Below are 141,942 nucleotides of genomic sequence, written 5' to 3' on the forward strand. Positions count from 1 at the left end.
GGGAGTTCACCTACCACCTCCGCATCCACACCGGGGAGAAGCCCTACCAGTGCAAGGTGTGTCTGCGCTTCTTCCGGGGCCGATCCACCATGATCTGCCACCTGAAGACGCACGCCGGCGCCCTCATGTACCGCTGCACGGTCTGCGGCCTCTACTTCTCCACACTGAAGCTGGTGTCGTCACACATGGAGCTCCACAAGGACCACCTGCCCCCGGACTTCAACATCGAGCAGACCTTCATGTACAACGACCACTCTAAAGAACCGCTGCCCGCCATGGACACCTGACCGCCTCTGGTGTCTGCCTGATCACTGTTACTCTGCTGTGTCTGTCTCTCTCTGTCTCTTCTCTGTCTCTGACACCTCCTCAATGTCTGGTTGTTGTGGACCATATATGTAATAGGCCTAGACTTTTAGAATGTAATGAACTTGTATGTTTTTACAAGGAGGGTACTGTTTATTGAGGCAAAGTGTTTTTGAAGGTACACAGAAGCCACTTGGTGGCAGTGTATCTAAAAAGGGGAACTTGTTGGACTGTTGACTGTCATGCAGTGCTCTGCCTGCATTATCTATTCAGAACAAGTCTGTAACTTGATAACTTACATTTCAGGTTAGGTTTTTATGTAAGTGATTAATCATTACTCTGTAATGAAAGTAGCACCTCATTGTAGCATAGAAAATAATTATTTTATTATATTTGCAGTCACTATGGAGTGTCATATTGCATATTTTCACAAGCTTTACATTTTCTATGTGTCTTCTAGTGGTACGCTACATTTTCCACACCACACCAGGCTTTAAGTATACAACATAACTAGCCACGTAATGAGGCCTTATCAGTAAAATAGAAATTTCAGAATTATTTAGTCTTCCTTCAAGCATTTTGGTTAAGTTTTTTACTTCTCATGGTAACATAAAAAAACATGTTTTTCGGCGATACAATGGGATTTGTTGTATCGGCAATGGAGAGGCATTTTTATGAATGCTTTCACAATATGGTATTTAGTTACACATTATGTTCACTTGATATATTCCACATGCAGTCTTTTTATAAGATGTGAAGTATGAATATTGTGCTGTAGAAACTTGGTACTGAAGTGCCCATCTACAAATTCACATCTGTGATATATGTGTTACCTCATATCTATATCTGATGACAATGTAACTATTTATTCTATTTATGCCTTTTTAAATTTCATTTTCAGTGTTTCTAATGTAAGACCTATGAACGTTGGCTTTTTTAAAAATCTTGTTTCTAGTTCTTGAAAAGAATAAAATAAATGCCTATAGAAAAATAATTTTCTCACCCCTAAATGGTTTTTCGCCTTTTTTGATTCAGTGATTTTTTAGTGTCCTGTACAACAAAACCCATTCATCATCAAAATTTCAATGATGAATTTGCAGAATTCTGCGTAGTATTATGCACCTCTTGCTTCCAGAGGCTCGTGACCTTTGCCCTTTCAAAACCCTGCTCTCTTCCTGCTATTGTGCCATCTGTGGACTGAAACCTAACCCCCTTTTCCTTTTTTCTGCATTCTTATCACAAAGTCAACAGTGTTAAATGTGGAACATTCCCTTTGGAGGCTGGAAGGAAAGTGAATGTAAGAGATCAACCATAGTCTAACTGCAAGAAGTGAGATAGTTGCCAAATGCAACTACAGCAAATTGTAGTGAGGTAAAAAGTTTACATATGCTTCCAAATCAGAGTGCCAGTGTCCGTGTTTTGTGATCGTTCTACTCTCCTAATATCATTACAAAATGGCAACATTTAACTTAGGTTTCCCAGTTTAAATGGATACAAACAGTGTTTGAGGGAGTTTTATTGCATGTTACAGGTAACCATGTTACAGCAGTAGACTACAGCAGCATTCAGAAACAGATAAATAAGCATTTAACAATATGAGCTAAGCTTTATCTGTTTAATGGTTATGTAATAAAAGACAATGTTCAGAATCAGTTCATTTACATTTCCACATTTGCAAATTGTTTATACTAAGTGGGTATAAGGATTGGTCTTATCTGGCATTGGACAGACAGCAGATTTGTTTACATGCATTCCTGCTCTGTCACTAATATTCCTTCCGCCATGAGATCCTAGACGTTGCCATGAGTTCCTGTGGGAGTGCAACAGCTTTGAGGAAAATATCTTCAAACATTTCCTGTCTTCCTCTGTTTACAACTGCGATGTGCTAAATGAAAAAAACAGGAACTGGATTATGAGAGGAAGGTGTTGGTGAGCCCATCTCTCTTGCATAACAAATGGCACAATGAGTCACGGTCAGAAGCTACGACCAGAGTGAGATGATACATTGTGCAATCTTTGCCTCTGGTAACTATTATTCTGAAGCATCAAGCCTGGCATCAGGTGACCTCTGTTTACCAGTTCTATCAAATCCTCCTTCATTTCTGTTGTCCCTCATCACTTACAAAATGTCTCGCTCCTGTTTGTGTAGATATGACAGGAGCTTATTCTATTCTTACGCTGGCTTCTTTCTTATGATACATCTGATTGGCTGGTGCTGGTGTTACTTGGCCTGCGCTGCTTCCCTGGCTCTGCCTCCCCTCCGTTGGCAGTGTTGGGCTGGGCCCCGGTCCCCGCAGCGGCCTCTCTGGGTATGTAGTTCACCACGGTGTTGATCAGGTTGTTGCGGAAGCTCTTGCTGAGGAAGTTGTACAGCACGGGGTTGGCGACGCAGTGGAAAAGGGACAGGCACTGCACCACGCTGAACGAGAAGTAGAGGACTTCCACTGTGTTGCAGCTGAGGACAAAGGGGTCGATGTCATCTATGGTGATCATGAATATCACCAGGTGGTAGGGCAGCCAGCACATCACGAACACTAGCGAGTACACGTGCACCAGCCACACGTCCCGCCGGCCCTGCACGTCCGCCGCTGTGCGGACCGCCCGGGCGATCAGCACATTGCAGGTGATGATGACGGCAGCGGGCCCCAGGAACTGGAAGATCAAGCAAAGGAAAGCCACGGTGACGAACCACTCTGTGTAGTTGTACTCAGGCATCATGTAGCAGCCTGGCTCGTCCCACTCCAGGAGATCCACGTGAACGTTCTCCAGCAGAGACAGGAACAAGGAGAGGAGCCACAGGCCGCCGCAGAGCAGCCAGCGGCGCCGGCCCGCCACAGGGAAGCAGGCCGGAGCGGAGGGCCTGGTGAGGGACAGGTAGCGCTCCAGGGTCATGAAGGCCAGGAAGAAGGAGCTGCTGTAGAAGTTGACCAGGTAGAAGAGGTGGGTGAACTTGCAGAGGAAGCGGCCCCACAGCCAAACCCTGTTCATGGTCACCTCCATCATGAAGAAAGGCATGGTCAGGATCACCATCAGGTCCGACAGGCTCACGTTGATGATGCAGAAGAGGACCCCGTTGGCCGAGTGGCGTCGGCGCCAGTTGACCCAGACGACCAGCGCATTCTCGAACAGGCCCACCATGAAGAGGAAAAGGTAGAGGAGGAAGAGGGCGATGCGGCGGTAGTCGTTGTCGAGCTGGATGGTGCACTCGTAGACGAACCATGGCGTGCCGTTGAAGTAGCCTGAGTGGTTGTGGTGCTCGTCAGTAGTCATGGTCTGGAGTGAAAAGCAGAGGGAAATTGTTTCGATGAGGATTGGGAGTTTAGATTTACTTGGAAGTTAATCTGATTACATTTTCAGACATTGCATAACAAAGGCACAGAAGGAGGAGGGTGGCAGACACGCTGGGTTGAAATGAAATGCTTCTCGAACCTTTTGAGTGGTGTATACTAAAACCACAACAGGTGATTAGAATACCATTTCACAACCTAGAACATGCAAAGAACATAGATGTCCCACTTGGAGCTGCTGTGAGTGCATGCTTGAAATTATTCTTGAATAAACTTTTTCCATCTCCACCCATCATCAACACAGATAAACTGCTGTTAAACATGTGAAACACTTATTAGTTCTCTACTTTACAAAATGAAAACTGCACACAGATTATCATTTCCAAACATAAATCAGTATTTACAATGAAAACGTTATCGTACCTTGGTGTGGTGGTGAGTGTGCTGGAGATGCTGGCTGATGAAGAGGGAGGTTCCCTCTTGAGGCCTTATTGTCTCCTGGAGCAAGAAGAGAGCTTTCTGTCTGTAGCCTGCAGACACAAGATGACTACCAATTCTGCTGTTTAGGGCTATCTGAGCAATCAGGCAGCCTGGAGTTTCTCCCCTCCCATCTCTTATTATTGAGTAACCCGCCCCCCAAATCACACACACACACACACACACACACACACTCCTACTAGATCTAACAGGACATCCTCAATGAGTAGCGGGGCGTGGTGCAGACGAGCAGGAAAGCCCACACAGCTAAAGGGTCTAGGTTTAGAGGACAGACACCCGGGTCTATGAGTGAATAACAGCCCAGGCAAAATGTTTTCAAACAGTAAGGTGTTTCCTTCATTTTCCATTCCAGCACTCATGGGAGGGACTTTGTTCAAACATAATAAATACTCAAAAAGCACCCAATCTTTCCAAAACTGTTCACAGTGATTTTATATCCCATGACTCCAAAGTGAAAATCTGTGTCCCCCCTCTGCTTCTCCTTGCCACTGGAATCCCCACAAGATCAGATTTAGTTTGGTACTTTATTCTACCTGTTCAGACAGGTTAACTTCATTGATTTACTTGTATATGTCAGCAAGCATATATGACCTGATCATTTGTATCAATTCAGTGATGGCGAGTTTCCTCAGTGAATTACCTTTCAGCATCCTGTAAAAGCATATAGATACTAGGCTGGTTGGCATGGTGCAGAGACACTGTGCAAACAGCCACCACATAGCAGAGGACAATGCCAGGAAGCCCCTCGGCTGTAGGGCAAAGTGAGTGACAGGCAGAGTATAGGAAGCCTGTGGCACTCAGCCTCACTGAGGAAGGGGGCTCTTTAACCTACACACACATCCTCATTATTGCATTATTTCAACACCCTCTTTAAAAGTGAGCTGCAGTTTAGCACACACTTTAGCCTATGCAGGTGATAATACTAACAGCTGGGTTTCCCAAAAGCATCTGAACGAGGAAGTTGTATTATAAGCCAGAAGACAATAATGAACAATTTGTTCTGATTTAACACGGGAGATGGTGGGAATGTTTTCGCTCACTTCATTTACTTTTTTGATTAAAAATGCAAATCCAATACAATTTGTTAACAAGGGCAGTGTCAGTCCCTCTGATACCACGATGCCTTTGAGAAACCAGGAACCAGGTCCTGGTGAGCTAGTCCTGACACATCCTTTCTGGAGTGACTGGAAGGTTATGACTTAGGTCAGCATGATAGGGAGAGAATGCAGGAAAGATCTGCCCTGTGCTCTGGACGCCGTGTTCCTACTGCCTCTCCGGATTGTCAGCATTTTGTAGCTTATGGACCCCCCTACCCCACACACACACACCTCCTCGCCTCCCTCTTTTTCTCTCCTTGTCCATCCTGCTTGATTCCCATTGTCTAAGTGCAGTCAATTCTCTCTTTTCTGATAGCAACAGGAAGGATGACAGTCAGCAAAATTACAACTTCTGGGAAGAGTGAGACAAAAAGCAGTCCCTGACCCTCACCACGCTGTTATGTGGAACTGGAGTAAAACTCAAATGACTAGAATGGCATCAGCCATTTAGCTACTAGCAAACAGTAACAGGACCTACAAAACATGAGTCAGCTACCAGCAAACTGCCCCTGCCCATTACAAGCAATAACATCTGCAGTACCAGGAGAAAGTATCTGCTATCGGCCCAGTAATGTCTGTATCTCTGCATGATTTCCTGCAGTCTATCTGTGGATGAAACATTTCCATGTATGTCATCAAATGCATTTCCAAGAATGTTGATTATCTCATTCTCAGATTTTTGTAATCCTACAACTTTAAGTTCCTCCTTTTTCTCCCACTTCTTTCCCCCCCACCCCCACCCCCACCCCCACCCCCACCCCCCCACACACACACACACAACCACCACCACCACACACGTTCCAAAAAGTAACAAGACAAGCACTTTTCAGAAAATCTTTGTAAAATATATTTTGGTCCAAAAGCTGATTTGCAAAAATACAAGATGTGCAATCATCAAGTTCATGAGGCATCATACAGAGTACATCTATTCTGCCTTTCCAGTGTATTGGAATGCTATTTCATAACTCATCACTTTTTTTTAAGGCTAATCGCATAAAGCTGCTGAAATGTAGTGTTATTTCCTAAAATTTATAACAAATACCCAGGTCATAACTATGGAATTTTCTCAAATGTCATTACAACACACAGACAATGGATCTACCTGCTAGGTCTATTGCTATTTTTTTTTTTCCTATAACTTATCCCATCACAATGATTCAAATAGCACACGTTAGTCATTTTGATGCACAAAACACTCCAGCATTCCAAATGTTCAAAGGAACTCTGTCCAGAATGATGGCTGGGCCCATGTTTAGGAAGTGCTTTGATGTCAGTTTACACACCCAATTCCCCATAGACACATTACGTCGTTCATCAAAAAGGCAAGCGGATCTTAAAATGAGGATCGTCGTCCAGAGTCACTTCATCAATGTGGGCCCAGCTCTCTGGTCCCGCTGGAACGCCCTCAGGTTGGCCACTACACATTCCCTCCGCTCACATATGCAGGGTTGGCGAAAATGTTCACAGGCCCAGATTTGATACTCTTTTGACACTCGTTTCAATCCCACACCAATACCATTTCAACTGATAGGGCTTTACTGTACCTTTACTGACAAATCTAGCGGAGACCTTGGGGGAAACACCATTTGATCCACTGAAATACTTATTTGTGTTTGATTGAACTAGTCTGTCACAATAGAGCCAATTTGATTGTATTCAAAAGTGCAAACCCCACTAGAAAAAGCTTTGATCCCACACATTTGGCACTCTAAACACTCAAATGGCCTGTTTCACATATATAAATGAGCTTATCTCTTAAGTCTAGTGCCTAGACTAACATGATTTTGCAATGCCCATCTCCATTAAATATTATTCTGGGATTAGGTTTAGTTCATGCCTGTGGAACCAGAGCAAACTGACCGAAATAAATCCCAAAATAATGATATTTGACCTAGCGATGATCTGGTCTAACACTTTGAACACAGATCAGCAGCGGTCTGTTTCCAAGTACCCTTTTGTTCCAAAGTTAGTCAGTTAGAGTGCTTAATATCTATAAGAAATACATCTTAAATCTTAAAAATAAATATATGCATCAGTAGTAGTACATAATATTGCAACTATGGAAGTAGTCTTGTCTCAGATCACCAAAGTTGAATAATGATCTGTGTGTGCATACTTTTTTTTTTTTTTTTTTTTTGGTCAATGGTAACATAGAATTTCAGAGAACAAGAGCAAAAATAAGGAAACCTTTTCAAATAGCAGTTGGATGTTGGGATGTTTTTACCAACTGATGAAAGTGGTGTTACGCGAAAATATTTGAGATGAATTCGCGGAATCGTTTGGCGTACTGCTCAGGATGGACTGTGGAGATTTCAGCACCAGCCTGGGAGAGACACAGGGGGAGGGAAACAGGGAAAGAGCAGAAAGAGAGAGAGAGAAGAGATGGAGACAAAGAGAGATAGATTAAAAAGGGGATCGGCATCAGCTGTGTGCACCACACATTTCATGACACGACGCGACATGGGAGCAAACATCAAAAGCTTGCCCGCCACGCAGGTACAGCTGAACGTTCTGAGCATCTGACGGCGGCCCTTCACCTCTTTCCTTCCTTTCTTGTGTTACTCACCCCGTGTTTGACAGTTTTTGCTGCATGAGCGGCTTTCTTCTTGGTGTCGTACTGAGTAAGTACGTCAATCAGGCCCATGAAGTAGACCTCCCTCTGAGGGGCTCCTGAGATGAAAGGCAGAGAACAATCAGGGTAATTTTACTGGGTTTATATGACAGCGGCACTGATGAACCTCATACAATAATCATCAAACCAAAAGTTCCCCCTCATTAAATGGATATGGAAAGTTGTTAACATCCTCTTCTGAACAACCTGGATGATGATACTCGGGCTCAAGTGAGGACACGAGGACATGTATAATGGATTTGGGCCAAATATAATATCATGTGACATTGAAGAGAAACAGTTCCTGTCTTCACTCACATGATAATGTCTGCTAAGCTGTAAAGAAATGGTTAGATTTACAATTTGTCTTGTGTGCTGTAAGTATACTGTGCTTTCTTGTACAGCATTTTCACAGTGCCCCATTTTGTATGGGAGCTGCATTACTTCTGTAACAAATTACAATCTGAAATTGGAATTTCTTTCCAAAGCCTTTGCCTTTCCATCAAGGCAAAGGGCAGCTACTTTAAAGAATCTAAAATATAAGATAGTTTTGATTTGTTTAACACTTTTTTGGTCACTGCATAATTCCATTTGTGTTATTTCATAGTTTTGATCTCTTTACTATTATTCTAAAATGTGGAAAATAGTAAAAATAAAGAAAAATGTGGTGTGTCGCAACTTCTGACTGGTAGTGTATGTTTTCTTAGCTTCACACTTGAGTCTAGGATGAGTGTAGATTTCTTGGCCTGAACCAAGTGTGTACCTGGGACACTCCCGACTGCGTACACGTCCACGTAGGGGTCGAACTCCCCGGGCCCCAGGGGTTTGCAGGAGGACATGTATCCGGCGATGCCCTCAGGAGAGGTGCCGTAGGAGCCCACCGTCGCGGCCGGGGCCAGGCCGTTCTCCGTCTCCAGATCTTCCTCGTTGGAAGGCTCCTCGCCCTCCTCCTCCTCCCGCTCGGCCCGGCCCACGTCGTGGATACCGAGCAGCAGGCTGTAGTCCATGATCTTCAGCTTCACTAGGAACTGGGGAAACCGGTGAGAGACAATGGCTATGAGGCTCATCAAGAGTTATGGTATACTGTAAGAGGGAGACAGATAATAAAATGCTGCTATTAAAAAGAAGTTGAAGATTGCCAAAAGCTGAAAATTGCTGGCCAGGCAATGGGCATTTGTTATCTGGATATGCTGTGATTAATGTGTCCTATGGGTGTGTGCTAATAACCTAGTTTACTTGCCTTGGTGAAATTGATTGGGGAATAATGCAATGCTGAACACAAGACAATAATTTATAAAAATAAATTTCACCTCCACCCTCCTAATGGCAAAATGGAAACATAGGCGCTGCATTACAGATGTTGACAACGTGAATACAGTCCCTGACTCTGACCATGTTGTTATGTGGAACTGGAGTAAAACTCAAATAACTAGAATGCATCAGCCATTTAGCTACTAGCAAACAGTAACAGGACCTACAAAACATGAGTCAGCTACCAGCAAACTGCCCCTGCCCATTACAAGCAATAACATCTGCAGTACCAGGAGAAAGTATCTGCTATCGGCCCAGTAATGTCTGTATCTCTGCATGATTTCCTGCAGTCTATCTGTGGATGAAACATTTCCATGTATGTCATCAAATAAATGGTTACTGCAATAAACGGTTAATTCAACGGTTAATTTGAGCAAGAATAGTGATTACGAATTTTTTTTTCCACATTTGTAATCCTATAGCTGCAATCCTATACTCTATATATTATACTCATCTTAAAGTTCCTCTTTATTCTCCCACTCCATCCTTCTCTATTTCTCTCTCTCTGAGTAGTAACAACGCAAGCACTTTTCAGAAAGGCTAATTGCATAAAGCTGCTGAAATGTAGTGTTATCTTCTAACATTTTTTTTTAACAAATTTATAACAAATACCCAGGTTATCACTGTGGAATTTTCTCAAATGTCATTACAACACACAGACAATGAATCTACATGCTAGTTCTATTGCTATTTCTTTCAATATCTTATCCCATCACAATCTTCAGCTCTCTGGGTGTGTGCTAATATCCTAATTTACTTGCCTCTGTGAAATTGGTTGGGGAATAATGCGACGCTGAACACAAAACAATAATCTAGGGGAAATTTCACCTCCACCCTCCTAATGGCAACATGGCAACACAGGAGTGCTGCATCAAAGATGTGGAGAACGTTAATGCTGCCGCTATGTGGTGGAGGTTTGTAACAACAGCGGGATGTTACGGTCAAAGACGTCACCCACCTCCACATCTCTGTTGAGTTTCTCCATGAACTTCTCCTTCTGCTCCTCGGTCACATACACCTTCTGCATGTTGTTCCTGAAGTCCATGTCCTTGAAGGTGGGAAGCTCTTTCCCCTTAGGAATAAAATAAATCTTTAGCTGGAGGTGTGGGATTAGGAGGAGGCAGCTAGCCAAATACTGATGTGGTCAAATGACAAATTGAATAAAATGGATATTAGTTAAGACGTTTCTTTTACCCTTTCTTTGTCACTTGCTTCACGAGACACCAGAGAGCCCTGCAAGAACAACGTGTTAGAAATATTTTGACCAATACTTTTTTGCCAACAATTAAAAACAGCTGCCCACATAGAGAATCAAGTATTGGTGGTCTGTGAAAGCAACAGCTATAAACTGACAGGTGCCTCATTGATGCCTCTCTCTTGCACTGCAGGGCCAATTTAGAGAGGAGTAACGACTTAATCTCTGACTTCCTCCAGCGTGCTCTGAACCAGTGATGAGAACTGGGATGTGAGAATAAAGGTCAGACTGTTTCGACACGCAGTTCCTCCTCACCTTCAGGTCGTACTTCCTGTGCACCACCAGTCTGTGGCTGAACATGTTCCTCATGACGATCAGGTAGGTCTCCTCGCTCTCCACGCTGACCCGGTACATACCCAGGAACTGTGGCAGCAGGGTGCTGCCGTGACACTTCACTATGTGCTGCGGGGAGAATCAACATCGAATTCAGTTCACGACTATTATGATAAAGCCTTGATGTGCTGCTGAAAATGCAAATAAAATAAGAAATATTGTAAAAGAGAAAAAGTCACATTTGCCTATGAAAATGAATACACAGCCTCAAGACTATACATATTTCAGGCTTATAATGGACTGTATTCAAATGCCTCTTTGTCCCCCGTTTGAAGAAGAACACTGAAGAACTCTGTTGTACCCTAGAACCAATTACTGTGTCTATCCAGGTTAGGCATTTAGCCCTGCTCACCACTCACTGTAGCAGTCTATTAAAATAGACACTCACTTCAGGCTGACCTCATTCAGTGTCCCCTGAAACACGCTGGACAGGATGTTAAAACGCTTTGCGTGAAGGAACATTGTTTTGTACATCTATTTTTAATTCCTACTCCTTATTCTCCATCGGTGTTCAGCGTGCAGCAAACAAAATGACAATGGCACTCTGGACAAACCAAGGTAGTAGATGATGCCCTCAAGCTATTACGGGCTGTCACACAATTATGAGGTTAAAAAAAAAATGTGTCAAATTTGGATCCAAAGTTTGAAAAGTTGCTCTCAGGACCTCAAGGCCGACTACTGCTAAATCTCATACATACACACAAACAAAAACCCTGTTTCAATCAGTGTGTAACTGGTTACCGAGGGCACACATGATAACATTTTTTATCTTGACAATCTAGAATCACCCCCTGCCAAACAACCAGCAAACTGTAAAGATCTCTGAAGGAACTCTGCAGTGCCAACCCAAGAGCTCTCATAACAATGTAGTCATTCAGTGCCAAGTGAGTCGACAAACCCTCTCAAACAGAGCTGCCATTTTTCTCATCTCCCTCACAGTTTTATGTAGGCTACAGAACCACAGGCTACACATTCCAGGCAGAGCTCAAGGAAACCAAACGTTTGCTTCGGTGGTTTGCCGGCCTGAAGTGAGACCTGAATCTCGGGGTCTCCATGCGACTCTGCTATACAAGTGCAGGCGAGGCTTCCAGGCCTGGCGACATAAGAGTGCCAGCACCTAACATACTGGCTTAACTGAATTAAAATTTTCAATTTCTTTTGTAAGAATAAATAAAATTCATGAATTTAGGTTAAACTGTTTCAGCTCACTCTCATCACACATGCAAACTTTAGGCCACCAAGAAAGAATGAAAACTCGAATCTACTATTTACATGAACCAAGATGTGTTGATATGAAAATTTGAATATCTATGTCAAACTACCAATGATATAATAGAATATTTCTTTTGTCCTCTGCACATACCCAAGTCCTATGGCTCTGCTATGGAAGGAGCGAGGGAACCTAGGATAACTTTAAGTTATTGTGTAATGTCAGTGTAATTTCCCATTATCATCCAATGCCGAACAGTCTGCGCTTAGCTAATGTGATACTGTTTTGATCCCCGTAGGGAAATTCTCTTTTTGCTTAGCCTCCTCTGCAGGGAGGTCAGAGGTCAGGGTCAGATAGAGAACAGCAGCCCTGGAGCTGGTAGGGATTCAGTGTCTTGCTCAAGGACACTTTAGCAGGGCGGATGCTTGCCGTCCTCTGGTTGAGCAGCCGTCTCCCTACTCACTATGCGACCCTGCTGTCCCCGGCTAGAAGCAGAATCTAAAAATACTCTTATTTGGGTCGGATCCCCTCACCTGCCTCAGAAAAGGGTTTTTCCCCCCAGGAAGTGGTTGTGTTAAGATCTCTACAACAAAAGCTCTCCTGGGCTACAAACAAAGGTTACAGAGAAAAAAAGAACTGCTGATGGTTCAAACACACCACTACTACCAAGATATGCCACAGAAAAGGGAGACAGAGAGAAAGACATTGATTCGAGGTGCCCATGGGTGGGTTTAATAATAGCCTGGGTTCCACTACAGGATCAGATAGAGATAGTTGGTACTTACTCATTATTCCTGTCACTTAATATCGCTCAATGAAATTTCTGTTACTCTTTCTGCAGCTTGTTGTCAAATGATTTTCAGGTTTAGATTAAACTTCAAATAACCGATTACTGATATAAACATATACAACCACGTTTTAAACATTTTCATGCAAGCCTGATCCTAGTAAGCCCCACTTGGCTCTGCTGTGGGAAAACGTCAGTCGGTGCTATGCTGGTGCGTGGCTGGGGCATAATTAAAACCCAGGCCGTGTACGAACTTTGAATGTTAACCGTACCTGGTGGTACTCAGACAGGATGCTGTGCATGTCCGCCACGTCCTCGCTGGAGATCTGCTTGACGACCAGCGTGCGGTCATAGGAGTTGAGGAGCAGACCCTCTCCCTGGGCGTCTGCGCTCCTCATTGGGGGGCTGCGGGTCAACGACACCTGGGGAGTGGGAGACCCAGAGCACACAGGTTAGGGTTGGGATCACTTACCTTGGGCTGTTTTTGATCTAGAAAGAAGTAACTGAAGATGAATTTTTGAGCATTAATACATCAGTACTTCAGGTTACATTTGAATTTAATAAATTGTATATAAATTAACCCAAACCCTGTAGCGTATATAGGAAAAGGTAAAATCAGGTGCAGGGTCTCACACATTTCCTTCTAATCTAGTTCATGGAGAAAGTCACACGCAAACTGATTAGACCAGCCAGAATAGACCTGTATTTGAGTATTTCTCCATCAAAGCATGATGATATTCGCATCAGTACGTCACATACACACCTGGTAGTCCAGATCCTCAATACCAAACCGCTCCCTCAGATTTCGGAACACCTGAGGACAGTATTCTTTGAACTTGAAATGTCCTGGAAGATTTTCTCTGCAATGGGAGAGGAGGTGGGGAAGTGAGATGGGATGTGAGGGTGCTGGCTGGTGGTTACATTTACTGTGCACACACACATCTCTCTCATGTACTCTTAAAGACCCTAAACATCTGTCAGGCTCTACGCTCTAATGCAAACCTTAAGAATTCGTAATCCATTTTTGATCTTCAGGAAGTTAGGAATCTATCAAGAATGGGTTTCCCAAAAGCATCTAAATCCACTAAGATAATCTCTGTTTCATATTTATACTGCTTTTAGGATACTCAGTTCAGCTCAACACCAGTTCAACCAAAACTGCTGCAATCAAGACTTATTTTTGAGCCATACTTGTTGAAAAGGTGGTTGTTGACTTTGATCTTGGTGTTGGCTTTGAAGTCATCAGGCAACAGCATGACAGGAACAGGCACCTGGTTAAGGTCATTGATCTGCAGTAAGAAAATCATTTGTGGATCCAAGTTAGCTGTGTTTCAAGATACAGTATTCACAAACCCACATTAAGCTGTAACATTACCACCGTTTGCATTTGTATTTGTGAATGCATTTCCTAAAACAGCACAATACTGAATCCACGCTGAACTCACACCCAGTTGAGGCTCTTGTTTACACATAACGTTAGCCAAATCAAACATGACTGATACACCTGAGAGTACAGATGATGTTAGCCTCATCTCTCTGGGGATGACACCTAGTAGCAGGCTGTGTGTCTTACTTGCTAGCGCTACCGCTAACAGCTAAGTTAGCAGGATTTACTTGGTTACAGTGGCTACACACAGCATTAACGTTAGCATTTAGTGTAACGTTAGCTCGCTGCAATGTTAACTAGCTTTCAACGACTCACCGAGTGATTCACGCCCCACATAAACACACTCTGGACAGGGTCGCTGGCACGAAACACTTTCACCTTCTGCTGCACAAAATGTTTCTTTTTCGTTTTAGTCTTGGGGGCCAGTATCACCATTGGACTGGAGATGGCCCCCGAGTTGCCGACGGAAGCCATGACAAGTCGGGCTTTCGTTCGCGGTGCTGGCGGTGACACTTCCTGATGGCTACCGTTACTAAGCTAAACTAGCTAGTGATCTCTCGCTGCACTTCCCCGAGTCTCTCCGTCACAGCGACACGCAAACCAAAGGTCACCTGTCTTGCTCCGATGTGTCTCCTCCAACTGTGTTATATTTGCCCAACTTTTCTAAGACACATTTTAACGTTAGTAAGCGTGATCAATCATTAGTTAAACTCATCCTGACCATGCATGACTACAGAGCTACAAATAAACCGTCAACGGTGACAGTCCACCACCGCCCCCTCGAGCCCACCTGTGTTATTATCAACAACGTGGTGAGTTTACGATTGACAGGTGACAGGGGCCAAAGAGATTCGATACTTTTGCGTCAGGTGACCTTAGATGGGCGGATACTTCGAGGTGTTATGTTGGGTTCCTGTTCACGTCGGAAGTCGGTAAATGTCAGCTCTTTAGGTCGCAATTACAACCTACGTACATTCTAGTGGCCCTCTCCTGCTCGGAAAACCGAGAGCAGAAAGTAAAGTACTGTTCCCCGCAACAGCTAACATTATGTCAACGATGTTTGGCAACGCTGGCTAGCAGCTGCAAATGAAACTTTTAATTTCAAATTTGTTGTATATGTTAACCATTTACCACTCAGTTGTTTCATGCAATGCTTAAACCCGAACTTTGTATACTTCAGGGTTGAGAAATATTTCCCGAGTTTCCTCCGTGGAATTCCGACTTGAATGGGAATTTCATTGCATTATTCTTAAAGGGAAAACAGAATTTCCAACTTTCCGATAAGTCAGGAACGTAGCATTAGTTCCCATGGTTTGACCGATGGGTTTGATAAACCTCCTTGGGTTTGACACATCCCATTTCCTGTTACAGAGTATCCCTATAATATTGAAGTAGATTGGGATAAATGTCAGCAAAAAAAAAAAGTATATGTATATTTGAAAACCAAGATAACGTCTGTCTTGACTGAGTTTTAAACTCATTGTTATGTTGGGCAAATTCTACATAGCCTACACAAAAAGAAATTTAAGAAGTCATGCCCAATATTCCAATACTCCAAATACATCTCTTATACTAATAAGGGTGACTGGAAGCAAGAGAAGTCATACAATGTTCAAACACTATGATTACTAGAGCTTGATTTCTACTTACTGTAAACATTTGTTCTCTATAAGAAAATATTTACTATTGATTAATTCATTCATTCAATCTTGCTATCTTTTCTGTCAAATGTTCATGTAATTTTTATATAATTTTAATTAATGCAATGATACATTCTTTACTGTTATATCGAAAATGCCTGTAATTTTGTACATTTGTCTTGTTCGGTACAGTAAAAAAAATAAAATCCTGTTGCAATGAATTGTAACAATAAAGTCTGCTTCCACAATGAGCATCCCTTATGAAGACAAAATGAGTGAAAGATCTTCTTCTTCTACAGAGCCTACAGACCTAGTACTGTCTGTGCAAGAAAAGTATGCATGGAAATGATTTCCCTACACAAAAGCACCATTCTATTGTCTTGTCGGCCAATTTAGAACAGCTTCAACCTTGACCCAGGGAATCTGAGTCATCCCAAACTATCTGCATCCAATACTCTCGATTTATACATCTAATTTTGCAGTGAAGATGCTTTGTCTTTCAGTACATCATAATTGTGCAGTCTTAATTGGATAATTGAATGTAGGCGGATGCATTGTGCTGGAGAGGCCATATTCTTGCTTTCAACTCATGCTCCATGCACAGAACAGAATCTCCAAGAATAGCAAATGCAACCACCCTAGATAGAGAAGTAGGACATGTGTGGTGGTGTGATTCTACAAAGGATCATGCTTCCTCCTTCATTTTCTGCAAGACCTTCATTTCAAATTTCTTATGCATGGACAAATTGGATATTCTACGCTGTTACCTTGGAAACAGGCATGTATTGGGTCCCTGTGTGGAAAGGCTGGAGAAAATTATCCTTTATGCCCCTAGTAATGGCAGCAAAAGCAGCATGACACTAATGTGCCTATTAATTTCTGTTTCACTGCTGGTTGATGTGACTGTGGCTGCAAAAGGGATTCTCACAGGCACAGCAAATGGATGTGAGCATGAAGCTTCGAACCAAGAACCAACAACCATTCAAACCACTGCTACACAGGAACCTGCTCATCTGGTAGTAGGCCAATAGGTGATGATGCAGTACTTCATTTGGATGAATACTTAATTTTGCTGAACAGCAATACAGCGCCCAAGGCTTCAGAATGACTGTGCAGGAATGTTAACACACAGAAAAAAAAAGACTACTTTGTTTTGGCAAATGGGCTTGAAACTCATTCCTACATCAGTGCCTGTCTTCCAAAGTAGATTGTCTCTCCACAGCTGATTTAGTATCACACTACAGCATCTTCTTCACCATTGTCACCATCATCCTCATCCTGCTTCTCCTCATCATCATCACCATCAACAGCAGCAGCAGCAGCAGCAGCAGCAGCATCATTATACTCTAATGTTCGTGCATCATCACAATTCATCATCATTACCCTAATCCTTATGTTACTAACATTTGGTGTATGCACACACTGGCAGAGGGAAACACCATGAAAAGAAAACACTCAACACGTGTTGTTATATTAATATATGTGTTTTTATTATTCTCCATTTTTATTATCATTATGTTTTATTTTAATATTTGCAAATCTTACAGGTCCTTTGTGCATGGACCTATCATCACGGCACACACATTGGCACAACAAGATTGGTCAGAAATAGATAAATTCTAATCACATTTTTTTAGCACACAATTTTATGACTTTTGCAAGGACTTGGGAAAGACGGACTATAACAATAACAAATTTAATCATTTTTTCCCCCGTTGAAATCAGAATTTGAGTATGATGTGCCAAAATAAAACATAATAGTAACATGGACATTCCGAATTTCAAATAAACAAAGCATAAATAAGAAGGAAAATAAAAACATGAGATATAACCATAAGATGTACAGCAGTTGAATAGCTCTGATGAATGTGATGAGTTTTGCCATAAAGGTGCCTCTAAAGCACAATACTTCCCCTAACATGAAATAAAATAATCTCTGTCTTTAAATAAGAAACTGCTGACAATATAAAAATACATGGCATTGTACTGTAGTTCATTAAATAAACCAACAATTCATATATAAAATATTATATTGACGTGTATAAAAATATGCCTTACAACTTCTTGAAAAGGGTAACAGCCATAAGCTTTTTGTCTGCCACTTCAGAACACACACAGTCAACCACAAAATTCCAACATATGTACAAACAATCAACTAATAAGCAGTCAGAATGCCATTTTGACAAATAAAATCAACAGATGCATCCAAGATTGTATTCATATGACTATTTTTTCTGACTTGATATATGTATAGGATACTGTAAGATGTAGAATTCAAGCAGTACTTTATGGAAATACATACTCCAAAATAAATTAATAGAAAAGAAATATTCTATCAATTAAGTATAGTGATATCAGTGTATCTTTGGAGAGAGGGAGAGAGGACGGTGAGGGAGACACATTTTTCAAACATTTGTGTCACATCACCAGCGTAACAGTATTTCAGCCCACTGAGATCAGAACAAACACAGGCAGTGTCAGCTATCCTAAAAAAAAAAAGTAAATTAAAATCTACCACAAAGCCGGGACAAGAGCCAGGGAATATAGAGATCATTCGGAGCAATACCGCTTGGATCACTGAGGCAGTTCACAGAGCGTTAATGTGAGCACACAGCATGTCACTGGACGATGCAGAGGACGTTGCTGCAACTGTTGAACATTCAGGCAGATGTTATTGTTGCTACTGTACTGTGTGTGTGTGTGTGTTTGTGTGTGTCTTGGTTCTAGAGAGGACATTAATTGTGGTGTAATTTCCATAGGAAGTGGTTAATCCCTGCTACCTCCTGTCCAGGCAGTGTCTAGCACAAGCTAAAGCCACCCCCTCTCCCTGTGCTCCTGCTCCTCCACCTCCTCCTCCTCCTCCTCCTCCTCCTCTTCCTCCAGGCTCAGAGCAACGGGACAGAGTCATCCCTCACTCCCCGTCGCATGGTAAAGTACCATCTTCGCTGGCACGTGAGGGCACGGCCGTGCCAAGCTCATCCACACACCAACAATGGCCACGCTGCATACCCTTGGAGGAGCGGCACTGTGCGAGATTAAGAGACAGTGATACAAAGAGAGAGATTTAGAGAGGGAGCGAGAGAGAGAGAGAGAGAGAGAGGGGAACGATTCAGAGAGTAAGAGATTGAGAGAAAGACAGAGAGAGCAGGGAGAGAATAAGAGAGTGGGGGAGTGAGAAAGGTGGAGAGAGAGATCGAGAGAGAGAGATTTAGAGGGAGAGAGAGAAAATGATATGTCATCATAGCGCAGTACTGATTCTCTGAGCCCACAGCTGAGAGGCTCAGAGAGAGAGAGAAGTGTCAGTTATTCTCAGCCCTCCGGTCATGGACAAATCTCTGGATGCACTGAATGGAAAGCTGCAGTGGAATGCAGCTCTCACACTCTCTGGCAGAGACACATACTGTAACACAGAGTCGGTGCAACAAAGACACATTTTCATCTCACGTCAGGTCTAACGGACAACAAAGTTCCTTTATTGTATTCATCATGAGGTCCACACTGCATGCATTCACTGATGAGAGGCCTCCCATTTGCTTCATGTGACCGTACCTGCTTTTTCCTGTAGAATCCACGAGTGTCACAGTTCGGTATATAGATGTCACGGTCAGACTGGAAGATCGTCAGCTCGAGACCCCTCAGGACGCTATTGAGCAGCTTACGGCACGGCGCCTGCAAACAACAACTCAGAGTGTGACTTCAAAGATCACCAGAGGCAGAGATAGAGGACTTATCTTAATCTACATGGTACAGTTGCAGTAGCGAGCTGCTCTCCCCCCCTCAGGTGATCGTGTTGGCAGAAATCCTCTTCGATCACAACACGTGTCGATGTAAATCACAAAGGATTAGCTATGGTGATGCAGCATCACAGCCAGAAGCAGAGAATATATATATACATATATATATATATATATATCAGATGTAAACATATTATAATGACATTATATAACCATATTGTTACACAAGGCTTTGGCTTTTCAGGTCACTGAGTGGTTTGAAGCGACTGACTGTGCTTTTTTTTGTGTCACACTGTGAAATTAAACAATATGATCATTATGAATATCACAGTGATTATTGTTGTTCTTATAATGACACACATGCGGAGCTGGAGCAGTTCAAATGCTGCAGATCTCCAGGCTCACAAAGTGAAAAATCCGAGGCGGCTGCGGCCGACTCGAAACTTTCCTGATTCACATCATGCTCAATTAGTTCTGCCGCATAGCAGCACACACATCATGCACCATAATGCATGGCTTCAGAGCTGTATATGTACATGCCGCTGCAACACCCCAGACACCATAGGAGCTACAGTAATAACTCTCTATAATGCAGCTACATATATATATATATAACCGTTTCCACCACAGAGGATCTGCATGAATATGATCTTATTATATAAGATGCTCTCTACATCTTCATACAATTTGCATCTTCTGGGTAAGTATCCATCAGCTCCATTCATTAAGGAGTGTAACATAAAGGGGATCAACTTACTTTTTCTATTTCACCACTGTGCGAGGGATGGGGACCTGAGAGGAAACGACATGGCACGAGAATGTTACATTAGAGCATCATAGCCAGTAACATCAAACCATATGTAATGTCACATGTAAATGCTACATATACCATTTTTAGAATGAGTTGTATCCCTTTGCACAAGACATTACTAAGCATTCATCCAGACTAGATCTAATTGGGAATGGTCGTTCAATGAGAGACCTAATTTCCATCAGTATATTTCCTGTTCAGATAGGGAATCGCAGTATCTCACTTTGAACAGTAGATGGAGACCATTGCAATAAAAAGCAGCTTGATCAGGATGTAGGTGACACCGTGACAGTTTCACATTCATTCTGAATTCTCACAAGAAATGCTCACTTATAGGATATATCACAGTCATGCACCCTGTCGCTGAAATGGATAAATACACGACATTTACTTGTCCTATAGATGCATGTGCATACACCTCTATTTACACACTTTCGTAACACCTAAAGACCCATAATGGGTCCTTGAATACATTTCAGAAAACAATCCACTTGTGTTAGGTTATTTGCCATTATTTCTGCCTAACAAATCACAGCCCTTTACAACAGACCCTCAAATGACATTTTTACCACAATGACACCAGAGGCACTGCAGAGCAGTACTGGATGCTAGAGGTTTGCAAATTCATCTCTGGTGCACAAAATGCATCCAGTCTTAAATGTCACATACTTAATGTACAGTAACTGGTCTTTTCTTTTGTCGCTGACTGAAACAGCATCACATGCAATTCTCACAGCAGTAAAAGAGGGATAATAGACATACGACCGGCTATTTCTCAGTGGATAATGGTACAGCAGTGTTCAGTGCCTGATACAACATCCTGAATAAACCACTGGACATGTCAAGCCTACCTGTAGTGTCTATGCGTGTGTCTGTGCGCGTCCGTACGTGCATGCATGTGTGTGCGCGTACGTGCGTACATGCACGTGTGTGTGTGTGTATCTCCTTACCTGTGGGGTGGGGCCTCTCAGTGGGACTAGTCCTGCTGTGCTTGGCGCAAAAGCCCCTTCCCTGCAACAGAGCCTGGAGGGGGCTGTGTTCCCTTGGTGGGGGAACACAGCGGAGCCCCTTGGCACAGCTCAGTGTATACACACCACAGGGCTCTCCCTGGGCCAACACTGACGTGCTGCCGGCAACATTATGGTCCCTGGGGGGCCGACCTGCCCCCAGCGGATCCCTGCAGGAGGGACAGACCTTGAAGGGGCCCAAGCGGTACGCCCCAGTCCACGATCCGCAGTGGGCAATCAGCAACAAAACAACGGTTGTTAAGTTAGAAAGGAGAGGCATTTTCTGTCCAGGTCTCAGGTTCTCCACACTCTGTCAGTTAAATGTGGCTGATGCTATTTCTGGATGTATATTTCTCTCTCACTCTCTCTCTCTCCCTTTTCTCTCCCCTCTCTCCTCAGTCTTCTTCCCGTTTCTATAGCTTTCCTTGGTGCTTTGCCGGTTGAGTCCCCTGCAGTGCCAGAGGAGACAAATGGAGATCGAGAGAGACACAGCAAAGCACCAGCTTTTAAAGATCTGAAAGGCGGTGATAGAGAGTGAGTGAGTGAGTGAGTGAGTGAGTGAGTGAGAGAGAGAGAGAGAGAGAGAGAGAGAGAGAGAGAGAGAGAGAGAGAGAGAGAGGGAGAGAAAGAGAGAGAGCACAGTTATGACACCTTCAGGGGCTGGGACTCAGAGAGAGAGAGAGAGGGAGAGAGAGAGGGAGAGAGGGAGGTGGCAGGGAGGGAGAGAGCAAGTGGGGGGTGGATTATGTTCCTTTTAGAAATTATCAAAATCTCCCCACCCCTTCCTGTCATATACCAACACATACATCTAGTCCTTCTTACAGTTATGTTCAACATTACACATGCGTAAAGAGTAAGCATGCACAGCTATTTACACTTTCTCTCCGTTGTGCACATATGTCAGACCTTTCTGGAATATTTGCCATGGTAACAATTGCGATTGTATATGTGCCTCCATCAGCACTGCGTGCAATGTCATTTGCTACAACAAGTGCATATAGCCTTGTGATTTCTCTCGCTTGAATTCTTCTGTATGAGATTAAGAAAGAATAAAGCTGAATTAACTTTTAGATGCATTGATTTTCTAGGACAAAGATGTGATCCTAGAGCTGGACTACAATGAGTTCCACACCTGAGATACTTAAACATATGTCTTTCTGTCAAACTACAGGACCGCCTCATGCGTTTGCAATTATAAACTGTAACTCAATGAACTTGACAACATCTATCAAAGCACAGACAATGTTGAAGTAATTAACTGGGTGCATAACAAATCAAACATAAGCCAAGATGTCACTAGCTTATATATCATGCACTCTTTTAATTTTTTTGGGGGGGGGAACTCTAACCCATGGATGTTTTACTGGGCCTTTTCCAGATCAAATAATTACTGCATCAGTCATTTATTGTATTGCCTCCGCAAGAGTTAATCTATAGTCTTTAACTAAACTAGCCAACGTATGCACAGAGTCCAGGATGGCACTGTGACAAGCTGTGTTGCAGCGTTAAAATACAAAAAAACAAACATCCAACACATTGGCAGTTTCACAAAAAGTTGCCACCGTCTTGATTTCATTTCAGCAGCTATCAACTGTAACCCGAACAGAGAATATATGGGCCACATCACATTTTGAAATATGAGGGTAGTGGAGGTTATTGCTGGCCAGTTGTTTGAATTGGAAGAGGCATCAACTGGATAATTAGGAGGAGGACTCGCTTTTGCTGGAATGTACATCAGAGAGTCTGAGCCAAACTGCTAATAATGCAATCCATCTCTCCACTCAACCGGTTCAGATTTTCTACACGGGCGCCATCTTCAAAAGATCACTCTGAGGCTGAGCCCTTCACCCTTCCACACAAACTCACTGCCCACAACCCTCCACAGTTCTGTGTAATGTAGCAATCAGCAAGTACTGATTAAGACGAATAATGTAAGGTATTGTAATTAATATACAGTAGGTTACTCAACGTATATATTAATGATGGTGTTATACTCAAACCTCAACATGCCAGGCATAATTCTTTAGAGTAGACACCAATGCATTGTTTTTTGGGATTTCTATCAATGCTGTATTATTATCACTCTGCAGTACTATTGTGTTACAACACAGAGGTGAAAAGCATCTTTACAACTACTCTAGTTACTATACTTGTGTAGATTGTGTAAACCTAAATTTTAGATTTTTCAAAGTCTACATTTACTTCTCCTTTGCTTTGCTGAACATAAGTGTTTACTCCTACCTTTGCTTGAGTAAGTTATACCTTTAGACATGCAATAGTAAAATGAGAGTGCTTTTAGTGAGCTACTCCTTTACTTTTACTTGAATCATTTTCAAGACAAGTATTTTTAGTCATAGTAAAGCTTGACTGAGGTAGCAGCAGTTCTACTTGAGTGAAACACTTCTCTATCCGCTTCTGCAATTAACTAACAATATCCTACTATGCATGCAGCACATTATGGTTTTACAGTATCATACCGCACTGCAAGAGTAAATGTTTAGGTTGATGCACACAGCGTACATATTTGTAAAAAGAGAACTTAAAAGCGAGGTAAATGGTCTACCCATGAAGAGCATCAGCAGAGGTCGACGACAGGTAGACTCTTGAGGAATTCCACTCTTATCTGCAGTCCCTCTGTCTCCATGTTATCTGACATGCCTTGCTGCCGCGGGTGCTGTGAGGACAGAGAAAAATATACATTTACAACATGAACATTATGACACCAACGACAAATGGGAATTTCACGTTGAATTAAACAGGATTTAGATGTTGAGCTAACGATGCTGACTTGGGTTGGCACCTTGCCACCTCCAAAATAAGGGTGTTTTCTGACTCTTTGAGACACCCACATACACACACTGGCATAAAAAATGTGCACATGTGCGTGCACATGTGTGCTGTGTGTATGTGTGGATTTGTATTTGTTTGTGTGGCACTGGGTCACCTGCTACTACTGTACAGGTTTGACACTAGAGCACACAGACATGCTTGCTGGAATCCAGGGCCCCACGAGACCAAAATCCGCCTCGCCGTCAGCAGCCTGGTGTTCTGATTAGGGGTGATTAATCTTGGCAAGGAGAGGAGAAGTCACCTGCCGTCTTGTGTTCCCATCAGCTTGCGAGCTACAGCAGCCCGGCTAGTCTGTTTCCACACATGTCCTGTCAGGAGAATGTTCCAAGAGACACGCCAGACCAACGGGGGCTCTCTTTTTCCACACTCCCCTGGATTATTCATTTTTCCTCCTCCAGTCCACACCATTTCTTCCTCGCTCTCCCTTCTCTCCCCAGCTCAGGTCTATCCCAACTGGCTCAGACACTGCTGTATCTGTGCTGTCCTCGCCCCTTTTCACAAAGCCAGCAGAGAGTCCAGAGAAACTCTGTGGTGAGAGTGCTGCTGGGCCTGTGGGGTAGTATCCCCTTCCACTCCTGAGCTGACCACCTGCCTTCTCTGCTGCACAATTTTGGGAGCAGCTCAAGAGCGTGATAGTAATATTATGGTCTAATATTGTACAACACATTGTTAGCTGATGGGGAAACAATACAAGACATAATGTTTCTTGAAGTATGAGTTGGTCCCCAGAGTGGGTTGTGGGCGTACTTTTTCGAGGGTTCCCAGTTATAGGACCTAGTTATATTTTCATTTGCATGAGTCCTCAGATGAAAGAGAACATTAAAAATGTAGGTAAATTTGGACTGAAGGATGGAACACAGAAACAAACACACACACACACACACGCACGCACGCACGCACGCACACACACACAGGTCGAGCGATGGGATTGGCCAAATGCTTGTCACCATTTCTCAAGACTACCTTTGATTGGCTATTGAAGTCATCGCGGTGTGATGTCACTAGGAAGCGCCGAACTCCAGTTTCCAAAGTTTTGTGTGTAGCTATGGATAGCTGATGAACAAAAGTGAATTACTGTCTTAGTAGCCGCCCAGATAACAGGTAAGCGTTTAAGTTATCTATAATGTTACCTACAGTGAATTCGCCTTCTGCTCTCCATTTTTAGTAACAACCAACAGTCTTGCTCAAGCTAACCACTGAGCCACAGCTGTAAGCAAACAAGCTATTAGCCGCTAACGTTAATGATGCTAGACTGTGTAGCTTTGCGACTAAATTAGACTGTTCACACCATCCATATGACTTGCGAATAAATCATTTCAGTGTTGAAACGTTATCCAACTTCAAGTGGTTTAGCATTATCTGATAGACGGTTGGTCGTTAGCTGTCTAGCAAGTCATGCTAGCTAAATTTAGCAAATTAGCTTTGTCGTTAGCAAGGAGGCTGGCTGCCAGTTGCTAGCTAACGCTTCCTTGAGTTTGATAGATGTAAACACTGGCACGCCCACCTCCCCCCGTGGTTGCACAACAAATTCTCTCACCGGGCTTCCTTTATCCCGTTAAGATTCAGGTGAATTTGGTAACAAAAAAGCCCAACTGAATTTTGTAATAGAGGAAATAGGGCACATTCTTGTAACGTTAGCCAGGCTTTGACGTGTTTGCCATTCCCTCAAGTGAACGTCAAATCTAGATAAATACAACTAAATAGGTATTAATTATAGCATCCTTCGTGATGAGATGAAACTGAAATCATCCCCGTGGCGACAGTGGGTCGATGCAGCAGCCAATAGTAACAGGATATAGCAAAGAATAATAGAAGATGAATACACCACATGGAGGTTATATAAACATATGCAACTGATAATTTCAGCATCAGACTATGTTAAGTAGAATGTATGAATGAAAAGTATGAGAAAAGGCATAGATTAGGGAATAATGGGGGTATATAAAATAATAGCAGTAGAACTTAAACAGAGATAAAGAACAAATTAATGAAGAATATGTACAATATGAAAATATGAAATGGATGCAGTATGAAATATGAGCAGATGAGAAGAAGTAGAAAATTTACAGAATATAAACATGATGTGGAAATGTTTGTCATATTTATATAAACAGAAAATCTTGGAGTGTAAACGTGCATTGTAAAATACTTTATTTAAAGGGCAATTTATGGAATTTACAGTTGTAGGCTAAACAACTTATGTACAGAATGTGTCCATTTGGATTTGTGCATGGATGGAGGTACCATGTGTAGAGAAAGTGATGATGTGTGGTGATGTGTGGTCTCACCATACAACTCATGATCACAACATGGATGGAGGTAGCATACGTACAGAACGTGTCCCAGCAAACCCTTATGCAGAGAATGTATGGAAATGTGTAAAGATCAGAAACTGTGCAAGCATATGTTGTATAGAATAGTCCAGAGCACAGGAATGCGGAAAGCAATCTAGAGTAGTTTGTACATACAGTGCAGGCGCCATGCTTCGGCTCCCTCCTAAGTTGGCTGAGGCTCGGGATTGGGGGGGGTTTGGGCAGGAAGCATAGCACAGTCTGCTGAACTTTACAAACATTGTACCCATTTTTTCCACTTTCCATTTTCTTTATTTAGATGGATGACATCAACCTACACCACAGGTACCTGAATTGGAGGCGTCGAATCCGGGAGATGGGGGAAGTGCGCCCAGCACAGGAGCGATACATGAGGTTGCTGAAGGATGGAGACACTCTCAGGTGAGCCTCTTCTTAAACATGTCTGGGTAGGGACAACTGTAGTGAAGAGATAGCTATGTATTTCTTATTACTTTTTTCCCATTACAGGTTTATTGTATGTGTCTTTGTCAGATTGATTGTAAGAGAGTAGTGCATATCAAATAACACTTCTAGCGTATATCGTATTGGTCTCTATGCCTGGGCTTCAAAGGGACCTTCAAAATGATTGGCATAACCAGTGTGTACAGTAGTGGGCTTATTACATATTCATAATTATGCTTTCTGCAGTGTAGGTTTTGCCTACTTAGATATCTGGAGGAAATTGTGTTATTTTCTTTCTTACCTAGCATTATGGGCCATGTGTTTCTTTGCCTTCATGAAAAGGAAAGGGCACAGAGGCTAATGCTGTAGAAAATATCCTGAAGCATTAGAATGGTATTAGCACGCCGACTCAGCACAAAACAGGTGGTCTTTGCCCTATGAGGAGAATGTACTGGTTTGTACCCCTCGACTGCATTCTGTTTCCTCTGTTTTTCCAAAACTCTGGTTTCTGGGGGCAGTGTGCATGTCATTGAGGGGAGCAGACTCACGACAGAGGTAGAAGAGGGCTGACAGGCGGCTAGAGGGGCACGATGTGTGCGTGCATTTGTTCTGCCATCCCCCACTAATAAACCCAAACAGTTCTGTGACTTTCCTCAGACCCACTGATTGAAACAATTAAAATCTCAAGGATTGTCAATGGAGGCTTATTTCCCGGTCAGCAAAAGATGAAAGGCATTCACCCAAAAATCTAGGCTACCCTTACTGGAAAATAAGCCTCTCTGTAATTAAGTTTTGTTTGACTCTTGAAAACCTCAGAGGCCTATCCTATACATTTTTGTTATATAGTGATTACACTCTTGCTGGAGATGTTGGTATTTGATTCAGCTTTTTGATACTGTTCTAAGCTTTCAGCAGATCTACAGTGGCTCCAGTGAACCACTGAAGTCACATGAATATCCACAATTTACCTGCTTTTTCCTTAACTTTAAGTTTTTTAAAATATATGCTTCCAGTAGCACCATCGAGCTGTGGGACACCATAAGTTTAGAAACAATAATGACTAATAATCTTTTTCGTGTTATTTGACATCCCTGATTCTCACTGTGTGGCTGAATAGCTGTTCTAAATCTGTTTTAATTTTCTTATAATTATCAACAATGGCTACACCTTTTTGTCTCGTTTCTAACATGTCAGTGCTTTGCATGTGTTTATACTGATACTGTCTTTCGATTAAAAGATGTCTTTTTCTTTCTTTTCACTCAGAGCTTTAAGATGTGTTTCTGATTGTGAATATAGCAGTTAGACCTATTAGAAGTCACCTATTCTTAACCTGTGATTTCTTCTTTTTAGTTACCAAGGGAACTCTGACGAAGTGGGTTGCTATGTGGCTCCCCATCCTTTATCAAAGGGAAATTGCTACTTTGAGGTAAGACGCATTTGATAGTGACGCCTGTTTTGACATTGCTACAAGTCTGACATGGTTACTGTAACTGAGTTTCTGATTGAGTTCTTTCCGGGCTGCAAGACTTGACAATAAGCTCTCCAAGATTTTTTGTGCCTCATTAGTTTACATGATTGCTGAAAACTACTATCTCTACCTAACAGTGTTCACTTTTTCCCCTTTTCTGTTTACCATGCATCCAAAAAGAATAGACAGTCTTTTGAAAATAAAAGGACTATTGGTCCTTGGACAATCACTCATTTTGAAATGTTGGGGGGGATTATGCACAATATGATAGGCTTCCCACATACCATCGTCCCTGGTTGTGCCCAAGATTGCTTTTCCATCCATCCAGCAATTTTATCCCCTGGAATCCTATTGCTGACAATTTTCTAAACTTCATATTAAATTCCGAGAGCCCCCCGCAGTCCCAGTTCACCAGTGCAAAACCACTACCTCAAAAATGTCCTTGCTGGGTTGGAATGAGGGATAGGGTGTGGGTTAGGTGGTATCTCCGAGCGCAAAGATTAATCTAACACACAGTGTTTTTCGGCAGGCGGGCAGGCAGACAGACTGGCAGCAGGAGAGAGAATATTGGACATGTATTTAGCAGGGTTGATGCGCCCCTCTGTATCAGGCCAGTCCAATAGTTCTCTGCATACAGCAGACTTTGAGGAAAAAGTGTCTTGGTGATTTAGCACAGGAAAGCCTGCAAGAGTCCGGTCATAAATTAGGGGCTGAGCAGAGGGTTGTGGTGTATTATTTATGAGGCAGGGGTAGAGCGGCTTGTTTGTGGGTAGTGCAAGTCAAGGCAGGCGCGGTGGCATGTGGTCAGGCGGTGGCAGGTGAGGCAGGCGTGATGGACTTCCTTTCCTGGGTTTTTAGGCTTTGGGAAGAAACATTAGACCTATACATTATCCAGTGCATCTTACCTCATCCTGCTGGGCTGCGTACAGGGCCAGATAGGACCATGCAGCATCAACCTCCTGTAGCTGTACTAAGCTCTGCTCTAAATAAATGATATACTTCTTCTACTATTTGTTTATTTAAATGATATATCCTACTTTGTCTACTATTTGTTTATTTGAAAAGAGGAGCACTTTTGCTGTGCATTTTTAGTAACATACTATGGTCACGTTTCAAATTTGCCTCACTAAGATGGTATGTAGGCCATCAATGCTGTTTGACATTATACATCACGGCTGTGAGGCGTCCCTGATTTGTGCCAGATGCGACATTTCTTTTAAATGTGATGTCAAACTCTGTTCTGACCCCTGGAGATTTGTATCTCTCTCTCTCTCTCCCTATCTTCATCTCTGTCCCTCTCTCTCTCTCTCTCCCTCCCTCCTCCATAGCAAGAAAATCTTCAGTGACAAAAAAATATATTCAAATGAGAAACGCGTTTGGAGCCTGGTAGATACTTTTGACATTTACAAGAGAGGAGTTTAGGGTGATCGTTACCCATAGTTTTACGCAACATTTTTCTCCACAGTGTGACGCACATGCTGTCAGTTTCCCAGATATCTCGAAAATTTTGGAGCTTTTTTTCCGATAAAGGTCAGGCTCCTGTCAGAGTATGCGTCACCGCTATCCTCGTGTTTCCTCATTACGCTTTCACAAGGAATCCATTTCACCTTCGTCAGTACTGCTGCACTTTCTCCACATACACTTTTCGTCATCTGTCTTCTTCGAGCCCAGCTGAACATCTGTAGCATTCCACTTGTTTCAACTGATTTATTTGAAAAATCCATTCATTAGTCAACATTCCTTGACGGCTCATCAATGAGCACATTCCTGCTCTTTCCTAATCTAAGTCATCTCACAATTTTTCGCAACCTTTATTTGGACATTCATACAGGCATTTATACTGAATGGTATTTTGATGTCGTTTAACGTGTCAAGTGCGGAAGGCGTAACCTGCCAAAACCGAAGAATCCAAGACGTTAGTTCTTTAACACAGCAGGGTAGTGTCCTCAAAAGGGTGACAAGCTGGAGCCGAGGAGGAGTAGGCCTGGATTTTTACTCAGGGAAACCCAAAAGTTTGGTTTCTGATGTGATAGTCGTCATGTGGGAGCTGCATTTTGGGTGTCTGCGCTCAAGGGAGAGATGGCGAATGAGGAAGGCAGGTAAGGGGAGAAGGGAAAGAGACATAGGGAGAAATAGAAGCAGAGGACGAACATTGCAAAAGGAGCTAGAGATGAGTTGGAGAGGTTACCGACAATGGAAGGCAACAAACACAGACGCAGACACACACATACACACACCGGATGGGGCTATTCTCCTGTATTTGCCTGTATCACCTTTCACCTAATTCTGCTTGGCGGTGTGCGTCATTTTGTCCTGATTGGGCCCGGCCGGCTGGCTTGGTGTCCGACTGGCTGGCTTGCTGTCTGAGGGAGGGGGCGGTTGTGGAGGTTTTCCCATGCTGCCAGTGGGGCTCTGGACAGCAGTATAGCCGTGGAGGGAGTCAGACTCTGGGCAGTTGGGAGAGAGACCCACACTAGTCAGACAGACTTGGGGCTAGGAAAGCCAGAGATTTACAAGCGACCTTCCCTTCCTGACTAGAGTTTTCCATTGAAAGTGTGACTCAGTGAAGTTTCTCACAGTAAAATGTATGACTCGTGTTTTGATTTGGGTTCCTGTTACCTTTGCTTTTTTTGTTCTTACTGATAAATGCTATATTTTCAGTATTTCTCCATTTTGCCCAAGTAAGTGAGTAAAACGTTAAGAGCCTGCTTGAAGTATGGCAGTGGGCTAAATTAGCTGTAATTTGTGCCACAGTAATTACAGTATTATCTGTGTGTGTGTGTTTGTGTTTATAGGTGACAATAGTGGACACAGGGGTGAGGGGGACAATTGCTGTGGGCCTGGTGCCTAAATTCTACAGGCTGGACCACCAGCCTGGCTGGCTGCCATACTCTGTAGCTTACCATGCTGACAATGGCAAGTAAGTCAAACCACAGCCATCTATGCACTACAATACAACGCCATACAGCCTGGTTTCTTCCATGAGTTGGGAAAATGGAGTGTGGCCTATTGCTGCTGAGTTCACACATAACAAGAACAGTAATCCCTCCTATCGCTCTCCTTAGCTCAATTGTCAGGACGCTACTGATCTGAACTTTGCACTCCTAACTATTGTCACTAATAATAAGTCACTCTGCATAACAGCATGAGCTAAATGCTTAAAATGTAAAAAACAAAGAAATAAAATAATGTTTTAATGAATCTATATTGGGTACTAAGCAGCTCTACTGGAGGTACTGGGGGTTCAGTGTCTTGTTCAAGGGTCTCTCAAGTGTAGTTTTTGAGTTACTGAGAGATGTGGGAATCACTTATTCACTTTACCAGCACATCAATGGAGTTATAAATAGAATCATGATTGAATATAATTCCAGCAGGAAGTAGCTTACAAGAGCCGGTGTTTTTGTTTTGAAGATCCACTCCCCTTCTCTCCTTCTAGGCTATACAATGGCAACCCTGTGGGACAGCAGTTTGGACCAAAATGTGCTCGTGGTGACCGCATCGGCTGTGGAATACACTCCGAAAATATTGAAGCAGGGTTCACAACAGTCTTTTTCACCAAAAATGGCAAAGAGGTAGGTTTTCTGTCATTAAGCCATTCAGGAATGATATATGAATGATATTTCAAACAAACACGCATGGCTGTGAAAAATAACTAGCAGAGCTGGGAAAAGTCTGTGTATATGGTGTTGTTTCTGTTCGCGTTTTGTGCATGCATGTGTGTTTGCGTATTTCTACCCATTGTCTGTCTCCATGCATCCATCTCCTATCCTGTCTCCTAGGTGGGTTCAGTGGAGGTGCCCGTGTCGGCAGAGGGCCTGTTCCCCGCTGTAGGGATGCACTCCCTGGGGGAGGAAGTGAGGATCGACCTGCAGGCCGAGTGGCTCCTGGAGGAGGATGACAGTATGATGATGGTGGACAGCCACGAAGATGACTGGGGACGGCTCTACGACGTCAGGGTTAGCGGCACGGTAAGAAGAAGAAGAAACCATGCAGTAGCCTAGTCTCTCTTTCCCTCATGGCTAGTTCAGGGTTTTCCCTGACTATGAAATTCTTACAAAGTCTTACTCTGCTCTTATGCCACTAAGCAGCCACATCACTGTGCTACTTTTTGATTGTGAGCTGTAGCAACTGTGTCGAACAACTAGGTGGGACACACTAGTAGGGATGGGAATTGATAAGATTTTATTGATACCAATGCCATTATCGATTCTGCTTATCGGTCCGGTTCTTTATCGATTCCCTTATCGATTCCCGATCAATTTTCTGTGTGGAAAAAAAAAAGTAGGCCTACACAGGTTTTCAGCGTCAACGCAGCTGTTTTATTATCTCGAGTCTGAACACAGTGTAGAATGTCTGCCTAATAACATTTGAACATGTTAAAATAAATTACAATGCTCCTTTTCTTAAAATTATATAACTTGGAAAACAAATAAGATCTTTAGATGGTTACCCTAAGATGTTTCAACATATTGCTGGTGTTTACACCCTTAAGGCTGCGTTCACACATAGCGTTTTTTCCCCAACCACTAGCGCCCTTTTCTCATTAAAAGTAAAGGGAAGCGGCCGCAAGGCGCACAAAAGGCAGCCGCTCCCAAAAAGCGCTGCAGCGGCGTTTTTTCCGTCAGAGCGGAGCGCTTTCAAAAGTTGAGAAATGTTCAACTTTTCAGAATAGCGCCGGGTGACGTGAACCGCTTTTTCCCAGCCGACCAATCGCGATGACAGAGACGCTTTCCACGTTTCCCATAGCAACAACAAATATGGAGAAAGTGAAAGTGCCGGTGGAGAAATTGGACGTTGTAATAAGTGAATTTCCGTTACCGCAACAGCGATCATAAAGGCAGTATGGATTATACTGGACATGTATTGGAAATATCTGGTAAGCCTTTGCTTGTTGCACAACACTGTTCTGTCTGTCAGAAGTGCTAACCAGCTGGTTAGTGAGCTAGCAGCTGCTCAGCTAACGTCAGGTGACGTTGCCGTGATCCGCTTCTTATTTCTCCTCACAAAAAGCGCTCCAGGCAGCGCTTTTTCCACATCAAAAAACGCTATGTGTGAACACAGAAATGGTAATTTTACAGACGTTACAAGTAGCACTGTTGCCATCTTTCTTCGTGAAATGAAGCCACGCTTTGGACCGTTTCTTCCTCTCGGCCATGACTCCTTGTTGCAAGTTTCCAGCAGTGTAGATGCAGAGTTTGACGTCATGACGCATGAGTTTTTGCAATGTGCATGCGCAACTGTCAGAAAAACGTGCCGGCATCGATAAAAGGAATTGATAACCTCGGAGGCATACGATTCCGATGGATCAGACAATTGGGAACCGGTTCTCAACTGGAACCGGTTCTCGATTCCCATCCCTACACACTAGTGCGTGATTGGTTGCTGATTGGCGATGTTGCTTAAAATGAATGGACTTCCGGTAGCTGGAGTTCAGAGAGTGCCTTTTCTATAGTTAGTGCTTCTGCATGGTTGCCTTGTGTTTGTTTTGTACTCTTAGGAGATTCTTCGGCTGCCTATTCTTTGGCAAATCCCACTTTGTTGACAACATTACTACCTAAATCTCTCTAAAAGGGAAAGCCCTAGACACAATTACTTAGTTGAATTATTTAGCATCAGTCGTTGTATGATCTTGCCGTGACTGGCTTTGGGTTCCCTTTGGGGTGTTTTTGGAGATTGCTTCATGACATCAGCATAGGGATTTTCCTCTAAGTTCAGTCACAAGATAAACAGTGAACAGGTTGGGTGTGTTGTCTCTCCTACCCTTTTTGCTAGATCAGAGTCATGGATTGTACAAGAGTTTGGCAAATCCAACTGTAAAGCTCAGGCACACTAGCAGAGAAAGAAACCAACTTTTTTGTCTACAGGACTCAATAGCTGGTAAATCCCAAATTTCAGCAGCTATTATTTTATTAGACTACATTGTAAGAATTAGGGCTGCCACAAACGATAATTTTGATAATTAATCAGATGATTATTACAACAATTAAAACAATTACCGACTTGCAGTTGAGAAGGGCTATGACAAATGATTCTTTTCACAGTTCAGTACTCAAAATAATGAGAGAAAGACACTTTGAAAAAGTATCAACTTGTTTGTCTTAGTTTGTCTTTCTTCCCTCTTCAAAACAGAAATCCTGATACAATGTTTGAGGGTTTACTGAACTGACATGTCCACTTTTTATTTTTCTCAATTTCTCAATTACATTTTTTCTTTGAGAGAAGCTACTATACACTTCTGTTTTACTACACCACACTACGCTACAACACACTATATAAACACTACTTCACACTATTGTTTTGCCACAGTACAAATTTCAATACTATGTGTCTTGGAACTATACTCATACCAGCTGCACTAGCCTCCAATCAGCTTCAAAGTCATTTGATTTTGAAAAACATAATCCTTCATGTTTGTTTTACATCTATGCAACATTTGCTTGAACCTTGAACATAGCTTCAACATAGCCAGCCTTACATACAAAGCCTGAATAGCTCCTGGTTAGAACAATGAATAACAGTACTGAGATGTTCATTCAGGCTGTTACAGGCGAGCGTACTGAACCAAACTAGAGCTACAACCTGCTGTTGCGGCCCCTGCTCCTGCTTGGACTAAAAATAATGGATTTACGTAATAGGAACTATCATGGATCATGGAACTAATGGGGAAAATCACAATTGACGTACATGTAAATAGAGTAACAGGTCATCATTACAAAGCTGTTTATAGCAGCTGTTTGTGCCATCGCATCGTCTTCATCACCCTATGTGTTAGAAATTGACTTTATCGCTACTACGCTTCCAAGATTAGTTTCAGATGACACTGTACTAGCACTTGATGAGCGCTCTGCAGTGCTTACATAAGGACCTTTCTTTACATGTTTAATTGTTTCAGCCCTAGTTAGAATCTCCAAATGATGGTTGGTCACCTGTCAAAGTGGCTGGTAGAATAGATCAACTTGCCAACAGTAGCCAAACACTCACCAGAATTTGGCTGGCGGCTGGTGTTAATATCCCACCCTGCACACAAGCCTGTTATGTTCCTGTATCTGTGTGTATCAACATTCAGAAAGCGCATCATGCAGGGGGCATGCAGGCCGTGTTAAGAAGCTGGACCGAGAGTACACAGCAGTAATACTGGAATTCCCATTTCAACGATGGTCTGCTGGAATTGCTTTTTCCTTATCTGTTGTGCAATGCATACTAATTGTTCCAATGCATTAGAATTCATTAGTTATAGCCACCTCCTCCTGATTTCTATTGAATGCACCAGATTGCAGCTCACATCTGGAACAGTCCACTATCCTCAAACCTAAATAACTGTATGATAGTAGACTGATAGGATACATTCCATGCTGTTAAATCCCCACTAGAAAACCATATTGATATGTAGATTTTAGAATCATACAAAATATATTAAATGCATACAATATTTGATTTGAGGATGTGAGTCCTTAAGAGACAAGATTTAACTCTTACATACTATATTGGTTTAGGTTAAATATAAATTATATTAGACTAAAATAGACATTTCGTAAAACAATATTAATCTCTTTTTTTGTTGTGTTATGCAATGGTTAATATTGACTGACCTTTCGCCTTGTTGGTGCTAGCGAAATTTGTTCAGGGCCATTTTCTCAGACAGACTAAGCTATGATTCAAGTAGTTGGTATTACCCATTTCAAAGGAATTCAATGAATGTCTTTTTCAACAAAGCCAAGTGAGTACAACGATCAGAGGTTTGATATTCCCATCGCTTTGTAGGACAGTGAACTGTAACTCCTTTGTTCTGTGGTAAGGTGTGAGCACTCATCAACCCCCCCCCCCCCCCCCCCCTTTCCCAACTTCAAAAATACAGTGAGAAGTTAAAAGGCTGCAGGCGGGTTTCTCACTGACACAGGAGAGATAGAGGCGAGCCTGTGTGTGGGTCCCGTACGCGGTTGCGTGATAGACGTGTCTGTCCGCAGCGGCACACGAACATCCGCCACACACACACACACACACACACACACACAAACAGGCCATCATCCTTTCTGAAGGCAGACAGAGGTCATAAAAGCTGGGTGCTGTGGGTGAGGATTCAACCGATGATTCAACCAGCGCTCTCCCTCTCACCCTCTCTCTCTCTCTCTCTCTCTCTCTCTCTCTCTCTCTCTCTCTCTCTCTGTCTCTGTCTCTGTCTCTCTCTCTCTCTCTCTCTCTCTCTCTCTCTCTCTCGCTCTGTTTTTCTGGACCGAGGGCTGGCAATGGCACGGAACGTGTTGGTGGAGCCAAGTGCCTGGCAGTCCACCAGGTTGTAAAAATTCAATAAGGGGAGTAACGGGACTCTAAGGAATCTTTTACTCCTTCTCATGTGGTTGGAGGTTTTCACAGCTGGGGTGCCCGGCTGCATGGTCCGCTCAGCAGTCCAGCAGCGATTTCTTTCTGTGTTTTTTTTTTTTTTGTTTTTTGTTTTTTTTTAGTTTCTTTTCTCTCTTTCTTTCTTCCTTTCTCTGTCATGAGTAAACTACCATCAGCCCTCAGCTGCATGGTGCAGTTGCCGGTGTAAGGGCTTAAGCGGGTGATGATGCTCAGACCGATAAGGCTGTCGAGTTTTGACAAGCACAAGGGTTTAGTACGGGCAGTGAAGACGGGGCTTTATGGAACGAAGTGGTAACAGTAGCTGCTCCCAACAATGGCTAGAATGAGTAGAGTGAGAGTGGAAATGAACAGCAACAAAGAGAAGGAGTAGGAAAGTAAGGCAAAGGAAATGAAAGGAAGGGAAGGGAAAAAGAAGGATGGGATAGGAAAGGAAAAATAAGGAAAGAGGAAAGGAAATTAAAGGAAGGGAAGGAAACACAGGGAAAGAGGAGGAAAGGAAAGGAGATGGTTTGTTTTGAAGGTTATAAAACTTTGAGTTCAGGTCAGGATTAGTATGATCTAGGGTTGCACTTTAATGGCAGAAGATTATGTGAGACACAAGGTGGGCTCACTTAATCTCTTTATTGGTTTTGACTTCTAATTCACTTCATTGTGTGGTTTAAACCAATACTAAAACTGTTCCACTTTGCCCAAGTGTGGATCTCTCTTCTCTCTCTCTCTCTCTCTCTCTCTCTCTCTCACTTTCTCTCTCTCTCTCTCTCATGTTATATGTTATTTAAATCCAAACAAAACACGTATGCTTTTCAATACCTTTTTAGTTCTCATGTCCATAGATTTGATATATAGTTTAAAGGCTATGAAAATATTTTTCCTTCTTTCACATATGTGTAGCTATGCAACAGAGATTTCCAGTGTTGTTTTCCGATGACTTACGGATCTATCGTTGTGTTGCCATAGCTGTCTTACACCTCTCCGGCTGCATGCAGTTTTTCACCAGGCAGTACCTCGCTAACGTTTGGTCAAAACATTGGAATAGTTTTTATGTGTTGCTATTTGATAAGTGCGGATAATGACTGTTCCGGAAGATAGCTGTCCTTACTGATGGTTAAGAGGAGGAAAAAATAAGGAGAGGGAAAAGATTGCCGCAAGATAAATGACTTTTCTGACTGGTATGCTTTTTATGAGGCGGAATTGAGAAGTGCAAAGCCGCAGAATGCACAGAGTACAATGGCGATGGTAGTGACTTGTCTGCAGCTGAGTCTTTGCCTTTGTGAACTGTTTACATTGCAGTCGGCGGGATGGCCGCTCCTGTTTAGATAAGTGGGTATCAGATCCCAGCTTTCTGCCAACTGTCATCATGCCTACCTAGCCAAATATTCCCCGTCTCGCGCTAATCTATCCAAGCCTAAATTTTTCTGTTTTATAACTCTCTCACTCTCTCTGTCTCTCTCTCGCTCTCTCTGTCTCCCTCCTTCTCCCTCTCTTCCCACTCCATCATCATCAAATATTGCCTTTGCATCATTCGTCGGTTATCCTTGAAACAACTCTGATAAAGTTGGTATAAAAGAAAAGTTTGAGCATCCCATTCAAGAAGTTTAGTTTCTTTTTTCACTCTGGCCTCCTTCACCTTTTCATTAAAACATCTCTATTTTTCTATGCTGTTTTTTTCCATTCAACTTTTTATCACTCATCTGAAGGCCATTTGTTCAGGGTAATGAATACTGTTCCCCCCATGCACATATTTGAGTGGAAAACTGAAGTAAATGGAGTGAATTTTAATTCAATGGCTGTGCCCTTGGTGGCTCTGTTTAGCCCATAAAGAGTTTCACTGGCAGTTCGATTTGTGGTGAAAGCAAGTGCGTCATTATGCAAAATGTAAACAAAACCTGGTGACGCTTGCCAATGCAGCAGACATCCTCAACTTTTTTTTTTTTTTAAATCTCCCACATGGTAACATCACTTGAAAAGAAACAAAAGCTTCTCTCCATTGTGATCACAAGAGCACAAATGATGTTCCTCTGTCCCCTCTATCCTTCACACACGTTAACACAGTAAAACTCAACACATCATGTCCTCAGTGACCGCAGGTGTCTTCAGAATGTCTTAGAAAATATGCACTGAACTCGTTGACTTTCTTAGTGTAGCACCGAACAGCTGCTTGGAGTCTGAGCTCTTCTGATAAATCAAGCCACTCTCACACGGTTTATAAAGATTTGATTAATCTGTTAACTTTATTCTCCAAGGCTTTCTTTTAACACCAATAAATTTAATGTGCTTTTACAGGTGATCTGACTTGTTTAATCGCATAAGATTTCACAGTGATTACTTCATGGTACATATTACATTCGTTTTTATTAGATTCATTAGATTTATTCTCTCCGCCTTTGTCATGATTGTCTTAGGCAAACACAATATGTTTGATAATCCACTTGAATGACATCAGATTAATAAAAAGTCAAACTGAAACTCGTTGAGTGATCTCTCAGTTTGATTTTTTTTATATTGTTTTATCTGTTTTTCTTGCGAGGCATTTGGCTGGCCCTGCATTGCGTACGTGCGGCTCAGTGCGAACACGAGCCGCCAATCCTCTGCCTCCTGTTGCCACAGCAGTCGCTGTGCCCACCAACTTAATCCCCTCAGCTGCGGATGAGTGGGCGGGCAAGTAAGTGGACAGCACCTGAGTCTGCAGTTATCAGTTTTCCCAAGCCTACTCTCGCTCCCTCGTCGCCCATATCTCACGTTCACGCCCTCCTCCCTCTCTCCATGTGGAGATACAAGCTCCTCAGGATGTGGGCACCCTCCTTGTCCACTTCACTTTTTGCCAAAAATGTTATGCTACAAAATTATTTTGAAATGCATTAGCTTTGGATTTTTTTGACTGAGGTGTACTCTAAGGGTTGATCATTTGTACCATTTTGCACACTTTCAGTTCCAAATGGACTTTGCCACACAGTTCAGTGTCCACTCCAGACCTCCTCTCCTCTTTTCCCCCACTTTGAGCTCATGTGAAGTTAAGTTAGTATGAAGAACAACACCAGTCATTGTCAAGATTGTAATAATCATCATGGCTCCATTCCACATTGCACCTTTTCCAATTGCCAGAGCCAGCTGCAGTACCAACGCCCCACTAAGGTTGCCTGCTTCCTTCCTTCCTTCCTCTGGGAACAATAGTCATGAATCCCACCATGACACTGCTGTTTCATCTGATGGATGAAAGTTCACAACTTTCCCATCAAGCTGTTATGGTTGCCATCAGCCAGGCCCAGCAATGGCACCATCACTGTCGCCTGCAGCTCTAGGAACTGAGCAGCGTGAGAAAAGAGGAAGCTAGGACTGACTTAATCTAAGGGAGGTCGACGGACTGACTGGAGGCTGGCTGGCTGGCTGGCTGGCTGGCTGGCTGGCTGGGCCGGACCGGACCTGCTTTTAGACAAGATGACTGGAGTAAAATCTCTGCTTTGTCTGCATCATTTATGACAGCCACTCCTAGATGGTAGTGAGTGATATCTCATTTTTGTATGTTTATTTATGCTCATGTTTTATTGTGTTATTGTGCTAGCTTGTTAAATATCAGCCTGGCTTAGGGAAGGAAATTAAACAGTAGCAGCAGCTCTCAGTGGGAAACTGCTGCAGATTGTATTTTGCTTGACATACGGTAGCCTAGTTGTCGGATGTCCTCACCAGAAGATATGACTCTGCTCTCCTACTTCATCTACATGTTTTCCTCTTCATTTCGCCTTCACTTGCTCAGTTTCACATTTCGTCTTTTCTTGAGACTCCCCTTGGATGTCCTCACCCAAAAAATATGGCTCTGCCCTCCTGCTGTATCTATACACTTTCAGTTTCTCCTTCTCTTACTCGGGTTTCACATTTGTCTTCTCTTGAGGTTCCCCATAACTCCTGATTCTTTTTGCAGAGGCAATAACGCACTGTCAGATGACAGATTTGTGTGCAAGAGCCCCCCCAGGCCTACAGTACCATGCAGCTCATTTGTTTTCAGCTATCATCACATAAAACTGATTGTGAGCTGCGCCTCCCTGGAGGTAAGTAGAGATTAGCAGTGTGGGGGGGAGGGCAGGACGGAGCTTCTGCTGCAGACAATTATGCTCTTAATATCGCATTGTGGGGAGGAGAGCAGAGGAATTATATCTAGGTCACTCATGGCCCCAGCTGGGGGATTTTAGAGAGAAGAGAAAAGTTTATTTTATTTTCTGTCTTTCATTGGTTCATCATAGTGCTGATTATTCTCTATCTTGAAAATAGTTTCTGTTATGTCACAGTGTGTAATAATGTGCGATACTCACACCTTTATGTAACAGCTGTTTTTTCATCTGAAGAAAAGTCTTCAGCAGAATTTACTTTTCATGTGAGTGTCTCTGTGGAATAGATGAATATAAAGAGGAGGCAGGAGAGAGGGTTTCACTGGATTTCTTGAAAGGAACATCTGAGGCTTTAGCAATGTCCTTGTTCAGAAGGGGAAAAAATCGATACTCTTATCGACTTGTGTATTATTTCTGATAGCTTTCCTCAAACCTATCCCACTGAAAGGCTATGGGATATTTCCCCCAATTTGGATAGCATCTATCCAATGTTTTTATGTCACACAGTTGTTGATGTTGGACGCACACTGCAAGATGTTGGCCAGATTTCTATTTTTATACAGATTTGGAATATCATGCTGAAAATGTCACGTCTTCTCAAGTCTCACGTCACATTTTTTGGAGAACCCAGATCTTGCAAATTTGGCTAGGATGGAAGCTGTTCGCAATTATTTCAAGGCCTAGTCTCTGGACAATGGTATTGGACCTTCCTGGAGACTTGGATTTTTGTAAAACCTAACACCTTCCTCATCCCCCTGAATAGTGCACTTGTTTCAACCAGCACTAACATACAACACTTTGGCACTATGAAGAATACTAAACTGTGATTTCTTTATTGATATACCTGCGCACCTTGCCATCTTTTCATGGCATCCCCTCTCCGGTACCATTTAGGTCTTACCCAAGAATAACTTTAGGGCTTTTTCCAGCAGTGACAACCTCTCCGTAAAACTTTAACTTTTTACGACTTTGTAACCCATCCAAAGAAATCAGTGGTAGCGGCAGTACATGCTGGCATTGGAGCCACGAGTTAAGTTGGGCAACATCCTCCCAGCAGTGGTAATGGTGATAATAAAATGGAGTGTATTAAAAGGTGATGAAAAGCTCCACATGGCCAGTGAGTGATGAGGTGTCAGTGGAGGGCAACTATGTGGGCCCTTGGCTCTCCCAGGTTTCAAAGGAAAGCTTGGAGGGAGGATTGGTTGATTAAAGCTGCAAAGTGACTGTTCAAGTCTATTGTTGTTTGTTGGGCATTGTTTCATGAAATAACTCTTGGCCGTAGCAGAGTATTCAAAAGTTATTGCCAGTGTGTCATGGCGCATATGATCACAGTCAGAACAAAAAGGTAGTCATTCATGCTCCCGCAGCATTTTAAATACAGTGTTGCTGCGGGTGGGGTAGTTGCCTCAAGGCATGCTGAACGTATTCAGGATAATATCAGCTTGTCTCCTAACTGTAAATATTCGTTCACCTAACTTCACCCCGCTTACTAGCTGTGTCAGTGCTGCGGTAATGACAGGTTGTGTTTTGGTTTTGCATATTGTTTGGGTGCTTAGTGCTTCTTTGAAGTTCCTAACCCAGTTCAAACAAGGTCAATCCCCCAACAAGAGCCTGCTATAGCATATGCAATGTTACATGCCTACACGAGACAGATGTTAAAGTATTGTCGTGAATGATTGATTTGTTTGGATGTAGTTCTTCACAATCATGTAAACATGTGTTCACACACACAAAGAGTGACAGTCACTGCAAATATGGTGTTTGAGTTGTTACCTAAGAACCTGGCATTTGAGTTGAGTTTGAAGACATCAGCTCTCATTCCGATGTTTTGAATATCTGTGAACTTTTAATGAATAGGTGGCTGTGAGTTGTAGCGGTTTTGTTCAAGGTAATTTATGGCTTAGAGGAAAGAGCCAATGTAGTGTTTTTCATTGTAATGTAAACAAAGCCATGACACGGTTTAGGTAGAGTAATTTTAACACCGTTCAGCACTAGTGGATGCATTCAGCACAAACATCACCTGTTCGCTGTTGGCCCATACAAAAGCAGCAATGACAGAGTGGCTGTAACCAACTGTGGCATTATGACAGTAATTTTGTTTCAGTCCATCAAGATATTCATCTTGGTTGCCTGCTGCGCAAAAAAGTGACTGATGGACAAGTCAGATTTAGCTACTGGAGGGCATCCAACTCAACTGAGAGATGAATTAGAGCAGGGAATCAGAGCCTCTGTTTCAAGGCCAAGGCCAGCTAATGCCTTTTCCAAATTATGGTGCCACCTTTGGCCCAGATCATTCCGATTCTTTTTATTTCCATATTTAAGTTTAACAGCACACACATATACAGGTTTATAGTAAGAGAAGAATTAGAGTTGTTAGGAAATGTGCAGGAGAGCAAAACAAAACAAAAAAAACCCCTTATGAATCCCTTTTAGTACCTCCACTGGACAGATGACAGATATACAGAGAAACAGAACCAGGAAAAGGACAGAAGCAAGGTAATGAAAATAACAATCACAAAAAATAGTGAAATAAATGCAATAAAGACAAAAATAAGTCACTGAGTTGGAGGACCTCCACTGTTCTCTCGACAGTAGCACTGTTCCAGTAACTATTATGGGATGTCTAACCAGGTCAGGGCTTGGTCGCGAAGTGTGAACCACATAAAAGAAGAGGTTCCTTCATTTCAGTTTCACCTTTCTTTAAGTTCCCCCATTAGGTGTGACAGGAAACTGGAAGGACCACTCTCTGGGCGTTACATCTGTTTCCCAGGCAGCAGCTCAACAAAACATGGCCTTGCACACCACCACCACCACCACTCTCACCACGCAGAATGACAGGAGGGAGCGAGAGAGAGACAGAGAGAGAGAGAGGTGTGGGCAGTGCTGTCAGCAGTCTCAGTGAAGCATGCTTTGCTCAAGGCTACGTCTCTCTTTCTCTGCCTTCCTGTCTCTCTCCCCCCTCCATTACTCAGCAGCACGGAGGCAAAAAGGTGTGACTGAATGCTCATCACACTGAAACTCCCTCCTCTTCCAAAAGAACGGCAACTGTCCAGGCATGAAAGTTGAAGAGGTTGAGGAGACAAGAGAGAACAAAACACAGGACAGCATGTAACAAACAAAGTGGAGGCTAGTGAGTTGAAAGCTCTCAATGCTGCACCGTAACTGTTATCCACTTTAGCAATTGTTAGGTGTGAGCTTTATAAAGAAATTCAAAGGTTTTGGCTCCAGTTGGTGTACCACTGCACAGATTGAGAAGTGAAGAGGTTTGCGTTGTCGAGAAGTAATGTGCAGTAATGAAACATCTATTTACAATGGGACATTGGGATAAATTGAGTAGCACAAATACTCTTCCATTATGGCGAATAATCTGATAGATACACAATATTACACCTTTAATTACAACCTGTTAGTGTACTAGGAGTGGAACAGTACATGATGAATAAAGTGCGTCCCACACCAAAGTCGGTACCACAACTTTGGTTTGGGACGTACATGTGAACAGGATGACATTCAGTTTAATGGCTGCATGTCGCTTCAAAATCAACAGCCTAAAAGCTAAACTATTGCTGGCTGTGTTTACTGTTATTTTCATTACTCTTGAATTTGTCACTTATGGACCTTGACCATTGAATACACTGAGAATAATATTTCTGCAAGCTGTAACCTTACTTGGCTGCAATAGATCAGCTTTATGCAACAAGCTTGACAGCTAGTATCTAAGTCAATTAGCAGTAGCCTCTGGCTCTAAATGATTAATTCTGTGATGTCATCTCAATATTTGTTAAGATATGTGAATACATGGAAAGGGATAAGCACTTAAACAGGTGGGTTGTGTTTATTCTTGGGTAAAACAAATGGGAAAACTAGCATTAGCTGAATTCTACTCACAAGGGCTACAAACAAGAAATAACATTACTGACTGTGAAACCCTGGCTTAACACCCTCCTTTGAATTTCTAACTTGAGCTTGATGTCACTTGATGTCCCCCAAATTTCAGTTTGTTAAAGCCCACTGCAAGTGTTGTTGTCATTTCGGGGTTCCAGGCTCATGTCTGGTTCCTTTTAGTTTAGTCTAACCCTAACCCTCCCAATTACCAATCGTTTTGTCCTTTAAAATGTGAAACCATGGCATTAGAAATATCACAGGGCTAATTTATTGTGTTATCAACTTAATCTATCTAAAACAAATATTTGCTATCAAACCATCTGTGGATGTTGTGTCAGGGAAGCCATCTCTCTGTGCTAGACTGCACAGAGCTAATTATGGAACCCGAAATCCTTTATTTACTTTATTATTTTATAAGTCATCTATCTAGGCTATTTGAAAAAGTTAAAGTGCTAAACTTAGTAACTAGTTAATGTTCATTCCACCCAATATACAAAATAGCAAATTCAGCATTAGAATTTAAATTTCCCTCACTGTACTGAAAATGTACTTAATTGTATCCCCAAATTTGAGGTATGTACTAAATTGTGGGTTTTGTGAACCATTCCACCACTACTATCTTTTTCTACTGTCCTTAAATAAACAATCAGGTCAAATGTTATCGTTATATTTTGTTATCGTTATATTTAGCTTCCATGTGCAGATTCCGTTTGAGACTACTTCACCCAGGACAGAATATATATATTCCTCTACTTGTGTAAGTTTTTATGGCCCACATCGCTCTTCTCCTCTCCTCTTTTCGTGTCTTCTCTTGTGTCACCAGCCTGACCCACAGCAAATCAGAGACAAACAACCACCTATAGCTGTGCTTTCTCACAGTTACGTGCCTTATGAGAAATATTTCCACTGCACAAAGCAGATAGTGGTTTTGTTAAGAGTGTATGGAAAATGCAGGGGTCAGGGTCACTTCTGTGGTCTGCTTGAGATATATATATATATTCTTTTTTTCAGAACACACAACTCAGACATTACTGTAAATCTTTGCTACATACAAATAGATATGTTGTAATACTTTACTGTTAAAATCATTTAACAATCATTTATTTTTTAACAATTATTTTGCAGTAATTGTCCATGAAGACTTCCCAAGCTACTTAGAACTTATAACTTAAAATTAAGCCTATCATAACTCATAACGTTACGTCACATAACGTTACATAATGTTAATTTGTTTACAAATTATCAGGGGTTTTTTCTGTCACTAAATAGGCGTAAAACTTACCTTTAGCTCTCATGTGAAACCTTGTATCAAAAACAATGTCTTCAACCCAATAAATCATTATGGAAACAAAGCCAGTAGTGGTGTGACAAAGCATCAGTGGTTGGTGTCATATTTGTCCTTTAATAATGTAAGTTCTTAATTTAAAAGTTACAAAAATACTTAGAAATGTACACAGCAATGGTTGAACAGAATTTAAGAGCATAGAAAATGGCCTGAACCACAGCCAAAGGTTGTGAGATGAAGAAAACCATTGCAAACCGTGGCATTTGCCAACCACAAGATCTAAACCTATTTATAACACAAGTCTTGCATTTTCCTTAGTGTGGGCAGGGTTTGACAGCATTTATCTACCAGCTCTTGTATGTTTGATCTCCTCAAATTAACCTAAGCTGGTATTTAACATAATCGAGTTTAATATATTGCTACACAGGTACTGCACAAATACTGTTTTCAACAACTGGTATGATCTTTCAGTCAAGCTCAGAGCCTGAAATGAAACTTTTTGACTGCCTCAGCTGCATTTCAGAGTTATTTCCACTTTGATGGATCACCAAGCAACAGGCAATAACAAAAAGGGAAAATGGTAATAACCTAATTGACTGACTTTTGACGTAGCTCTTGAATAGCTGTTCCCATCAGGTGTGCCCTTCATGTGCCTAGCTTGTGGAACATAGCACACCCAGGTGGCGTCACACACACACACACACACACACACACACACACGCAAACATTCACGTGCACACACAGGCTTAATGCACAAGTAATTTTGTCCACCCCCACCTTGTCTGTCATCCTAGCCTTTCAAACTGGGGGCGTATTCTTCTCCGTTACACACATGTGCTCACATGGCACAGAAACACTGCTGAGCCTAAAGGCTTTGTGGTTGCCTAGCTGCCCACCTACTCACCCGAACCCGCCCGTCTTCATCTGTTTGGATGCCTAAGACCAAAGTAGACCTAAAAGTGATGGCATTATCCTCGTGTACGTGCAATTTCAAGTGGCTGTTCATACTTGTAGGATAGTCACAATGGGCGGTTCAGAGTAGTTTCGACTGGGTTTGGAAGTGCCAATCTATCATTGCGCCCACTTGCTTAGGACACACAAGAGTTAGTTAGGTGGTTAAGTCCCTTACCTCCACCACATCTTGCCTAGGATCGAATCCTTTATCTGCTGTGTCTCTATCTATGCTTTTCCACTGTATAATTAAAGAATAAAACACGAAAGGCGACTGGACTAGCCACTCTCCAAAAAACAACAACTGTTTGTTGGGTCCCGGATAATAAGAAACAAATACTTGGGCAGCAGCTTAGGGTATAATGTGATTCTGTAGCTTACCATGTTTACATTTAATTAGCCCCCTTTTTATGGGCTTTCTTTTTAAACATACAGCATGAGTCAATAACATCAGCTTGTTAACGGTTTTGACCCTCTTAACCCCCCATCCTTCTCTTTCTTCCTCCCTCCCTCTGCCCCCCCTCCTCTGCCCCCCCTCCTCTGTCCTCCCTCCTCTGTCCTCAGCTCCTGGAGTATGTTGGCAAGGGAAAGAGCATCATGGACGTGGGTTTGGCCCAGGCCCGCCAGCCACTCACCACCCGCTGCCACTACTATGAAGTGGAGATAGTCGACGCTGGGGAGAAGTGCTACATTGCTTTGGGCCTGGCGAGGAGGGTGAGCTTTCTAGGAACAGCACTCACAAGTTTGGACGCCATTACACACCAATCCTCAGCAGAGAAACAAATTATTACCTTTTTTTCCCCTACTTTCCCTCACTTTTATATCATACACACTTTTTTACATAACATACACCTAGACACAAAGAGACACAATGTTCACAGTTCATAGCATAAGTTATTAGCTCAGGGTTTGATATTACTTTTTGAGATGGAGAAAGGCCAGTAATAGCAGTAGCAGAAGTACTAGTAGTAAAAGTAGCAGCACAGTCATAAGCTTTACTTTCTTTCCCATTATCCAGCAGCTTAGCCATGCTCTTTGGATCTAATGGCCTGCTTTGGGAAGATGAAACACCACCAAGAGGAAAAAACAATTAGAGAAATTTTAACACCTCTCATTTGAGCCCTCATCTCTTTTTCCAAAGAATGCACATGCGGTTCCCATTTCAACATTAGCACTGCAGCTCTGCAAGCTACTATTACCGTAATAACCTGCTTTGAAGAATGAAACGGAGACAAACTATAGATGTTTGGGGACTGAATCAGACTGATACACATGAAGAGAAGCATAAAGTGACAGTGGACTTTGGGTGAACCTTTGAAGCTAATTCTGAAAAAAACAAAACAAAGTATAGTAAGTAAAAGTAAAGTATAAAGAAAGCAATAGTCAAGGCTCTTGCCACTGATTACACCAAATACACAGGAATGTTTCCAATCCTAGTTACTGAGCATATTTCACTGAAGGACAGATCTAAACACTTTGACAGGGAGGAATACTTGGTGATAGATGGATTCTCTCAAAAAGCCTATTTGCAATACATTTTTACCCAATTTTATTCTAGGCTCTAACTCAGGAACTATTTTTCAGACTGTATGGGGTCATGATTTGTGAATTTTTACACCCCGTGGGTTTAGCCTTGAAAGCATTATGAATGTGAAATATTAGCGACTGCCAAAGCCAAGGCCTGTGGAGAGCAGCCAGCACCATCTCTCCCAGGGTCAAAACTCTGCCCCTTTTTAATAACAAAAATAAAAGATGAAACTTGTACAGCGCCTTTCAAGGACTCAGAGGCGCTTTACAGAACAGGGACAGAGGGATGCACAGCTCGATTAATGACATATTAAGACAAAGAGAGCTATAGACTCGTATGGAGAGGAGGGGCTGAGCAGGAAAAACACACTTGCACAGTACAGATTTGTGCCTGTCTCGTAGATTTCAGTGAACCAAATATAAACATCTAATATGTATAATTGTTAGCCTCTCATATTAGGCATGTTGACTTTTACATATTTGTCTGTGTCCACCGTCAGATTGTAAAGAATCAATAACTCAATATGCTAATAGGCATAAAGAGGGATCCATATCAACTCCAGCAGAACTCTGTAAATACCTGAATTGTGTCTAGTATATTTTAGTAGAGGAGAGATACTGGGGGATTCAAGAAGGCCAACCAGGGAAACACTTTAGGCCATATACACTGTTAATATTTTGGTGCAATGTAAATGAGCAACTTTGCCAACAGTTATAACCAACAGTATTGTTACAGCAGTCCAGTTACTATCTTCATATCTCCATCCCTCTGTGCTGAAGGGAATATTGTCCATCAACATGCATATTTTGCCCTTAAAGCCCTTAAATCACGTTATGTTCCACATCCACCAGTGTGATCTGGACTTATTTTCTGTAAATACAGACAAAACCACTAGAATATCCTGTGATGGAGCTGAGCAAGGCTACACACTCGCACACACACATAGAAACATACACACTCACACAGACAGCTCCCAGACAGTGAGGAAGAAGTTGAGTGGTGATAACTCGAGTCCTGTTACCTCCCCCTCAGCCAGAATTCTCCTCTCCTCTCGTTCGCTCCCCTCCTCCTCTCCCTGCATCTGGGTTTCATTATAAAGACATTAAGCTAAAGGCCAGGAGAGGTGATAAAGCAGCAAATTGAAGGCCTTGGGTAATGACTGTTTACTCCACAGCAGTCGCTGCTTTGCATGTTGGTCCTTTTCACATAGTATGCTGTGGTCAGAAAGCGAGCCTGAAGACAAACACAAATTAATTCGTTAATGCCCTGCAGTCCCCTGCATACTGCACAAGTCTGTCTGTCTGTCTGTCTGTCTGTCTGTCTGTCTGTTGTCTATTTCTGCGTTTGTCCTTGGTTGCTGACTGAAGGCTCAACTGTGTACTCAATTTTTATCCACTATAACACACACACACACACTCTCTCTCTCACACACACACACACACACAGGGACTCTCTCTCTCTCTCTCTCTCTCTCTCTCTCTCCCCTCTGCCTGTCTTTCGCTCTGCATGATATAACACCCAGGTGTATGCTGCATCAGAGCCGAGTCATACTCTGCTGCATCATATTACACACCGTTGGTGGTAACATCTGCAGTAGCCAATCACATCTTAAGCAAAGTGACACATTTAATGTTGGGTGTTCTTACTCCACCAAGAATGTTTTGGCGAAAGTCATGTTTGATGATTTTTTCCCATGTTCTTTGAGTTGTGTGGTGTTTCAGATAATCACAGCACGTTTATGACATTACTATTACTACCTGTAAGAGGCCGTTTGACTTACTGGGTTCCGTTGCAGGAAAAAATGGCAAAAGTATTTTTACAGATTTGTTTTATTAAAGGAATAGTTCATCAAACACATGAACTATTCCTTTAAGTAAACTATTTGATTCATCAACAATGTTATAGCTGTAACCTAACATGGCTCTGAATGTGTTCAGGTGGGTACAGCCCTAATGTGATGCAGGCAAGACACCCATGTACTGCAGCATATAATAGCGTGCAGCAACAGATTGAGAGTAACACCTGCTACCAGATAATCAATGGTATATGTTGGCTATGGCTGGTAAATTTGTCTACTTGACCAGCCACTTTGGATGGAAACTACCAATATCCTTAAAATAAATTTGGCTGCTAAATAGGTGAAAGCAACTGGTGAATTTTGAATCCCCCGAAGCCGCTGTGGCCAATTTCCTTTCCTGCAGGGAAGTCAGAGGAATTTGTGCTATGAAGTTTGTATGCTTGTTTGTGTAAGGTAAATTTTTTTTGCGTAATCTAAGATCTGTTATGACCCCACTGCAATACCTAGACCTGACGTGACCCCTCGCTTTCTCTCTCCTTCCGCTGAAGATAAGAGTCTAGATGAATGTACAGCATGCATACACTTGGTAGCGCGGCTGTTTTGCATCCGGTATACACAGCGGTTGCTAGGGTGTGGGACAAAGAGAGATCCAGACCTAGTTATGGGGTGGAAGAGTGGAGGGGGTAGAGAGGGTAGCGTGGAGGTGCGGAGGGCTGCAGTGGTGGGGTAGCACAGGAGATGTGGAGGCCTAGAAATAGAAAGGTAGAGAAATTACAGGAAGTGATTAGGAACATGAAAACACAGGAAAAAGTGCAGGAAAACTCTCATCTCCCAATAGAAATTAATGTTAAAGTTAACCAAAACAAACCCTGAAATCCTGAAAAAACCTGAAAGATCACATCCCCGAGAAACAGTGGGAGGATGGGGAGGATGGGGAGGTGGTGAGGCAGATAGGGGCCTGTGGTTGAATTTGGAAAGATGGAGTGATAGAAGAGTGACAATGGAGGAGTGAAGGGGCAGATATGTGAGTTGGCAGCCACCACAGTGTCTGTGAATGAAATGGTGACCGTTTTCTAAGTTTGTCTTCTTAATTAACCTTCTCTTTCTCTGATGACTGTCTTGTCTCTCTCTCTCTCTCTCTCTCTCTCTCTCTCTCTCTCTCTCTCTCTCTCTCTCTCTCTCTCTCTCTCTCTCTCTCTCTCTCTCTCTCTCATGCTCATATAGATAGACGCCGACATACAGCCACACACACAGACATTGCAATTTGCACTCTCACAGACAAAAAAAACAAAAACACTCCGGAGACTGGAATGGCAGTATTTCCTCTGTCCTGGTATGCCCCGGGACCGGGTCCTGGGAACGGCTCTCTTCCTCTTCCTCCCATGATGCAGCAGTCCTCCTAACCGTTCTGACTGCTGCTCCTGCGAACGTGTTTATTCTACCTAAGTCCGTTTAGGACAGAACAAAGGAGCCGTCCCTGTGCCAAGGCCTCTGATTTGGCAGAACAAACACCAACACAAACAACAATTTAGGAGGCACTCCATAGTATAACATAAGATGAAACATTAATGATCCCAATAGGAAAATTGGGCCATTGCAGCAGCTAATAGTAATAGGATACAGCAAAGAAAACTAGAAATAAGAACATAGCAAAATTTGGGTTATACAGACATAAACAAGTGGCAATTTCAACACTAGAGCATGGCAAGTAGAAACGTATGAATGAAAGTATGAAAAGGTATGGATTGTAGCATTAAGAGGGTGTGCAGAATAGCTGCAGTAGTAGCAGTAGAGCTTATTGAGGCAAAGAAAATTGCATGAACAATATGTACTATAAAGAATGAAATGTGTGCAGTATGAAAAAATGAGAGTATTCACCTTAGCCTATACTAAGGCTAAGGTGAATACACTCCACTCTCCCTCTCTCTCCCTACTATCTTTTCTGCCACCCTCACCTGTATTCTATCCAAAAACTGAAGAAATTTCATAATTTAATGTATCTATTTGTGTCCAGAAAGCTCTTGTATTGTCCACATATGAGGTAATAAACACTACAACTATACACATAGACATACAGGCAGATAGGCTATTGTTCTGTTCACTCCCACCAGATCAGTGGCTAATCTGTGACGGTTGCTGTTTCATGTTGGTAGCTAGTGGTTTTAGCCTGATGACAAGAGGTTAGACAAACAGACCTGCATTAGTTCCCAACATAGTCCCTACCCAACCCCTATAGGGGAGGTTGTGTGGGCACGTACGCACACACACGCACACACAATCAAACTTTCCCTCCTTCGTTCGCCTCACACATACCTGCGCACACACCCATACACTCAAATCTGTGGTAATCCACGGCTTTAGTGTTATTTTTAGACGGCTCTGTTAAATGCCCGGGAGATAGGTGCAGTAGATGATGGGTATCTGCTTCCACAGGGTTCTCCTCTCTGCCCGCACCCTTCTGCTCTTACTCCTTCAGACTTGTTGTTGTCTCTGCCACAGTGTGGAAATGCAGGCTACTCCGATGACACCGATGTAGCAGCTGGGGATCTGATATTGCAGGCCTTCCTTTCGCTATGCTGTGGACACAAGCCACTGTTTGTTGTTCTTGGAAGCAGCGTGCATTTCGCTGATGGCTTCTGCAGGTCGGCGGGGGTAGTGACCGCGGTTCGAAGTTTATGTTTAAATGGACCAGTGGGTTAACAAGATGTATTTCATGACATGTTGATACAGAAAAAGAATGTGGGTGTGATTTAGGGCTGCACCATTAATTGAAAAACTTAATCACAGCTTAAGCTATTGCAGTTTCCAAACCACAATGGGTTGCAGTTTATTTTGTCAGAGGGAAAGCCGTTTCAGGTGGCATACTAAATAATGTTCTCTGTGCTTTACAGAACCTGTGGCCAACAAATCAATTTTCACATTGGAGAAAAAAAATCATAATATTCACACAGGAGAAATGTCTAAGGATTAATATTTCATTTTTACACTCCCAAATAGTTTTTTCAAGGGCTGAGAAAAATACATAATACATAAAAAAAATGCTCTGTTGCCATGTATCACAATTGCTTGATTACAAGGCATGAAAAGGTATCAAAAGTTATTGGAAAGCTTAGATTCCCTGTTGAATTCTTAAAGTGGGATCACAGGTTTTCTATTAGCCAAAGGGCTTTTTTATTGTGCGCAATCTGATTCTGTTCATAAACGACATGCAAATGTTACACAGAAAGTATTTTACTCTCTTGCATATTGAAATGCAATTGATTTTCCTCAAAGAAAGGTATCAAACAAATATTGTTTATAACCGTTATTGGAACCAGTACTGGTAGGAATAGGGATTTGAGTGCTGCTTCAGTTGTTCTCGCTTGCCTACCATATTTGGTTGATAGATAGAGCGTGCTGTGTAGACGTGTTGAATTAGAGATGATGGACACGACAATTACAAAGAAGACAGCTATGAAAACAGAGGCATTAAACAGTATGATCCATATATCAGACAGTCTGCGGTTTACATGGAAGCACTATAAATCCGCCCTTATTTGTTTATCCGTTCTTAATATTGTCTCACTGCAGCGTGTGCCACTAAATCACTGATCAAATCACTGTCGGTGAGTCATCAATCAGGAAGCAAACCCCCAGACTTTCCTCTCCTCATCCTGGAGATGCAGCCTGCATGCCAGTCAGCCAGAGGAATCCTCAGGCTTGCGGTTAAGACGAGGGGAAAGAGGAGCAGACTTGGCGGATCAAGAGGTTTTGGGGGCTTGGAGCGGTAGCTGCATTCCTCCCTGTCTCTCTGTCTTCCTTTTTGCTGGTGTCTCGCTCTGTCCCTCTCCCTCTCTCTCTTTCCCCCATCCATCTCCATTTCCTGTTCCTCGAGCCCCAGTGGGGTTGTCAGACAGGATCGCGCTGTTTCCCCAATGTCCTGGCCTCAGATGCTACAGTCTGTCTGCCTGTCCCGACCTAGCCATCTGTCTGCCATGTCCCTCTCTATCACTCAGTTCTCTTTTCCACACAGGTGCTAATGGTAATAATTCCATCGGCCTTATTTCCTTCAGTAAAGTTTTGTCGTTCCAATCTCAAAGTCAGTCATCACATCCGTATTCCCTTTTTACAGTGACTCACCACAGTCCTCTTTCCCATGTAAAGGCTGACCCATTATCTTTTCTTTGGCCCTTGCTGCATTTTAGGTTTCTTTGATGGACTTAGTTTGAATAGTTGACTGACTTGAGACCAGATGAAAAATAAACAATGAGTTTTTTGGTGGGGTATGCCTGTGTTTTTCCCCACATAATACTAGGTGAAAAGAGATGCAATAGAGAGAGTGGCTGAGAGAGAGCAAGAAAGCATTAGGGAGAGAGGAAAGAGGAGCACAGTGTTGTCGCCCTTCTCCTCCTCCTCTTCGTCTTCTTCTTTGGTAGTGTGTGCCTGCGTTAATGGAGGTGCAGACTAGAGGACAGATAAACATCTCTGGTAATTACCTCTGAGTCACACTCTGATCTTATCCAAATGTTGGCCCACTAGTTATTTCTGTTGGCATGGTTAAACCGGGAGACAGACAGACAGATACAGAGACACGTCCTCAGCTGTGGGAGAACCAGCAAGGCCACAGACACTGACAGATATCCAAAGACAGAGGGGGGAACGAGAAGGAATCCTCATAACTCTGACACATAACCTCCTCATCTGAAACTGTACCGGTCAAAATGCAATGCCCATAGAGATGATGTCACCCCACTGCTGGCTTTTCCTACATAGTCATTTAGTGGATTGACAATATTTTTGGGGAAAAAATTGTTAAAGAGGCTGGCGTGCTCTGTGTGAAAACTGTTAAAGAGGCTGGCGTGCTCTGTGTGAACCGTGGCAGAAATTGCAAACAAGGTGCTCTTGATGGGGGAAAAAGACAATGAAAAATACAGTGGAAAAGAGCGCACACTTGCCTTTACCCTTCAAGTGTGCCTTGAACCCGGATTAGAGGCCCCAAAACACACAGCGCCAGGTAAAGTGGCTCTCTTATCCACTTTGTTTTTCTATATTCTTTTGGGGTTGGCAAAAGCAGATATACAGATTTGTGCTGGGGACTGTGGATCAGTCTCTGTTCGTCTGTCCGTTTGTTCATTTGTTTGCTCATTCCTTCCTTCTTTCGCCCGTCCGTCACACAACATCTCAGACATGATTTTCAAAACTACACTGATTGGCCAACAGACGCTCCATCTTTTGTTCATTTTTTCCATGTGTCACATGCGATATCTCAGACACCACTGATCAGATTTGATGAAACTTGGGGAAATATGCATCTCACCATTGCATTTCAGTATTCTCAAAACGATCGTATCTGTGTTTATACTCAGAAAAAGGAGGGTTATTTGGTTAGGGTACAAATCCAGTGTAGTTCTTAAAAAAGCTATCTTGGTTTGGGACATTGCTGTGTTCTTAAAGGGTCTTTTGTAGCACCAGAAACGTTCTATGTAGAATAATCTGAGCATGAAAAAGACTTTCTGCTATGTGGTACAAGCCAAAAGATTTTCTGATACTATATGGAACCCTTTTTGTATATGGGCGTTTATTCAATGGGGGGTTTGTGATCCTTGAAACATATAAATCAAGGTGTCACACCACGTGTCATGGAGTGTGGAGAGTATGCAGGTTTTCATTCCAACCTTGAAGGTGTGCTAATCAGGAAATCGCCTGTTGTGGTCTTTGATTGGAATGAAAACCTTCAGACTCTTGGCCCTCCGTGGCACATGGTTTGACACCACTGAAATAGTAAATGAATGTGTGTGAAGCTGTATTTGTGACCTGTGTAAGTCTTTGTCTCTGTGCAGGACTACCCCAAGAACAGGCACCCAGGCTGGAGCCGAGGGTCAGTGGCCTACCATGCAGGTGAGCACCCAACCCCCCCAAATCCCCTGTCTCTCCCTTTCTCTGTCTCTCTCTTGCTCTTTCTCTCTATCTCTATCTGTTCACTGAAACACACTTAATGTTTTAATGGCTTTTGGTTTTCTCTCTATCTCTTTTTGTATGTGTCTCTCTCATTTTCTCCCCAATTTTCTACCAAATCTACTGTCTACAGTTCTGTATTTCTCAACATTTGTCCGCCTCCTCTTGGCATTTCCTCCTTTGTTGCTTTATTCAAACATATGGAAATCCCCCTGTAGTTTGCTCCTGTTGGAGTAAAATAAATGAATCAGAGATGCTTCCTGTGTAGTATTTATCTGCTGCTTTTAGACACCAACATCAGGGCACCATCTCAGCTGGATGTTGAGGTGCCCAGCGCAGACAGAGATCAAGCAGGATTGCAAGGCAGATCAAACGGACAACAACAGCATTGGAACAAGGAGAAGGATCATATCTCCATCTCTCTCTGTGGGAGTTTGGTCATCTAAACTTCTCTCAAACTGACGGACCAACCCCCCCCCCCCAAAAACAAAAACAAAGAGTTTAGTCAAAGTTATCTTTCCATGCTTCCACACACGTTCAGTCTTGGTTGTTTATGACGACAGGCCTGTGAACATTATCTCTACAGGCATCTGCACAAAACCCCCCACAGCTGCCATTCCAGGCTTCAGCACCCCACCGCTATCAGTGCTAAGAGATTAGCTATCAAATGCTGCTGCCCTGATACGACGATAGCAGGAGCTAGGTAGGTGGTTGTTATGACACTGAACAAGCTAGTAGCAGTAGGTAGTCGGTTCTTTATCTGACAATCTGCTGTGGTACTGTCACAGTTAGGATCTTGCTCCTTATCGGACTGAAGCAGTTAGGAGCTAGCTGGCTGTTATCAGCCATATTTTGGTCTGAAGCATCCCGTTGTTAATCTCCCTCACGGGGGATTTCAGCTGTTCATACCTTGAATGTTTCACACACCACAAATGTCACATTCTGTCCATAGGACCTTTGTTATTTTATTAGGAAATGTGTAGGATTTTATTTTTACAGGAAAGTCTATATGCTTTCTTACAGTTGACCTCCTAATCAACTATTAAAACACATTTTCTTGTACCCTGTGTGCATTCCACTCATGTTTCGAGTTAATGTTTATACTCTTAAATCCCCATATCCCAGTACAGATTCCATTTATACTTCGGATACATTAATACTAATAACAGTTGATGCCGTGCGTCCTACTGGGGTCTGTGGATGATGCCTCAGTGCTGAGTGATGGACGGGGCCAGTCATTCAGAAAGGCTCACCATGCCAGTCCCAGAGGTCTAGCGCTGTGGTCTGTCTGGTTTGGCTGCTGTGTGCTGGACACCACAGAAATGTGCACGCCCCAGCACAGCTCCCATTAATCTTATTTGTTAGAGACTAAAATGATGCATGTGGTTTTCCACGCTGCGCGTATGAGATTTGCCTTCCCATGCTTGGGTTGAGGTGCAGGCTCCGATCCAGCTACTTAAAATCAGCAACCAGGGCCTCTTCTTCGTGTCTCTCCGCGCTCCTCCACGCATCCTAGATTTTCACAGAACAGCTCAGGAACCTCAAGAATTGCATGCAGACATTCTTTGGCAGGTTGACAAAGACCTAATGTATACACACAGTATTATATACAGTTGGTCATATAACCACAGAATTTGCTTAAAGAAGGAATGACTTGAGCTTTGTTACCTTAGTTCCACTGCTTGGTGCGAGCCAAGAATGCTGTGAAGAGGTGTTTCTATGCAGTTTGGTACCTCTGTCATCAACTTTTATGGTTGGTTTTTGTGTTTGACCTCAGTATCCAGAAGGGCAAATGCCTGCCAGGATATCCCTGGCAGTCCTTATGTAGGTATAGGCTATTGAAAGCTCACTGGCATATTTTTGTCTTGCTCCATGCTGTCCCTGAGTACATGAGTGTTTGTAATGTAATTGTTTTTTTGTTCAGTTATTATTAACTTTCAAGAAAACAATGGCTGTAGATATTTCTTTGGCTTATTTCACATAGCCTAGAGGGAAAATGCATTACGTTCCAGTGTAGCATTGCTACTCTTCTAGTTAATAGTTTGCATGTACAGTTTGATTATTGTGCTCTTTTTTTGTTACCCTAATTTATGGGGGTTTGTATTGGGCACACGACCAGTGTTGACCTCGATCACGTGTGATGTGTATTATTGGCTGTTAAGGTTATTATTTTACTCCAAATATATTCCAGTTATATACACAAATGTCTGCCAAGCATATCCCTGCTCCTCTTGTATAGCTTGTATAGTTTGAGAGTTCCTTGGCCTGCTTTTGTGCTCCCTGTTCTCATACGGTACCTGAGGGCCCCTGAGTGTTTTTGTTGGGAACTGGCCCAGTGTGGACCTCCATCCTGTGTGTTGGGGTTGGTTGGCTCTGCAGGTCAATGGGCCGTGGGGCTCTGTGGGCCCCTGTGGGCCCTATCAGGAGCAACCAGCCATCCAGGCAGTGAGTGCTCCTCGGCAAGCCTCATTAACCCTATCACCCTCCTGACACAGGGCCCTTTCTGATCCCCCATCAATGACTCACACGCGCTATGACTCAACACCTGCAGCTGAAGGCTGTGCCCTGCCGCCACTACCACCATCCAACCCGCACCACAGAGCCTAACCTGCGATAGTAGGCTTCAGTCTAACCTCTGTACTGTATAGCAATGACATGGCCTAACCTGTTCCCACTACTGTAAAAGCAATGATTCAGTAGCAACATGTTGTGTAGGTGTAGGTGGGTAATATTACCTTCTTGGCTTGGCAAAATGGATGTGGATGACATAGTCACTGTTAGTAACTTTGTTATGCTAAAAGGCATAAAGACAGACTGATAGAAACACCAGCCAGTTAACTCTACCCGCAAGTACCGTATGTATCTGTAGCCAAGCAGCATACTGAACCTTGCATGGATATCACCACACAGCCTTCTGAATGTATGGCTCAGTCTGTCAAATCCATCTCTAGCCAAGGCACCATGCTGTACATGTGGTGGATCTACATTATTGCAAAGCCTAGCCTATGTAACTGTACTAGCATGACCTAGCTTTCAACCTGCCTGCTGAGACTGCACTTTCTAAACTAACCAACCAACACAATGCTATATGTTGCATCAGTACCACCACACACCACAAGACAGTAACCTCACCACTACCATAGTATAACTGCAACCCAGACTGCCTTTACTGCTTCACGGCCCAGCTAAACCACTACAGAAGCTGAAATGGGTCTAACCTGAGATTATAGAAACTTATACTTGACAGCTGGGGCCACACTTGCAAATGGTCCCAGAAAGTGCATTATATATCAACAACTCAACTCTTTGTTTGCGATTTATATCATGTGGCAGCTGCATATAGAATTTATAGTAAACTCTTAAGAACATGTGCAACCTCTGTGTGACTGTGTGGAATCATGGAATAATATTTTTTTCATTTTTCATGTTTTAGGAGTATGTGAAGTCAATGTTCCCTGGGCAGGGAAGCCCAGTCTTTTCCAGACAAACTCTCATGTTACGAAAGCCTATGCTGTTTTCCCATTCCCAGCTTGTCTCGCTGCTCAGCCAGGTTCTCTTAGCTGCTCAGGAGCCAGAGATCCTGCCCTCTCCTCCCCCAGGCCCAGCTCCAAACCCCGGGCCCAGCTCCAGTTTAGCCCTCATGTTGCTCCTAGGATCAACCCTAGACTAGTGCCAGGCACACTAGCTAACGTCAGCATCATGTCTAGCCCTCAGCCTAGCCAGCACCCCCTTAGTCTATGACCTCAACTTTAGCACCAACACCACCACAAGTATTCTCCTTCTTTCTGTCTCAGCCAAACCTTGGTCATCACCTCTATGCTAATTTCTAACTCTTTAGTCCCCAACACAAATTCCAACACTTCCCTCTGCAACCTAGCTCCAACCTCAGCCTCCATCCTCTAAGCACATCGATTTTCAATCTTTTTAGAGCCAAAGCACACTTCAGAAAAGCAACAAAATTCAAAACCAACAAACATAGACTTGTATTATGCAAGCGTGCCAGCGACCAATGAGCTGCCAGCCAAAATGAAGATCTCCCAGACTACTGTAGGAAATAGGCTATCATTTGACAGGAGACATTTATTTGAACTTTTACGGTACATTAAATATATTACATTATAGATACAAGATACAGAAGGACACTTCAGAAACAAATACTTAATAAAATATAATTTGAGACAAACAAAAATCTATAAAAGATGTGATACTAATTCAAAAAGTTGGTTGTGTGTGTCTGTGTCTGAATATATGAAAAAGTGAGAGCGACAGCGTGTGCTTGAGTATGATGAGTAATAAGCCCATCATACGCGTCTTAAGCATATATGTGAAATTGTTTAGGTAGTTGGATTCTGCGGCTCCGTTAATATAATCTTTACATAGATATCGTCATCGGAATCTGAATGAAAACTGCCAATGAGTGGTGAGAGAACAGGGAGATTGCTCCAGTTGCTCGTTGCTCTAGTGAACACCCTCCCAGCCCAGCCCAGCCCTTGACCCACCGCCAGGCCTTGCCTACCTTTCCTGTCCCAGTCATCAACTAGCCCCGGCCCTAGGGCCAAACCTGGTCTTCCACACCCCAGCTCACCTCCAACGCCAGCCCCTGTCAGTCTCCAAAGCCTCGCTCTGCTATTTTTAGCCGCGCTGCGCCTGTGCCGGCGTGGCTCCACTGTTTGCCTAGTGTGTGGTGTTGTGACAGGGGCCCGCATGGGAGCCGTAATGATACAGTGTCTCCGTCTCCCTCCTGGTGCTCAGATAGAGATTGTTTAAACAGTATCCTGAGCCGGGGACGGGTCCCATGACAACTCCATAAATATTTACCAGCAGCAGCCACGCCGCTGCGCTCGAGGAGAGCTCGTCTGCAGGCTACCTCTGCAATGTTTTTCTTTAGCCTTTTTTTTTTCTTCATTGTCTCTCGCAACTGTATTATGTGTTGTTTTGCTGATTTCCTTTGAATGTTGCTGGTGGTTTGTTTTGGGGTTTTTGCAGATTGGAGAGAGGTGTTTTTACTAATCTCAGTTTTTGGTCAGCATCACATGACTGTATGATGAATTTAAGGATGTATGTTAGCGCTACATGTTAAAAACATGTTGTGGACTGTGGTTAACAAATTGCAACATGCACTGTAGTCTACATCTGGTATATCAAGTTCAGCAAGGGGAGCTATTAAGGGAGTGTAAAATTACCTCAGAGTTTAATGGACAAAAATCCATTGTAAGTAATGAATTAGCTAATGATTATACTAGTGAAAGTCTCTCTCTCCCTCTCTGACAGATGATGGGAAGATCTTTCACGGCAGTGGGGTTGGAGATGCTTTCGGCCCTCGCTGCTTCAAAGGTGACATCATGGGCTGTGGCATCATGTTCCCACGAGACTACATCCTGGATGGAGAAGGTGAGGGCAGAGGGTTCAGGTGCAACAATTACACTGTCACTCATTAAAGTCTTACCGTTGGCTCTACTTGCGTGTCCGTGGGAGGTTTCGCTCTTAAACCTACTTATTGTGGTTTAGTATCAGACAGTTGCGGCAACATTCGGTCTTAACAGTGCATTGTCTTGCGTGTGGGAAAGAAATTGGATGTGAACCAGGGTCTCCCACACGGAAAACCGAGAAGTCAGTTAGAGGGGAATTCCCATTCCCCCTTGCCATGAGAGACACATTTTTGGTTTCCTGGGCCCAGGTGGTGCCACTTTGCGATAGAGTCATTCTGTCGTTTACCTCAGTACATCTGCAGTGTTGCATTACCAAACCTGTGATGATGATTCTGAAGTATCGTAGCAGTATCAAAACTCATGGGACAGCAGCTAGTGTTGGTTGCATAACATATGAGAAAAGATGCATCCCGTCACCCAACCTTTAAAGAGCACAGTGACAAAAAAAATTTGGAAAAGGGTTTGTCAGTTTGTACTATTACCCTGCTTCTGAAAGTGGACTGCTCAACACAATGAAGGTTAATGATTTTTTTTTTTTTCTTTCAAGATTCGTAGGTTGTGGTGTTGTGTTACTACTCAGTATTGTGTTTCTTGGTCTGGTACAGTATCGGAGAGTAAGACTGGTGTGACGACTAACCCCGCTCTGCTCGCACACACACTCTTTTGCTCCAACTCACTCTGCTCTGTGCTGTCCCTCAGCCGAAATGGACGACTGGGACCGGCTGGAGGTCCGTCCGAGGCAGGCGGGCATCCAGAACGTTCTGTACCTGAACGATGAAGAAGAGGACGAGGAAGACGGGGACGACATGGAGCGTGGGCAGGAGGGCAGGAAGGTCACGGTGAGGAATGCTCATAAAAGAACAGCATTGACACTGCTGCACATGTACGCAAGTGTACAGATGCACGCTTTATAGATGCATATGGAGATGTTTGCTTCACAATGCAGCATCACAATTTTCAACCTCTCGCCCATACAAAGATGCGTCCTTCCTTCTCCATTCTGCAGGCTGTCTGCTCCCTAAATAGCAAAAGCAGAGGATTGGTGGTCATTCCCTTACAGTATATGAAACCTTTGTTTTTCGACCAACATTGGGGAGTGGACGAAGGTGCACTAGAGGGAAGGATGGGGAGTAGGATTGCACATTACTTACAAGACATTATGTGAGCTGCATGCTCAGCAACTTGCATTACAATGATTGCATACTTTCACAGCATGCTGTAACACGGCTCCTGTGGGACCGCTGACCTTTGTATTGCAAGCCAAACACACCATGCCCAACCCGCCGAGCCACGTCGTACCTCCAGTGTGTCATTTTACACTCTAATCATCCAACCGCTCTGTGTTGCAGCTTCTGTTTGTTTGTTGTTGTGTTAATTGCTGCGGTTGCCAGTTTGGTAAAGCACAATGTCTTTAGTCCCAGCCACAGGTCTAACTCGCATGGCGGCTGGCCTGCGCAGTTGTGCAAGCAAGGGCCAGGGGTCACTGTGCGAGTGCGAGTGTATGCGGCGCTGAAACCCAAGTGGGTGAGAATAGAATAGGCCAAGTCGTAATCTAGGGATTTGTCAATATTTATTCAGCAGGACACATTACCCACAAAGCCTTGCTCCTTGACATTACAGAGGTCTCTCTGGGCACAGCTGCACGTGCGTGGGTGTCTGTGTTGGCGGGGGTGGGGCGAAGGCTGCGTACGTGCATGTGTGTATGTTTATGTGCATGTGTGTCAACGAGGCTGCACAATGGAGAGCCGCAGCACACAGCTGCCAATATTGCTGAAACGAATAAAGGCTGTTGCAATTTTACTCACCCTTCATCTGTGGCCTGTAATTGAATAGCTGTTAAGCCTCTCTTTCTAGAGTGGGTGGTACAGTAAATGTTTGATATGTGACTCAGCCTGATTTATCGGAGACACACACTCTACAGTACTTCACTTGTTGTTTTAGTATATAGGTATTTGCTCTGAGACTTGGAAAGAAGTCCTTGGCATTAGCATTGAAAAGCTTGTTGATGTTCTTTTTAGAACAGCTGGATAATGTTTGATCACGCGTTGATTTAGTAGAGACATGTACTGTAAACATCAAATCTTTTTTCACTAAGAAGACAGACATTACACTGTCACATATTTGTTTAACAATATTTCCTAACTGCACATAATTCCTGTTTATAACTGGCCCACCGAGTGCTCTCAAATGAAGTTTGTTTTAGTATCAGTCATAATGAAAGGTCTTTTCTTTCACAACTAATTGTTACAGTCCTGCGTCAGTGGATTACCACCAGTGAAAGCGGGTTGTGTGTATAATCGACTCACTGTCGCCCCCCTGTGGCCCTGCAGGTGTTCTTCACCAGGAATGGGAAGCTGATGGGCCGGAGGGAGGTGGTGGTTCCTCCCGGGGGCCTCTACCCCACTGTGGGGATGCTGAGCAGCGGAGAGAAGGTCAAGGTGGATTTGCATCCCCTGAGCGGATGAGCTGAAAACCTGGACTGGAGAATGGACCCGTGACCGGCTGGCTGCAATGTAGACCCGACCCGCAGTAGCCTAGCATGTTGCTAACGGCCCCACTCACCAGAACAAACTCGATTCGACCAGGCGGCCCGCTGACGCCCCCCTCTCCAGCCCACACCGCACCCAGCAGTCCCGTAATGCACGTCGCTGTTGTCCTCCTCGACACTGCCCCAGCTTTTATTTATAAGACTTGTAAATTTCGCTGTCATCATGGCAACACGAGCAAATCGTCTTCCTGGTTGTACGAACGCTGCAGGATAGCAGAGCGAGGTCCTACATGGGCTGTGTGGGGAAGAAAACTGTAAACTCTTGGGAGACATGCGGAGTCTGATAATTCTATGCAATCTCTAGTGCTGTCATTCCTCATCCAACCTCGTTTTTTCCCAGCCCTGTAAAACATACAGTGTGTCTCTGAAACACTGAGCCCTTAAATCCCTCTCATGAGGTCTGGCACACTTCGTTTATTTCATTTGTCACGGCCCCAAGCAAAGCAAAGCAGGGCCAACAGTTGTGCCGAGTCAGAGAGCTCGCTGGCAGTTTATGTCGCAGGGACTAGAGACCTTCTCTCTCTCTCTCACTCTCTCTCACTCTCTCTCTCTGTGTCTCTCTCTCTCTCTCTCTCCCTCTCCCTCTCCCTCTCTTCTCTTCTCTCTCTCTCCCTCTCCCTCTCCCTCTCCCTCTCTTCTCTCTCTCTCCCTCTCCCTCTCCCTCCCTCTCCCTCTCTTCTCTCTGGGAGAGGGTGCCCTCCTGTGAGCGATCAGTGACCTACTGGAGCTTCCCCCCCCGGAGCTGGCTGGAAGTGAACAATGGATCTATTTCAATATTTCAGAAATTCATCCATTCTTCCTTTCCCTTTTTTAATCCCCGAGCTTCGATATGATTGGTAACAGCGAGCTTACATAAACAGCTGTTATTGATCAAGGTTAGATCAGTGATTTCTGAAGGATGGATGGATTTATAACGTATCGGTTTTTTTTGTTGTTGTTGTTTTCCATATGTGATATAATGTCCTATTGGAGCCAAATTAGGGGTCTGTACAAATGAAAATACGGCAAAATGTCCACCACCTTTGACAATATATTTTCTACTAGGGATCTGGTAAAAATACAAATATATCTTCTACTTATAGAGATCAGGGAATGTATTTTCTTTGTACCTGACACTATATAACAGAATATGAGGTAGTCACATGCAAGGGAGACTGATGTTCAAGTCTTTCTCAGCGCAGGGAGGAGATACCTACAGTACAGGGTTTAGAGAATCACCCAAAGCACTGTGCACGTTTGCCCTCATTGTGAAGGATTACTTTACATCCTCACTTTCTTTCTTTTTCTTGTGAAAGTTACAATGACGTCCCATTTCTACTCAAATTTAGTTTTTAGAATCGACATTATTCAGTCAGAGGATTCCCCCCCCCCCCCCCCCCCCCCGTCAGTGACGCCACGGATGTGACGTCGAATTAACCGCTGGACATTCTTGAAGATAAAGACAATGACGTTTTGGTTGCCGATGTCTGCTGCATGTGAAAAAGACACAATATACCGTCGCGCGTGTCGCCACGAGCACTTTAGTGATGTGTGTGGTCTGTCTGCGCAGCATACAGCAGCAGCACCGCCGCTATAGCAATCTGTGTACTTAAAAGCGAGGCTGTGCGTTCAATAGGAGATAAGAGTGTGACTGTCACGTTACCTTGTCAAGGGGAACTGGTTTTCCACGCCAAATGATTCTGATTTGGCAGCTACTGGGTTATGTGATCTTTGGCTTTTTTTTTTTTTTCTTCACTGTTTTATTAAAGGGAATGTTATCATTCACAGTATACTGTATCGTAAAGTTGGCTGACCAACCTCTTAATCAAAAGTATGTGTGTTTACTCTGTGTGCCTCTTATCTTATGGGATGCGTGTTCAGCCTCCAGACTTCATACATCTGTATTTGTCCATTGAAACATCAACAGCTCTATACTGTGTACATTCCTCTGCACCTTCTTATAAGGTGCGTACAGCAGGTTTCTGTTGTGTTTTGGCATGTAGGCCAACTGCAACACTCATGCATTAGGATACTGTAGAATCCTTGGCAGACAGTAATGCTAGAATTATAACAACACGGTTACTAATAGATCACACATCTGCTGGAGATTGTATGTTCGTTGTAGTCGTTATGCATTCGTGTTGGAGCCATTGATGGAGATGTGGAGACGTGACCTTGGTGGGTCTACAGGACATGTACAGATGTACAAATGTAAAACAGAGACTAGTAAAGATCTATTGTTTTCCTGCAGGGCTGGACTGAGACTTTAGTACAGGTTATCAAAGCCTGAACACATTTAAGATGTCACTCTATAAAACTTATTAGGAGAGCTAGACAGTGCAAAGATTTTTTTTTTTTTTTTTTTACCTAATTAGACACCCATGTGACCATTTCAGCCATGCTTGTAAGTTCAGGGTATTACAATAAAGCCACTTACAAAAATGTTTACTTGGAATTTACATCAATTTACTAAAAAAAATATATATATATGTGGTACAACCAAATCAGAGCTAAATCTGGTCATAATTTTGTAGCTTGTCCAACCTTATTCACTCCAAGTACTGTTCCAGTAATTTCTTGCCTTGTTGACTTGCACTATTATGGCCTTGGTCAGTACATGTATGATGAACAATAAAGATTTCCATAATGTACATGTATGATGATCAATAAAGATTTCCATAATGTAACCAAGTTGTGTATGTTTCATTTTAAAACGCTTTATGTCCATTTCAAAAAATGTTATCCAATGGTCATTGCTCACAATTAAACACAATTGCATCCTCTGTTCCTGTTTTGTAAATAAAGGGCTCAAAGTTGATAATTACTTTTATAATACCCAATAGAGTTTAACTCTAATGCCAAAACCTTTTCATTAGAGTAGCTGTAATATTTTTGCAACAGTGTATCTCTTATTTTGAAATCAAATTCTTGTGTTATAGCTCTCCCTCTGACTTCTCTTCCATCTCAACAGGCTGCAGAAATGTAAAACCTAAGCTGAACATACTGCCATATTTGATACAGAATTAGATGGACCAGGCATGTTGTGTATAACAATTCTTTATTTGTACGAACAGTAGCAATCCAGGATATTTGGTCCCCTGATAAAATCAACAGTACGTTATTCAGGTGCAGTACACGTCATCATAACTCTTTTCAACATGGAAAACAAAGTAACATAAAAAGGAAGATAATGTGGTGTGAGCTGTCCTAATTTTATGATGAACAGAAATGTGCATATGTGTATTTTTCTAAGTTGTACATGTACATACATACATACAAAAAAAAAAAAAAAAAAAGTCAAAAGAAAGTGACATGTATTTTCCGAAGACAAGGTGTCAAAAATGAACCCAAGCAGAAGTCGGAGAAATTGAAACAATAGATCCAACTGCTTGGCTTTTTCCCCCCAAAACAGAACAGACCTCAGCACGTCTCTTCCCGTTGCTTTCCTGTTTATTGACTCCATTAAGAGGCCATTTTGTGGCAAGAGCTACATCAGCTGTGCAACCTTTGCAAAGCTGTAAGTTTCCCACATCTTGGTGATAAAAATAAGACCACGTAGTAAACATAAGTAGCAGTTTCAATCTTTTCTTTTTCAAATAAATGACAAATTAGGAGGCATCCATGAAAATAGAAGATCACAAGAGTCATCATAAACAGACAAAAATAAAATAGATTCAATGAGTCATAAAATTTGGACATTTATATCCCCAAAAAAAACCCAAAACATTAAATGGGGCAGGAATTTAAATAGTGTACATTTAAAAACTATGATCTGACATTCTCATAAAATCTAGCTTGCAGGAAAAAACTATACTTGTAAGAATGGACAGTTCAAAGAGGCACAAATAAAGAGCTCAGAGTAGAGTGCAGCAGACACTGCAGAAACTGGTCTTAAAGATGAGAGGAGAACAAGAAACCAAATCTAAAATCCAAATCTAAGAGAGAAGGAATAGCAATCAGTCCTTAAAGTGTTCATGGCTGTCATCTTGGCTGAGAGCAGACTACAGACTATTCAACTTATACATCCTCTTCCTCCTCTTCGTCCTCATAGTGTCGGTTTCGTTTGATCATTTCCTCCACGGTCAGCGCCTCCTGCTCTTGTTGCTGCTCCTGCTCCTCCGCCTCCCTATCGTCCGCCTCCTCGCTGTCCCAGAAGCCCACGTCCTGCGACGATCGGCTGGCCTCCGCCTCGCCCTCGGGCGACGAGACGGCCGTGGGCTCTGCGGGAGACTCCTGCCGTTTCAGAGGGGGCAGCTCCTCCTCCGTCACGCCTCCGTCCACTCCCTCCATCTCCTCCTCTTCCATCCGCTCCTCCTCTCCTCCCCGGGGGTCGTCGTCAAGCTCTTCCTCTTGGGTGAGGCGAGGGTCTGGTGCGTCTCCGTTCTTCATCTCCACCTCCTCCTCCTCCTCCTCCCCGGAGCTGGTGTGTACGTCCACGCAGCTGTCTTCGGTGGGCGTGCGGCTGTCCGGCGACTGGCCGCTGGGCTGCAGCTCCATGCTGGTGGGCTCGGGGCTGGCCTCTCTGTCGTCCATAGCCTGCGAATCAGAAGGTGGGGGCGGGCTCTGTCGTCCGGCCTCAGGAGCGGGATCGGCGCCGGGTTGGACGGCCAACGTGAAGGGCCGGCTGCGCTCCTTCAGGGAGGAGCTGCGGCGCAGGCTGGACAGTTCGCTGGCCTCGGGGCTCTGGTCGGGGGACGAGGAGGGGGAGTCTTCCTCCGGGGGCCACTTGGCTCGGACGGGCCTGCCGGCGGCGCCTCCTTCTGGGGCGGCTCCGGTGCGACCGGTCTCGTCATCCGTCTCGCTCCGCGGCGGCCAGGAGATCTTCAGCCTGCGGGTCTCGGTGGGTCGGTCGGCCTTCTCCGCCGATCCCTGGCCCAGAGTCTCCATAGTAGCCGTCAGGACGTTGACTTTAGCCAGCGGGGACTCCTCCACGCTGGGGCTTGACAGGTCTGAGGCCGGGGGCGGGGTCTGGATATTTGGCTTGGTCTGACTCTTGGCCTGCGGTGAGGTCTCGCCGCCCTCGCCTTTGGTCTCCCACAGCTCCTTGTGGGGCCGGTGGCCGAAGCCCTCGTCGTAGTTTCCCTTGGCCTTGAAGAGCTGGCAGAAGTGGGGCTTGCAGTAGACGTTGTTGTGCAGGGAGGCGTAGCTTCCCAAACTAGCCAGCAGGGGGAGACAAAGGAAGATGCATTTGGTTCATCTCATTGGTTTTTGAATTCACCTAGCCCACTGCTTTTGTCTCCCTTAGCAATTAGTGTGTGTGTGTGTTTCCCCTCACCTGAGCTTGGTGTTGCAGTGTGAGCAGCGGAAGCAGGTGTTGTGGTACACCTGCTGGTTGGCCACCAGCTTCTCCAGAGGATAAACAGTCTTCAGACACGACACACAGGTCTCCCTCACCGGCAGGCGGAAGTTCTGCACACACACACACAGTAAATTCATTTGTACACATAAACATACATGTATCGTGTGTGTCTGTTCTGTGAATGTGTGTGTGTGAGGACCCATGAGGACTCACCCTGGTGGTCTTGGGCTGAGAAGAGTCTTTCTGAATGGACGACACCGGGGTTCCAGTGCTGGAGCCTGCTGGATTAGGAAATGACTGGTATGAGAACAGGCTGTGACACACTCTGAACACTAGAGGGAGCCATTTTACACACTTTTAATAAAAGCTGAGTTCTTGACATTTGCACATGATCCTCTAGATCCACTCTGATGAACACTTAGTGCTTGTCATATCTCAATCTTCCAGGCCTGGGACTGATACAGTAATTGAAGAACAGAGATGCAGAGTAGGATGAAGACATGGAGGGTAAATTACCATTGCTCTCTGAGGTAGAACCTTTCCTGCTGTTGGGTTCAGAGTCCGGACCCTGGAGCCAGAGGAACATGACAGGAGAGGATGTGGAGAACAACATAACCAATGAGTTCATTTATTCATTTTTGTTCAAGTGTCATGCACTCAAGGCGCACACATGGGCTAACAAGACATGGTATACATACATCACCATGCATTTGTGTACAATATAAACAAACACACTCCTAAACAAACTGATGAACCGTCGCAAATTATCACATATTTTGAAAGTCAACAGAAATTGAAGGCATTTGACAATAAAGCACAGTCCTTAGCCCACACATGCAGTGCTGTTTGTTAAAACCAGAATCCTCACCATGTCCAGAGTGCATGGAGGAACGTTCTCCTTCTGCTTCCCACAGTAACTGTCCAGCTGATCGCTCTGTGAGGGACAAGAGACACACAGCTGTTGGTGAAGATACACAGCACAAGATGGCTGCATGGACGCAGACTGCCACACACGCCGACTCGAACTTGGTCTTAGTTATGCTACAAAAACCTTCTCTAGTGCCCTGGAATATCAGTTGGGCTGAGTAAATGAATGGAGGCACATAGCATAGTAGGTTAAAACTGCGTATAACATTGTCTGCAGAAAAAGTTTAGCAGCTGCTGAAACGGACTAGAGGAAGGATTACTGGAGTACTCACGCTGACTGAGGTGGGAAGGACTTCCTGTTTGGAGACGGCAGCTTGGTAGAGGGCCATCCTGTCCCGGAGAGGAGTGGAGTCTGCAAGACTTCCATCTGACACAACACACAGACACACACAGTGTTGACAAGTTGATGTCTAATAAATATCAAAAGGGAAGCAAAAGTTTGCTCGTCAAAATGTAAGTATAAATCTTCACACCTTTGCTGTACATTTCCAGACAACTCCCATAATCCTCTTCTCTTATTCAGAAACAACTACATCTGCTCTTATCTTTGACTACTCATGTCAACATCTGAGGAAAAATCTCTTTTTGGATGTACAGTATACTTTAGGAAACACATCTCTTATTTACCGAAAGGTACAATAGCGCTTTTTGATCACAGTTAACCCTGTCTGATATGGATTATGGCTGAGATTTGTACTTTCACAATCTGTTTTGAAATAGTTTTTCCTTGTTAGCTGTAGTTTGCAAAACCACAAATGCGCCGCGGGATTGTGCATGATCTGCATCAGGGTTGTTGTTTTTTTCAGTTCATCAACAAGGAGACTAGAAGACGAGGAGGAGTCCACTAATTGTTGTCAACTTTTGGTGAACTTCATGTTTTGCTTGCCAGTGAATTCTAGCGATATTTGGTGTTCAGTATTATTTTTGTTGGTGCTCAATATTATTTTTGTCAGCCCAGCCCAGTTCAGACCGGGTGCAGAATGTGCTGGTGAGTCAGCCGGGCTGGGGAGGGGAACAGGAGGTCAGGAGTCCGCCGCGGTCCGGGGGAAACGGGGTTCGTCTCTTCCTGTGCTCTCTGAACCAGTCTGCTGATCGCAGTGGTTCTGGCCGGGCTACAGTCGTCACTTCGGGGCATTTAACCCCCCCCCCCCCCCCCCGCACAGAGCCGGCAGGATGTAATCCATCCAGGGGAAGCAGCTCGACAACACTCAACGTTTTTGGAGGACGTTGTTTGTAGCTGATTGAATCTGGCCACAGGCCCGCAGAACAATGCTGGATGTGCATGTGAGACGACTTGAACAAAGGCTTCCTACATTTGCGACCATGAGAGCCATTCACAGTTTTTGAAGGTTTTCCAATATTTGTTTTTATAATCAGCATTTTGTAAAGCTCCGTTATATATTAAAACAGACATATTCAAGATACTTAACCCTATTTTCTAATTATTTTTATTTAACCTTTATTTAATTAGGTAAGTACCACTGAGATTTAAAAGAGAGAAAGAGAGAAGGAAGGACAGAGAGAGAGAGAAAGAGAGGGCCCACATATTATTATTATTATTATATTATTTATAATAATGTGCTATATGTATTAGTATACAAGACTACATTTTAATGCTTTACTATTGCATGATATAGTAATAGTATACAATACATAGGAAAATGCAACTTTTATGCAAATTTGCATTATTAATAGATTTAGATCGATATATCGGCCCAATATTGGCCTTTTAATAAAAATTGGATATTGGCCTGTCAGTGTCATCTCCCGCGGATATAATGGAGGTGAAGATATGATTTTACTCAACAGCTTCAGCGGTGGCAGTCTGTAAAACCTGCATTTAAAGATACTGAATATTGGAACAAAATATCGTCTTTGGCAGCTTCCGTCCCAAAATATTGCCATTGACCTTCAGAAATCCATGCTGGTTGAACCCTAATTGTTAATTCATTCAGGATTAATGGCATGAAGCCCTCTATTTCTTATCTGCGTGTGTGTGTGTGTACCTCCTAGTAGCTGGTCCATGTTGGCAGTATTACCGCCGTTTCCTCCACTCCTAGTCTGCTCTCTGGACACCTGTACAAACACACAAACACACAAACACAGCCGGTCAGAGCTGTAGAACACATGAACATATATACAGACGAATCAGTAATCAAAGCACACATTCAAATATCAGCCTCGATGGGTCCTGCATGGCCAAAACATAAACACACACACAAAACCATATGATGCTCACATGTTTCAGCCGGCAGCGCAAAACAGGCAGGAGGCAGTGATGCCCGTCAGCAAGATCAAAAGAGGGGGTTGATGAGGGGAATGCAACGAGAAAAGAGGGAATGAGAGAGAAAGAAAGAGAGGGAATGAGAGAGAGAGAGAATCAGAGAGGGAAAGAGCGGGGTGTGTTTGTCCAGTCCAGCCCACTTTAATCCCCTTATGAGCTTAGAGAGACGGAGCCTGAGACAGACACCCCGTCTGTCCACAGCAGCCAGCCAGGAGACAGACACACACACACACACACACACACACACACACACACACGCACACACGCACACACGCACACTACACTGATCACCTGTTACCACAGTTCTTTGCTGCAATTTAGAGCTGCCACTTATATAGCAGAAAGGATTAAAAATGAAGACACTTTGCTATTGTTTAAACCAGCGTTTCTTCTTCTTTCTTCTTCTGAAACTATGGGTCAGGAGCTGAAATGGGTTGAACTAAGTTTACCGAATTTGGGTACAAGGCTGAGAGCAACTGTCATAATCAAAAAAGTACCCTCAGATCTCTTCTAAGGGACTGTCCCAATGGTAAAACCAAATCATTTGGTGATCTGGTGAAGTCAGATCAGCTGACAGGTCTCCAACAGATGGTCCTGCCAATGGGTGTACTGGCTCCTCACAACGTGAGGGCACACACTGCACTCCTCCAGTCAATTAGGGCAGAGACTTAACAATAGGTCACACAGAACATGACGCTTTGTACTTGGCCCACAGTCTAAACAGCAAGCCACAACGAGCGAGAGCCACATCTGAGCGGCCTTGATCTCGGCTCCTGCACCTGTTCGACAGATTCACCCCCGATACATCCTGACCTGTAATTTTGGTTCTGGGCACCCTTCACATTCAGAGGCACCTACTGTACCAGCCTGAGGGGCGGCCGACACCGGGCCAGCTTGTCCTTGGCTCGTCCGCCCGATCAGGCTGTGGGGCCTCGCCCTCAGTCATCTGTTGAGCCTTTTTAAATGCCGGTGAGGATGGGATTGAGGCTGGATTTCACAACAAAAATTAAAGCGGTTGTAGATGAAAGAGAATACAGGTCTAGCACACTGAAAATGTATGGCTCAAACAACTCAGTGTTCGTCAGTTATCGCTTACAAAATGTTTTTACTTTCAAACTATACATAAAAGTACTCCCTAGAACTATTACACAAGTGTGCTTAGCCATTTTAAACTACACTCACTCTATTTTACTATATTTAAAATGACACTGACTGCATTTAACTATATTTAAAAGCTATACATAATATTTAAATCTACAACGTTCTGTGCACAGCGCTGTAGGCTCAAACACCCCAAGGTGCCGGCAGTGGCAGGAAACACAACGTAATAAATGTAGTCTAGTCCAAACGCGTTAAAGTAATGTTATCATTATTATGGTTTGCCTGGCTTCTCCTTGAGTGCGGTGGACTAGACTACATTTATAACAATATTTAACTCAATCTTTCTTTGCCCTAATGAAAATATATCATTGCTCTTGTTATGCAAGATCCCAACACACACCAGTCATTTTGGGCCTCAACCCCAAGTTTAAGAAATATGGCCTATAGGATACATATGACTAGTCAACTGTGACAACTTTGTATTGGTGTCAGTAAGTATTATTGTTTGTATGCTTCTAGAAAATAATTTTTTGGTATCCTAATTTAAAAACTGTAGTTGAACACTGAAAATGCCATTCTTGTCCATGCTCTTGCCAAGCTTCTCCCTCTCTCTAAACACCAAGAGACTATACCGGAAATACTGCAGTCCTTCACTTTTTTGTGTTACTTTTGTCTTATTCTCACTATCATTATCAAGTTTTATGTGAAACACTTAGTGCATGTAATTTCTCTGTTGTAAAGCACTTTGAGCTGCATTTCTTGTATGAAAGGTGCTATACAAATAAAGTTTATTATTATTATTATTATTATTTTAAGCGTCATCTCCAAACGCATGCCTTCATCTCCCCCCGGAGCTGCTGTTTGTTTGTATACGTTGTCATACAAAAAGCTCCACATGAAGTCATACAAAAAAAACCCACATGAAGTAAAATGAATGACTCAACCCATTTCATCACCACCTCTCTGAACCAGCTTGTCTGAAGAGTGTAATGTAGACATTACAGGTTGAAACAGGTGAGCAGGGTGAGACAGGGTGAGACAGGGTGAGTCATCTGAGGCTGGATCTGTGCCAAACCGTGTGGACCAGAGTCGGAGTGAGGACACGGTTTAACAAATAAGCCTGCAAACATGTACAGTCACACGTGTGCAATAACACACACACTAATACAAGTTCATAAATGTGTGCAGGCGCTCAATCACACACTCACACAGTGGGGAGCACGAGGGGACATGTGGCCACTAATGCCTGGCATTACAGAAAGGAGACAAATCACCACAAAAAGAGACTCCAAAAACCATCATCATCATAATAATGGATCTATCCCCAAGGGTGGATTATCGTCCAAAAACCGGAGGTGAAGGGTTGGGGGGGTGTTTTTGAGACTGGTGGAGGCTCGTCTCTGTGTGTGTGTGTGTGTGTGTGTGGGGGTCAGTAGGTTGTAAACAAGCAGCCGGGCTGTACAAGCCCAGGCTGGGTCTCAGGAGGCTGGATCAGCGGGCTAGACAAAGAATCTGCCACTAATCCTGATACTATTAAAGCTCTCATACAGTCTGACAGACTGACTTGCAGTCCCACCACCGCCACCCCCCCCTCCCTCTCCCTCTTCCCCCTCTCCCAAGACCCCACCCTCTCCCTCAGCCCACCTAGCGCACACACACACACTACCCAATGACAATACCCTGATCTTACATTAGGCCTCTCCAAAACAAAGACAGAAGGGGAAGGCAGCCTTTGACCTGTGTGTGCACCTACAGCGTAAGTCAATAGCCTTTAAGAGCCTAATAGCCTTTTAAACCCTGCAATATAACCAGCCCAAGCTACACAATAGCACTGTTCAAAGTGAGCTGCCACAGTTGAAAGCAGCCACTGACAAAGTTAGCCCAATAACCTTTAGAAGCCATTTTCATTACAGGTACTTTGCTGTCAGTCAGTCAGTGTGCAGCCGTGGCATCAAAAGACCTCATTCAGCCTCAAGGAAAACATTCTAATCCGACAGGGAAGTCAACAAAAACAGAAAAAGTAAAAGTGAGAGCGCCTCGGGCCAGCGGCTATAAAACTGGTCTCAGTCAAAGAGGGGCCTGTTCAGAGGCAAAACAAAGAGACCGGCTAACACCATATGGACGTCCAACTGAAACTGAGCGCCATAGCTACCTCTCGTGAAGAAGAGGACGGAGGAGAAGAAGAAGAAGAGCCGCGAGGGACGGAGAGTCAGCGCAGAGATCTCATCGAGGGAGTTCACTCTGTTCAGTCAGTTAATCCAACACTAACTCAATTGTACACAATCAGGTCCGGGTTGCAGCTATGAGAGAGATGGAGTGTGGAGCCCAATCTGGCTTCTGAGAGAGAGGGAGCGAGGAGATATGGGGCAGGGCCTCTGGATATGGTTTAGGGGAGGAGGAGGAAGTGTAGGGTGTGTGTGTGTGTGTGTGTGTGTGTGGCTGGAGAGGGAGGGCGATAGGGAGCAGGTGTTCAAGGGGGGCTGGTTTTGAGGGGGTGTGGCCGGATGAAGGTGGGGATGATGACATGGCTAGAGAGAGGGGGAGGCCAAGTGTGCCATACGTGTGTGTGTGTGTGTGTGTGTGTATGTGAGTGGTGTTAGGGATTGAAGGGGGGGGGGGGGGGGGGGTGTTGCGGTTTACTGTGTCACGGTTCACCAGCCTCAATAGAGCAGCAGGCGTACAGGGTGGAACTGTTTGGGAGGGGAGGGCAGAGGAGGAGCAGCTGGTGGAGGAGGTGGCTGTGGGAGGATGGGAGGGAGAGAGGGAGTGGAGGAGGATGGGTGGGGCTGGGCTGGAACAGGGGTTGTGGGAGGGGGGTTTAGGATGGAGACAGGAGGGGCTGGGCAAGCGGGGTTGGGGTCAATTAATTTCAGAGTGCGTCTGCCTCATGACTGCATGAGTTTCCCCCCTGGGAATGGAGAAGGGATGGGAAGTGAGAGGAGGGGGGCAAAAAAGAAAAGAGGAGAGAGCGGAGGACGAGGTCTTTGATGATGTGTAGGACGGGGAGGGAGGGGGGAGAGAGACAAGTGGGAGGAGAATGGGGGGGAGAAATGGGGGAGGGAAGGGAAGGGAGCGAACGGAGGACAGAAGAGGAGAAAGGGGACAAGGAAGATGATTGATGAGAGGAGGCGGGAAGAGAGGAGAGGAAAAGAGAGGGGTCTATCTTTGATGGCCTTAGGGGAGACGGTTGTCTGAGGAGGCTCACGGTGTGGATCAGCGGTCTGCAGTCATGAGCCTCCCAGCCCGCACCATTACATCATCTGCCCTCCGGAGGGGGGCTCAACAAAGAGAAGCAGAGGGTTTGGCTATACAGTGGAGGCCATTGTACAAGTCCCTCCACACTGCATCTACAGTGCTGTGTAGATCTTGTATTAGTACTCAAGGACTCTCCTCAAACAATTCCTCTTGGGGTAACGCAACAGTGCAGCATGCAATAAACTAGTCCCAAATCCCTCCACTTCCCTGTAGCGTTCCTTCATCTCACTTTCAAAAGCCTACATGGGAGGTCAGTGATGAGTTGAAAGGAGTGGGAAAAGGACGTTTCTTTTTTTTTTTTTTTTTACAACGCAGTGCTAAGCACATTTCCATGTTTTCTGAGGTCTTTCTCTGCCAAGAACCACTCCTTTGTTGGTCCTGGATCTCTTGAAATCTCAACAAAAATCATCCGTGATTTAAAGATCAACAGCTCTCTGGTGAATGGTAAAGCCTGATCCTGCTCTTTTGGTGGCCTTGACAGAGAAAAAACTTGTTTCTCCTCGTTAGATAAAAGATTCACAGTGATGAATAAGCAAATTCCTCACAGTGAGAGGAGCGGCTCTTCGTCTGGGGAACTGGCTCTGGCTCGTGCTTATGAGGGTGTAGCTGAGGTGTTGTCTGGACACTAAGCTTCTCAAATGAGACCGCTCACATCCTGCGCTCACAGCATCTACTCGGGCGGATTCTCAAACAAACACGGCAAATGAAATTAACATTGATATTCAAGGAGAGTCAACCATGTTTGCTTTCTGATGTCTTTGTCTTTGCTCCCTTCAGGGGAGTACAGCTCAGAGAATAAGAGATTTGATGCCTGTGTTGCTGATATCGGCTCCATGCATACTGCATTGGGGCAAAATAGTACCAAATACCACTAAGATCTGAAACAAATATGATGGGGAGCTAGCTTAAGGCCTACTGATACTAGGTCAGTGGTGTTTTGTAAGCGTTTATTTCAAAAGCAGAACTAAAGTGTCGCTATGCCTCTTAAAGCCTCATAATGACTTCTTATCTTCACTCCCCGTCATCAGTAAATGAATGCTTTGTGTTGAGGAAACACAGCATGGCTGTTCACATGTCACACCCCAAGTATGACCACAAGTATGACCACTTTACAATTTACATGCCTTGAAGAAATGCATGACTGGACATCCGGCTCGTTCACTTCTGTGTTCAACAAATATCAATTAGCTGCCTAGGGAGCGTGAAGTTCCAGTTACTGATACTTGGCTGAGAAGATGTGCAAGTATTAAGTCAGCTGAGTGTGTGTGTGTGTGTGTGTGTGTTGAGATGAGGGATAGTGAGGCGAGGCAGCACCATGTGACTAGAAGCATGACCGCACTGGGGGGGGGGGATCTGTCTCCTTGAAGAACAAACAGAACTAAAACTCATCATGAAACCTCTTCTGTTTGAACTGGATCTATCAAGCATTAGAGTCTTCAGTCTTAACCCGCACCTCATTAACTTTAAGGCGACCCTGTTCATCGTGAAATATTAAAATCTCACGGAAACACTTGATCCTGCTCATCATCTTTCCACACATGTACAATCAGTCACGCTGAATCATCAAAGCCTGCTGGTCACTGAACTGGACTTGCCTTCTCGGTCAGGTTCTCCCCCTTCTCGAACATCATCTTGAGGCTGTTGAGGGGAACGTTGGGCTTCTCGGAGGCGGGCACTTCAGCCGCTGCTCCCTCTTGCCTCTCTGAATCTCTCCTGGGCTTCTTCTCCATGTCTGGTTCCTCGGAGCTGAAGGAAGGTCGAGATTCAGCGGTCTGGGAGTGAGCCTCTGTCTCGCGCTCAGACTGGCTTTGGTCCCTGGTCTGGATATCCTGGTCCTGAGAGTGGGTGGTAGTTTGATGGGTCTCGATCTGTGGTTTGGGACCTGCTGAGTGACTGGTGCGGGTCTGAGGTGCGGCGGAGCTGCAGGGTGCGGCCTGAGGCTGGGCTCTGTGGCTGGACGGCTGCTGCTGCTGCTCCCAGCGTTTCTTTAAAACACTCAGATTCCCGGTTCGCAGAGTCGGGGGCAAGGGTTCCACTACCTAGACAGAAAAATAGGCACTCAGTTATTTAGACCAATGGTTCCTCTTCAGCCTGGGACCCAAACTGAGCACCTCACCCTGGGTCCCGGGCTCATTAAAACACACTGTACTAATACTCATCACATTGAGGACCAACAAGACAAAGACCTGTGACCCATTTTGTGTCAGGATCAATAATTTAAGAAATATGGAGTTCAGACTGATAAAATCCATTATTATGTCCCCGTGTTTTTTCAACCAGACCTGCACTGAGCTGTATTTGCAAATAATCAGCATTTGTTTTAGCCTCCATGGAGTAGCAGATGGATGGGATTTACACATCAGGACAATTGAGATAATTCCACATTGATGGCAGATGCCAGGTTGTCAGTGCTGTCACAGAAAAGTACACAAATCGCCTTTCCTCTCCCATCTCAACTGTATTGCTGTAGATGGGAAACACTACTCATCTGGTGCCTGAGGAGGATAAAACCAACCTTAAGAAATATTTGCAAATACAATTAGACCTAGGTCAGACGTCTACTATGCATATGACATGCAGATGTATATGAACTGTTGGTAAGAGTTGATATGAGTAGACATGCACTTTAAACAGAGTAATGCACCATTACTCAACCAGAGCAGTGTAGATAACAGATAACTCACACTGTAACTCACACCGTCACACCCAGTCACACATGCGGTGTAAAATATGATGACTAACTATTTCTAAGGCTTTCGGATGCTAGCCAGTCTTTGAATCTGTTCTTAGTTTGCTCAATGTTGAACTCCTGCCACTTGATCCTCCATCAACTGCTGAATGAAGCTAAAAAACTCTAACAGACTAAATATAACTCTGTCCGCACACAACTTAAACTACAGGTTAACATTCAAGTAAACTCACAGCACTTTAAAAAAAATGTGAGGGTGAGAAAAGACAGAATAGAGAGCAGAGCAGACAGAAATACAAATAACTGCAGAAGAAACAAAGACAAAGCCAGTCAGCATGCACTTCTATAAACCTGGCTCTCTTGGACAGAGAGAGAACAGAAAGAACTAAACAAAAGAGCTTCTTTTTGCCAAAGAAACGTGTAAAAACCTGAGAGGAGAGGGGCTGATGACCTGGCCGTCCAGTTGGCGAAGTACGTGTGTGAGCGTGTGTGTGTGTGTGTGTGTGTGTGTGTGTGTGTGTGTCTGCTGGCCGGCTGGAAATGCTACAAGCTGTCCCAGATGTGCGAGCCTTGAGAAGTGATCAGAGCAGCATGAAGGAACTAGCCAACCCCCTACACCACAGAGAAACACACAGAGGGAAGGAAGGAGGGAAGGAAACAGAGAGGGAGTGAAGGAGGCATGGGGGAGGGAGGGAGAGAAAATCAGAAACAGAGAAAGTCAGCGAGGGAAGGGGGGGAAATAAAGTCCAGGAAATGAGAAAAAGGTAAAAGAGAGAGAGAGAGCGCTGGAAGCCTAAACAGTGAAGAAAAGTACCTGATTCTCAAACTACATTCACAAAGAACTAAAGAGCGACTAATAAAAAAGCATAAATAATATTCCTGATGAGCCCTATTATGGACTAGTCCTCATCTCTGATATTACTTAAGAGGAGGTGGGATCAACAGCCCCACCTCTGGCTACCTCTCTCCTCTCCTAAACCCTCTCTCTCTCTCTCTCTCTCTTTCACCTTTTCTCCAAGTCATTCATTAATTTGCTGCAGTGACAACAGAATTTTTTTTTTTTACTCAAATTGACCCACTAACATTCAAATCCATTTCTTTGCTTTGTCAAAAACACCTCCATGTAAAAAGCATGTAAATACAGGCATGTGGCCAGGAGCATAAAAAGCAGGAAAACTGTAAATTCCCATTAGAAATAAATGGGAGGTCTGAGTTTAAAAGTCCTAAAAAAATATATACACATATACATATACACACATATATATATAAATATCTCATCACAGAAGCCCACGAGTATACACTGAATGTACAAAATATTACATTATTATTTTCATGAAGTACACTGATGAGGTGAATCCAGCTAAAGTCATTATTTCCCTTATTAAATCTATACCAATCCCAAAGGAGGAGATGCAGATGAAGAGAAGCAGATGAGTTACAGAAAGATTTGAGGCAATTGAAATATGGATTGTATAAAAAAGGGCTGCAACTCAGTATCAGGAAGACTGATATTTTGTACATTCAGTGTATGCTTTCCACAGGCGACACACCTACCTGAGATAGTAAAGACGCTCTCTGACCCCTGTCCACTCCCTGCTGTGCTCTATCAAGACAGACACACTGTCCTCTAGGCCAGCACTGACAGAACTACCCGCACAGATCAGGTGGGACGGGGGCGTCTTGTCACCATTGATACGAGGCAGGAGATGCCAATATGGCTCGCTACTTTGACCAGGGATGCATGTGGAGCTGCTGCTCTATGTTCAATGTATTACCTTCAGATTAAAGTCTCTAAATAAGGATTAAAGCTTTCCTAGTCTTCAAGTGCAACATGTGGACAAACAGGCGTGGTGGGGAAGCTAGCAACTGTTTGTGTGTGCGTGTGTGTGTGTGTGTACCTGTGTAAGAGAGACAGGGAGCAAGGGATAAAGTTTGCTTGTTCTTTTATATGAATTTTATCTTTTTATCTGTCTCTTATCTGCCTTTTATTGATGTAAAGCACTTTGAGCTGCATGTTGTGTATGAAAGGTGCTATACAAATAAAGGTCATTATTATTATTATTATTATTATTATTAAAGAGGCAGCAGTAAGGGGAACTGTGTGTGTGTGTGTGTGTTTCATATTGAATCTGGTACGTACCGTTTTCTTCTTCTCTGCGTTGCCCTCCTCTGCTGCCATCTGGTACCTGAGGAGAAAGACAAATTGGGAGAAAGAGAGTGAATGGCAGGCCATTAATATTTGTGTGACCATTACAAACCGTGACAAAGTAAGAGACAAAAGCATCTGGTCTTGCCTTGCCCTGAGATACACCCATGAATGACCTTTAAATCTCCCTGCATTCCTCCTGAAACATGATTTGAAGGATCTAGATGGAAAATCTACAGCCCACATTACGCTTTGCAGAGAAGACAAAGGAAGTGGACATGGCAAACAGAAGAGATCCTTAAGATTCAACTTTCATCCACCTCTGCTTCTAAACTGAAGGCAAACTAGTCTTAATCAAACCTCGCGTCAAGAATAGACCTCTCTCTCAAACCATCACCCACAGGAATTCCTGTGGTTCAATCACGTTTGCCTGGGAAACCGTCCATGTATTGAGATTTTATGGGGTCAAATCTAGGGTTAGAACGATATATCAGTTTACCAATCAGGACGATATTGGCCTTTTAGTATCGTTCTCTTCCGATGTGATGGAGGTTCCTCCCTGACCACAGCTGCATAAAAACAGTCTGTAAAACCTGCAATGAAATTTGATTTTCTGAGCATGTTTCATTTATTTAATTGTGCTTTTTTGTAATTACTTCTTAATTTAAAGGCCTAATGTATCCCAGACCCTGCCACAAGGAGCCAAAAATACTTTCATTAATCTGGGTTTCAGAGTTTTAGTGTCCCATGATGATCTAAATGCTGTTTCAGAGGCTTTGCTACCCTGGCAAGAGTAATATTCTGGGGGAAACACTAAATTCTTGTAATTTTTTGTCATGAAAATGGTTACATTTAAAGATATTGAATACCGGCACAAATACTGGCTATTGACAGCTTAAATATCAAAATATCGGTACTGGCTCTTCAAAACCCATATCGGCTGCACTCTTGTTAAATCAAACTAATTTAGTCCTAAGTACCTTTCATTACTTTCCTGGGCCATCTTCACTGTACTTCAGACACTAATAAAAGTACTGGTGAACTGCCCACTGTCCTTGGGGAAACATCTACTCCCTACACACAGACAGAACAGTACTAGCTCCTAGTGGGCAGAAGGAGTAAATGCACAGAGGAAACTTCCTGGCATGCAACCATCTTTTCAATTCACAAAATTAGTAACTTGACACCTCGTGGCGGCAGGTAAGGGGAAGCCCGCAGAGCTGAGGTGCTTTCATAAGGAATTCACCTACATTTTACTCAGTAAAATGCAAGTCTGTATACCACAACTGGCAAATTAGCGTAACTGGAGTAACTGGTTAGGGCTGATGTTATGGATGAACACAGCTCTGCAGAAAAGAGGAAACTGAAAACAGCTGAGTGACAAGAAACTGTTGTGAGGGAGACCCATGGCCTCATTTCAGATCATAAAAAAAAAAGAGGTAACTGGGAGAGAAGACATAAAACAGACAGTGTCTAATCTGTCGACTGGCTGCTGGTAAATTATTAAACTGATGGCCGGAGCCGGAGAGAGAGAAAGAGCCAGAGAGAGAGAGAGAGAGAGAGAGAGAGAGAGAGATAAGGCGAGAAAGGGAGATTGATTCTTACTTGGAGAAGCGCTCTGCGATGGCATTGTTTTTACCCCTGGCAGAGACGATGGACAGCTCCTTGGCGGTGACCCTCAGCGACTGGGACGCCCACTGCCTGCGGCTGAATGGAGCGACGGAGGCCATCTTTGTTGTGTCGGTCTGAGAAGTCAATCTGTCTGTCTGTCCGCTTGGCAGGAACACGCTCCGCAGCTCTGAGAGGAGGGGGGGGAACAAAACCGAGGAACATATTTAGCCAAATGACAACAAACAAAAGTAGTAGTACAGATGGGAATAGTGCGATTCTGTTTACCACTCCTGCTGTTTGGCTGCTCAAAAACCAGGGAGCTCTGTCTTAGCAGAGAGAAACACCTTCCACTGCATCTAGATCTTTACAGCAGCATCTTCAGACTGTATGACAAACACAGCCAGCAGAGCGACCGCCCTACCACTAAGTAAATGTCTTATCTTATTTACCTATAGCTTTCTTCAGTGAGCATGCATCATCCATGTCATGCTTTCAAACATAGCCTTTGTATCACTAGGTGCCACTTAGGCTTTTACATCTGCATAGGTCAAAAACCTCACCAAGAAATCAATATTATTTGTGAGATTAAGACCAGTACATTTCTACTGTGTGTCTCCATGACAATGTGGACTCACCCTGGTGTTTGAGTCAGCCAGTCAATAGAGTGAGTAACAGCCAGCCATTCACCATCTGTTTCCCCTGTGACACTGCTCTTACTGATCCCCGAGGGCGACTACCAGCAGACAAGACAACTGATACGCCTACATCACACAAAAACGCTCTTACACCCACTTTCACAACACACACACACACACACACACGTCTCTACCTGCCTCGCTCTTCCCCCAGTGCGTAACTTCACAGCCTAGAGGCCGGGGCAAGCAGACACACGCAGCAGCACCGTCAGCCGCATACAGTAACTGTCATCTGTGAGTTATACACGCTCCAGCTGATTTAGACAATGAGGTAGAGGAGCGGGCCGGTGACGGCAGAGCCTCCAGGGTCCCGACTCACGGGCTAGTCATTCAGCAGGTGGGCTATTGTGGGATGTGGCCTAATTAGGGCTAGCTCATTATTTCTACAACCATGAGTAGTTTTGGAACTGACGCTCTCCTGATACGCACAGCAGCACAAAGAGGACTCAAATCAAGATAAGCCTCTCTCTTCTGACGTTTCAAAGCCCAACAACCACTATCAACCCATCTTAAAAATCATCACTGGGCATAGGATTCCCATTGTGTCCTACCAGGTCAAATACAAAGGAAGGAGGACAGCATATTGTCCAGGCTACTACGCAGCCCATTTCTATCCTGACTCCTGAGATACAAAGGACAAACAAAGCAGCATGTAAAACTGATGTAGCCTATGCAAAGCCAAGTTTTAAAGGCTTAGGTCAACTACAAAACCATGACAACCAACACAGTAGGACTAAATAGACTACAATCTAGCATGAGGTTAAAAGAGGGAAAAATTACCTGGGTGCTTGTCTTTAAACTTCAAAGAAATTTCAAATTACTCATGGTGAAGATGCTGAACAATTCCAACAAGCTTAACCTGCCATTTTACCTCATTAGCAAGTCAAATTCAACCATATTCTATAACTTTAACACAGAGTCCCCAAATCCTCTTTAAAATAACACCACCTACCTGTAAATTTCTGTTATTCCCAGTGGTTTTACTTCCTGGTGCTCGTTTCTGTTTCAGATGTCCAGCTCTTTATCTCCTTCTCTCACTCCTCAGTAGTAACAATCTGTTGCTTCCGACGGTGCGCTTTTGACTAGATAGGGAAGTGGGAGGAGTCCAACCGCTCCCATTAAACTCCTCTCGGCCAATAGCAACGCAGCATTCACCTCCACCTGGCAGGTAAGAGCTCTTCCCGTCCAATCGGCTGCACCGTCTGCTGCTGTGTGAAGGAGAGCAGCCTGAAGGCATGCAAGACTGTGGCCTAGTGTTCAACAACATGGCAGACAAGCAGCGGGGGGGGGGGAGGGGGGAATCCCACAGTGGATTCCTGGAAGCTGAGTGAACTGCAGACTCCTGGCTGCCCACTTTCTCACAAGGTCAAGGGTTTAGAGAGGATGTGACTCACTCAAGTCACAATCCTGACTGACTCCACTAGAGGAAGGAGGGGGAGGCAGAGAGGAGAAGGAGACGCTGCCCACACAGATAAGAGGTTTTTATTGCAAAAGACATAGAGGATGATAACTCTGTAAAGCCTTATTTCATTTTCCTCTCACATGCCTTGTGGGGAACTTTTTGACCTGACTCACAGCTCCACTAGTCCTCTTCTCTATCATCATGATCACAATTGGCCTGCTTCATTAAAATAATGACAAGGCCTTGGTTAAGCTGTCTGGTTACCCAGAGTGTTCCCACCCTAATAATATCTGATAATTATTTTGAAATGAACTGCCACCAATGGCTTATGACTGCAGCAAAAGCCAGTGAGAAACACTATGCAGCCTGTTTATACAGTGTTGTCATGACCAGCTGACAGAAGCACATGCATTTCTTCTTCTTCTTCTTCTTCGTCTATGAACCACAGCGTTTCCCTCTGGGACAATTGGACTGGTTCTCGCTCTGTGGTGGTGCTAAGACTTTCGGCTCCATCAGTGTCACATCCCTTTGGTCAGTCCTTCTAATCCCAAACACATGATGTGCTGTGATTCTCCTGCTGTAGCGGAGGGGCTGGCCTCACCTAGCCTCGCCGTTCCCAAAGCTCGCCCCGCCACACACTATAATGTCTGCTAAACGACAATTTGAAAGCAAAAGCTGAAGTTTCTTTCATTTTCTACTGATCTGACTGGGCTGGAGGGTGTGTGTGTGTGTGTGTGTGTGTGTGTGTGTGTAACAGGCAAGGCTTTCCCATAAACTGAAAACAAAAAAAGTCCCCTTTTTGTTTCCCTTTTTTCCCCCTCATCAGGACTGAAGCCAAAAGCCAGATGTCCAGTCTCTCTTGAATCAACTCGGTCCTCATTGTCAGGCCGGCGTGGGTGTGTGTCTGTACACAGTGACACACAATTAATCAAGCCCATTACCTCCATTAGCCTACATGGCCCGGCTATGTGCCATTCAGCTGGCTCTAGGCTCGACAATGAACTAAACGGATAAATACACACACACGCCTTAATGCAAGCACAGGCACGCTCTTCCAGGCACCGTCTCAAATATGAAATCAGCAGCACAGATCACTGTCTGTGCTGTGACTCATGGTGTCATTTTGAAAGAGAAAGGATGGAACCTGTCCCATACTCATAAGCACCCAGTCATCCATTTGTAAAAACTGCTGAATGGATACAAGGGTGATGATGTGGCCTGAACCGAGGAGCAACTCAATAAATACACAAACCTACAACCTGCAGTTTAGTGAAAGAGAATGACAAATAAAGTTTAGACAGAGGGAGATAAGGCTCAGAAACAGATACAGGCATGAGAGACAGACAGACGCCTCCCAATGCTAATCTTTGTTGAAAAGGACTTTTGTAATATCCAGTCTGTACTGTAGCCTATATAGTCAAATAAGTGAATATGTGCATGAACAAACAAAAACAGAGATAAGTATACAGTGGGCCTACTTCTTAAGATGAAACATATTAGCCAAATAGATAAGGCAACCTCAATGGTCGGCTACTATACAGTAAATATGAAAAATCACCATAATTGTTAGGTGTTTAAGGAGTGAGCAACCTGCAGACAGGCTGGCCCACCAGACAGTGTGAGACAAGGTGCACACTACAGCAGGTGAATACTGACTCACCCTCTTGTCTCGGCAAGCCGGCCGGTAAAACTCTCATGACGTCTTTTGTTCTCACACTCTCCTGATGTGACTTGCCTCACAGCTGTCTACGTTGCTTTCTTATTTCATAAACGCTCATACTCACACCAGTTCACCTGGGGTGTCTTCGGGCCGGGCCGACGCTTCAGGGCAGGAATGAAGTTGTGAAACAGTTGAGTCGCGCCAGGCAGGCGGTGCTTTACACTGATCTCAGACCAGCTGTTCTAGGCTGCAGCGTCACACCGAAATCGTTCATTTGAGGTCAGTTTTAATCAATAACCACCATGTGTTCTTCCGCCTAGCAATATAGTCCTGAACAGTAGCCAAAAAGATGGTATGAGCGGTGATTTTCGGTCGGCGCATTACTATCTCAATTAAGTGCTGTGCGGTCACAGGTGTGAGTTTATTGGATATTACACAACGGCTTCAAATGCGACTCAGCCAATCACAATTAATGACTATGTTTAATCCGCCATTGATTGATAAACATTTATCTTCGGTCAATATATGACTAGTTTCGTGACTTTACAGTTGACCGTAGTGTTAAATCAACTCTCTGTAGCTACAAAGCATAGTTTATCCTTTTCAACATACAGAAATTACAGTTTTTGTCCAGCAGGTGGCGTTGTGGCGATGAAAAAACATTTTAGGCAATTTACCCTGCGATGTTCTTATTAGTCCACTAGGTGGCAGTCAACGATCGCTGTATAACTGACATGCATTGAGGAGCCTCAACTATAGGCGTGTATTTGAATAAAAAAAAAAGAAAGCTGATTGAATTTGACTTTCTGGTTTAGTTTTTCAGCTTGAAAGACATATCTATCTATCTATCTATCTATCTATCTATCTATCTATCTATCTATACAAGAAAGCAATGTGTTTTCAAGCATCAAACATACAGTGGGCTACCTATGGATATGCAAGGGCTATAGCGAAAAAAGAAACCAAATGAATGGTTGAGGACATTTCATGGCCTAAATTCTATGTCCCAATACCTGGTAAGCCTACCTACATTTTACCACCTTACATAAGTATGTGTCCCACCACACACTTTGCAACTAGCCTATATTTAGTCTATTTGGTCACTTAACATTTACACAGAGGCAGATATGAGGCCGGGGAAAACTGCAGAAGAACCAAAACCATCCCCCTGTACATAAACAAATGTGCTTTAATCAATCTGTTCCTTAAAACAATGGTTAAATAAAATGAAATGAAATAAATGTGTTTGACATGTAGAGACACAGATGGGTGGAGAAAGGGAAAGAGAGACAGAGAGAAAGAGAGACAAAGAGAGTGAGTCAGAGAGATTTCACTTGTCTCAAAATAGAGCTCAGTGTCTTGTTTTAGACAAACTCTGTCTGGACGCTGATGTTGAAAGCACCCTGTCATCACTGCACCAGGACTACAGCTCCACAGCAACACAATTACCACTGCACTGCTCCTGTTCCCATGTGCTGTTTCCCCATGTTTTGTGTCTGCCCACTCAAGTTGTAACTTTAATAGGTTTGCCATGTAACTGTTCATACACAATCATCCAACTGTGAGCATTGGTCTAGTTATGCTGGAATGAATCACGATTTGAAGTGAGGTTTCATTGATTGATTCATTGATACTTTATTAATCCTTAATAAAAAACAATCCTGCAGCATTACACATTCCAGTACACACACATTCAATTGTCAAACTGTAGGAGGCAGAAAAGTGATCTGAATCTTTGTGTATTACACTGTTTTTTTAATGATCTAGTAAACTAATGCAAATCTCAGCTGTAAATATCATATTTCAGTTGATGTGAAGTTATCTGATGTTATTCGACTTAGAATTTGTCCTTCATTCAACCAGGAGAGACATGTAAAGGCGTTTTGCAGGAGAGGCACATGTGCACAGGAGAAAGGAAAAGAGTGGAAAGGAATGGTGAGGGTAAAAAAAAAAACCATAAAGAGTTGGGGAAAGCAGACATGGTCTCTGATCTCTTCTCCAGTCCACTGCTGCGAGTCTCTGCTCCGCTGCTGTGTGACACGTGAGTAAAATGACATTCATCTGGAATGGTGGTAGTAGATGAATCAAGAGACTGACATGATTAATATGCCAATAAAGTGTTTGATCTTGAGCTTAGGTTGGGGAAATGTTTTCCACTGAAGGTCATGGTCAGATACTAACTGCCACACTTCTCCTGTCTGATGAAGAACAACAGCAGCAACATCAGAGTACAATCTTTTTTTTTTTTCCCTCTAAAGGAGAGTGAGTTTTGTAATAGGGAAGACATTTGAGAAGCCCAATTTAAATGTGTGGAGTCACATGACCAGCAAATTATGTGTTCTTCCCAGCACAGCACAACACATGAGTGAAAAACAAATAAAACTAAATCCAAACAAGATGAACTCGCTCCTCCAAGGACACTTGTGGGAAAGTCAGCCCAGAGTGATTTATCAACACAATGGCACATAATACTGTTCTCATCTCAGCTGCTTTGGATTACCTGTTTCTATTATAGCATGGATATTTTGCCCAGCAGTGTACTTTTTCTTCCCAGCCATATTGCTTTGAGAACTTCTCACCATCACACGCTCAAATCTGCCACTCCTTGCTAGCCATTTCTTCTCCCCTGCTCTGCACCCTGAAAAGCAACCCCTCAAACTCCAAATTAAAGCCATATGCAGATTCCACCCATGCGTGTTTCTCCAATCACAGCAGAGGTGGAGCAGCAATGCCCTACCCCCAAACGAGGCCCTGGATGTATAGATGACACTGTTTTTTTCTGCCTTTTCAGCCATTTTGTATATGAGCAGATGTGTGTTTGCATGTCCTCCATGTCTTTATGTGGACACAACCTTCGGCTCTTTAGATGTCAAAGTCCACACTGCACTGTACCTGCACTGTAGTTCTTTATGGTGCCAGTGAAATACTACACACACACACACACACACACCAAAGTGCACATAACTGCCCCACATGTACATACATGTGCACATACCACATATGCACACAGATGTGCTCCATACTGTATTAATATGCACATACATTCCCAGGGTTGGGTAGGTTAAATGTATTCCATCACATTTTACCTATTCAAAATTGTAATCAGTAATTTCATCCAAGGGATTTCCTAAACTCAGTAATTTATTCTGGTTACTTGTGCTCAGTTACTTTCAGATTACTTTGCGATATTTGGGGTATGAAGGCACAGAAAGAGAAAAAGTGAAAACGTACAAATATCAGGCTTGCACACAAACTCAAATTTTCTTCTGTACCACATTTTATAAAGACTTAGAATATCTGACACTATTTAAATGGCCTTCTGAGCTTCTTGCTTTCACTTTAAAAGTATTCCCAGAAGTAATTCTCTCATTTTTCACAAGTATCAGTAATACATTATTTTTTTAGGTAATGTAACAGAATACAGTTATATTTATTCGTATTTAGAATCTGTAACACTGTTAAGTATCCTGTTACTACCCAACCCTGCAGATTATACAGTGTACATACTGTATAAACATGGAGAGATAAAGTGGAAGGTGATTTGAAGTCCAATGGAAAAAAGTGCTCATTTGGAGAGAGGAAGGGCATGCACTGTATTTGGGGCCCTATAGGTCTTTCAGATGTTTTTGCCATACTGCAATGAAGGTAATTTATGAGCCTCTACCATGAGGAAAAGGAAGAGGGGGTGGGGTGGAGGTAAAAAGGCCATGGAGGGAGGCCAGCCATTTGTGTGTTGGGGGTGGGGGGTGGGGGGTGGGGGGGGTGGTTGGTGGCGACGGGTGGACACATGTGTTAAACAAGCATCAGATGTGTTGTGAATTCCATACATGCGTGGCAGTAAACTCTCTCACACACACACCAGAGGTAGCCGCTCATTCCTACAGTAGATGTACCGTGCAAACATGTCATACATGTTTACATGTGATAAAGTGTTGCTTTATCACATGTAGCAACTGCTGTGGCCTCCTGATTTCAGCTCAGTTTACACAGTAACACCCCCTCGCCCACCTTATCTGTGACTGTAGCGAGAGAGAGAGAGAGAGAGAGAGAGAGAGAGAGAGAGAGAGGGAGGGAGAGAGAGTGAGAGCCTTGTCCCCAGACTTTGATGAGGCTCTAGTGCGTATTCTCCAAAGCTTGAATATTTTATGTCTGACAGAGACAGGAGGAGGTAAGGAGGGAGATGAAAAATGGACAGAGAGAAAGAGAGAGAGAGAGAGAGAGAGAGAGAGAGGTTGGGGAGGTATGAGGTGGATGGCAACAGACTGATTGAGGGACAATGGGAAGAGGTAAATGTGCACAAGAGTAAGTGGGACAAAGGTGAGGAGGCCTTTGAAAGCGAGGCGAGGTCGATGGGGACTATCTGTGGGACAGAGGTGATGGAAGCCAAATGGTTCAACAGCATATTGGGCGAAATAAACAGATCAATACTGGGAGTTTAACCAGTTTCGCGTGCTGTCCTGCAGTGAGTGACCTAAACGCTGTGACCGCTCTTTAATCTTTCGCCCCATGTACGTCACAGCTTTCTGGACCCGTGCATGGAAGCTGGGCTCAATTTGTACAGACAGAAAAAGTAGAACAGAACACCTAGTTTTGTATTGATAGATGTGTGCTTGTTGTTTCTAGTTTGAATGACGAAATAACGACGAATCTAAACCCGTAAGACTACCGCATTCAGTCAAACTTTCACCTCAGTGTTTTCTGTCACTTGATCTGTATCCGATTGTTCAGCTGTTCGTGTTTTATGCCCTCTTGAGAAAGCACACAATAAAGTGAAGCTGCCAAGTGTCAAAATAAATATTGAGATTTAGAAGGAAATCTGTTTTATTTTTCTTTATGACCTGTGGAAGCTGTGGATGTTACTGCAGCAAAGCAGCAGGGCAATGTGTGTGTGTGTGTGTGTGTGTGTGTGTGTGTGTCAGTTATAAGGAGATCCGGTCTCAGATATGCTGAAGTGTTTGGCTACAGAGTACACCTGGGCGCGGACTGGGCAAACACACACACACACACAGAAAGAGAGAGAGAGACAATGAGAGTGAGAGTCCAAAGACAATAGACAGCAAAGACAGATAAAGACAGAGAGACAGAAAAGAGGCTGAGAGAGGGATCTTATCTTTTTGTTTCACTCACTGAACGCGGCATGCGTGCCGCGACACAGTGGACTCTGCACATCGGCAGTTGTTTATGGTCTCAAAGTTTGTCTGGCCGCCATAAAACACCAACGACGAAAAAGTCTTTCTCAGGGAGCTAAAATGACCGAGGTCCTCTGTTGTGAGGAGAGAAGCTTACGAAAACAGAACCGGATCACCTCCACACACGCAAGCGCTGTTTTCCCTCGCAGCACGCTCTCCTGACACCCAGCATCTCCTCTCTTCCCTGCAGAACCTCTCTCCCTCACGGCCCCTTTTCCCCCCTCGAAACAAAATCTGTTTCTCATCCCCTGTGCTTCCTCTCCTCTCCATCCCCCCCGTCTCTTTGTTTCTCTCTCCCCCCCTTCGTCTTGGTTTTCCCTCTCAGCGGCAGGCGAGTGTGTTTCCCCATCCCCCTTAAAACTTGTTTATTGTCTCAGGAGGGCCTGTGAACGGGCAGAGACGCCGGTTAGGCAAACGGTCTCGGCCTGTCCCGCCTGGTGCAAGGTAAATATTGAGGGAAAACCGGCTGCCTGGTGGGTGTAAGTCCAACAAAACTCACAGGAGATTCTCCGAGCTAAAGCATGGAGATCTGTAACACCTGAGGATCAGTGTGGCACAGTCTAGTTTGATCCTGGGGGTTATTATGTTTGGGATCTAAGGATAATTCAAACTCTTTCAGGGCCACACAAGAGCTTTCCCTCTCTCCTTTCTCTCATCTCTTTCTCTGCCTGTCCCTGTCTCCCTTTCTACCCCCTCCTCATTAGCGGAAACAAAATGAATATTCCAATTAGGGACTGTCACATCGCTGAGCCAAAAGCATCCTCACACGCTCTCAGCTGGAAACACCCGACAGAAGATGGTGGTTACTAATGGTTACAGTAATTACACCGGAGCGCATTATACAGGTTAAGCCAGTCGGGACACTTGGATGACTTCCCACGTACGGAGCTGAGAGTTCAGCTTTTGGAGTATCGGAGGTCTTTTTGGTTGACGGGACGTCTTGATGTGGCAGATCTGATTACATTTAGCAAACTGTTACTGGGTCAAAAGCAGGGGATTTCTTTTTTTAGTAGACGATGAGGACGGAATGTTAATTGAAAGAACTGTGCTTGATTGTGACTGATTGTGTGCCTTGGCAGCGTGCAGCTATGGTAAAATCAGAGAAAGATCTATTTGATGGAACTCATTTGATATCCAAACTCATCCTCGCCTGATATAATTAACTAATCAAAACTTCTTTCTAACATGACTCTTGACCCTTGACCCTTGACTTTTGTGAAAATAACGCGAGCACTGATTAACAACTGTTCTTGTTTCCCTTGGGCTATAATTCTGTAAAATGTACACAAATGTCTTGCGCTCCCTGTGATTACAGTAACAGGTTATGGGAATACGTGGGAAAAGAGGTGTGTGATGTAGGTTTCAAACAGTCAGGGAGGCCTTCAGGTATCCTCCAGACACTATGCAGCCATATGCTTTCATTTCTCATTTCATTATCTACTGTCTCTTTGAATGACACACCCAGACTTGGCCTTGAGCCACTTCTGGTCTTCTCAGTTTGTGCAATGTTGATCCTGTTTGAGCAGATCAGGAGGGAGAGGGGAGGATTTCAACATATTACACAGCATTGGCCCCAGTTAGCTTATCTATCTATCTATCTATCTATCTATCTATCTATCTATCTATCTATCTATCTCTCTAATGCTGCAGGCCTTAAGAAGGGTCTTTATAAAAGTTATTTTTTTTTTATAGAAGTTTAATTATAAAAATGAACTGCTGTTTCCAGATGAAGCCTGGATCATTCTGCTATAGAGGCTCCAGGGAAAGCATGATCTATGGGTCCACCTGCACCACTTAACTCTGTAGCCTATAGGCCTATATTGTGCAACTGCCCCGTCAAATAGGATAGGTTAGGCAATATTGCTCAGTGTAGGCCGACAGCTACTGAAGATAGCCAAGACAGAAGCCTATGCAAACTCATCTGCAAACTCGGGGCTTTTGCGGCCATTGGTGGTCAGCTTGGACCTAAACCTGAACTTGAACGTGAACTTGGACCTGTTCCTCGAAGTAGCCTATCGTTTGTAAATTACCGGTCGTTATTTCTGGCTGAGTGCCATTCGAAGCCGTTGACAGTTAACAACAAATAACAGTTTAGCTAATTTAAATGTTAATGCGCTAACCATAGTATAAGTCACTCATACTGGTACTTACAGTAGCTTAGCAACCACGTTATCCTGTTCAGGAGCCAGATAGGTGGAGGAATAACATTTTATTATTATTGTTATAAGACTATTATTAATGACTAAAAATAAAAGCTTTATTGCTCATTTGTGTGCTTTTACCACCGTTACCACCGTTTTATAAAGGCAATGAGCCACTCGATGCTTTGTGACTCCCCGCTTCCCTAACGATGCCTCTCAGCTGTCCTAAAGGCACTATAATGCACGGCCTTGAATACTTTGTACATGCAGGCTATGATTTATTACAGATTCCTTCACTCACTCTGCGCTGCGAGTGGGAGGGCACTCGTACGCATGCGCACTTTGTGTAGTGTCATCCCAGAAGTTGCCGTCTGGTACCCTGACTGCACACGCTTTACCATTGTCAAGAGCAAGGACACCCGGACAGCGCGCTCACACACAGCAGCCGAGCCTCAACCGGACACAAGCTACCGAATAACTCTGGTGAGTAACGAGTAGCCTGTGTAGCATAGACGAGCCTCACAGCGCGGTGTGTCAAGACAAAGAGCCTAGTGTAAGGAGAGCGAAATGAAATGGTTATTTTCCTTTCACATCTGAACTTGTGCTCTCCAACTGACCAGCTACTATTAAATTAGCTAGCTCCATGCCGTAACTAGCTTTGCTATCTGACTGACTTAGCTAACGTATTAGTGTACGTTACATCAGCTTATCTTCAGCTTCCGCGGTCGGTATTGATCCCTCTCATACGACAATCCTCAACTTATTAACCATCTAATATTAGAGGACAGTTTTGTATGTATTTTCATTCACTGTGGTGTGATGCTGGCACTATTATATCTGCGTATGATTATCATATCACACTCGAAATCAAAGAGGCTGCGCCCTGCTCCTCTGTGTTGTCTTGTTTGAGGATCTGCCGTTCTGGGTCAGTCAATGGGGTGGCACAAGGCCAAAACGCAAGCTTAGTAGCTGGGGCAGAGGAGAGATGGTGATCTTGAACCAGCTGTGATTCCAATTTGTGCAATACTACATTTAGCGAGCTAATGTGTCCTGTACATAGCTCAATGAGTTCCACATGCCGCATGGTCGCCTCATTGACAGACAGTACTGAATGGAAAAATCACACGACAGACACACGCACTGCCTCCCCCGTCCCAGTCCCATTGTCCCAAACCAGGGCTGCTTGTTGTCTATTAATAACAGTGGAGCCAGGGGATATTCTCCATTTCTGTTGGACCAAATGAGTGACTGCTATTCACCAATTTAATGTTCCATTTGGGGTGGCAGGGTGGCCTACTGGTTAGAGAGAGCGTCCTACAGCTAGATGACCGGGGTTCAAGCTCTGTTTTGGCAAACATCTGCCCTGCTGAAGTGTCCTTGAGCAAGTCTCTGAATCCACCAGCTGTCTGTGACCTCTGACCTCTCCGTGAAAATAGAATTTCCCTGTGGGATCAATAAAGTGTCACATTATTCCCTTGTAGCTGGCAGAACAGTTGACTCATTTTGTAATGAGAGTTTTATCCTTTACATTTAAAGCTTGTTTGGGTTAGCACATGTCATATATAGTTTGGGATTTTATAGCAATCCCATGTTTCCCTGTCCCTGCTGTAACACACACATTTACCACACATTTCTGTTTTTCCCAGAAATTAGTCATTAGGGTAATGTTCCCTGTGTATTTAAACATAATTGAAAGGACATGTTCTGGCATTCATGCTTGCCTGACTGAGCAGGCAGGAATTGTTGTATTGTGTTATGTAATCTTTATTGTTATGTGCAATATAGGCTATATTTTTATCACTTCTTCACTGATAATTGAGTGTAGATATGCCATAAAAGGTATTTTCAAATATTACTAGAGCCATGTGTGTCTTTACCAGGCTTGATCGAACAATTTCTCAGTTTTTGTGCCACTCCTGTCTGTGCCATACTTTTGAATTCATGATCAGAGAACAAAGTTCAACATAACATAATCACAGAGACAGTAGTTCAAATTTGGTGCATCAGTGAATGAGAAGAGACATGGGTTGAGGATTTTTGAGAAAACTTTGGAGAGATGCAGCAGAGAGCATAACTGATAGAGGAATGTCGGTTGAGTCAGAGAAAGGGAGAGAGAATTGGTGTAGACACGTCAGTGGTGTGTGTGTGTGTGTGTGTATGTACTGTATGTATGTGTGAAAGGAAGCGTGGTAATGATTTGAACCAGATGTGGGGAGAGCTTCAACTTGGAGTCATTCGTCTCAGTGCCGTTTCACTTCAACGTAATGGCTTTTGGATTCCAAAGTTTACCAGCCACATTTCACTATTTTACCAGCTAAACAGGTTTTGACAATAGAAAACAGCCTTTGCATGATGGTTTGTACCAGTCAGAGTGGCTGCTAGAGTAGACTAACTTACCACAGTCATATTTGTCTGGGGGCTGGTGGTAATTTTATACCCTTTTCAAGCTGAAAACTAAGTTGGAATGCTGTGATGTAGGGTCTAGAGCAGACCAGAGGGCAGCTCTGATGTTGTTAGGGCTGCCAGAATATAGAGTGACCTTTCTCTTCAGTCACATTTCTGTTGATTCCCCAGACAAATTAGATTTTATGCATACAGTACCCTCCCTCAACACTCTTAAGAGCATTTTCAAAGTTTTTTGACCCTCGAGTTCCTCACATGCCGCAAGGAACCTAATAAATTTAGGCTGTACAGTGGAGGGTCTCTGAATGGGTTTCTTCATCTGTGGTAATTTATGAGTGCATGTACATGGCAAGCATAACTGCACATGTTTGAGGGAGTTGGGATATATGTCATTGTATCTGTGTTTGCACATGTTTGCTATGCACTCTTGAGTGTAAGTGTGTGAGAGAGAGATATTGGGGGCTAAGAGAGGGAAATGCTAGTATTAGCTTGTGCCTGTGAGAGTTAAGTGGTCATTAGTGCTAAGCTGGCAAGTATTAGACAGGCTTTTGGCTGTAAAGAACAGCTTTATCATGCTTTATAATAGGACTTAATAGGAAATCTTTGAAGTATTCCACCCAACCGAAGTTGAGAGAGTGACCACAAAGCAAGCGTTATTATTTATTCATCCTTCACACTCTATCTCGTTTCTCATATCTTTCATTTCCTGTTGTCATTGGAGTTTAGCTTTAGAGTAAGTCATTTCACTGAGTCATGATGACGCTGGTAAGTCGTATTCTGGCCCAAGTAAAAACTGTAAATCAAGAAGCTTGGCCCACAGTGAAGTCAGAATTTAACTATAGTGTGATGTCTACTTGGCTCTAGCTGGCTATCCAGGCCTCATGCTCGCTCACTCACTCACTCACCCACTCACTCACTCGGTTCACTCACTAAGTTTTCAGTCAGTCAGTAAGTAAGTCAGTCAGTTATCTCAGAAACATTGTAGACTAAAGTTGTTTTTGTAATATGTTTTTGGAATATTTAAGCTGCTGAAGACTATTATTTGTTTGATGGGGATTTCAGGTAGCTTCTGGCTCTCTATGTGCTTTGGTAAAGGGAATGCTTGTTACTGCAGAGCTGAATGGCCTCATTGATAACTCCTTGAGGAGTTGCCCTGCTTCATTGGCATGTACACACACACACACACACACACACCACACACACACACAGGCTCCAGCACAGAGCAGTTGGACGTCATACACAGGGGAGATAGCCACATAAATCAACTCCCACTGGTGTGGCCTGCTTCCCATTATGACTGGGCCCTGAACTGAAATCTCGGCCTCCTTTCCACTTTAGCAGCTGATCCAAGTGATGTGGGGTCTGCTGGTGTGATGTACCTAAGACCCAAAAGGTTTCAGAGGCTGTGACGTAACAGCTGTGTTGAGTATACAAGCTGCTAAACTTATGGAGCACAAGAATGAAATTCATGAGGAACTAAGCAAAATTTCCTACCTGTATGTTGAATGTCAAGTTGCGCACATGCTCCTTTTTGAATTTCCTAGTTAGCATAAGTTTATTTCGGGGAGCTACTAAAATGACCTTGCACTGTGTAACTGGTAGCCTGCCCTGCCACCCCCCCTCCCCTTCCCCATGAGTAATTTGAGAGGGCTGGCTGGTGTCTCTTCTTGGTCCTTGGATGACCTATCTGTTCCCAAGTTCACTGGCAGAAGCAAGTCTCTGGTCAGTCATCAGTGAGTCACTGACAGGCTGCAACTGGTTCTTCAACACTACAGACTAACAACTAATCACAGTACACATTGTATTGTTTATAAGTGTAAGGTAATTGTATTCCCTTTTGAGGCTTCAGATGAGTTTTCCATGAGTGCCTCTTAGGTAACCGTAGTCCAGGTCAGTTGTTTGTATGTGGTTAGTCAGTTAATTTGGATTAAGTGTAAATTAATCCTATTCATTTGGTTGTATTGAAGTGTAGACCATGTGAGCTCCTGGCCCTGGCTCAGTTTCAACCGACTTCTAACATTTTCTTACTTTCATTTGCATCCCTTCCTTTCTCAGAAATCATCAGAGGAAGAACAGAAGGAATATTGGCCCCTCTTATGTATCTTATGTATCCCCTATTGAATAGAATACTTTAGCAAGCCTACAGCATTTTATTTAGCCTAACTTAAACTGCAAGGATGTGGGAAGGTTTTGGTCATATAACATAAAACAGTAGCTTTAGGTACCAATTTCTTGTGAATAGTATAGGTACCCATTTTGATCCTCTTCGGATCCCAAGCCTCTCTTTGAGAAACATTGAACTTTCTCATAGCTACTTAACAAAAACTCTTAGACGTAGCAGTAATATGTCCAGTCTGTCTTTGGACCAAACCCAGACCGATTGAGTTACGGCGGAGTGTCAGTTGTGGCCTTCCTGATCCCAGAGGAATGCACCTGGCACACATTCAGGTACACCGGCTCACATAAACGTAATAAAGTGCACACACGCATACAGTATACACACACACAGTCCACTACACAAAAAGGTCAAATCAACACCTGTGTGTTTGTGCGTCCATCCCCTTGAATAGCCATGTCTCCAGATCACAGGAGGAGGCACTTTCATTATCAGACGGCAGTAAAGTTGCTGCTGTATTGTAGGTAGACACATGGCCTATAAACCATGATGAACAGAGGGACGTGGGTGTGGCGGTGTGTCTTCCAGCTTCCTGTGTTTGGTTTGGTTTGTGTGTGCTACCATTTTTTGAATTAGGGTGTATAACTGAAATACTTTTGGGGGGGAAAATGCATTTAAATGTGGTCTAGCTTTGCAAATTTGTTTTATTGACGATTTGCTTCAAGAGCAATTAGACATAATTCACATAATCACATAATTTAATCCAAGTTAATGCAATCTGGCCCTTGTCGTGAGTTGTGGTTTATGTCAGACCTGAGGGAAAACTGGCTGCAGTGTTACTCCTGTAGTCATCACATTCCTCCTGAACACAGGAAGGCCAGGCCAGGCTGAGGTCAGGACCGATGCTTAGCATAGTCCTGGTTTGGTTAGCACTGTTGTATAGGTTACCACTTGTTTGTCAGTTGGTGAGCTCTATTACAGCAAGTAGGATAATGGTGTTCAATAGAGTTTCAATCAGCAGCCTTATGAGTATTATTATTATGTTTTCATTTAAGTTATACCATTTTTTGTTCATTTGTAGTTGCAGTGCCACACACCCAAGGTTAGGTTTGAACTAGAGCTCCAGCGTTCCCCCAGAGATAGAGATGGATGTGTGTTTGCACAAGCATGTGAGGGTATGCATAACTGTGTGTTAGTGAGGTCACTGGAAGAGGGGCTGTGTGGCAAACAACTCTGTGAGCAATTTGAGAGGACTAGTCTGTCTTTGCCAGTCTTACTCTCTGGCCCCTGGACAACCTAGCAGCTCTAGTAATTTGCCCTCCTAAATAGTTCATAGTAAACTATATAGTGTTTGAGCCATGATGACATTCAGACAGAGTTGAATTACTCCTCCCCAAAATTTCTAGGGCGGTCATTTGCTTCTCTGGGGGTGGAGGAAAGGTCAACAGAAAATGATGACCCAGAGACTGCTTCACGTACAGTAATTAATATTTCACCCATTGACATCAATGTCCTTTGCTTGAGTGCGTCATTGCTGTGCCTGTTGGATAACACTGGGTTCATTTGAAAACAATGTTGAGTTACTGTTGGAAGTTTTGTAACTCAAATTGTCTTGGCTTAGGCACCAAGGACAGTGATGTTTGCTGCTAAACAAAAACAGACGCACACAGACACAAACACAAACACACACACAGCGTCTCGCCACCATGGAAATCAATGCAAACTATCAAGTTTGCATTGATTTCCATGGTGGCGAGACGCTATGGTTCAAAGATTCTGAGCTTTGATTCACACACGGTCAGATCAGTGTGTGCTTATCACACACCTAGACACACTGAAGACTGATCCATTCCACAATACAAGCTATTTCATGACTGTTGACGGCTCACATTGAGGTGAATACAACACACACACGTACACACAGCTGTGACGTGTGTCAGGCGGTTGTGTGGTTGCTAATGCTTCGGTAACCGACGCCACCAGGAGACACAAGTATAAGAACATGGAGGAAGTGAAACTGCCTGTGCGCTCGTGTACATGCACATTTCTGGGTGTGCTGAGTGTTTGGTTTCTGACGTCACCCGTTTGACTGTTTGTTGGTTCTAAGAGATACAGACGTCCGCATTTGTTGACTGTACTCACAGGTCTCTGACCCATTTTATTGGGTACACAAAATAAATGGCACACATTTCTGTCAAAAGATGGCAGCTATAGCAGCCATCTCTAAAATGAATCCTCTTCAATGAAAGGGAGGATGACTGAAATGCACTAGTTAAAAAACAGAGACAATCTTGTTAAATTACCCCATACAACAACCTACAAAACTTGGGTCCATGGGAAAAGTCTGGAAAACGACTATGCTGGTATGATGACTCAATAAAACACTAATTACAGCACCACAGCATTTCATCACTCCCCTAAAAGGTGGATTTATCCTGGCATCAAAGGGACAGCACACATTGTTCCCGATCACACACATTAGTCAGTTCAGCGGTGGTGAGACAGGCTGTGTCCTGTTAGAAGAGATCTCAGAAATATGACAGATCATTGAAAAAGATATGATGAAACTGTAATGATCCCCGTGGGAAAATGTGGTTGTTGTAGCAGCAAATAGTAATAGGATACAGCAAAGACTAGAACACCAGAACTGAAGTAGTAGTATAAAAATAAATCAATGACGTGTACGCAGGGTGTACAAAATAATTGCAGTAGAACATACTATGGCTTTTTCGCTGTTGGCTAATCCTGTTTTCAGATAATGATAATTACTGGACTGAACATGCTGGAGGGCAGGTTGCTACATCAGAGTGGAAGCAAGGAAGAGAATTTAAACAAGTTCTGCCAGGGGAAAAATAAAATCCAGGTGCAGGGATTCGTTAAGAAAAAGGGGGCATAGAGTAGTCATAGGCTACACTTTAGAAAGGGTTCTGATTAAGGGCCATGCAGTATTAGATTTTTTTTCTGAAGTGATCAGACTTTTAGCTTACCTCAGGGTTCTGCAGTATTACCATTTTAGTAGCATCCTCAAAGTGCCTAGAATAGTGTAAAGGGAGCATGTGTTCAACTTTATTCAGAGTAGGGATGGGCATTTTCAATAATTTTCACGGATCATGCTCCTTTGTGTGTCACCACAGAGTTCAAAAGCAAAAAATAGAGTTTACAGCCTTGCCTTCTTGCCATTTCCACTAAGGATGGATATGAGGCAGAGATGAAGAGAGCCAGCTTTTCTAATATGGGGATTCTTTATTGGTCATTATTCCCAGAAGTCAAGCTGCCCACTGTAGTCCCAGAGATATAGACTTTACTCCACTCAGAGTTTAAGGCCTGCTGTCTGAGTTGAGACCCAATTCTTGTCTTAAAATGGAAAAGGGAATTGTGATCTTGCTTTAATCCTTTAGGACCAGTTCCACAGGAAATGAGAAAACAATTTGAATCTTTCACAGCTAATCTTGCCTCAGTCCGCAATATTTAGTGTGAGTTTCAGATATTGCTCTCCATTTGTGAGAAGAGGGATTGGTGTGTGTGCAGAGGAGTCAATGTGTAATTATAATATCATAAGGACAGATGCTTTTTATGCAGGTAAAAAAGCACAGTGCCGCCCCGAAGAGGCCAGCTTTCCTTCCACGAATTGGAGCACATGCACATTGCACATTGAACGTGTTGTGGTGTATAGTAATGTGTACCCCATCTGCTTAACTCATAGGACAAAACGTGCCACTTTAAATTAGAGCGGCCTCACATGTTGCAGCTCTGCAGAGTGCAGACCAACAGAGACTTCTTTGGGCTCTGTCTCTCCAGCTATCGCTCCCCCTCCTGAGCGTCTGCAGTTTTGAAATTGAGCCAAATGGAAGAGCAGTGATTTATGAAATCGAGCTCTTGCCAGACAGTAAGATATCCATGATTCCACTGGCAATACACTGACTTACACTCTCACACACCTTACTTAGACACTTGACACTTAAACACAAAGGATCTGCCTCGCTGTTGTGACTGTCTTTTCTATCACTTGTGCCTACTCTACTTTTGTGTGAGAGGGGAACAAAAGCAGGGCCATGAGCAGCACTGACGACACTAATGTAGAAGTCTAGTTTAAACTGTAATGTTTGTGTATACACACGCACACATTTGTATATGTGATGTGTGTGTGTTTGTACCTGTAATTGGTTATAAACTCTCAGAGCCAGGAGAGTCAATAGTCATCCAGTTGTAAGTACTTGTAATGCCTGTAACCAGATCAAGACATCAGGACGCCCTGTAACCACAGAGCTGAGTTAACCAGTTACCGTAACGGGCTGACGGTGTAATGATTGGTAGGACATGGTTGTTTACAGCGTGATCTAGGCTAAAAGCCATGTAGGGGACCCAGAGGCCTGGCTGTTCATTAGCCACTACAAGGTTCAACAAGGCTAGCTAGGCCCTTGCTTGATTGTGAGGTGGGCTCCATGTCATTTCAAATAGGCCTGAATGGTGCCAAGTCCAGTGAACTTTTTCAGTTGGCCCCCTTCGGCCCTATTGTGGAGAAGTGGCCGCTTACTTTTCCAGGGCTCAGTGCCATACAGAGCCTAGCTTCTTATTTACTCTCTCTTCACATTACTATCTGCAGCTTCATAGAGTGCTACATAGCATTGGTCATCTTTGTTTTCATACATGGTGTCACTATGCATATTTAACAGTGTTGTATTTGTGACCTGCTAAAGTGCCTCCATGCTTTGTAATCCAGAGACCATCTAAGGTAAATGGCCCAAACAGTAGCAGAGTTGATCTCAGAACAGACCATAAATAGCTCAGTTATGTCTGGCCTATATTGAGTAGTCTTGTCCGCTGGCAATGGAGGACATTTAGATGGAAGACTTCAGCGAAGGAGGCTATAGGATTTTCAACCTTTTTTTTTGGTTGAGATTGGAAATATCCTGTGACCCCTGCACCCCTCCCTGTTTATAACACAGGAATAGCATGCATCACCAGAAAAACCAGCAGCGCACGCCAAAGACCGTTGGTTTGTCTTTGCGCATCCTGACATGAGGTCTAATCTAATCTCCTTTGCATATAGACCCATAAAATGAATAACGCACCTGTTGCCATATTTAGCCTGTCTGCCGCTGGTATGTTGGCATACGTCCCAGAACAGATGCATTTGGAGCACAGATGCTCCTCTCTCTCACCATGCCAACACTTAGCACTTTAATAAAAAAAAACATTAATCACAAACATTCATCTGTCTCTATCTTATTTCCTCCCACCCTGTTTCCTATCATTTGCCTATCTTCCTCAGTCTCCTCTCCTCCCTCCCTCCCAACCATCGTATTTCATTTTGCAGTTGAGTGTAAGTCAGGAAATGAGATGCAATGCCAAGAACTAGGAAATGATGAAAGATATTTTTTTCTCCCTCACCTTCTTTCAGTCAGTGTCTGTTCTCACACACTCTCTGCTCTCCTCCCCCACAGGTCCTGGTGTGAGTTCTGATCCCAGCTCACCCAGTCCGACTGTGTCTCTTAGCCTCCAAAGGACCAGCCAACCCTCAACGGCAGCATTCGACTCCATCCTCTTCCCTCTCGTTCCTCTCGTCTTGAGCAGCCATGCCTCCAGCGTTGGGTGGGCCGGTGGGGTACACCCCTCCCGAGGGTGGCTGGGGCTGGGCCGTGGTTGTGGGGGCCTTCATCTCCATCGGCTTCTCCTATGCCTTCCCCAAGTCCATCACCGTCTTCTTCAAGGAGATCGAGATCATCTTTGACGCCACGCCCAGCCAGGTGTCCTGGATTTCCTCTATCATGCTGGCCGTCATGTACGCTGGAGGTGAGCGGCATAATGTACAACAGAGTGTGTGTGTGTGTGTGTGTGAGTAGGAGAATTGGGGGTCTGTGTCTGCAGCAGGTTTTGGGGGTGTATGCAAGAAAGGGGGTAGGATGTCTGTGTGTGTGTGTGTGTGTGTGTGTTAGGGCTGCATAGTTATTCATGTATGTTTATATATTGTGATTTCAGATTCCACAATTAATAATTATAAGATATTGGCATGTCGGCATTGGCAATATTAAAACAAAATAGTCAAAATGTTGATATGAGATGCCAAAAGTGCAGTCAAATTATTTTGTTCCTCAAATCATCAAGACTAACTATGGTGATCACAATATCTAGCAAAAATAAGCATTATCTTTGAAGCCATAATTGTGCAGCGCTAGTGCGTCTCCATGTCAGGGAAATTGCTTTTCAGATTCCACAATAGCTGAACACCTCAGAGAGAGATGTGGAGGATGGTGCTTAGGGTGGGTCCTGTATTTGTGTCAGTGAATGAAAAGGGATCGCTGGATGAGGGTGTGTTGATGTTTACGGTTGTGTGGCTGGCAGTATCTCGAGGCCGTTTCTTTTTGTTTGCTTGTTTGAGAGATTTAGCCGGGGCCTGGGCACATGAGGTTTGGGTTTCTTACGAGGCTCTATCTCTTTATCTTCCACCCTCCACTGAAGCAAAACAAAAACAAACACAAGCCTCTCCCCCCCCCTTTGCTCCCGCCCTGCTAATGCTACCAATTCTTCTTCCCTCCTCTTCAGCATTTGCACAGCTTTAATAAGACCTACTGCTGAAGGGAGAGCAGGAGACAAGACAGAAATGGAGAAGGCAGGATGAAATGGATACTTAGGAGTACTTGCAAGCAAGATATGAAAAGGGATGCAGATATTTGTGGTGCTGTAATCCCATGAACGCTACTGGAGAACTTGGGAACAGGGGAAAGCGTACATTGAAATAATAAAGATAATTTCTTTTGCACTTTTCTAAAAGTAGAGTTTACAAAGTGCCTTACCAAAAGGCATAAAAACAACACTAGTAAAACATACTGTATAAAAAGGGAGATAAAATTAGGCATCGCCATCAAAACTGAATAACACAATGCGTAGTCCAAAAATCCAGTGAAGACTAGATGCAAGGGGAGGTCGCTCTCACAAATAGAGGAAAAAATAAATAAAAATGAGTTAGCATGCAAAGTGTACTGATGATGGGGCTTTGCACTTCTCCACTGGAGCACGTCATTCTACTGGTCAAATAAAGAATAAAAATGGTAACATAACATCTCAGTTTGAGAAGTTCTTTCCTTCCACTTGTGAGTACAACTTCCCCTTGTATCAATAAAAAACATTATATTAAAAAGTCTATGAAAGTGCCTTTTAAGTAGTGATTTAAAAGATGAAACTGAATTAGCTAGCATACATTCCTTACGCATGGCGTTCCACAGTTTGGCGGCCCTTATAGCAGAAGCACATTGACCTAAAGTGCTGAGCCTAGAAAAGCCCTGACGATGATCTCAGAGGGAACTTGTAAGAAGTCTGCAATGTAGCTAGAGGCCAGAACTAGCCATGCTTTGAACGTGATCTGTAAAAACAGCCAATTCTTCCACTTAGTCAAACGTTTATTTGCACTGGCACAACAGCAGCCTCCCCAGTTGCATTTTTATAAGGCAGGATTTAGGAAACAGCGACATTGACCCAGTTTCAGGCTAGGTTGCTCCCGTCTAACACGCAGCAAGTTCCTCATTCCCTTTCATGATTTGGAGAGCGGCGGACAAAAGAGAGGGCAAGAGAGGAGAGGGTGAGAAAGACGGGGTGTAGATGAGAAAAGCTGATAATTCGGTTCACTTACACCAGCTCTCCCACATTATCTCAGCTGAACAGTCTCACTCTTGTTTCCCCATCCGACACAGAGAGAGAGAGAGGGAGAGAAATTATTCTCTCCGCTCACTCTTTCACCCGTAAATATGCGAGAGTGAGCAAACCCCAACCATAATTTGATATAAGGCGGTTGATTTCAGCCCTCTCTCTTTATTCTCTCCTCCTCCTTCTGGCTTTGGCTGTCATCTCCTCCCTTTCTCCAGATGTGCAGTGTAAAGTAGAGTTCCTGTCTGGTTAGGTCTCCCCAAAGTGTTTAACCAACATAGCCTATTCGCCAGGTGTTACCATCTTATCTCCTCTTCTTTTCCCTCTTCTTTGTCTCTTCAGTTCAAAGATCCACATTGCTGTATCTAAAGATAGTATCTATTTGTCATGAGACTTCACTTGCTCATTCAACCTTTTCAGAGCTGTGTGCCAGGTTTTATTGCCTGAAGGCAGACTTATTCAATTGGTCAGGGCAGTTTGGAGGGGGAACTGAAGGAGGAGTCACTGATCTAACAGGAGGCAGATGTTGAGGTCTTTTTTTCCAGATTTGTGAATGCTCTTCGTGTCGAGTAGGTATGAACTGTCACTGCACACTGTAGCCATGACCTCAGTGAGACTTCCCTATCTTCTATGTCAGGCTGTCTGGATTGGCACAAGACTCTTCTGAGAGTCGCCAGTTGATGATGTCATCATGCTTGTGGTTTGAGTGAGGTTGCATGACTGGACTGCCAACACTGGGCTTAAACGGCCACAACCATATACTCATTGGTTAGACATGAGGCACTGCGCTCATGCAGGCACACACACACACACACACACACACACACATAAATACACACAAATACACAAACAAACCCGTCACACATGCTCATTCATCAAGCTCAGATGACGTCAGTAGCAGCTGACTACAATGTGAACCTGCTAGCAATGGGCAGGATGCTCTGCACAGAGTGATTTAGTGACAGAGAGATGCAAAATAAAAGAAAAATAATGTAAAAATTGAGAAGGAAAGTGATTAATCCAAGAAACTGTCTGATTCACATCAACAACTAAAATGAGCTGGGTGGGGGGTCGGTATAAAGGAAAAGGGAAACTGTAAAAATTAAGTAAGCAGTGGCTGCTTGCTTGTCCTGACCCCCAACATGACTTGCAGTGGGTCCTCAAATATTCATTCATTCATTCATTCATTCATTCATTCATTTTCTCTATCTGTTTCCTTTTAAGGATCAGTGGGCCTGGAGCCTATCCCATTGCAGGACTAACACAAGTCCTCAAGTAATTCTGAAGAAATTAATATCAAAAGCTAATGGCTGTCTTGCCAAAATCATTACAAGTCCATACAATAAGAGGTAGACTGAATAAAATGCTAAATTTGTATCATAAGACACAAGATATGGTTCCTGCCTAGAGAAATGGTTGAAAGTGAGTGTAAATGGATAGCTTGACATTTTTAGTTTCAGCAAGAAGGAAAAAGCTGCTTTGTTTGTCCTTCAGACACCCTACAGACAGCTTGTTAGCATTCCTCTTTGAAATCAATGGGTGCTGCTAGCTGTGAGGCATGTCAGTGCTGACAATGCTAACAAGCTGTTTTTGAATAACTTAACAGTGTTTTTACACATGGTCCATTAAGCCATCCAAATGAATTCAGAGTGATGACTGTTTAGTCAGGGGTTTTGCACAGATGTAAACACTTGAAAAGAACTCGGACCTCTCTGAAACAAACTAATAGACTGGTCCGAGAGCCATGTACGTGCCAAGTGTAAAGTGAAAAAAATGTCAAACTAAAAGGGTGAGCTGATGTGATTGCTAGATATCCCATCTGCCCTTTGAGCTTTGGTCTGTCCTCCCACAGTACAGTACAGACCGGTACAGTTAATTGACTGTGGGCAGTTATGTCCATGGTTATGGTTGTGTATGTGATCTTGTAATGAAGTGAGACATTGAACTAACTCCTCTGCCAACTGGTCTATGGTCTGCTGCATTTGGCCACTTGGCAGAGTCCCACTGGTCAGGGCCTCTCCGAGAGGGACTGCTGATCTAGGACGACTGACTGCTGTCCCCCATTTATAAATTATAAAGGCACTATCACTCAGTCACTTGATAAAACCCCAGATTCTCCCGCTGAAGGTCCCCAGTGATTTTTCAGATCTTCTGTCATTATTATAAGGCAGTAATGCACAGTGCAACATGACTTGGGTGGTGGGAGGGACTTTGGCTACTGGCCTGGAGAAAGACAGATTAAGCATGTCTGCATTTGTGCATGCGCACTGCACACACAAGCCTGTGTTGTTACAGCCTAGAGTATACTGACATGATCAGGCATGAAGCGACCAGGTGAATGAGTTGTTCAGCTGCTCACTGATTCAGCAAATGAATGAAAAGCCACCATTCTTGATTGTCAACGTTGGGCTCTCACACTGTACATCCAATCTAACAATACAGTTAGGGATCTTAACATCCCTACTGAAGTAAAGAGAGCAGAGTGACAGACCAGTACTGGAGAGGAAGAGGGTGGATAGAAGGAGAGAGAGACAAAATACAGACTGAGAGAGACAAAATACAGAGCATAGTGAACATAAGCTGGTTGGTGGCCACTTTTAATCAAAGTGTCTTACAGTACCATGTGTGCATACACAGTTGAAGGGACTTGAATAAAGACTTAGTCCAGATGGAGAGATATTGGTCTGTGAGTAATTCGACTGGTGGAGAAATATTCTACAATTTAACTGCCAGGACCAATCCAGTCGGTTGTTTGAGAGAGAGATAGCACCTGACATATCATCCCTCTTTTATTTTTTTCCTGGTGGGACTGACTCATCACCAGCTCTTATCAGTCTTCTCAGTCTTTTCATCCTCCACTTCAAAAGCCAGAACATGTTTGAATAGGAAAATTAGCTGTGTAATGGCTGGTAGAATACAAGAGAAAGGGGTTTGGGGTTCTAGGGATTCTCATGTATAATCAAATCTAGAACATTTAGATCCAGCACTATAAGCAGCAACAGTGTATGCGTCACCGAGCTAAAATAAGATCAAAAATCGGAGAAGCTTGTCGCCGCTGGAATCGTTCTCAACGCTTGTTCGTCAGTTGTGTCATGCTGGTGCTGGTGTCAATATTTGGTAGGGCTGAGGGCAGGTTTCTCTTCACCCCTCCCTGCTGTTCTCTCTTCCACAGAGAGAGCGAAAGATGGAGGGAGGGGGAGAATGAATCGTTTATATAATATCTCTGAGAACACTAGTCACTGCCCCCTTTGTCTTTTGCCAGACCGCAACAAAGACTGTCACAGCTGATTTATGTCTGCATGCGTGCGTGTACATGGCTGTGTGTGCGTGAGGGTGTGTGTTGAGTGGACGCAGACTCATTCCTGCCCTTGTTTAAGTTCACTTTTGTTTACTTCGCTTGGCACCCACCCGCTAACAAGGAATGCCATAGCCTCGAGGTGGTGTGTGTCTGCGTGTTGTGTATCTCTAGTGTTTGTACCACGATGCATGTGACAGCAGAGCCACATGGTTCCTCTTTATTCAGCGTGTGCCACTTTTAAACTCACTTGGAAGCCCACCACCCCCTAACATGGCAACCCACCAAGACAGGCTTTGTGTCACACAGACCCTGAATGACAGACAGAACACATAAGCTAGGTGTCTGAGAGGTATTTAGTGAGTGTGTGTGTGTGTGTGTGTGTGTGTGTGTGTGCGTGCTCGCGCATACAAGCGCACCCCCTGCCAGTGGTTAATTGCCAGATTTCAAGGGCAGACCACCAAGGTCTATGTGAAGGAGTTTAGGGCCAAGTCAGGCTGTGAGGAAATGGATCCGAGTTGGCAGAACCCCGAAGAATGGCAATGAGACATGGTCGACTTGAATGGGGCTGATACGCGCATCTGCCTTCATAGATCATCCATATACTACGGTTCTGTAGTTCCTGTAGTTCTCTCTTCTTCACTATCTCTTGGGTTTCCCACCCTCTCCTGCGCGTAATCCACTTTATATAACAGCTGGACACACACACACACACACACACACACACATAGACAGACATAATCTTCAGCAGTTAGGGCTGAGGAGAGTGACAGCTTTTTTTCTTCTGCTGTCGTTTCTCGCACTCTTTCTCCCTCTTTCTGTGTCACTCACTCGCTGTGCTTGCATGCAGAATAGTTGTACATGGAGTTATAGATGCTCCAGGCCTATACTTTGTTTAGATGCATTCAGCAGAGCCAATGTCAGTCTGGATCCATGTGAAGGCCCATTCATAGGAGACTTGGCAGGCAGGCGGGCGGGCTAAGACACGTGGAGTGCCTTGACACACTCTTCTCTTCTCTTCTCTTCTCTTCTCTTCTCTTCTCCGTTTCCTCTGGAGCAGCTTTCTGTTTTTCCCTCCCTTTTTCCTCCCTCCTTGCTCTTTGTCTCTCATGTGCATCTGTTACCAATGAAAATTCGCTGTGCTCCGTACCAGGTCACACATCGCACTGCCTGGCCTCCCTCCTCTCCTTCCTTCCTCCCTCCTAACATCCATGCAACCAGTACTGTTACACAATCGTTTACTGTGCCTGTATTTATCTTTGGTGCCATAGCACCACCTGCTGGTGAACAGTTGGAATGGTCAGATGTAATAAATCATTTTAATTGCATTATTTACATAATGGTCTTGCTCAGTATAGATGTTAAACCTGCTATATTTGGTCAATAATGCATCCAGGTTCTACGTCACCCACCATCACTCCTTGTTGAGTCCCAATAATCTGCATTATAAGGGTCAACACTGCCCTGATCTTATTCATTACATCCATGCTCTTTATGATATTCATTGCCTCTGTTTGTCCCTCCCTTCCTTCCCTCCAGGTCCAATCAGCAGTATCCTTGTGAATAAGTTTGGCAGTCGACCAATCATCATGGTGGGAGGTTGTCTGGCTGGGTCGGGGCTGGTCGCTGCCTCCTTCTGCAACACTGTGCAACAGCTCTACTTCTTCATAGGAGTGGTAGGAGGTCAGTAGCTTAAATGTACCACAGATAAGCTGTAAAAATGTACCATTTATAGTTGTGCCTAGCATTTAACTTCCCGTGCAATTGATTGGTTTGCAAACTCAGCACTTTGAAGACTTATTAAAGCTGACATGGTTGGACATGGTTGCAGTTTAAAAAGGTTTTTTGTTTGTCCTCATTTCATTCCCCTATCCCTACACCTCTCCTCATGCATCCCTCCTTCTCTCTGTTCCATCCCGCCAACTCTCTCTTTCTCCAGGTTTGGGACTGGCGTTCAACTTGAATCCAGCTCTCACCATGATCGGTAAATACTTTTACAAGCGCCGGCCCATCGCTAACGGCATCGCTATGGCGGGCAGCCCCGTCTTCCTGTCCACCCTGGCCCCTCTCAACTCCTGGCTGTTCGACCAGTTTGGGTGGAGAGGCAGCTTCCTCATACTGGGAGGGCTTCTGCTCAACTGCTGCGTGGCCGGCTCCCTCATGCGGCCCCTTGGACCCACGCCCCAGCCGGCCAAGCCCGACTCGGAGCTGGGCGACGGGAAGGCGGCGGACGGCGTGGTGCAGCCGCAGCCCAAGAAGACGGTGCTGCAGACCATCAACTCTTTCCTCGACCTGACGCTGTTCAAACACCGCGGCTTCCTGCTCTACCTGATGGGCAACGTCGTCATGTTCTTCGGCCTCTTCGCGCCCCTCGTCTTCCTCTCCAACTACGCCAAAAGCAAGGACATCAGCAAGGAGAAGGCGGCCTTCCTGCTGTCGGTGCTGGCCTTCGTCGACATGTTCGCCCGGCCCTCCATGGGCCTGCTGGCCAACACCAAGTGGGTCCGGCCCAGGGTGCAGTACTTCTTCGCTGCTGCCGTCCTTTACAACGGAGTGTGCCACGTGCTGGCGCCGCTGTCAGTGGACTACACTGGGTTTGTGATCTACGCCATCTTCTTTGGATTCGCCTTTGGCTGGCTGAGCGCAGTGCTGTTTGAGACGCTGATGGACCTGGTGGGGGCACAGAGGTTCTCCTCAGCCGTCGGCCTGGTCACTATTGTGGAGTGTGGGCCTGTGCTTCTGGGCCCGCCGCTAACAGGTAGGAGCTCCAGTATGGGTCTTGAAAGGACAATTCAGTCAATCAGTTGTTTTCAACATGGGCCTTATTTTCCTAGTTTTTGCCATCGTGAGTGATTGTGTTGAAATTGTAGTCACTTACTTCATATTTATCGGAAATAGGATATGATATGAACGCAGCATCAGACTACTTGAACGGTCTTGTTGCCAGTTAGCTCACGCTAGTTAAAATAACATATCTAATAATGTAATATATTCAAGTTTCAGGTAATGGATAATGGGAATATTGGATGTAGGCAGGTCCTAGTGTAGTCAGTGTGAGTGTCATTGTGTTGAAAAGACACATTTTATTCGCGTTTTGGGTTGGACTGTTGGAGTTTGTATTGGCCCTGTGGGTGTGTATTGGAGAGTGCGCTCCCTGCAGCTGAGAGGTACGTAAAGATCTAGTGAAGGAAGTGATGACATTTTCAACACAATCAATCGTCATGATGGCATAAGCTAGGAAAATAAGGCCCAGGTTGAAAATAACCGGAATTATCGTTTAAGCTATCTGGAAAATGAAAAGGAAGATTTGTGTTTTGAGGCAGGGTGGAGGGTTGAATTTGCATTGGGTGAAATGGGGTGGAAAAACACTTTGACTCTCTCTTTCCCCCATTCAACACTCACACTAAAAAGCCACTTTCTCTCCATATATCCATGTTTTCATTTATCAGTGTAGCTAACTTTTTATAGACCGTGTACACAGATATGGTAATCAGATGTTGGTCCAGACAAACCTTTGAAGCCTCTCTCTCTTGTCTCTTGTCCACCTTCAGGTAGTTTCTACAACTATTACCACCACTACGACTACACCTACATCTCCTCCGGCATCATCCTCATCATCGCGAGCATCTTCCTCTTCACGGGAATGGGCATCAACTACCACCTGCTGGCGCGGGAGAGGAAAGAGGAGGAGAGGAGAGAGAGGGAGGAGCCCAAGGAGGAGCGCGCCGCCATGCTGGCGCCTCCCTCGCCCTCCAAAGCAGCGGAGGAGGTGGAGGAGAACAACGTGCCGGCGGCTGTCACGTTAGACGACGTCGCAAAGATGGACGAGGACACTGTGTAGAGAATGAAGACGGACCCTCAAGGAAGACACACACCGCATCCACACACTTCACAGAAACACACACACATCTCGCGAAAGTCTCACAGTTGCACAGCAAAACCACACAGCGACTAAAGAGAGATAAAACCCTGAAACCGTACAAACAAACTCATTTCCTTCATCAGTGAAAGGTGGGACCCGCTCCTGTGACATTACTCTAGCTAACAGCTGACTGTAACGCTCATCAAGCCGTGTTTCACTGTATAGAGACTTCTGGTAATGGTATTGGATGTGCCTTTGGTAAACTGAAGTCCTCCAGAAGCACACACATACACATATATAAGCACCAGATAGACGCACAACAGACAGGCTGACTGTAAGATAATGTCGTAAATCAACGAGGACTTTACTCTCAGGGTCTTGAGCTGCGATAATGGTTCAGAACCTTGCCCAGTGTCCACACACACACACACACACACACACACACACATATTCAACTCTGCCTCAATGCTGCATCTGTCAAAGCGAGGCTCAGAGGGACACACAATACATTTCGTTACAGTACTTAGAATTACTGTACACTTTCCCACACATATCACATGCACACACTTCCATTGCTTCACTCCTCAAGGGCTGGACATAAATTAATACAAAAGGACACATTTTTATTAGATATGTCTGTCTGTGCCATGTTCACATTGTAGCTCCGGTGTCGGCTTGGGGTGTGGAGTGAAGGACGTTTCCAGGTTCTCCAGGTTTTCAAAAGATTGTGAGAAAATTTGGGGAAACAAATCTGGAAGTTGAATGAAATGAAAAGTACTGTTTATACCAGTAGCAGTAATATTGTTAACCTGTAGTCAAAGAGGTAAAATAATGAACAAATAATTAATCAGCGAGGTTTAAAAATAGAGGTGTGGAAAAGTATGGAATTTAAAAATGGAAAATCATGTAGGAACCAAGAAGCTTTTAAGAGGGCTTGGTGGTCTGATGCTGTAAGACTACAAGGTTACAAATCTAGTTATCTGCAGTGTAGAGGGCTCTAGAGTTTTTAACTGTGTATTTGTACATAAACTGTGTGTACACTGTGTGTGTAATTGTGTATTATACACAACGGAACCAGAACAGCCCATCATACACTGACGTATTGATTAAGATTAGGACACACCTTAACAGTAACGTTCACACAATGAAGCTCCTCCGCCTCACAGATCAACTGCTGCGCGACCCGCAACGTGACCACTGACAGTATTAAATTACACCACATGCTGCTTTGTGGGAAATAATAGGCTGTGATTTTGCTAGATAGACTAAAGGATGGGAGTAACGGGGTGTGTGTGCGTGTGTGCTATGACCTGCCCTGCTGCGGTGCCAAAATAGGAAAAATATCTCACTCTGAATAATCACACACAATCCTGATTTTAACCCCGTTGATCTTGAGAGTCGCAGCACTCTAGTGTTTTGTTTTTTATATGAATAATACACAATAGTTTTACAATTGTATCAACAAAACTTTTTGTGGTTTTTAAAAAAAAATCTATTTTAGCTCACGGTAAAATGACAATCTGACTACAAGTAATCTTTTTAATGGTTTTTGATGTATTTGGGTGAGTGCATTATGTGTGTGAGAGAAAGTGTGTGTATTTGTACGAACAGTCTAAACTGTAGCCAAGTTTCATTTCATTTGTGTGTCCACACGTCTTTCAGTTTGTCTGAAAACTGTACAGAATGTGTCATATCAGATCCACAATGTCTTCAGTTAGACATAGGCTGCAGATATTCAGTAATGATGAAAAATGCATTGACAAAGTTTTTAGTTTACGGCCAACATCAACTGCTGAGGCACTTGTGAGACTTGTTCCTGTCTTGTTCTACCAGCATCCAGCAGCAGAGGGCAGCATCCTCTGCAGATTGGTTTAGGCTTTTTGAACTTGGATGTTTCATCCCCTGTATATTGCTTGGTGAACATTTTTGAGTTTTGAATTATGAGGCCAATTTTGCTTTAAGTAAAAATTGATGGTGACAACATATCACATAAAAAGTTTGACAGCTTTGAAGGAGAAGCTGTCTTCAGCTTTGAGATTTGAGATTCAGGTTCAGATGATCATTTCTTTCAAATGACAACTATTTTGCGTCCTATTAGTCACTTCAATAGACCGCCTGAGCCTTTGCACCACTCACTTTTTAAACTCTCGAAAAATACCCTTTTCAAATGTAAAATACAACAGCGCTAAATGTTATTTTTTCTGTTATGGAACACTACTATGCTATTTTATTTTTTTGTTTTCATCACAGGCTTTTTTTTTGCAGTTTCACAGAGAAACATGCCACATAGTCATTGCTCATTTCGGTTAAGGGTTTTTTCCCTTACCATATAGCCCACTTTGTAACATACCGGTACACACACAGGATGCTTTTCCTGTGTGTGTACCGGTATGTTACAAGGCAACGGACAGGCAAACCCCATTTGGCATCATCACATTTTCTATTAAAGGTGGGATGTGAATGAATCTACTAGAAAGGGTGTACGTTTACACTGTATGCTAGTGTTTTTTTTTGTTGTTTTTTTCTTTTGTTGTACAGATGTATGGTAATTATGCCATGACCAAATGTAATTAATACATTTCAGACAAATTCATCACAAAGTATGTAATTTGTTTTCTAAAAAAAACATTTGATTTTACTGTTTTTTTTTTTTTTTTTTGAAAGAATGTTTCGTGTCTGTACCAACCAGACTCATATCAGCGGGAAGGAGAAGTAGTATTGTAAGGTACGAATGGTACCAGTGGGAGAGTTACTGTGCCCCAGTTCTCCCTCTTCCTACCAGAAGTGGACCCTTGTCCAGTGTTCATGGTGTTACAGCATGGCCTGTCTCCACTGGGGGTTGTTCAGGATGCTGCACAGGTACACACTTCAGGGGGAAGGGTAGAGAAGGTAGCTGCAGATGGGGCTGCTGTCTTGGGATAGTTTGCCCAAATTCATGGGCCTTGATGATCTACTTCACAAGTTCACGACTCTCTCCCCTCCTCCAATACTTGATTGTTAGTGACAGCAGACACTCATGAACCTCTGGGTATATTACATACTGTCAGCCAACAGGCGACTAAGAGAAATGGTTTGATTGAATCTGATCTGACAAAGTTTGGAGAGGTCGATGCAAAATTGACTCACTTTTCAGGTATTATGCCTTTGAGATGAGAATTGATCATCGTTTTTTTTTTTTTTTTGTGGGAGGGGAAAAGAAAGCGTGACACCTTGAAGGACCGGAACAAAGCCATTTGGTTGAAACGTGGGGTTTCTGATAATGGTACGTTGCTGCAGCACCTTTTTGCTTCAAAAAGAGCAAATCAAACAATGTAGTATCAAGTTTCTGGAAAATAACATGATTTTTACTAGAATAAGTTCAACTGTGATGTTTGTATGTGTGAGGTCTTGTTTATATGACTGCTGAGAGATTGAATAAACCATTTTTAAAACAAAACTCCTCGTATCGATTCCATTATGTCAAAAGATGGGAGGAGAAAAGGAGACAGATTTCTGAATCAGCAACCAGATGCAGAAAGACCAGACGAACAGTTTGATTTATTTACAATAATAAAACTTTATGTCTGTATAAACCTTATCACAGCGATCTGTATCTAAACTACCACTTGTACCTATAGCGAGAATGCTTCATTGTTCATGTGTGAAAAATATGCATCAATTAGCTGTATTGTGTTCTACAGAGACTACAGCAGAGAGAGTTCAGAGTACAATATGAAGACTCAGTTTATATTTCAGAAGCTCGGGTGTGTTTCTCCGTGTGTTCGTGTCACATGACTGGGGAACTTCTGAGTGCACTTGGATGTATGATTGTGTGTGTGTGTGTGGTTCAGTAGTTGGAGGTGTGTGTGGTGGTGGAGTCGTTTGGTATGGAGCCCCGGCGCTGTGTGTGCGAGCGGCAGAGCAGCAGCAGGCGAAGCTCCGGAGAGACGCTGCTGGAGAAGGCCGAGTAGATCCAGGGGTTGGTGCACGAGTTCAGACTGGCCAGCAGCATCAGCAGGGTGAACACCGCGCCTGCACACACACACGCACACACACACACACACACAGAGGAGGAGCGATAAGGGGGGTGGCAGCTTAGAGGAAACATTCATATGTACAGATTTAGATTTATATGATAGTGTACACATGTAAGAGCTTCATGTCCATACTCAGTAAATTCCCACCACTGTATACGAATGATGCATAGTTTGCGTGTTGATGTGTAATTTCTCACATCATGTTTTCAGTTTTTTATAGTTCCAGTCCCAAATTCTCAGAGGAAACTGGAAAGTTAAAGTGGTTCACTGTTGGGCAGCTGGGACAAAAGCAGAGGAAGCAGGAGTGGCAGCTCTAACATCTGAGACTGTATGAGATGTACAGGACAAAATATTTGTCAAAATTCCTCAGGGAAACTTGAATCAGGGCGCAGCATGCTGTGATGTGAGACACAACAACAAACATGGACAGATTTGAAGCAGGAATGATGTCATCCACTGTGGCATGATCACATAAAAGTTGATTTTCAGTGGAGAAAAAGTGATTTTAGTCATCAGTATCCCTTTATAAAGACATTGAATAGATGTGTAAATGTGTGTGTGTGTGTGTGTGTGTGTATGCGTTTGGCATGTATGTGCATGTATGTATTACAGTGTGTACATATGTATGTACGTGGATCTATGTTTATATGTATATGTACTGTATATATATGGATGTATGTGTATATCTGAATGTGTGCGTACATGTGTGTGTATGTGTGTGTACATGTATGTGAGTGTATATCTGCGTGTGTGTGTGTGTGTGTGTGAGTGTGCATCGTATGTATGTACATGTATGTATTTCAATGTGTGTATATGTATGTGTGCATGGATATATCTGTATATGTATGTGTGTGTATGTGTGTGTGTGCGTGTGTGTGTGTATCTGCATGTGTGTGTGTGTGCTGCTGGTGGCACCGTACCGTTCAGCGGTGGGTTGGGGTCCCATGCGGCCCACAGCTGTACGCTGAAGAAGGGGGCCCAGCAGAGCGAGTAGACCAGCACTATGACCAGCGTCATCCTCACTGTCTTCGACATGGCTGCCGTCACCCCTCCGCCCCGGGCGGGGGGGGGTTTGGCCTGGGCCGGGGCCAGGGCCAGGGCCCGGGTGGGGCAGCAGACAGCAGGGGGCGCTGCAGGCTCAGGAAGCACATCAGGCTGCAGCTCACCTGAGGGGAGAGACATACAGGGAGACTCAGCTGTATAAGGAGAGGGTTAGGGAAGAGTCTCTTATTCGTTTATTACGTTTTCACCTAAAACAAAGGGGATGAATGTCATAATTTATGTTAAGTTTAAAGATGCCGTGCACACCTGCGATGTGTTGCCTGATGAAGGTCACATAGACCGAAACGTTGCTTTTTTAATAAATATAATCTTTTAGCAAGTGAGGACAGTGTGCAGGTCTTCATCCTTTTAGATAATTTATGTTAACAAAGGTGATACTATCTCTTTTCATTGCCCCTTATTGGACAGATAAGACATAGAAGGCTGTAACCTTATGTAGTCTTCTCATTTATATAAAGATTAGGATGATTTAGGATCACTTTTGATTTAATCAAGAGAAATACAAACTGCTATTGTTTTGCTAATGATGGAGCATTCATTCTCAAGTAGGTTTATTCCTTCAAGCACATGACAACTGTCTCTGTCCAAAATGTTTCTCAGTATTACAGTTTGGAAGAAAATCCACTTTCTGAGCCTAATGAATCCAGAGTGAGTTGGACACATCTGATGCTGATTAAATATAAAGGTCAATTAAAATAAATGTTTGATTTTATGCACTTACAGGAAGAGTTCTGGACATGCTGTAATTTTTCGGATTCTTTTTAGATTGACAGTACATCATGTGACATTGTTCAGTACATCACACAGTCTGCCTGCATGCACTTTTGGCCCTGGAGGACATTATTAAGATTACCAGGTAATAAAGAGCAGGGGGAAAAAAATCCTGTGCTTCTTCATTACCCCTGTAGCTCGCAACTCTACTGTCTTTTTCATCCAGTAATTATGGTACCAGATTATGCTGGTTCATTTTAAATTACACCGTTTGCCGGCACTACATAAATGGAAAAGCCTGCAAAGCTCTTTAAAATTCAAATTACCTGTTCCCCGCAATGGTTTTAAAGCAATACTATCTCACTTTTTCTATGATGTTTGAAATTGCTTTTTATAATGTATGTTGCTGGCTGACTGCTGGAACATATGACTGGTTTGTATTTTCTCTGTCAATTTTATGAATGTTTTTTGTAATAGAATAGAATAGAATAGAATAGAATAGAATAGAATTGAATGCATGCCCACTATCTTGAGTGAGCCCAGTCTATAAACACAGTCAGAAGTTGCGACACACCCCTTTTTTTTAAAATTTTTACTATTTTCCACAGTTTAGAATAATAGTAAAGACATCAAAACTATGAAATAACACAAATGGAATTATACAGTGACCAAAAAAGTGTTAAACAAATCAAAACTATCTTATATGTTATTGCCTTGATGGAAAGGCAAAGGCTTTGTAAAGAAATTCATGCAGAGGCATCAACTTCACTATTTATATTTGTCTAAGAAACAAATTTCAAGCATTTAGGCATAAGCCTTTAGATCAAAATGGCTTTAAGAGAATGAAACACATATTAAATTCAACCAGGTGTGTCCACACTTTAGACTGGTAATGTATTCAGTGGCTCTCACCAGGATAGACAGTAGTGTAGGGGTGAACATCACAATGTGAAGCAATGCTGGGGGACCTCAGGGGGCCCATCGGCAGGTTCTGATAGGTAGATACAGGGTCAAAGCTGGTGTGACTTCCATGGTTATCGAAGGTGGTGGGCAGAGCATACAGGGAGCTGCTGCACCTCCCTCTGCTGGCTCCTCCTCCTCCTCTGTGGCTGTCCCGTCTGGACGGGGGGAGGGAGGCGGGGGAGAGGCGGCGCTCCGACTTCAGGTACAGATTGTTGTGGATCTCCATGAAGATTCGCACCTGAGGGAGAAGGGAAGGGAAAAGAAGACCAGTGAATAATAAAGGTGGGTAAAGTCTGACCTATGACCTCCAATCAGTAATCTTCATAGATTACTGTACAAAAAACAATTATATTTTCAAATGAGTGTTAACTATTTTACTTAAAAGACCTTATCTTTATCTTAGCTTCATCTTATAACTTACATCAGCTTGATACAACTTAATATGATTATTAGGGATGGGACGATATATCGAAATTCAATATATCGCAATGCCATGGAGCAGAAAAATGAATCGCGATATTAGCTCCATTTTTGCTGCTGTAGTAATCACAGATGAGACAGCTTGCCCATCACAATTTCACAAGCTCTCCATCCAAATTATATTATTTGCTTTGTTGTCATTGAATTTAATATATTTATATATTTATTACATCGTATTGTGGTTGTATCGAATCGTGAGCCCTATATCATGTATTGAATCGTATCGTGAGATAAGCATATCGTCCCATCCCTAATGATTATACAATTAGTTTACCTCATAAATATTCATGTCAGGCTGAAAAGCTGTGCTATCAATCAGTCCAGCAGAATAAAATGTAATGCTCACATGGAGGGATGCAGAATGGCCTCTGCAAAAAATGGCTGCCAATGGGAGCAGTGACATTAAGTGAATGTATTCTATTCTATTCTGTTGTATTCTATCCCTACCTGGCAGACGGTGATGACGAGGACGGGGAGGATGAAGACAGCCAGGGTCATCCAGGTCACGTAGGCCTTGAGGCCCCAGGACTCAGCGAAGTGGCCCCAACACTCGTACACCCCCGGGGCCACTTCCGAACGAGAGAAGATGAACACCTGGGGGTAAAAAGGTGTGTGTGTGTGGGGGGGGAAGGGGGTGATAGAGAGAGAGTGACAGAGATTACTGGGAGTAAAGACTGATGGGACAACGTGAGAGTGTCTGCCTCTGTGTCTCCGCGTCTGCGTATTTTTTATTGTCAATCCTCAAGGCAGGCAGTATATTAAAGTTTAACATCCATCAAACCTCGAGTATATTAAACCTTGACCTTGTCTCCCTGTCTCCCCCCCACCCCACCCCACCCCACCCCACCTGTGGCAGGCTGAGCAGCAGCGACAGCCCCCAGGCCAGCAATATGAACGTGTTCCAGCGCTGCGTGGCCCCGCTGCGGTGCGCCTGCAGGGGGCAGCAGATGGCGTAGTGGCGGTCCACCGTCATGGCCACGATCATGTAGGAGGAGGCGAACATCCCGAGGACCTGGAGGTATTTCACCAGGCGACAGAGGAAGTCGGGGCCAGGAAACCGGCCCCTGGCATCCCACACCAGCTGGGGCAACACCTGAAAGAGGAAGAGGGGGAGGAAGTGGTTGCATTGAGTTGCAGGGAAGGACTGTGGGTGTGGGTGTGTGGGTGCGTGTGTGTGTGTGTGTGGAGGAGGGTGGAGGGTCGCAGCAGCAGAGAACAGGCTAAATATAAAGATAAGATGACTAGCGAGTACTGAAGAAAACGATTACAATAACCAAATGTATTGCAAAAAATTACAACATATAAATATACAGAGATAGAGATAAAGATGGAGTGTCTTCGGTGGACGTGCAAGTGTGCAGCGCTAGCTCTTCACATTCTCAGGTGTACAGATGGGAGAACAAAGAGAAGAGATAAACTAGAATGTGTACTTCTAGAATGTGGGTCATTTTTAGGTATAAGCTTGGGGCTACAATTAGTATAGGCAGTGATGTAGTGGTAAATAATATGAAGGTAAATTATGACCTCCAGTTGTGATCAGATTTATGTCAAGCTAAAAAGTATGGGTTTGTATTGGTGGCATGTATATGTGGATTTGTATTGGTGTGCAGATGTATGCATGGATTTGTATCTGTGTGCACATGTATGCATGGATTTGTATTAGTTTGTGTGCATGAGTGTGTAGGTGTGTATGTGTTTGCGTGTTACCTGGAACAGTGCCACCACCAGGTCAGCCAGACAGAGGTTGAGCATGAACTGGTGGAGCGGGTTGTGGTGTCGTCTGCGCCTTAGCAACACCACCAACACCAGCCCGTTGCCGAGCAGCGCCATCACCAAGATGACCGCCAGCAGCACCACCTCGGCCACCGCCAGCAGGGCGTCCCGCTCCCGCTCGGTGACGTTGGTCACCGCCGGGGTCACAGAGACCACGGACCAATCACTGGATGGATATGAGTCTGTTACCAAGGAGACTGACATCATGCCTGAGAGAGGAGAAGGAGAGAGGAGAGGAGAAGGAGAGACGAGAGGAGAAGGAGAGAGGAGAGGAGCTCTTAAAGAGTTGGGAATTCGGAGCTCCTCCTTCAAAGTTATGGTATAGAAAAGAGCAATATTTCAGAAAAGACAGACTCATCATAGTTTAGCATGCATCAAACATTTGATGTTTTGGAGGTTCTTGAAGATGGGGCACATATTTAGATCCACTGGAGGCCAATGACAATAACAAGTCAGAAAATCTCAGTAATGGAAAAATTATGCCAAATTATGTACTGAGGTTCTATTAGGGTAAGAATTTCATAGGACAAAGGGCAGCATTATCCTTTAACCAAATACTGGGAAGGACAAACATGACCTCGTGCTTTGCTTTCTAAATTCTTCAAGTATTTCACTTGTGTGTCACATCACACACATTAAAAGCTGGATAGATCAGGTAAGGTAGTACAACTCAGAGAAAGAAATGGGACCACTATGCACTCTCTCTCTTTGTTTTTTCTATTTACTCTATTTTGAAAAAATAAAGCATCATTAATGGCAGTAATCAGTGGAGAACCCCTGATGGCGCTGCAGAGAACCCTTTTCAGAGAACCCTGCCCTTGCTCATTGTGTTTGTGGCAAGCAGACTTTCCCCCACAGCCGTCATAACTGGCTGTTAGCGTGTAATGTTGATCACCAGAAATTGGTCAAACAGCCGTGACCTTATTAGGACCTGCCCATTAATGCTGGGATTAGCGCTGGGTAAATAGTCCCACACAAGAGGCCCTCTCTGCATGCCTCTGTGGCTATTTGTGTGTGTGTGTGTGTGTGTGTGTGTGTGTGTGTGTGTGTTTAACTGTAAAAGTGTGTGAGAGACTACAAACATGCTATAGATTTCATTGTTTAGCAGTTAATGTGCTCACAGAAGCTTGAGGCTACACTCAAACACTGTCGAGCCCCTATTAACCTCAGCTTTGTGTGTGTGTGTGTGTGTGTGTATTTGGGGAAGGGGGGGGGGGGGGGTTGTTGGGGTTGGAGATCAACTAAAAAAGAGGTGATACAAACTTGACCCTTGTGGAGCTGACCATTAACCATAGCATAACAATGACACAGACCGTCTGCGTGGAAACGAAGCAGACATCCAGAGTGGACGCTGTTGGCCTGCAGATGCTCATTAACAACAAACTATGACCTGCCTAATGCTGCCTAACATGCCTGTTTCATAATCGGTCATGATACACTCACCAGCCTCTCAGCCAACGATGTCAAGAAACATTGCAAAAATATGTGAAGCACTAATTGGCAATCCCTAATTGGGATAACTAACATCCATGTGCCTTACATACAGTTGGTGAAAAAAAAAAAAGTATTATGAAAGAAAATACTGCTGGTCTAAACTGCTGATAAAACTGCCCATCTACATTAGCACAGAACAGCCTTTCCAGTCCGCTCCCCTTACATTCATCAGTCTTGTCTTGACAAATTGTCTTCTGCACTAAATAACAAAATTATGTGTCAGTTTCACAGTAAATTGAGATATACACCATTTGAAATATGTGGCAAATCTGACAAAAAAGGTTGCTGGAATGAAAGTATTGGCTATCATGAGCCCATTTCCTATTGTAACAGTATTTTGAAAGATGTAATCATCCGTGTTTGTCTGTTTTTTAAAATGTTGAGCAAAGAACATAAGGTAACTTTATTTTTTTTTTCAAAATGCATATAGAATGTTGGAATAAATCCATTCAAATGCAAACTTTCAGTGGTGCGTTGAAAATATAAATATTTCAGAGAGTCCGCAGAAGGGAAACTTATTGCTTTCTTAGCCTTAACCGCCCAGCCAGGGGCCACAGTGAGACCTGTTTTACCTTACTGAGCTCTCTCCCACACACACACACACACACACACACACACACACACACACTCACTGCCATACAGTACGTACAGACTGCCATACAGTCTGCAGGTAGCTCTCTCCTCTCACACCAGGTCCTACGCACACAGTCTGGAAAACTACGTCAGCCATCAGTCATGATGCTAGTGTCTTCTGACTCTCTTTTTGAAGTCAACAATTGTGGGGTCATATTTGCTGACATCGTTTGGCTATGTTAATCCAATTACAAGACTTGGCACCTGCTGTTCCCTTTGAATTTCTCTTTTCACCAACCAAGTAATCATAATACAACTCACGATTTGAGCAGAATAGAGCTGGTGCAAGATGAAATCCATCGTTGTTGTGCCACTGTGTGCGGGGAGCAGAGTCTGAGGCCATCCTTTTATGATACTCACAGTACTGTGCTGGTCCAGATCATTCCTGTCAGCAGTGTCCCTCTCCTACGACCCCTCACAGCTTAATTCACTCTCCAAACTTCCAGGTCTAACCTCCCTGACCTCGCCGATCCCTAACAAACTAATTCCACTCGGTCCGGCCTAACTTCTGGAAAGAGAGCTGACACAGAGAGATCGTAGGCAAAGTACAGGCGAACGAAGACATCTTACTCACCTCGTCCTCGACCTCAGCGTCCCGTGAAGCATCTGTAGGAACCAGGACAACATGATCTGCTGCTGCACACACTAGTCCCGTCCATGCTGTGTGAGTGTGTGTGTGCATGTGTGTGTGTGTGTGTGTGTGTGTTTTCCTCTCGCCTATTACAGAGGGTGACCTCTGCCAGCTCACGCTGCTGACTCCTGTCTCACCATCTCCTCCCTTCTTCCCCTCCGTCTCTCTTATCCTCGCTGGTGTTTCTCCCTCCTCTTTCACGCTCTCTCATCCCTCCCTCTTCTTGCCTCTCTTGAAATTATGAAGAGGGAGAGAAAGAGGGAGAAAAGGAGGGCTACTCCAGTGGAAAGCGGGAGTGCTGATCAAAGGACGTGATGCTGAGACTGCATTGGTGAATTAATGTAATTTCCTGCTGATTGTTTAGATATCCGCCATGTTGCTGTTGGCTCCTCTTTGATCCTCAGCCACATTCAGCATGGCCGGGCAGCATCACACACACACACACACACACACACACACACACACACACACACACACGTGCACACACACAGAAGCACACATAGGAGCCATACACCAATAGATCAAATGAGATTTCTGCCATTAGCCTCCCAGAATGATCAAAGACCTTTCATACACACCCTCACACACAAGCACAATAATTACATTAAAATAATATGTGTACGTGTGATTTTGCATTGCGGGGCGCAGGGTGATAGAGAGAGGGGTGGAGAGAGGGAGGAGAGGGGGTGTCAGATGTTATGACAGATGGGATGTAGACGGAGCAATAGAAGTGTCGGGGAGAAATGAGAACGCGGCAACAGGAGAAGAGTTCTCTTCCCAACACGCCCCTCTCTCTCTCTCTCTCTATCTCTCTCTCTCTCCTGCATTCCACCTCTCTCTCTCTCTCACTCCTCCCTCTCTCTGGCAGTGCGGTAATCTGTTTGCTTCCCCTCAATCGCTCCCTCATTAGGAGAAGCCTCTAATTATCGAGGGGCCCACTGTGTGACCTTAAGCACATACAGGGAAATGCGAACACACACACACACACACACACACACACACACACACACACACACACTGCAGGGTGTCATGAAATTCAGACTTGTGTTGCCAAAACACCACCAAGGCTCATACCTCTTCTTCTCATTCTGAAAACCAAATCTTTGCCACATGAGGCTGTTCAAGCTGTTTCTCCTCTAGTTTTGATACCATTATGAAAGATATTTCTGAAGTCAACTGTGTTTGAGTATTTCAACTGACTGATAATCCTTTATCGGTCAGTTGAAATACTTGAAAGACTGTGTAAACTTTACACATTCCAGCAGAGATGCATTTTTAAGGTTGTACTTATGGTGTGTCTGCTTTGTTAGACAGTATGCAGTGGAGAGTGAATGGGACGCACTTTAGCCTGCATCTCACTAGTAGGGTTTGACAGTTGTGGGTCTTTGAGGCCGACACTGATATTTGTGGATAGACACTTCCGCCAGTATTCTGTTCTGATATTCAGCATCTTTAAGCATGACCTTTTCATGCCCAAAAAATACAAAACTTTTCAGTGCAATTTGACTCTCCATTGAAACTCAGGATCCAACTCCTACCACTACTACTACTACTACTACTATACTACTACAACTACCACTACTAGGCTACTACTACTACTTCTAATAGTACTACCACCACCACCACTACTACTACTACTACTACTACTCCTACTACTGTTACTGCTACTGTTACTATCACTACTATACGACGACTACTACTACTACACCTACTTCTACTACTACTTTTACTATAACTGCTACTGCCAGCACTACTACTATTGCTACTACAACTCCTTTATACAATAAATGTGTGATCAAACAAACTGCATCATATCCATCATATTGGAGGTAGAGAACATGACTGGCTGATATGCAATTTTTTTTTTTTTAAAAAGGCTGATATCTGCAAACCTATACATATATATATCTATATCTATATAGGTCTAACTCTACTCACTAGCACACATTGTCAGGTCAATGCCACCCATTTTACTTTACTGTTCATTTTTAACCTCAAAATAGAAATGACTAATAACAAAGTTTTTACTCAATCCAAACACACCAAAGGTTGTGGTTTGCCCTTACATGGGACAAGGTGGCCTCCTGGTGGTCTAACTAAGCTACTGCATGTGTGTATGTGAATGTGTATGTGTGTGTTTGTGTGTGTGTGTAGAGGTGACAATCCTAGAAACAAAAGAATGAGCTGGGTAGAGGAAATAGACTTTATTGGGGGTAAAGGTCAAGAGTCCTGAGCTCTACATTAAGCTTGGTCCAATACATTCAATAGTTGGACAGCTGTGTACTTTCAGAAGATGGCCAGCAGCTGCGTATAGATCAAAAAACTAAATCATTTAAATGTCAATACATTCAAGATGCATGAATAAGTATGGTTTGAATTAATAATAAATGAATAAAGATGAAACGAACAAATAAATATCAAAAGGATTGGGTGAAACAAACAGGTGCAGTATAGCGGCAGGTGCATACGCTGCCTTGAGGATTAATAATTAAAGACAAACACACACACAGAAAATGAAACAGGCAAAGTATAGATGCATACACAGCGCTCAAACAACTTCGAAAACTTAGGAGGTTGGGGAACAGAATCTATTTAAGGTGCAATTCTCTGTATGGTCATTATGCATTTCTACTTTTAACAGTTTTAAGGCTATCAAACCCTATGAAGAAATAGAAACTGTTGCATAGACATACAAACTTCCATCTGTTTATACAGTTTTACTATCAAACCACCTGCTCTTTCTCTTATTATGAAATTGCATAGGAAATGTACTAAAGAGAGGTAGAATACTTTCATATACTCATCTCTGCCGTGTGTCTTTGCATGTGTGTGTGTGTGTGTGTGTGTGTGTGTGTGTGTGTGTTCTAGATGCTCAGTGTCAGGGGCCCAGTGCTCTGGATGTCCTTCATGATGGACTTGACCACTTCAGAGGTGGAGCCTTGGCCTCCCAGGTCAGCAGTGTGCAGCTGGAGAGCAGAAGAGAGGAAAAGACAAGGATTTAAAGGCGGCCTGTGCTGAATACCTTTTATTCTCTATGTAATATATCATCGTCAAATGGAGTATCATAACAAACATCAATACTATGTTCTATATAATTCTATATAATTTCTAACATATTTCATTTTTCTGCTCCTCTCTGCTTTCAGTGTATGATTTACTGGTCCAATGGAGGGGATATTTCAGTCAAAACTTATGGAATCATATATATGAATGAAATGTTTGGCATCTTTAATCATTCGTCAGACAACTGACGGGCAGGCCTTAGTAGCGGCATTTTAGGGTGTGATGACACCTACAGTTTGTTTTCTTTGCTCTGAACCAGAGTGGAAATGCTTGCTTTGTACAATGTACATTTTTGTACAGGGTTTGTTTAGGTTCACACTGCCCAGTGACAAGCCAACTAGGGCTTGTAAACACGTCACATGACGAGTCACAAGGACTCACAAGTAGTTTTGGTAACCTGGCCAAACAAACCAAACTAAAGGAGTAAATGCTCCAGAGTTTTAATAAACCGCTCCAAACATGCTTGGCATAAACACGGGTCTCACCTCAGGGAGACACTGACCGACAGTAAGACCAACCAACAGACCAACAGACAAATGGACGGACATACAGGCGGATGGACAGACAGACAGACAGACAGACAGACAGACAGACGGGCATGAAACGACTTTGGGTACAAGGCGGCGTACCTGTGTCTCGGTGACGGTGGCGATGATGGCTCTGCGGATCATGCTGGCATAGGCATGGAGCTTCAGGTGATCCAGCAGCAGACAGGAGGCCAGCAGCATGGCTGTGGGGTTCGCTGTGTTGCGGTTGGCGATGCTCTTCCCCGTGTTCCTGGTGCCCTGCGTACAGTAGCACACATATTGAGAAAACTATTGAGAACACTATTTTCAAAACCCATGACCCTGTGCTTTTCTGTTTCTTTCTCTCTCTGAATTGTCCCCCTCCCTCTTCTCATCCCTCACTCCCTCTGGTTTCCTTACAATCCATGAATTGAGAGTGTGAATCCGCTCACCGTCTCGAACACGGCATAGTCCTCTCCATAGTTGGCCCCGGGTACGAGGCCCGGCCCGCCGACCAGGCCAGCGCACACGTTGCTCACCACGTTCCCGTACAGGTTGGGCATGACCATCACATCAAACTGCTGGGGCTTGGACACCAGCTAACACACACATACACACACACACGCACGCACACACACGGGTCAGGGGCCAACATGGGTCTTGGGCCTGGTTGTTTTGGGTCCCAGTAGACCCAGTAGAAATGTGAGATACTAAAAGTGATGATGGTGATGATGTAAACACCACATAATGACAGGAGCAGTAATGATATGTGAATGTGAGCGTGCCATAGCTACCTGCATGGTGGTGTTATCTACAATCATGCTGTCAAAGGTGATTTCGGGGTAACCGCTGGCAACCTCCTTACAGCACTCCAGGAAGAGGCCGTCACCCAGCTTCCTGCTCCGACACACACACACACACACACACACACACATACACACAGATTTATTACTGCGTGTTTTATAGAGAAATGCAAACAAAGAGAAATATATAGCGAGAGAGAGACATAAAACAAATGTGAAGGGATCACACACACAAACACAGGGACTTTGAGCCCTCAGAAACTGACATGATGTTCGCTTTGTGTACAGCGGTGACTCGGCTGCGTCCTCTCTCCCGAGCCGTTCTGAACGCGTAGTCAGCGATGCGCAAAGATTTGGTCCTGGTGATGATCTTCAGACATTCAACAACGCCCGGTACATTCTGGAGAGAGGGAGAGAGAGAGAGAGAGAGAGGAAGAGAGAGAGAGTGCGGAGAGAAGTGGAGGTTGGTTTGTTATTATGGAATTATGATTCCGGCAGGGTGATCTAACCATAAAATTGATTATGAATCACATAAGTGCCCTCCATCGCCCCCCACCCCCCTCCACTCCCAAACATACACACACACACACACACACACACCTCGTGCTCCAGGCTGCTGTACTCTCCCTCAGTGTTCTCCCTGATGATCATGATGTCGATGTTTCTGTGGCGCGTCTTCACCCCAGGCAGAGACTGGCAGTGCATCACGTTGGCGAACAGGTCCAGAGTGGTGCTGCAGCGAGAGGGAGCAGCAAGAAAGAGAGAAAGAGAGGGGGGAAGGGAAGAGGAGTGTAAATACAGTTTCACACTGGTGACTTGAAGATAAGATAGAGCTGCTAGTCAGGAGGGTCCTGGTTGCTGTCAGGACTGAGTTGAGCAGAGATGAAAGGTGAAAGGTGATGGACTCACCGGAGCAGGCTGTTCCTTGACTTATAGGAGGGTGGCAGGTTGTGATTGGTCTCAATGTTACCTGGAGTAAACACAGAGAAAACCCTCAGGTCTGGCAACCAGTGGACAGACATAACAGAACCAGAGCTTTCATATATAAAATATATAAGAAAGACAATAAACAAGACAAAATGTCCCCTCTTTCTTTTTTTAAGCCTGATAAATGCAGAGCTACAAGTTTCCTTTTAAAACCGTCGACATCCTTACAGACATTATTAACATATATATATTATTTTTGATTGACTCCAATTCTATAAATACTATGGGTGAGTACTATGGTTGAACCTCAACTTGAATTTGAAAGGAATGTGCTTCTGTGGAATATTTATTTGTGAATTAATACAATATTTCACAATGTTATTGTTCCAAGACATGGTGAATTTTTCTCTCTGAGACATACATTTCCAGACTTCCCAGGCCTGAATAGGAACCCGTTCCATGTAGGCACACCCACATGGACCGACAGAAACACACACACACACTCACACACACACACACACACACACACACACACATGTAAACACTAACCTTTGAGGGCAACTCCGTTGCGTCTGATAGCCATAATGGCGTTGTTGATGTCATCTTCTGAGGTCAGAGAGGAGTCCACATTAGCCACCTCGAAATCCACTGGGACACAGCAGAACCTGAGAATAAATACATAGGGAGAGCGAAAGAAGAATGGAGCTATTCAGTGAGCGAGTGAATGAGTGAGTGAGGGAGTGAAAGACTGTTCAAACACTGTATATATGTGTGTGTGTGTAAGAGAGTGTACAGGATGTGTATGTTCTGACCGGAACAGCTCGCGCACGTGGTGGGCAAGCTCAGGTCCGATGCCATCTCCAGGAATCAGAGTCACAGTGTGCCTGCCTCCATACCGTGCAGGTGGAGGCTGCAGCACACACACACACACACACACACACACACACACACACACACACACACAATTAACATCGTCCTAATACAATCCGGTATACTCATCCCTAACAAACTACTGAGAAGACTCTAAGCTACTGGACAGGCAACTGAATTAACTTTCCATCTGTTGGCTATTCATCTACTAAATCCTAACACTTAACTTGTGCTACACCACTGTGTGTGTGCAAATGCGTACAAAATACTGTATATCTCTGTAAGTCCGTAAGCAGCCATACTCACTATGGTCTGGGCGTGGGCAGACGGAGGAAGGAGGGATATAGAGTGCAGGAGAGAAAACAGGGAGGGTTAGTAGGGGAAGGAGGAGTGGAAGACACACAGAGACCAGCAGGCTCCTGACGGCACCGCAAGTCCACTGATGAAAAGAAACAACATCGGTGCTCCTGCACGCATACAGTAAAGACAGTTGTTGGTGAGCTAGGGAATTGCCTGTGGGGTGAAACGGTAGGTTTGTGAGGACAGGAAGGGCACAAGGTAAACCTAGTGTGGGTCTGCTGGCTGAGCTCCTGAGCTGAGGATGTTATGATTAAAAAATCATAAATCACTGCTACATTTTTGTCATTAGGCCTACATTAAGTCTTTTGTCTACATTTGTGTCCTGGACAACTCACAGCATAGGTGGACTTGTGCCGCTGATTACATGAAGCTGCCCCATATACCTGTGGATATAGAGAAAAGGTGGTTAGTTGAAAAGAGGTTATGAATTCAGTACAGCTCAATAAGTGATAAATCAGGGGTCTATAGAAAAATCATTATAAAGTTCTTATTGTATTCCTATGATTGTATCTATATTTAATAGTGAGTTTGTAATATCCTAAACATACTTCATGTATTTTTTTAATCTCCCATGGTATCACTATAATATTCCTATAGGGACTTAAAAGTCTGTCTGTGGCACTCAAAAGTGAGTTTATAGTGACCAGATCGTACTTTCTAGATTTTTTTAATCTCCTGTGGCATTACTATAGAATTTCCGTGGTAGTAAAAAATGTTCACCTACAGTTAGCTGCATGATATTTTAAAGTTTTGTTGTGATATTTGAGTGGTATAAACTTGGTTCTCAGTGAAGGGAGAGGAGTTGGTAACTTAGCAACCGTTAGTTAGTTCATGTAGATACTGTAGTGTTAGCCTCTGAATAATTTATGGCTCTGCAGGGAGCACTTAAAGTATACATTTGCAGCCTTATCTCGCTCGGCTTGGTAGCAAATGACTGCTGTTCAAGTACATATTTTTTCTGTGGGGAATTCAGGTTGACAGCAAACTGACCTTGCGTTGTGGTGCTGAAAGGACAGCGGCATAAAACCAGCAGTCCGCTAGCCCAGTTAGCCAACTAATCAGCTTAGCTAGACTCACTGACTGGACAAATCAACCAAGCGAAGCGAATATACCACTTCACACGTCAAAACAAAGCCTGTTTCCCAGTCTGATAATACACCTAAAGGCTGTTCCTACCCTGGCAGCGGGAGTGTTGGCCAGCCGGTCGCTCCACACGGGTCTCAGTGCCCTGGACAGACAACAGACAGACCGGGCCGTCATCCTCATCTTCACTCTGGATGGACTGATGACACGGGGGCGCGCTGCGCGCTCAATACTCAAACCAGTTCTAAACACTGCGTGTTGAGACAAAACTCTCTCTCTCTCTCTCTCTCTCTCTCTCTCTCTCTCTCTCTCTCTCTCGATTCAGCTCAATTCAATTCACTTCAATTCATTGAGCTTTGTTGGCATACAATTCAGTATTGTCAAAGCTTTGGTAGTAATAAATAATATAACATTACTAATGATGAGAAAAAAATACAAATTAAAAATGCTCACTCTCTCTCTCTCCCTCTCTCTCTCTCTCACACACACACACGCACACACGCACACACCTACACACACACACACACACACACACACACATTGGGGATCCTTCTTCGACGTATTTTTGAGGTAGCCTATTACCTCCCTGATAATTTCTAACACAGAGAAAATGAGAAGTTGCAATCGGTGAGACTATAGTTTCACTTCACCATGGCAACTCAAAGAGAGCGCTTGGTAGGCCGGGTGGCCTAGTTTATTTTTTCCCCATTTTTTCCCATGGCACTTTTTCCTTCGAGAGGGCTGTGCGGAAAACAACCACACGGAGGCGACATACACACAGATAATTCATCATGAACTGGACAAAGTGATTCTACCTGTTACACCAGTAAAAATTATCTCCCATAACAAGGAAATTAATGCCTGACTCTATCAATTTCGATTTATTGGCTTGCACTCAGTAAATATAAAAGCAAAAGATTCACTGAATCAACCCTTAGAAGACAGAGAATGCACCATCAACAGCCACGTAGCGGAGCTAAAGTTATGGTTGAAATGTACATGTTAATGTGCAGGGGGACATGTTATCCTCCATTCAGGTTAGGCAATTTATAAAATAACGGCGTTTGTACTATAAACCACTTTTGGACCAAAGCGACTCCCCAGCTTTTTTCCTCATCCAAACCGTCTGACGCCTGTTGCTGGTACTTGCAGTCTTTGTGTTTCTCACCAGAGTATCTCTGATAGGAAATGATACAGTTATAGAAATACATTTCCCAGCGTGCCCCGGCCCGCACCTCCTCCCTCCACTCCCTCCGCCTTCCCTCCCACTCTACTGGGCCGCGAGGAAGTCGCAAGATGGCTGATGTCGCTTGGAAGTATGTTCCCCTCCGCAACATGAAGCCGTGAGTGTGGAAGAAAGCGAGGGAGGCACCATCGGGCTTTTATTTTTATTTTCTTTTAGTTACTTTTCTTTTATTTCGTCAAACATCCATCTCATTCCGCGTCGTGTCCGCCCCGGACTTGTCTTCGAGAGTTGACGCGTCAAATCACGCCGGGGACCCTGCCAGCAGCTAACACCAGCTAGCCACACAGTTAGCAAATACTACAGCTAGCCACTCAGTCAGGCACACAGCTCGCTAGTTTGGCTTTTTAATTGATATTCCGACACCACCAAGCTAAAAAGCTACCACTACATATGTGCTGAAATTCGGCTGAGATAGTGTAATATCAATATCAAATATTTCAACTGTCATATAGAAATAACGATCTTGCTAGCTGTTCGATTTAACATCATGTCCGCGAACTGGCCAGCCAGTCTGTAACGTTAGGTTGCTAACTAATGCGCAGTATTGCATCTCATGTGCACCACTCAGTAGGATTATTATTTTGTAGGCATTGCTCTGTAACATCCACCAGCTAGCTGCATCATCGTTATCAGTAGCCAACTACATTTCTTGGTTTATTTGGGAAGCCAGTTTTCTAAAAGCCAAGTTATGGGGGCAGGCAATTTGGTAAACTTTTTCAAGCTGTAGCTAGCTACACTGGCCTTGCTGGCACCTCACCAAAAATCTACAGGGATGGACACTAAACTCAACACTCACGACCAAATTTGAAGGATTGACATTAGGTTCCTTGGAATAAGTAGCTGTCAAATATAATATTTGTAAGGCGGTGCATGGTCGATCAATTACCGTGTCTGGGTGACAGATAAGTTGTTTTGCAAGGTTAACTAGACTCCAGTCAGTCACTACATCAGAGACCAGTTAGCTTGCCAACAGTGCATAGCTAGCTACAGTCTCGCCCCACATAACATTACAAACACGGCGTACAGAACGTATCCCGAGCCCGCTCCCGGCCAGACACACAGGCTCAACAACACCGTCATGGGAGTACAGGGTTTCCAAGAGTATCTAGAGAAGCGGTGTCCCGGGGCTGCAGTCCCGGTGGACCTCCTGAAGCTTGCCCGTACCGCGGGCCGCCAGCCCCCTCACCACCATCACCCACACCACCACCCACATCACCCCGGGCCCATGCCTCCCCCGCCCCCGCCTGCCAGGATCCTCATCGACGCGGACTCCGGCCTGCAGCGGCTCTACGGCGGCTACCAGACGGACTGGGTGTGCGGGGGCGAGTGGAACGCCATGCTGGGCTACCTGGCCGCCCTCTCACAAGCCTGTCTGTACCAGGGTGGCCTGGAGCTGGTCGTGGTTTTCAACGGCACCCTGGGGAAGGAGCGCTGGCCCGAGTGGGCGCGGCGAGCTCAGGGCCAGCGACAGACGGCGCAGCTCATAGTCAACCACGTCGGCAGCAAGGCCACCCCGCCTCCCCGGGCATGGTTCCTGCCCCCGGCCTGCCTCAGCCACTGCGTCCGCCTCGCCATGTTCCGCTTCCGAGTGCGGGTGAGTTATTAAATTGTGGTCATTAAGCACGCCGTTCATCTAACATGAATCAAATGCTGCTGCACGTCCATGTAATAGCTTACATCAATCAGTGTTTTGGTTTTTGTTTTTTTTTAGCTTCCTACGAGTTTGTCACCAAGTGCAACTAGGTGCTTGACCAGTGAAACGAATCAGTCTGGCATTTTCCTATCAGTTGCTACTTTCCCAAACTGTCATATAGGCATTCGTTGTATCTAGCCGGCAGAGCAAAGATTCCTGTTTTAACTGTGCACTGGTCCGATGTTAGCTGATGCATGTAGCTGCTCTTTTATGCGTTTGTTCGGTTGTGCATCTCTCTCTGCTCCCATGGATTTATTTGGGATGGGCTACTGGGAGGAGAGATGGTGGCAAGGCTCCAGTGCAGTGTTTTTTATGTGGAACAGCGGCTACTGGCTAACCCAGTCTGTGCATCCTTATGGGAGAAGGGTTAGAAACGTGTATTGTACACCATGGCCTAGCCTATATATTACATAACATGAACTCAATGAACCTTTACACATTGTTAACAACTGCTGAGTAGTTGAACTATTAATAGACCGCCTGTGCATGGCTGTAGTGCATTTGTAATGACTTATTTTATGCATTCCAGATGGTCAGGTGGTTTGCGATAGAGATTATTCAGATTAAATAATATACATTTAATTTTGTCTGTTATTTTGAGCATTTGATCCATTGACAGAACATTTACTTGGGCATCAAAGGTAATAGGGTAAGGTGGAGGAATGAACAAATCCAGTTTTAACCATCTACAGCAAGCATCTCACAATAGGGCAAGGACTAGTTAAGCATGAACTTGGTGCCTTTGAAAAAGGAAAATGACTCATAACCTCATGCTTAAGACCAATCATAAATGGAACCATTAAATGCCTAGGTTGCCTCCCATCAACCATACCTACCTGTCTCTTTTTGTCTGTTTGGATCTACCTATCCACCCACTCACATACTAATATAAAAGAAAACATTCTCACAATATATCCAAAGAGGATACTTGTTTATGATTATATGAAGACAAAAGTCCCGCCCAGATCCCAGTACAAGGCACTCCTTTATGCTCCTTGTGTTTGTATAGCCACATTACTCACTGAGTTCCTCTGTGTACTTGCTTTTCTTACCTGTATTCCAAGAAACGGTCTTGTCTTATTCCTGCAGTGTGATTTATCTCACCTCTGTCTGAGTTACACCTTTACTAAATGCCTTGCTGTTCCTCTCTATGCTGCCTCTCAGCTCTTGTTTTGGGTGGCTTGCTCAGGTTTACATGAGTCCGTCAGTATTGAATTGTTGAATATTATCGCCGTTTACATCATTAATTCCTATTAGTTTTTTAGTGGCAAGGTACACAACATAAATATTAGGCACCCCAAATTGATAGTTTGGAAATGTCCTGGTCACAAAACAGAGGCCACATAATGAGCTTGCCTTCCTTGGCCCATATTGGAAGAACTTTGATTACAAGTTCATTAAATAGATTTTTAATGAAGTAACTAAATGTAATTATTTAGTTTTGACGTTGATTAACATTGACATTGATTAACATCATAACATTTGGGCAGAATTTGGGCAGGCTCTCCTGGGCTCGCTCCATGGCACAACTATGTGTATCGGCCCACTAGTTGGGAACTGCTGGCCAATGTTACAGAAGTCCAACTGTTACAATGCTTTCTGAATGCTAGCAGTCATGTTGCACTACCTGACCTTTTATCTGCATTGCCATTAGTTGTGCAGTGATTGGTGGAACACAGACAATTTTACATTCACATTAGAGATTTTTCCATTGACCCTCATGCATTGAAACCATACAATGGTTTATGAATTAGTTTCATGATCCACAAGGTTATGGAACTTCTTGGTGCTTTTTTACCATACAAAGTCTCATGAGTGTTGGCACCATTGTAGGTCTGATGATCTCTACTTTCAAAAAGTGTAGTGCTAGAATAGAGCGCCTAGCTTGGTGGCTGGTCAGTGTCACAGCCTATCATTCGATCTTTGGCAGATTCTAAGGAAGTTATGAATATTCTTCCTAGGTCTTTCCAACATTGTGAACTGATACAGAAACAACTACTTTATGTCATCAGCTAATACCCAAATCTAACACAAAATACAAAAATACAGCACAAACCAGGCTCCTAACGGGATGGAGACTTTGAAATTTCAAAGGAAAAGAGACATTTTCCGAACTCCATCCAAAGTTTGTTTTCGATTCGATTCCATCCCTCCCACCGAAGCATGACACCTCACTAGAAAGCAATAAGTGTCTACTCCTTTTTAGCAGTTGATGCTCACAAGCTTCACCAGTCTCTCAAAATGGAGTGAGAGAGGCTGGGGCCGAGTCCAGGAACTGCCTTAGAACGTAAATACGTTAAGAGGTTTTCATGGAACAGCAGCGTATAGCAGCTCACAGCTTCTCCTCCCTCCATCCACAGGTTGTTCAGACTTTGGAGGACCACCACCAGGAGGTGCTGTCTCTCTACAGGGACTTTGGCTTCGCCGGCCTGATCGCTCAGGACTCTGAGTTTGCCCTCTGTAACGTACCCGCCTACTTCTCCTCGCACGCGCTCAAACTGAGCTGGAACGGCAAGAACCTGACCACACACCAGTACCTGCTGTCTGAGGCCGCCAGGCAGCTTGGGCTCAAGACACAGCACCTGCCCTGCTTCGCTGCTCTGCTGGGTAAGGAGACACACACTCACAAATACCTTAACGTGCACACACTCACACAATCAAACATGTATCCTACATTTCTCTCCATCTCTCTCTCACTCAGACGCACACACCCCCACTTATGAGGTTTCTTTTTGTCGCTCCTCTTTGTCCGTTGTCCCTCTTTATTGACACAACAAACATTTGAACATTTTGTTTTGTAGGGAACCATATTCTGCCTGATGAAGACCTGGCTGCCTTCCACTGGAGTCTGCTGGGACCAGAACACCCACTAGCTTCTCTCAAGGTATACTTCCCAACCCAAGCCCACTGCAAACCTTAGCCTACTGTAGCATGCCTCAGTAATCTTTTTTTATCAGTGTGTCCTGAATAACAGGGAAATTGAAAGACTGAGTAATGGAAAACATGTAAAAGGTGCAGTGTTTCCTCTGTGTTCATTTAGCAGTGGTGCGCCACCACAGCAAGGAAATTACCACCACTGCTAGAGAAAATGTGAATTTAAAATTAGCATTGTAATTTAGCCTTACTATCATCTACAAGTAAAATGATTATAGTCCAAATGATTTAGAAGTAATTATTGTGTTATGATTAAAAACATTTTTAGCACTACAACCTCAACTTGAAACATAACTGCATACAATTACAGGGGAAATGTTGAGGTGGAAATGTATTAAAAACTAGATAATGAATGAATAATGAAAATGTAGATGGAAATGTAGAAAGTGACAATTTTTCTCTCAAAATTCACCAAACATTAGCATATGGAGTTTTTTTTCCAAAAGTCTTTCCAGGGTCTTCCTGGTACTGAAGTACTAATTATTTCCCCACACTGGTTTACATCCATAAAATGTTAGGGATTTGCAGAAGTTCATTCTCTCATGGTCGGCTATGAAATTCTTAAATTTGGCTTTCTGAAACCTGTTGGTTGCTGTTGAGATGTTCCAGCTGTTGTGAAGCTGTGGTACGTTACACTGAACAAGTTCAATTTGAAGTTTTCCCACATTTGGGAATTTGTGTGGCTTTGATAATGACATAATTGCTACCAAAAGCAGCTACTGGAGGACTGGAGTACAAAACAAGTGTGGGGTTTTTTTTGTTTGTTTTTTGTTTTTAAAATTACACCATAACCCAAGCCAAATTGATCCCCAGGAATGAATATTTATTCAGTTTTGATGACCCATCCCTTTAAAATGTACTTGCGTGTTACAGCATATCCGTGCTAGCCATATTCTTCTGAAATGGCCTCACTGCATGCAAACCGCAATGATGAGAGATTTTTGAGACTCAGCTGATAATTTAATCAGTAATGGCCTGGAAACAGGAGAGAGAGAATCTTGTCTTTACTCTCATGTCTAATCAGGCCTGACAAAGGAATTATAGGTCTGAATCCGCTTGTCAGAGAGGAGCAAAATCTGATGTAGTTTGTTTTGAGGGGCTACCTGAAATGAATGCAACTCTCTGGAGATTAGCTCTCAAATTTGTCTCTGAGAGATCATTCAAAATGTGTTTTTGAATCTAAATCATAGCCCTCTTGAGACCCTAAACAGCATTCTAAAATACACTTATAATTTTATGATATAGAATTGTTTTTTCAAAGGTCTAGTGTAAAGATTAAATGACCCACATGTGGTAATATGTCAAAATATAACGTTTTTTGCAAATTTCATCACTACATTCTTGGTGGAACAATATTAATATCTGGGAAAGGCCATCGACCAGTAACATTAGTGGCCCAGTATATTGGTTAATTTGTCAATGCTCCCTAATTTTCTTGCCTTCTCACCCTTCATTGTGGCAACCCTGATGCTTTCTTTTTCAGAGGTAGATGCCTCCTACCCTGCATTTGTAACCGTGGGCTTATTTACTGACCGTCCAGTAACACCTATATCTACTTCTAGTGCTGTGGAGTTGTTTGCTTTAGTTTGTTTGCATACTGATATCATAGCAGTGAGTTGCTAAAAAACTAAGTAATAAGATAAAGTGATTTAAAAACACACAAGATAATCTTCATATGGCCGTCTCCCAGTGTTATTTACTCCACACCCAACCCAATATATAGCAACTAACATCAAACCCTTTGTACCGTTGCTGTGGCAGGTGCGAGCCCATCAGTTGGTGCTGCCGCCCTGCGAGGTGGTGATCAAGGCCGTCTCAGAGTACGTCTCCTCCATCAAAGACCTGGGAAACCTTGACGCCATCGCCAGAGATGTCTTCAAACAGTCACAGGTAGCTCACATGTACACACACACACACACGCTATCTTTCCATCCAAATGTCAAGCGAATTTTATGTGAAGTTTTGAAATGTTGTAGAAAATTAAGCACGAATTTGGTGTGTTTCCATCAGCTGGGTCAAATCAAATGAGTAGGCTTTGTCGGAAAACATATCCACGAGAAAAATGCGATGGAAACAGATATTTCTTCTACCTGAAGTTATACCCGCGTTATTATTCGGGGAAAAAAAGCCATGATTGACATTTCTGTGCGTCAGCCACTGTGTTTCTTCAAATCGATTCATATCATTGTGGATGGCCACAAGATAAAAATGCCCATTCTGTTTGCAACATAGGACTTTGATTTCACTAACTAGTCGTTTCATTTACTACACATTAGAGGTCTGCAACCCGACCCGAACCCGACGGGACCCGAGACTGTAACGTGCTTGGTCGTGTCTTAGCTTACATTAGCTTTGTGCTTGTTAGCTTTAGGGAAGTAGGCTAACGTTACTCCCATGGATGTATTAAACTGGATAGCATGACAGAGCGAGACGACGTCAGTATTGGGTAGACTGGGAGTAGTTGGTAGTAGCCTACTCAACCTGTTGCTGTAACTCAGTCTCAGTAAAAAACAAGGAGCGCCACCCAGTGACTTAATCTGTTACTGCAACCAAACAATGTTCCAAAAGCATAGTAGGCATATTTGCGACTGTTACAACTGTATGTCGGGCTTGGGCTCGGTTGTTTTTTTTTCATGCGTGGAAAAAAGCACAATGTTTTATGCTCCTCGCTTTCTCCTGAAGCTCTGTGTCACACAGGCTGCTGGGCACACACAGCCCCCCTGCATCTCTCTCTCTCTCTCTCTCCCTCTCTCTCTTTCTCTCTCTCTCTCTCTCTCTCCCAATTCAAAGGGGCTTTATTGGCATGGGAAACATACTTTTACATTGCCAAAGCAAGTGTGA

General features: G+C 43.8%; 10 protein-coding genes and 1 long non-coding RNA gene across 14 annotated transcripts in view; 5 read left to right on the top strand and 6 right to left on the bottom strand.

Moving 5' to 3' along the window:
* Positions 1-1,223, top strand: part of zbtb39 (zinc finger and BTB domain containing 39) — a 4,370-nt gene extending 3,147 nt beyond the window's left edge. Inside the window, exon 3 of the mRNA XM_071915529.2 lies at positions 1-1,223. This exon is cut by the window's left edge and continues 685 nt beyond it. Coding sequence (XP_071771630.1) covers positions 1-287 — 287 coding nt within the window. The 3' untranslated portion in view covers positions 288-1,223.
* Positions 1,224-1,588: 365 nt separating this feature from the next.
* On the bottom strand, positions 1,589-4,154 carry ackr5 (atypical chemokine receptor 5). Its single transcript, XM_071915531.1, has 2 exons — positions 4,014-4,154; positions 1,589-3,576 (listed from the first exon to the last, which is right to left on the bottom strand). The coding sequence occupies exon 2, from the start codon at positions 3,571-3,573 to the stop codon at positions 2,494-2,496; it is 1,080 nt and encodes a 359-aa protein (XP_071771632.1). The 5' UTR covers positions 3,574-3,576; positions 4,014-4,154; the 3' UTR covers positions 1,589-2,493.
* A 1,862-nt stretch (positions 4,155-6,016) lies between these two features.
* Positions 6,017-14,852, bottom strand: pip4k2ca (phosphatidylinositol-5-phosphate 4-kinase, type II, gamma a). Its single transcript, XM_071915458.2, has 10 exons — positions 14,395-14,852; positions 13,884-13,981; positions 13,456-13,552; positions 12,965-13,114; positions 10,618-10,764; positions 10,302-10,340; positions 10,066-10,179; positions 8,560-8,824; positions 7,752-7,855; positions 6,017-7,508 (listed from the first exon to the last, which is right to left on the bottom strand). Exons 1-10 carry the CDS (start codon positions 14,551-14,553, stop codon positions 7,428-7,430), a joined length of 1,254 nt encoding a protein of 417 aa, XP_071771559.1. The 5' UTR covers positions 14,554-14,852; the 3' UTR covers positions 6,017-7,427.
* A 2,338-nt stretch (positions 14,853-17,190) lies between these two features.
* igfbp6b (insulin-like growth factor binding protein 6b) lies at positions 17,191-21,779 on the bottom strand. Its single transcript, XM_071915478.2, has 4 exons — positions 21,215-21,779; positions 20,211-20,245; positions 19,269-19,388; positions 17,191-18,744 (listed from the first exon to the last, which is right to left on the bottom strand). Exons 1-4 carry the CDS (start codon positions 21,549-21,551, stop codon positions 18,631-18,633), a joined length of 606 nt encoding a protein of 201 aa, XP_071771579.1. The 5' UTR covers positions 21,552-21,779; the 3' UTR covers positions 17,191-18,630.
* Positions 21,780-25,126: 3,347 nt separating this feature from the next.
* On the top strand, positions 25,127-64,703 carry spryd3 (SPRY domain containing 3). The gene is made up of 11 exons (XM_071915522.2): positions 25,127-25,222; positions 26,732-26,853; positions 28,225-28,300; positions 31,138-31,262; positions 31,779-31,914; positions 32,122-32,310; positions 47,486-47,635; positions 56,067-56,124; positions 61,453-61,572; positions 62,310-62,449; positions 63,941-64,703. Exons 2-11 carry the CDS (start codon positions 26,732-26,734, stop codon positions 64,073-64,075), a joined length of 1,251 nt encoding a protein of 416 aa, XP_071771623.1. The 5' UTR covers positions 25,127-25,222; the 3' UTR covers positions 64,076-64,703.
* A 2,475-nt stretch (positions 64,704-67,178) lies between these two features.
* On the bottom strand, positions 67,179-85,232 carry lima1a (LIM domain and actin binding 1a). 2 transcript variants are annotated; one of them, XM_078288544.1, is made up of 11 exons: positions 85,097-85,232; positions 83,444-83,636; positions 81,833-81,878; positions 78,599-79,042; positions 72,370-72,439; positions 70,636-70,730; positions 70,305-70,370; positions 69,953-70,004; positions 69,650-69,714; positions 69,413-69,546; positions 67,179-69,292 (listed from the first exon to the last, which is right to left on the bottom strand). In XM_078288544.1, the coding sequence occupies exons 2-11, from the start codon at positions 83,566-83,568 to the stop codon at positions 68,155-68,157; spliced, it is 2,235 nt and encodes a 744-aa protein (XP_078144670.1). In that variant the 5' UTR covers positions 83,569-83,636; positions 85,097-85,232; the 3' UTR covers positions 67,179-68,154. The 2 variants fall into 2 exon arrangements, with proteins under 2 accessions (XP_078144670.1, XP_078144669.1); XM_078288543.1 differs by having other exon boundaries at positions 69,650-69,717.
* Positions 85,233-94,926: 9,694 nt separating this feature from the next.
* On the top strand, positions 94,927-116,180 carry LOC139924450 (monocarboxylate transporter 1-like). Its single transcript, XM_071915462.2, has 5 exons — positions 94,927-95,019; positions 104,500-104,848; positions 111,531-111,674; positions 111,931-112,749; positions 113,543-116,180. Exons 2-5 carry the CDS (start codon positions 104,632-104,634, stop codon positions 113,830-113,832), a joined length of 1,470 nt encoding a protein of 489 aa, XP_071771563.1. The 5' UTR covers positions 94,927-95,019; positions 104,500-104,631; the 3' UTR covers positions 113,833-116,180.
* A 17-nt stretch (positions 116,181-116,197) lies between these two features.
* LOC144542321 (uncharacterized) lies at positions 116,198-117,043 on the top strand. The gene is made up of 2 exons (XR_013507180.1): positions 116,198-116,678; positions 116,738-117,043. It is a non-coding gene; the product is annotated as an uncharacterized LOC144542321 (long non-coding RNA).
* A 636-nt stretch (positions 117,044-117,679) lies between these two features.
* On the bottom strand, positions 117,680-125,667 carry LOC139924462 (vasopressin V2 receptor-like). Its single transcript, XM_071915481.2, has 7 exons — positions 125,556-125,667; positions 122,793-123,067; positions 121,933-122,178; positions 121,533-121,679; positions 120,588-120,843; positions 118,790-118,999; positions 117,680-117,864 (listed from the first exon to the last, which is right to left on the bottom strand). Exons 1-7 carry the CDS (start codon positions 125,665-125,667, stop codon positions 117,680-117,682), a joined length of 1,431 nt encoding a protein of 476 aa, XP_071771582.2.
* A 2,181-nt stretch (positions 125,668-127,848) lies between these two features.
* On the bottom strand, positions 127,849-131,762 carry LOC139924484 (isocitrate dehydrogenase [NAD] subunit gamma, mitochondrial-like). Its single transcript, XM_071915517.2, has 9 exons — positions 131,728-131,762; positions 131,465-131,580; positions 130,898-130,958; positions 130,589-130,721; positions 130,255-130,388; positions 129,980-130,082; positions 129,638-129,784; positions 129,309-129,464; positions 127,849-128,582 (listed from the first exon to the last, which is right to left on the bottom strand). Exons 2-9 carry the CDS (start codon positions 131,496-131,498, stop codon positions 128,481-128,483), a joined length of 870 nt encoding a protein of 289 aa, XP_071771618.2. The 5' UTR covers positions 131,499-131,580; positions 131,728-131,762; the 3' UTR covers positions 127,849-128,480.
* Positions 131,763-134,518: 2,756 nt separating this feature from the next.
* Positions 134,519-141,942, top strand: part of fam120c (family with sequence similarity 120 member C) — a 22,109-nt gene continuing 14,685 nt past the window's right edge. For all 3 annotated transcript variants that reach the window (XM_071915492.2, XM_071915493.2, XM_071915494.1), the window contains exons 1-4: positions 134,519-136,068; positions 138,528-138,774; positions 138,969-139,051; positions 140,863-140,991. In XM_071915492.2, coding sequence (XP_071771593.1) covers positions 135,553-136,068; positions 138,528-138,774; positions 138,969-139,051; positions 140,863-140,991 — 975 coding nt within the window. In that variant the 5' untranslated portion in view covers positions 134,519-135,552. The remainder of the gene's footprint in view (positions 136,069-138,527; positions 138,775-138,968; positions 139,052-140,862; positions 140,992-141,942) is intronic.

The sequence above is a fragment of the Centroberyx gerrardi genome, chromosome 14 (assembly GCF_048128805.1).
Source record: "Centroberyx gerrardi isolate f3 chromosome 14, fCenGer3.hap1.cur.20231027, whole genome shotgun sequence".
Classification (NCBI taxonomy): Eukaryota; Metazoa; Chordata; class Actinopteri; order Beryciformes; family Berycidae; genus Centroberyx; species Centroberyx gerrardi.

Excerpts from the sequence above, each read along its gene's own strand:
- igfbp6b (XM_071915478.2), bottom strand. The coding sequence starts at position 21,551 with ATGCCTCTCCTTTCTAACTTAACAACCGTTGTTTTGTTGCTGATTGCC. Across the intron at positions 19,389-20,210 it reads ACAGTGGTGAAATAGAAAAA|GCGCCGTGCCGTAAGCTGCT; the intron begins GTAAGTTGATCC and ends TGTTGTTTGCAG. Across the intron at positions 18,745-19,268 it reads GATTCTACAGGAAAAAGCAG|TGCCGCTCCTCCAAGGGTAT; the intron begins GTACGGTCACAT and ends AATCTCGCACAG.
- spryd3 (XM_071915522.2), top strand. The coding sequence starts at position 26,732 with ATGGATGACATCAACCTACACCACAGGTACCTGAATTGGAGGCGTCGA. Across the intron at positions 28,301-31,137 it reads AGGGAAATTGCTACTTTGAG|GTGACAATAGTGGACACAGG; the intron begins GTAAGACGCATT and ends TTGTGTTTATAG. Across the intron at positions 47,636-56,066 it reads CTTTGGGCCTGGCGAGGAGG|GACTACCCCAAGAACAGGCA; the intron begins GTGAGCTTTCTA and ends GTCTCTGTGCAG.
- LOC139924484 (XM_071915517.2), bottom strand. The coding sequence starts at position 131,498 with ATGGCTATCAGACGCAACGGAGTTGCCCTCAAAG. Across the intron at positions 130,083-130,254 it reads GTACACAAAGCGAACATCAT|GAAGCTGGGTGACGGCCTCT; the intron begins GTCAGTTTCTGA and ends GTGTCGGAGCAG. Across the intron at positions 129,785-129,979 it reads TAGATAACACCACCATGCAG|CTGGTGTCCAAGCCCCAGCA; the intron begins GTAGCTATGGCA and ends TGTGTGTGTTAG.
- pip4k2ca (XM_071915458.2), bottom strand. The coding sequence starts at position 14,553 with ATGGCTTCCGTCGGCAACTCGGGGGCCATCTCCAGTCCAATGGTGATA. Across the intron at positions 10,341-10,617 it reads ACAGGAAGTACGACCTGAAG|GGCTCTCTGGTGTCTCGTGA; the intron begins GTGAGGAGGAAC and ends TTGTTCTTGCAG. Across the intron at positions 7,509-7,751 it reads CAAAAACTGTCAAACACGGG|GCTGGTGCTGAAATCTCCAC; the intron begins GTGAGTAACACA and ends TGTCTCTCCCAG.
- LOC139924450 (XM_071915462.2), top strand. The coding sequence starts at position 104,632 with ATGCCTCCAGCGTTGGGTGGGCCGGTGGGGTACACCCCTCCCGAGGGT. Across the intron at positions 111,675-111,930 it reads CTTCATAGGAGTGGTAGGAG|GTTTGGGACTGGCGTTCAAC; the intron begins GTCAGTAGCTTA and ends CTCTTTCTCCAG. Across the intron at positions 112,750-113,542 it reads TCTGGGCCCGCCGCTAACAG|GTAGTTTCTACAACTATTAC; the intron begins GTAGGAGCTCCA and ends GTCCACCTTCAG.
- lima1a (XM_078288543.1), bottom strand. The coding sequence starts at position 83,568 with ATGGCCTCCGTCGCTCCATTCAGCCGCAGGCAGTGGGCGTCCCAGTCG. Across the intron at positions 81,879-83,443 it reads ATCGCAGAGCGCTTCTCCAA|GTACCAGATGGCAGCAGAGG; the intron begins GTAAGAATCAAT and ends CTTTCTCCTCAG. Across the intron at positions 70,371-70,635 it reads TCCTTCCCACCTCAGTCAGC|AGCGATCAGCTGGACAGTTA; the intron begins GTGAGTACTCCA and ends TGTCCCTCACAG.
- LOC139924462 (XM_071915481.2), bottom strand. The coding sequence starts at position 125,667 with ATGCACACACACACTCACACAGCATGGACGGGACTAGTGTGTGCAGCA. Across the intron at positions 123,068-125,555 it reads TGAGGTCGAGGACGAGGTGA|GCATGATGTCAGTCTCCTTG; the intron begins GTAAGATGTCTT and ends CTCCTCTCTCAG. Across the intron at positions 117,865-118,789 it reads CCCCAACCCACCGCTGAACG|GCGCGGTGTTCACCCTGCTG; the intron begins GTACGGTGCCAC and ends GTGTGTGTGCAG.
- ackr5 (XM_071915531.1), bottom strand. The coding sequence starts at position 3,573 with ATGACTACTGACGAGCACCACAACCACTCAGGCTACTTCAACGGCACG.